General features: G+C 44.6%; 1 protein-coding gene across 1 annotated transcript; it reads right to left on the bottom strand.

Annotated features, from left to right (window-relative positions):
* Window positions 1–67,930: 67,930 nt before the first annotated feature.
* On the bottom strand, window positions 67,931–132,984 carry LOC149275542 (uncharacterized). The gene is made up of 5 exons (XM_089504609.1): window positions 132,904–132,984; window positions 131,936–132,374; window positions 131,607–131,767; window positions 68,624–69,472; window positions 67,931–67,966 (listed from the first exon to the last, which is right to left on the bottom strand). Exons 1-5 carry the CDS (start codon window positions 132,982–132,984, stop codon window positions 67,931–67,933), a joined length of 1,566 nt encoding a protein of 521 aa, XP_089360735.1.
* Window positions 132,985–144,179: the final 11,195 nt, after the last annotated feature.

Genomic DNA, 144,179 nt, shown 5'->3' with positions numbered 1-144,179 from the left:
CCACAAAGGAAATATTCTAAAGTGATATAAACCTTTGTGAACTCACAGTTTCTGCTCCCAAGCAGAAACCAATTTCAGTATAAATATCAGCCCCGACTTGCTGTTCTTCGGTGTCAGTCCAGTTACAGATAGACACTCTGTTTGTTTTCATGGCTAAACACCTCAATGCACTCACCAACCCCAATTGTCATGGGAACAACTGACCTCTCCTTATTTTAAATCCTCAGCAATTGGAATAAAGATCTGGATAGATAACGTATCACCATTATCAAAGCCTTACATCTATTCACCACTCCACCTTTGTTACCTAGTTCTTGCGTGTGTGCGTGAACACTTATATGTATGTGTCTGTGTGTTTTGCTTTACCCCTAAATAAAACACAAAAACCTATTTCAAATGCCTCTGAAGATCTGTTTGATTCAGGACCTGCTATAGATTGGCTGAGTCCAGAGGTCACTATTGCCCCAGTAAAACTATTTCACTCTATTGAGCTAAGTACCAAACTCCCCTAAAAGGATAGCACTTGCGTCCCACAACATTCCAGAATTGGCAGTTTAGGGTTGGATATTTAGAAACCTTACAAAGTGGAGACAATAGTGCCTCACTAAAACTAGAAATTTCATGATTCCGCAGGAAGTTGCTATGACAATTAAATTACATGTGAAAGGGAACTAGGAATGGTAGTAGAGCACAAGTTGAACATGTGTCAACAGTGTGATGCACCAGCTAAAAAGGCCAATGTGATCCTAGGCTGTATCAATAGCAGTATAGTGTCAAGATCAAGGGAAGTAATAGTGCCACTCTATTCTGTTTTGGTCAGGGCTCGCTTGCAATAATCCTGTGTCCAGTTCTGGGCAACACAATTTAAACAGATGTTGAGAAGTTGGAGCATGTCCAGAGGAAGGAAACCAAAATGGTGAATGGTCTAGAAACCATGCTCTCTGAGGAATGACTTAGGGAGCTGGGTATGTTTAGCTTTGAGAAGAGAAGGTTAAGAGTGGATATGACAGCCCTGTTCAAATATTTGAAGAGATGTCATATTCAGGATGGAACAAGCTTGCTTTCTGCTACTCCAGAGAAAAAGACATGGAATAATGGATGCAAGCCACAGGGACAAGAGATTCCTCTTAAACTTTAGGAGGAACTTCCTGAGAGTAAAAGCTCTTCAACAGTGGAATATACTCCCTCAGAGTTTGGTGGAGTCTTCTTTGGAGGTTTTTAAACAGAGGCTGGATAGCCATCTCTTGGGGATGCTTTGAGTGTCTATTCCTGCATGGCAGAAAATTGAACCGGATGGTCCTTGTGATCTGTTTCAACTCTTTGATTCTATGGCCTGTTACAGAATGCCAAAATAAAGCTGCTTTGGGTCTCTTTGGAGGTATGCTATTTAAATAATGCATGGGTCCTAAGAGTCCGGAGGTCACGCCAAAGCCACACTCCATTCCTAAGCACTGGAGTGCAGCTTTGGTGCAGCTTCCGGATTCTTAGGATGCATGCATCATTTAAATAGCATATCTCCAAAGAGACCCGAAGCAGCTTTATTTTGGCAGTCTGTAACAGGCCTATAATTCTAAAGTGGAATCATAGCGCTCTGACAGTGAATTATGAAAGGGCCCTCAGCCTTCACAGGAAGGGCAATGGATTCAGGTTCCTTACCCACAGAGGCCACATTCTGATAATTCTCCATCATCACAGAACTGTACATCAGTTTCTGCTTTTTTGTCAACAGTTTCCATTCCTCCTCGGTGAAATATACCGCCACATCTGCAAAGGTCACCTGCAATAGAAAATAGCACTCATCCAGAAAATGACTAAACAATAGGGGAGGAAAGCACATGGTGCATTGCAAATATTATTTCAACACTTCAGAATTCAGTCCAGGAAATAAACTTAAAATTCTGCAAGCAAGGAAAAGCTACAGCCTTTGAGATCCAGTTTGTCTCGAATTCTTTCAATATAATATAAACTATGATAAACAATATAAATTAGGCCATTTCTGGAATATTATTGATTGGTTAAGATACTGACTATCTCAACATGTATAGTACATTTAGTCACCAATGAATCATTTAGCCATATCTCACCTAATTTCAGAGGCTGATTTCCTTTTTAAAAAACAGTTCTGGGAGTACTCTGGGCTTGAGGGCCACTGGGCTCACCCTCAATTTAGGTTCAGAGATATTCTGCCATATCCCCCAGCATTTCACAGACTGGGAAAGCAAGACACATGTGGCTAAGCAACACCAGAAGGCTGTCCAGATGGCCAAAGTTGTTAATTATAATAATCACACAAGCGAGGAAGGGTACAGAAGTTTGTTTTTGCTCCGACTCCTGGCAAGGGAAAGATCCTGCCCCCTTCCCTCCTCCCGTCTCCCCTCTTTTGAGTGGATGGGACACACACTCTTTTGAACTTGGAACACATTTTGCAGCAACTGAACTGACCTGAGGAGAAGGGGGAAAGTGGGAGGAGGAGGAGTGAAATAGGACATTTTCAAAGCCCCCTCAAAAACTGAGGTGATAGAGGATTAACCAGGACTCTCTCTGCCAAACTGCGACAGTATGTTCTCTGTTTGCTTTCATGAGCCGGCCCAGACACAGATGAAACTAACAGTCAGGATGGCAACTTACCAAAGAGTTGTTGTACCTCTGAAGCCTCTTTCTGTTGGAGCCCAGCTCCCTCTGCTTGGCCTTTGTGTTGGCCATCATGTGGGAAGGGGGATCCTGGTGGCCCTGCACTTCGGTCACTTCCAACAAAAGACACTCCAAAGCCGTGTACAAGGTGTCCAAGATGAAGTTCCTGAGAAAAGAGACAAGGGTTAGGCTTGGTTTGGCTAGAAACCCTGCAGCACTCAAAGTCACTGTATCATCATGACTTCTCTTTCACAAAGAGGAGGAGCGGGAGGACCTGCTTTATGTCCCAGGTGGAGAAGCTGTAGCTCCTGGGCTGAATAAGAGCTACATTACCTTAGAGATCTGATGGCCCCCTCCCCATTTAGACACTGGTCAAAATAATTATTTCATTTTTGTAGATGATACTATTTCTCTAAGCTTAACTGCTGTTTTTGTTATGTCAGTCATAGCAGGAGCATGAAGTATGCACCACCTCCTCCTCCTCCTCCTCTTCCTCCTCCTCATCATCATTCTCGCCTTGGTGCCAAAGGAAATGGCCCTCTCCCCTCTGCTGCTTTGCTGGGACCAAACAGAGGAGGAGCTCCTCTTCCTGAGTCTGGCAACCTCCTGTTGCCAACAAGCCTCGAAGATAATTCCCCGAACGTTTGGCCAAAACTCACCAAATCCCCCCAATATCTCACCAAATACTTATTTCAACTCTCAAAAGTACCATTAAAACCAACCACCAAAATCACACCAAAGGCTCTGAAAAGGACCCATTTTGGTGTGAAAGTCACCAGATTGGCAACACTGGGTTCGGAACCCAGGACAAACCTGAGTCAAGGAGAATGCCTTGCAGAGACGCCCCCTAGTGGTGAAAAACCGGGAATGTCCCACTGGCAGGAGGGTTATGGCAACCCTAGTGGCAGGGGTCAGTCCAGGGGGCTGAGGGGGTCTCCTTTCCCAAAGGGGGAGGCAAGGACCGGTGGACCCTCCCCAGCTAGGGCCCAAAGGGAGGGTCTCTTTCCCACCTCTGTCTCCCAGCCTTCAAAGCCCAGCATCCCTGCTGACTCTGAGTCCCTGCCTCCCTTCCTCAGACAATCAAGGCCCCTCCCTTCCTTCCTTCCTTCACCCCAAAATGGATGGCCTGACGCACAAAGGGACACACAGCCTGGCCTCCTTCTGACTCTGGAGCCTCAGGAGAGAAAGAGATACCTCTGTTCAACTGAGGCCTCAGAGAAGGTTCTGGAACAATATTCTCCACAGTCACAAGCAGCAGAAAATGGCCGCTGGAACACAAAACGGCTTCCAGAACACAAAACGGCCACTGGAACACAAAATAGCTGTCAAAACACAAAATGGCCACTGGAACACAAAATGGCCACTGGAACACAAAATGGCTGCCAAAACACAAAATGACCACCTCACCCTCAGCGCTTCGCAGTTGGCAGTTTGAGGCCTTCAGGAAACCCATGATGGAGGATGTAAGGTCCCTAAAGTCAGAAGTGACCCCAAACATAATTTCCCAACCCTAACAATACCTAAAGGTTTTCCTGATGCTCTAATATAGAGACTCCTGAGATAGTCAGTATTCGCAAGCAAAGGAGGGCCAAGAGAGCCCTGGAGAGCCTTGCCTTGGGTGGCTCTGGATCTCTGGTGCCAACAAACTACAAATCCCAGGATTCCACAGGATGGAGCCAGGAGAGTTAACACAGTTTCGAACTGGAATATTTCTGCAGTGCAGATACAGCCTGAGTCGGTTGTAAAAGGGTTGAAGCACCCAAGTCTGGTTTTACCCTCTTAATAATGGTTTTGCTTTCAAAAAATAAGCACTTTGATTTTCTGTCTAATCCTTATTTTTGTTGTTGTTTGTTTGTTTCTATATTTGATTGTTTCATTCTTGGTAATATGAGATGGTCTGGTTTGTCAGCTTCCTTTGTGCATAAAAATCTCTTAATAAGAAAACTGGGGAGACTTTTAAAACCTCCCAAAGGAGCCACTTTTGGCCTTTTTGGGGGACAAGCCTCCTCTTAGGAGCCCAAGCCCAGTGTTTGTGAAGAAGAAGAATAAGGCTTACATTAAAACTATCTTTCCCATTTCTGATCCCTTTTAAAACCCATGTTCCCCAGAAGGAGCAGAGCTTTTTAATATGAAAACCCTCTCAGAAAAGAGACACAAAAGACATACAAAGAGACACACTTCCTTCCTTTTGGCCCAAGGAGCCTGGCCTCCTTCTGACTCTGGAGCCTCAGGAGAGAAAGAAAGGCCTCTGTTCAACTGAGGCCTCAGAGAAGGTTCCGGAACTTTATTCCCCACAGTCACAAGAAGCACAAAATGGCCCCCAGAACACAAAATGGTTGCCACTGTCTCAACACTTGACAGTTTGAGGCCTTCAGGGAACCCAAAATGGAGGACGAAAGGGCCCCAAAGTTGGAAGGGGCCCCAAACAGGACTTCCAAACCTTAACAACACCTAAAATGCCAAATGAAAAGAACATTCCCAGAGTTACCATAGCACTGAGCCATGGCCATTACAGTGGTGCCAATCAAGAATGCCCAGCGATGGTGGCATTAATGATGATTAAAGTCTGGCGGCAGCTCCATCCCTCCCCCCCAGGCCTGATATCATCATCATCATCATCATCATCATCATCATCATCATCATCATCATTGCTAGAGCATGAGCGCCACCATTAAAAGCATTGAAATCGCCTTTGGGGAGTCATAATCTCCCACCTTCAGAGAGAGTGGGCCATGCCTAGAAGGACTGCTGGGCCTCCTTCCTCCCCACCTTAATGGCGGTGGCCAAAGCAAAGCAGCAGCAGCAGTAGACCCAAACCAGGCCCAGCCAGATCGCAGTGCAGCAGTGAAGCCTAGTGGCTCCAGGCCTTGTCTCTCTGCTGTCGCTTCACTCCACTCCCCCCTCTCTCCTTCCTTCCTTCCTTCCTTCCTTCCTTCCTTCCTTCCTGTCTGTCTGTCTCCCTCTAAAACTCTGCTACTCTCTCCTCATTCACTCTTCCGCACGCAGAGCTAGAGAAGCAGAAGATCCGCCTCTTCTTGAGGCTGGCCAATGGGGACAGAGCAGCTGGAAGACCCCGCCCCCTGCCCCAGACTCACATTTTGTATTCTGGAGGTCATTTTGTGCTGCTTGTGACTGTGGGGAATAATGTTCCTTTCCTCCCTTTCCCTCCTGAGTCCAGCTCTGCACCTTGGGCTCCATTGCAGTCTCCTCAAAGGAAGAAAGGAGGGAAGGATGGGGAGGCCGCTGAACCCGCGGCACATGCCTTCCTTTCCCGCAAAGGCCACTAGTGGGATAAGCAGCAGCAGCAGCTAGGCCCTGCCAATCCCTGCGCATGCTGAGGAGGGGCCTTTGGGGGCATGTGCGCATGTGCAGTCTCAGCCCCTGAAGCCATTGCTGCCCTCACAGTCTGATCTGAGGGAAGTAGGGAGAGCCCTTGTTCATTCAGAGGAATGGCTGGAGGGTCGTCTGGGGGCCCTTGGGGGTTATAAGAAAGAAGGAAGCCACTGTTCTCCCCCTCAGAGAAGTCAGGGGACATACCAGGCCTCCTCTCCCTCTTTCCTTCCCTGCCCCTGCTCTCGGGGATTCATTGGGGCTCAGGTACTTGGGGGGTTATTATGAGAAAAGAGGGCAGGATTACCCTTGGAGAGAGGCATGGCCATGGAGGGGAGGAGGATCCAAAGGTAAAAAGGGCTTTGAGGAGCCCCCTCCCTCCTTCAAGTCCCCAAAGCTGCCTCCCTACCGAAGACCCTCCAGCCCCCAATCATTGGCTCCAAAATGGGGGCTCTTCCCCCTCAATCATCATTCACACAGAGGAACCAAATTGGGGAGTCCCCCACCTTCCCTGCCCTGCCAAGGAAACCCAGAAGGAGCCCATCTTCCTAACCAGCCAACAGACAAACCCAACAGCCTTCTAGAGCCAAGGGGTTGGCTCTAAGCCAACCACCAGCCTCCTCTCCCAGAATTCCACACTCTGCCCCTGCCTTGCATGTATCTATCACTCTCTCCATGCACACACTTGAATGGATGGATAGATCTTGAGATCTTTTCCCCAAGAAAATATTGGTTTTATGGTGCTGAATTGAGCAATTCCATTCTTAACATCCGTATAGAGCCTGAAACAGTAGATAGATAGATAGATAGATAGATAGATAGATAGATAGATAGCATCACCCAAAAATCTGTACCCAGTGAGCAGCTTTTTTTTTCCTCGTAAAAACAAGTTTCTGCCAGGAAACTGGCTCCTCAGTCCTTCCAGAAGAAGGAGAAAGAAAGAGGAGGAGGAGGGGGCCTAGGCCATTCCCAGGAGGAAAATGGCTGCCAAAAGGAAGAAGAGGATGCTCAGTCCCCCCTCCTCAGCCTGGGATCCAGTAGCCCTTCCCAGTCCAGCCCCACTCTTTGTAGGGAGAAGGAAGGGAGACCCTTCCCTTCTCAGTCTCAGGCATTTCACAGGAGCCTTTTGTGGGATTTGAAGAGGATGAACCTTGGTCCTCACCTGGGACGATGATGCCTCCATTTCCAGCAGAGGAGGTCCAAACATCCCAGTCTATAGGAGGACCTGGCCTTCTCTGCTGGGAAGCCTGCCTTTCACCAAGGAGTCTGAAGAAGAGGATGGAGATCCATGGAGCTCAGGCTGAAATAAACAAGTTGGCTTCAGTGCAATTGCTTGCCAAGTTTCCTTCCATACCCCACATGCATCTTCGCTTCTTAATCCTGGCCCCAAAAACTTCACCAGGAGCTGGGGAATAGGAGACAGAGAGGAGAAAAGAGGGTCTTGTGACAAAGGGAGCCAGGAGAGCATTGCCATCTGGTGGCTTATACGGTGGGCCAGGTGGCAACACATAGGCTGCATCCGCACGGCAGAAGTAATCCAGTTTGACACCACTTTAACTTCCATGGCATTTCCAAGGTTCCTCTCCTGTGTGGACTCTCTGATGAACTGAAAGGTTTGAACTGTGAGCAAAGCATTTCCCACAAGGCTGATATCATTAGCTTTTGCCCAGCTTTGCAGTTTTTTCAGGTCATTTTGAATTTTCTTTCTGTCACAATAGTGACTTCAGGATTGCCTGTCACAATAGTAAAATCAGACTTGTTCTTTCTGACTTCAGGCTGATGCTCCTTACCTGAAGGATTGAGACAGGACCATTGGGTGCTCATACTGATGTTCCTTGTCTGAAGGATTGAGACTAATCCATTGTGATCTCAGGCTGATGCTTCTTGCTTGATGGATTGAGACAGGACTATTATGAGTGCAGGCTGGTGCTCCATACCTGGAGACTGGTCCATTGTGACTTTAGCCTGATGCTTCTTGCCTGAAGAATTGAGACGGTACTATTGTGATTTCTCTCCCTTAACATCCCTGGTTCCCGGTGGCAGGAACACGGTGGTGACTGGTGGCTGTGGCTGTGGGTGCCACTATAAAGGGTCCCTTCAGCCTGCCCCGGGAACAACCTTCACCGGTCCAAGGCCAGAGGATGCCAATTGGCTGTTCTCTTTTTCCTTGTGTACTATTATTTCTTATGTTCTTGGACAGATCTGTGGTGGGACACTTGGAGGGAGATGGGCATGGACAAGGAGAATATCATTCAGATGGTGACTTGGGGGAGGCAAGGGATATTGATTATGGAGTGGCTATACAAGTTGTGTGGGGTAACGGAAGATATGGCGCTAAGAGGGTGAAATGTCGTTACAGCGGAAGGAGAGATCGATGTTTGATATCTCTCTCCCCTTCCATTCAACCTGCTATCCCAATAGAGCTGGAGAGCATACCAGATTAACCACAGAACCTTTCCCTGCTCCTGTGTAATGCCAGGTCAGTCAAAAATAAGACGCACATAGTCCATGATCACCTACTGGACAAAGAGGCTGACCTGGCTTGCTTCACGGAGACCTGGCTGGGTGATGATAGCTCAGCCATCTGGGAGCAGGCCTTACCAGCCGGGTCCTTTGTCACTGAGCAGGTAAAGGGATGTGAGTGATGGGGGAAGTGGCTTTGGACCATAAAAACAATCTTGCTTTGGCCAGGATACCTATCCATAAGATGGACCACATCGAATGTATTTACCTCAGCTTAAAGACCAGGGAAAGTCTGGGGATTCTGTTGGTATACTGTCCACCCCATTGCTTAACAGACTCCCTAGCCAATCTGACACAGCTTGTCTCGGAGCTGCTGCTGGAGTCGCCTAGGCTCACCCACAAACCCACAAAAAGCTATGGATGCCAGCCATGAAAGCCTTTGACTTCACCTTCGACGTTACATTGGACTCAAAGGCCCACAACAATGGACTGGATGGAATGAGCCTGCAAATAATTGTTCCTGCGAAGCATAAGAAAGAGATTAAAGGGTGCATAAATAAAGCAGTTTGACACCATTTTTACTTCCATGGCTGAACACTATGGAATTCTGGGGGTGCATCTGCCTCCATTCCAACTATGCTTACACAAAAAGACTAGCTTAATCCATTTGATGGATTCAACACTCTGGACAGTGATCATGCTGGTAAATGTGTCTATTATTTTTACCTGGTGGACAGAGAATTGATCATAGAATCCTAGAGTTGGAAGAAGAGACCCCAAGGGCCACCCAGTCCAGCCCCATTCAGCCATGCAGGAACTCACGACCAAAGCACATCTGACAGATGACCATCCAGCCTCTGTTTAAAAACCTCCAAAGAAGGAGACTACACCGCACGCCTAAGAAGTGACCCAGTGTCATAACGGCAAAGGACAACAAGGCACTGCAACAGACAGAACATTCAAGAAAATGTACAGTATTACATACATTCGTTTCATATGGCTTATTGACAGCTATATTGCATATACTGTACTATATTTTATTATGTGTCGTTGTTGTTGTGTGGCTTCAAGTTGTTTCTGACTTATGGCAACCCTAAGACATTCACTTATCTTTGGGTTTTCTGGGCAACTTTCTTCAGAGGGGGTTTGCCACTGCCATCCTCTGAGGCTGAGAGAGTGTCACTTGCATGAGGTCACCCAGTGGGCTTCTATAGCCTAGCCATGAGTGCCTTAGTCCAACACTCAAGCCACTAAGCCAAGCTAGCTCTCATTTTTAATTATTTAATTATCTTATTTTATTATGTACTCAACTGTATTCTTCTGATGCAGCTAGCTTCATTAAAATGCCTTGTTGGCTTGCAATATACCTATAGAACTCTGAGCAAGGCAAATGCTTAGTCATACTTTACTAGCAACAACCTCTTGCTGGATCTATATTTAAATTATTCCTTTCATCTGTCCCTTATGCTGAAATTAAGGAGGGGGAACCCTTCCAACATTTGCATTGTGTCCTCAAGGAGCCCATTTATTTGGAAAAGTGGGATGAAGTCTATGTATACATAAAGAAGAAGTGGGGAGGATATCCCATTTATAAGTATCTGGGGGGGAAGGGGGGGGAAGAAGGTGAGCAGAAATCAGAGTACCAAAGTATAAGACGATCATGTAGACATTGGAAAGGTAAACTGATTAAAATATGGAAAGAGAACTATTTAAAAAAGATATGCTTTAGTGAGTAAATGAATCGGTGAAAGGTTAGTTTTAGGAAGTATCAAATGTACTTTATGAGTGATTTGTTTGTTTGTTTTTCTATGTATTATTTGTTATTTTTTGTTTATATATATACTAAAATAAAATTTATTTTTTAAAAAAGCTTGTGAAACGGAGTTGTCCGCCAGGAAATGTGGTATGATCCCAATTTCACCTTCTTCCCCCAGTTTTTGGAAGTTGCCCTAGGTCTCCTCTTCCTCCTCCTCTGGCCTTTGTAGAATCTTGCAGCCTAGATGGTTCTTTGTCTCCATGCCCCACCTTCACAACCTCCAGAATTACCATAGAAACAGAACTAAACCATTTTTCATCTTCCTACTGGCCATTCCTTACTGGACACTTCAACAGTGAGGAGGTCAGGAGTCCAGGTCTCCAGCCGTTTCTTTGATTTCAGCATGGCAGGTAGGCAATGAGGATACCTAGATGTTCAGATGGACCATCAGTTCATTTATTGCAGTTAAAACCTAGTGGTGGAAAAAGGTTTGGAGAAAGGATAAAGTCACAGGGCTAGCCTAGGGAAGGGGAAACTCTTGGAAACGGAGGGAGAAAAGGGTGACAGTAAATCAATAAGGGGGGGGGGGGGTAAAGGAGATCCAGAACTAGAGGACACAGTGCTGCCCCAATAAGATCGGCAGGAGTTAGGTTGACCAAAACCTTCCAGGTTCAGTAGGACCTTGCTTTGACCAAGAAGACAAGAAGTACTGAATCTCTATATGTGAAATTTGAGTGAAAACACCAAGAATTGAGAGGAAGAGGAGCAAAGACACAGCAGAACTGAGGGGGTTATCTTATTTATTTATAGCACAGGGGAAGTACTGAAGTGTCTTTGAAAGGTGACGGGAGGTTTAGAAGACTGCCAGTGTTGTGTCGTGGTTTGAGTGTTCGACTATGGCTCTGGAGACCAGGGTTCGAGTCCCAGCCATAAAACCCACTGGATGAGCTTGGGCAAGTCACTTGCTCTCAGCCTCAGAGGAAGGCAATGGCAAACCTCCTATGAACAAATCTTGCCAAGAAAACCCTATGACAGGTTTGCCTTAGGTTTGTCGTAAGTTGGAAATGTCTTGAAAAGCACACAACAACGGACTCATTGAAGAGTGGTTCTGACGTCTACAGAAAATACAGATATGTATCTGCATTAGGAGAAGCCTTCAACTGATAGACTATTTAATTCAGGTGCTGATTTTTACTCTTGTTTTGGTTTGAGTTGCATAACAGACATTAGACCTCCAGGCACCTTCAGTTCAGTTCAGTTCTAGCCAACTGACTGTTGCTCTGGAATCCATGTTGCATCAAAACATTCTCTGGCCTCCTAGGATCCGAGGGTTACTCTGGAATGTGGAGGTGGTCCTAGTTCTATGGAGTCTCTTGGTTGCAAGATGGATTGACCCAATCCCCCTGGATTACTTTCTCTTAGGATGGGTCTACACTATAGAAAGACAGTGGGCCCTTGGCATCCACTGAGGTTTGGTTTCCAGAATACCTTGTGCATACCAAAATCCATGGATGCATTTAGTCCCACTAAATGCAGTGGCATAATTAACTGGTGTAGTTTAGGTCATGTGTCTTCTTATGGCTGATCAGGAAGGGCCACCATTGATGCGCCTGTCTTCTTCCTTTGTGTGTATTACAGATGAGTCGCCAAACACACAGCCAGCCGAGGGTTCAACCCAAACATCTCAGAGCATCTCATCAGTGGTGATGGTCATGCCAAGAGCAAAGGGAGGGCAAGCTCCTTGGAGCATTAGTGCAACTTCACCTCCATCACTGAGTGCCACTTCTGTCCAGGTTGAGTCCGTTCTACCGAACCCTGAAGAAGCCTTTAGCTCTGACTATGTGCCTTACCCTCAGCAGCAAGGAGCATTCGGGGTTCATTTTCCTACCCACGCTGCACCTTATCTTTCCCTCCAGGACAGAGGGAGAAGAAGCTGGCTTCCCAGGCCTATGCTTAGGATGTTTCCCTATGAAAAGCTTCCAATAGTTGGACGTACCATGGAGCAGTTGTATGTTTCCCACCTGCATCCCATAACCAGACTCCAGCTGGTACTGATCCAACTTCCGAGACACTTTCCAGTTCAGCCCGCCCCCTTCCAGGACAAGACAGGGCTCTTTTTTTACTCCCAGGCAACTTTGGCCCCCATTCCCCACGCAGAGGGAAATCCCAATTTGCAGGCGTTCCCCATCCCACCTGTCCCAAACAACAGCGTCGTTTCCCTTCTGGAAGAAGCAAAACCCAACCTTGTCCAGAGCCCTCCTGTGACCAGTGGACCTTCTGCAGCCTCACCATCAAAAGCCATGAATGTGGAAGACTCTGAAGGTAGATGCCTCTCTTTCTGGAAAATATAGATTAGACCTGGGAGATGCGGGCTGGTCCAGGGGGTGCTTTCCTTCTGCTGAGAACTAAGAGCCAGATGATTGATTGATTGAGTGATTGATTGATTGATTGTACTTATATCCTGCCTTTCTCCCCAAATGGGATGCAAGGTGGCTTAGAATAATTTTTAAAAGTACTCAACTAAAACATTAATCTACAAAAGTTAAAAAAGGAATTACAGTATATACTCATGTATAAGTCTAGAAACGTTAGTAAAAAAATTACCCCAAAAATCTGAGTCGACTTATTCACAGATCAAAGTACATACTGTACTTTAACTCATAAAAATAGAAACCATCCCCTGGTGAAACACAAGAGTGTAATCTTCCTGGAAGCACCGATCTTCTTCTAGTCTCTCATCCATCTATCCTTTACAGAAACAGTTATGCATACTGCAATTTTGTAAGCTCTTTGGCATTATTTCCCCTTGCTTCTAGATCCTTTGGTACATGACCCTAAGTCTTACTCTCGACTTATCCATGGGTCATATCAAAATCCATCATTTTGGCTCCTAAACCTGCCCTCAACTTATACATGAGATCAACTTATAATCAAGTATATATGGTAAATGTCAGCTTTACTAAAATATGATTTAAATGGCTAATACACTAAAAACATATTAAAACACAGTGTGTGTATGTGTCTCTCTGTATGTGTCCACATACACTGCAAGCCCCCCATATCTGTGGATTCTGCATCCATGGATTCAACCATCCACAGCTTGAAATTATTCCAAAATCATCATCATCATCCAAAAACAAAGCTTGATTTTGCCATTTTGTATGAGGGACACCATTATATATAATGGAACTTAAGCATCCAGGGATTTTGGTATCCATGGAGGAACTTACTCCCAGCCGATACCAAAGACTCACCACTTCACACACTGCAATAAGTATAGAAGGACATGGCTGGAAGGGCACTACAGGTTCTGAAAAATAGGGCTGGTTTTCTGTAATGCAATTATAGATCCATAACCTGGAATTACTGATCAGTAACTGCTCCAAATTCACTAACAATATGCCATCATGACTGTAGCAAGATCCCATGAATGCCCCCCCCCCTCAAATCTACGTAAGGGAAGTGTGGAGTTGGGAGTGACAAAAATCTCCATAGAAAGGCTTGTTTTCCAGCCTTGTTCTACATGTCTTTCTTGCCCTCAGAGCTTTGCCCTGATGGGCCTTTGCTCATAGATATGGGATAGGGAACTGGAATAAAATGGTTCTGTGTTCCTCTATTTCAGCAGCAAGGCCCTCTTCTGGGGAACAGTATTCCTGTGATGGAGGCCTCCTTGTGGACTCAGACGGGGCAAAGCATAAGGAGCAAGATGCTGGAAAGGTGAGCCAGAAGCCACATGGGTCTCTAGCCAAGAAAGCATCTCCTCAACCTGATGGTGTTGCTCTTCAGAAACCCCCAACAACTGCTCCAGAGCCTCAAGAAATCAAAGACATCTTGGCTGCAGAAAAGCAACTCAGCTCTAAAACTCACAAAAAAACAGATGATTTAAAACCATCTAAGATCAGCAAGAAAAGAAAAACAATGTCCACAGAAGGAGAGACATTACCAAAAAAGCCAAAGATGGACCCAGATAAGTCCCAGGTTCCTAAATCTCCAGAGCCACCACTGATCTCTTTGCAGAGTGAGAAAAAGGACCTTTGTTCTTTGAAAACAGGAGACAAGGAAGGGAATCTCCAAAGGAAAAAGCTGCCCCAGCAGAAACAAGGAGCCAAGGACAAGGCGATGGTGATGGCTGCTCCAAAGGCAAAGCCCCAAGACCTAAAATCTGAGAAAGGTTTGTCTAAGACTGTTGATCAAGGCAAAGGGAAGCCTAACGCTCCTGTCAGAGGCGTTCAAGGGAAGAAGAGAGATGTGAAAACGGCAAAAGCAGAACCCCCCAAGACAATCCCCAAGAGCAGTCTGGCTCTGCAAATGATGGAGTCCGTCCATGTGTTCTACCCCTTGGGGAAGAAGCTTCCAAGTGTCCCCACGAAAAGGACTCACCCCAAAAAAAGGCCACCATTGGGAGCCATTACAGAGAAACCCCTGCCTATACTGGCCTTCTTGGGGGGAGGCATGGGGAAACCACTGCCCAAAATACCATGGATCTCGAGCTCAAGATCAGTAGCGAAGCCACCAGGATCTTCCTTGCCTCAGCCAACCTTACCCAAAATGAAGCCGTCTCTGCTGAAACAGGTGCCATCACGGCCATACGCAGGGACCTCAACCAAAGCCACACAGCTGAGGCCACCAGAAGCTCACTGCTCCCAGCCGCCACCACCAGCAACAAGGAAGCCAGCCCTACTCAAGCCTGCCAACATACCCTTTTTTGCAACCCAGATACCTCATCCCAAGCCGCCTTCTTCTCAGCCTTTCCAAACCAGAAGAGACAGAATGCATCACCCCAAAACGACAACTCTCCATTCTGGGCCAGCTTTGACCATGGAGAAGATTCAGAGGCCCACCTGCAGACCTTCCTCACCCCCAGCCAGAAGAAGTGACCTTCTCCCTGTTGACCCTCCTCCATCTCCGCCCTACAAATGGGACACCTTCATCCCATGGAGGACACCCCCTCCTGACCTGGAGGTCTCCAAGCCCATCACGGAGGAGCAGCGGCCCATCCGAGAGAAGATGAAGCGCCAGGCCCAGAGGGAGAGGGCAGAGGCGGCCTGCTGGACCAAGCTGGGCAGGGACAGGTTTAGGGAAAGGGAGAAAGAAATGGCGATTGCCGACCACTACGGCTACCCTTAGGCTGAGGACTCTTAAAACTAAAAGAACTCTATTAAAGCACTGAATAGCTTCCCACTCTACAATTAGGGAGACATTAGTTCATTTGTGGTCAACTGTCATCAAGTCAACTTCGACTTATGGGGACCCTATAAATGACAGACCTCCAAATCTCACCTTCTTTATCAGTCACCTTGCTTAGGTCCTGCAGGCTCAGGGCAACCGTGATTGAGTCTATCCTTTCATTAATAATCTTGGAAAATTATCCTGCCTTTAGTTTCATTAGTATTTTTAAAGCATATTCACATTTATTTATTTATTTATTTCCAATAAAATATATATTTTCCTATTTATTATTTGTTGCCTTGATTGTTACCTTTAAGGTTACTTCCCATTGGAATGATAGTACCAGTGAATGTCTGAATTCGTGGCTGAGGTTGCAATCCAGGGCTTGCTTAAGTAGGAGTAGGTCCCATTGACCTTACAAGAACTGATATCCATTATAGCAGTGCTTCCCAAACCTTGGCCCTCCTAGTGTTTTGGACTTCAGCTTCCAGAAGCACCCACCAATTTGGTCCAAAATCAGGAATTCTGGGAGGGAGCTGAAGTCCAAAACATCTGGAGGAACAAAGTTTGGGAACCACTGCATTATAGGATGGCTCAGTAAAGGTTCATTCCAGTGTGCAGGGATGGGAGGTGAATTTTGATCACTTGCCTTCAGTAGTGGGTTTCAAAAAATTATATTATTTCAAATTATATATATATATATATATATATATATATATATATATATATATATATTGCACTGTTGAACATTTCCTCTGGTTCTGATGCTCAGTTGTCACATAACTGGGTTCAATTGTACTTTTACCTTTAGCTGCTAGATAGTTAATAGTACACTAGTGGAAATCAGGAAATGTATTAAACGTCATCTCATGGTATGTAAGAATATGGAACTTTGCTCTATTGGAAAAGTTAACACAAACAGTCAAGGAACTGAATGAAAAGTACATTTTCTGCAGAGGGAGTTTGAATAGATGCAATTTTGCATGTAGGGCTTTAAAAGTTATAACCAACACCTTGTACTGGAACTTGGTGAAAAATAACACTTGAGATCTGTGTAAGTATGTGAATATCTGAATATATAAAATTATGTTGTGATAGATAAGATTTAAAAGGTATACAAAGAAAGATATGCAAAATAAATTAAATAACAAGAAATGTTAATGGTGATGTAATTTAGGGGGTTAGATAGACTGAGATAATGTAATACGATAGACTGCGATATAGATTTCGACTTCAGATACATACATACATATATATGATCAAGGATAAGGACATAGAAGTATAGATTAATATGTATGTATATAAGGAAATAAAGGAATAATAGATATAAAATAAAGTAAGGAAATATAGAAATCACCATTTTAAGACATATATATGCAAAACAATTACATTTTTATTATGAATAAGGTTTATATAAAAGCCAGTATACATAAATATAAGAACCAACAGAGAGGAATAGAAGTGATATATTTCCATGGTATTAGTGTGTTTTATTTGTATTTTTGTTGTCTGATGAGTTAAGTTTTATGTTTATTGTTTCTGACTTTTAATAAAAAATATATTTTTAATAAATACTGATGTTCCATAATTAATGCTGTCTTTCACAGATTCAAGATATGAAACGAAGAATGAGAATGCTTCAATTAATGCAAAGGTTTATTGAATGTCCCTATAAGGGCAAGATACTTTCAAACCAACAATTTTGTAGCAGAAGTAGTATAAATGAAGACCTTTAAAAAATACAACAAAATATATGAAGGTTGCTTCTCCAAAAAAGTATTTTCAACCACTAACATTTGCACACTTTGTCCCTAATGTGGATTTCTGGATGCCTCTAAAAGTGTAACTTCTGAGAAAAACATTTTCCACAGTCTTTCTTTTCTATAGCTTCTCTTCTATATGAATGCTATGGTGGCGTGTAAGGTTGGTACCTGAATCAAAACACTTGCCACACTCCTGGCATTTGGATGGTTTTTCTCCTGTGTGGACCCTTTGATGTCTCAAAAGGTCTGACTTCTAAGCAAAGCATTTTCCACACTGCTGGCATTTGTAAAGTTTCTCTTCTGTGTGGACTCTCTGATGTTCCATAAGGTGAGTTCTGAGGAAATCATTTCCCACACTCCTGGCATTTGGGTGGTTTCTCTCCTGTGTGGACTCTTTGATGCCTGAAAAGTGTTGACTTGCAAGCAAAGCATTTTCCACACCGCTGGCATTTGTGTGGTTTCTTTCCTTTGTGGACTCTCTGATGTAAAAGAAGGTGAAACCTCCAAGCTAATCATTTTCCACACTGCTGGCATTTGTATGGTTTCTCCAGAATGTTGATTCTCTGGTGAGCCACAACTTCTTCTACAAAGAAGAGGAAAGACAGAAAATACTCATCTCAGCATCATGAGAGGAGAGGTCTCTGGAATCTACAATGGATCTAAGCAAGCTCTACTATGAAAAGAAACAAGAGAGATAAAGGAGTTTTAGTCTTCCCTTTCCCTCCCTTCATAGATATGAGTCATAATTGCTACATGGAATACCTTAAAATGTCTGAAAACAAGGACTTGAGCTGGTTCCCACCAGTTTACTTATTTAGTTGTTAATGTTTTTCAGGTTCATGGCTGTCTGACAATACTCCTCTAGCTGTTTTATGGACACCTCTCCTGGCTCTATTGTGGACTTTCCCTGAGTTACTTTCCTGTCCAAAGAGAGCTAGACTTTGCTCCTGCTCTCTCCTCCTCGCTTCCACTTTCCTGATCTCCTTCCATTTCTCCCTCCTCTCTCAAATTTTCCTTCCTGCTCTCTTTCCATCTGCACTGCTTCTGTATTTCAGCTTCAGCATCTCCTCCTGCCATTCTGTCTTTCACATTCTCTCTCTCTCTTACACACAAAAAGTATGGTGCAGGAAAGAGACATTTTCATTCCCATTTAGTGAGACATGTAAGATAATGATATAGCAATCAATCCATAGGAAGGCTGAGGAAGGGTGCTGAGAATTGGACTCCCAATTTGGTGAGGATAGGGCTCAAGGGAGGAGCCTTGAAGCAGCCTGAAGACACCTCCAAGACAGGGCTGGGCAGCTGTTGGGGATTAGGAGCCAGACTGGGCCCAAAAGGAACCTCAGAGGCAACCCCCATTGGATCATCTTGAAAAAAACCTAAATGACGTTTTGCCCCTCAATATCCCCCAAATGCCTTAGGAGAAGCAGAGGCAGTTTTGTCACCATTGGGCCACTCTGAGCCCTTGTAGCAGGGCCAAGGGAGGCCTTCTTCCCAAGAGGATACTGGAGGCCTCTCCAGAACACAGAAACACTGAAACACAGATCAAGAAGACCTGAAACCTTGCTAATGGATGTAATGAAGAGCATTTGGGGCCAAAAGATATCAAGTGCCATGGTTCTTTCCTAGTATATCCTAAGATTTGCAGTTTGACAAAGGGCATTTACAATCATAACTAGAGAGCTCTAGTGGCTCCGTAAAGTAAAGTACAAATCCCAAGATTCCCAGGATGTTGCTTTGACCATTAAAGTGGAACCATAGAGCCATGTATGTAGCATGCAAGGCCCCCTGTTCTGAAGCAAGAGCAATGGATCCAAGTTCCTTTCCCAGAGAGGAGACATTTCCATAGGTTTCCATCATCACGTCATTGTACAGAAACTTCTGCTCCGGACTCAAGAGAGGCCCTTCCTCCTCAGAGAAGAAGACTTCCACGTCTGGAAGGGAGATCTGCAACAGAAAGTAACCCTCATCCAGAGACTGACTGAGCAAAAGGGGAGGAAGAACACAGAGCATCCCAAATATGATTGTATCCCTTCAGAATATCAACAGAGTGGGATACATTGGGATATCCTCCCTTCCCTTTTCCTTGGCTCCCTGGATTTTCAAGAATGGGGAGAGAGGGAAAGACAAGGCTGCAGTCTTGGTCCCTGATCCTCTAGATTTCTCCTTGATGGAGACTGTGTTTGGCAATGGAGGCTCTTCCCTGGAGGTCTTCCCAATCTGCTTCACTGAACTGACAGAAGTCTAGGGCAGCCTTTATTATCCATTGATTTATGTCTGTGTTTGATTTCTATTCTGTCTGGAGGCCAAATTCTCCTTGGATCCAAGGCAGAGAACACTCCAGGGCCCCCTTCCCTTCCCTGGGAATAGAAATAGGAAGACCAGTATTCAGTCATTAGGAATGGCTTCCTTTCATGATGGCTTCAAACCAACTGCCTTCACCAGGAGCCTCACTGCATCAAAATGGAGGACCAGCCCTGTCTCAAAGCCATGAGTGCAATGCTCTTTTAGGAACAGAAGAAGTCCTCCTGAGGACACTCTGAGGGCAGCCATTGGCTGGAATCTCAGTCCCTCCCTCCATCCCTGGCCCTGATTGGCTGGAAGCCCAGTCCCTCCCACATCCCACAGAGAATGACATCACTGCTACGGAAGGCTCTCTTGACCAATCAGAGAGCAAGATGAAGGTTCTTCTGGAAGCTTCCCTGAGAAGGAGATATAAGGCCTGAGAGACCAAGAGACAGTTGGGGGAATTGTGTCGGTTGGAGAGCGAGAGAAAGAGTTAAAGAGCGGATCTTGGAAGTTAGTCTCAGAATTGGACGCTTAGGTTTAATTATTTATTTAATAGCTAGTATGAATTGAATATTATATACCTACAAATATTGTACATGCAAGATTCTTAATATCTTGTATAACTTATGTTTTACTTATATTTTGTTATCTATAATAATCATCTCCTTACAGGCAGACCCACCCATTGGCTGGAATCCCAGTCCCTGCCTTCTTGTGTTCTTATGGCCATTTTGTGCTGCTTGTGACTTTGGGAAATAATGTTCCAGAACCTTCTCTGAGCCTCAGTTGAACAGAGGCCTCTCTTTCTCTCCTGAGGCTCCAGAGAGAGAAGGAAGCCAGGCTCCTTGGGCCAAAAGGAAGGCAGTGTGTCCCTTTGTGCCTCTGGCCCTCCATTTTGAAGGGAGGAAAGGAAGGAAGGAAGGAAGGAAGGAAGGAAGGCAGGCAGGCAGGCCTGTGGGGGTCTGAGGAAGGGGAGGCAGGGGATTCAGGGCCAGTGGGGAGGCTGGGCTTTGGGGGCTGGGAGAGAGAGGTGGGGAAAGAGACCCTCCCTTTGGGCCCTAGCTGGGGAGGGTCCACCGGTCCTTGCCTCCCCCTTTGGGAAAGGAGACCCCTCAGCCCCCTGGACTCACTCCTGCCACTCATTCCTAGAATGGCTGGGACTCAGAGGAGTTTCCTAGGCATTGTCCCCTTCTGCCCTCCATGGCCATTGGCACTGACCTTTTCCCCATTGCCTTCCCTCCCTCAGCCCTGTGGACCTCCTCCTCCTTTGCACTCAGAGCAACCCTTCTCTACGCTGAGGAGACGGCCTCTGACCCAGGGAAGCTCCAGCCATAAAGGACCGCAGAAGAGCCCTTTCTGGGGCTGCAGAAATCAGGGCCTTTGTACTGAAGGCAGGCCTTTATTCCTGGAGCTGGAAGAGGACCTTTGTTTGAATGTTTCAGTCCAGGATTGTATGGAACGGTTGCAGCTGAGAGAGTGAGGCCATACTTTGCAGGAATAAAGTCCCAAATTCAGCCTAACCCTAGTCTCTTTTCTCAGGAACTTCACCTCAGCTTCCTTCTACACTGCTTTGGGATATCTTTTGCTGGAAGTGACCCAAGTGCAGAGGCACTAGGATCCCCTGCCCACCTGATGGCTGACACAGAGGCCAAGCGGAGGGAATTGGGCTCCAAGAGGAAGAGGCTGCCAAGGTTCAACTCTTTGGTAAGCTGCCATCCTGACTATTAGTTTCATCTGTGTCACTGCTGGGCCAGCTCATGAAAGCAAGCGGAGAACATACTGTCCCAGTTTGTCAGACAGAGTCCTGCTTAATCCTCAGTCACCTCATTTTTCCAGGGGCTTTGAAAATGTCCTATTTCTCTCTCCTCCTCCCACTTTCCCCATTCTCCTCAGGTCAGTTCAGTTGCTGCAAAATGTGTTCCAACTTCAAAAGACATGTGCATCCCATCAATTCAAAAGCGGGGAGAGGGGAGGAGAGATGGGGGCAGGGTCTTGCCCTTGCCAGGAGTCGGAGGCAAAAGCAAATTGTTGCACCCTTCCTTGTTTGTGTGAGCTTCATCGTTAACAACTTTAGCCATCTTGTTCCCCTTCTGGTGTGGTTTGTCCACATATGTCTTGCTTTCTTCAATGTACTATATATGTTGGGATAGTCAGTATCCTAATCAATCAATAATATTCCAGAAATGGGCTAAATTATATTGTTTTTCATATTGTATATTATATTGAAAGATTAGAGACAAACTGGATCTCAAAGGCTGTAGCTCTTTGCTTGCTTGCAGAATTTAAAGTTTATTTTCTGGACTGAATTGTGAAGTGATGAAATAATATTTGGGATGAACCATGTGCTTTCCTCCCCTTTTGTTTAGTCACTCTCTGGATGAGGGCTATTTTCTATTGCAGGTGACCTTTGCGGATGTGGCGGTATATTTAACTGAGGACGAATGGAAACTGTTGACAAAGAAGCAGAAACTTATGTACAGTTCTGTGATGATGGAGAATTATGATAATGTGGCCTTTGTGGGTAAGGAACCTGAATCCTATTCCGTCATGTGTTCATTATTTAACGCTATATGACGAGCTTGGTTTGGTTACACTTGAGACCACTGCCTGGTTGATGGCATATAAATATTGGCTTAAAATTCATTATAGACCAAATAGATCTAGTTTAATTGGGTTTCTTTTATCTGATAATTATTATACTAGTTGGTCATAAGCTTTTGAAGACAATCTAAAATTAAAGGGTTTAAATCTGGACTCTTTACTCCTTTTGACGGAGCACGAGTGCTTCAAGACAATTAAGGATTGTTTGCTGAGTTGGGAACATAAGGAAATTTATTCTACCTCTCCCAGAGTATGCTCCCCTTTTGTATTTGGCATTCCCCCCTGTTGTGGTGAGATGCCAAAATATTTTTAATCGTTGTCCCTTCAGGCTGCGAGGAAAGCCTTCCTTTTTGCAAGGCTGAACATCCATCCGTCATGTGTTACTAAGGGGAGATATATGAAAATTCCATTTGTCAATCGTCTTTGTATATGTGAGGCAGTTCCAGACACCCTCCAACATATTGTTTTTCTTTGCCCATTATATCAAAAACCGAGAAAGAATTTGATAAAGAAACTAATGGAAATGAACTTCTGTGTAATGGATATAACTTTAGTGCATTTATTGGAGGATTGCAATGAGCAGATTACACGAGTGATGGCAAATTTTCTAATGGAGGCAACAAAAATTTGGTATAAATTGAACAACTGTAATCCATAGAATTACATGTTATACGGACGGAATTTTATAGTATTTATGTTAATAATTTTAGTTTAAAATTTTAACTTTGTATGATGTTTTTTTATTGAGATGCCTAATAAAGGTTATGGTATGGTAAAAAAAAAAACCCTGAATCCATTGACCTTCCTTTGAAGACTGAGGGCCCTTTCATAATTCACTGTCAGAATGCTTTGTTTCCACTTTAAAATTATAGAATCAAATCAACTTTCTGACAGTAAGGACTATTTGATAGTGGAACACAATCCTTCCTCGGAGTGTAGTGGAGTCTCCCTCCTTGGAGGTCTTTAAACAGAGACTGGATTGCCATCTTTCAGGGATGCTTTGATTGAGAGTTCCTGCATGGCAGGGGGTTGGACTGAATGGTCCTTGTGGTCTCTTCCAACTCTACGATTCTATGATCAGTTATGAGTAATATCTATGAAGGGAGGAAAGGGGGAACACAACACTTGCTTTTTGTCTAATGTTTCTTTTCCATCCTGAGCTTGCTTAGCTCCATGATTGATTCAAGAGGCCCTTTGTTTCCCAAAATGCTGGAGACTGGGGAGGACACCCGCAAGTGCTGTGCTTTTAGGGGAATTTGGTACTTAGCTCAATAGAACGAGATAGTTTTACTGGGGCAACAGTGACCTCTGGATCCAGCCCAGCTATAGCAGGTCCTGAATCAAACAGTATGTCAGAGGCATTTGAAATAGGTTTTTGTGTTTCATTTAGGGGGAAAGGAAAATACACAGACACACGTACTATATATATAAGTGTTCAAGATCTAGGTAACAAAGGTGGGAGTGGTGAATAGATGTTAAAGGAATCTATTACCTATCTAGAGCTTTATTCCAATTGTTGAGGATTTGGAATGGGGACAGGTCAGTAGTTCCTGCGACAATTGAGGTTGGTGAGTGCATTGAGGTGCTTAGCCAAGAAAACAAACAGAGTGTCTGTCTGTAACTGGACTGACACTGAAGAACAGCAAGTTGGGCCTGACATTTATACTGAAATTGGTGCTTGGGCAGAAACTGAGGGTTCAGGAAGGTTTATATCTCTTTAGAATATTTCCTGGGTGGGGAAAGAATGGCGTGAACACGAATTGAATGCAGTGGGTGTTTGATGCACATACCTCAGACAAAAGGGATTACCACACCGCCTCTCAGGTCCTTGTTGGCTCTGAATTTCAATCGCGTTCACAATCCAACGTTGATTGATTGATCGTACACTACAATCTGAGGGTGACACTCCCAGATGCAGCTCAACAATAACATGGCAGAGTATGGAAGCAAATATCTAGATATAGGTATTGGCAATACACTGACCACTTTCCACACTTAAAAATAAGTCACAGACACAGTAGATTTCATTCAGGTCCTTGGAGGTTCTTTATCTTGAGTTGCAAAATAATTCAAATGAGTAAATGAATAATTTATTATGGCACATGGCCAGCTTAAAAAAACAAACAAAGTAAAAACAAGTATCACAAAGCATCACAATACGTAAACTGCATCCTAGCAATAAGGATAAACATCAATTCATAAAATGAAATCCTAAACCTTGCAGGTAAAAATTGTCCCAAATAACTTTGAGAAATATAGACTTAAAACAGTAGACTGATTCTATGTCATAATTATTTCAAGAGACCGCAAGAGCCATCCAGTCCAATCCCCTGCCATGCAGGAAATCCAAATCAAAGTATCCCTGACAGATGGCCATCCAGCCTCTGCTTAAAGACCTCCAAGGAGGGAGATTCCACTACACTCCGAGGAAAGAGTGTGTTCCACTCTCGGACAGCCCTTACTGTCAGGAAGTTCTTCCTAATGGTGATGTGGAATCTCTTTTGCTGTAGCTTGCATCCATCGTTCCGGGTCCTAAGCTCTGGAGCAGCAGAAAACAAGCTTGCTCCCTCCTCAACATGACATCCCTTCAAATATTTAAACAGGGCCATCATATCACAACCTTCTCTTCTCTAGGCTAAACATCCCCAGCTTCCTAAGTCATTCCTCGTAGGGCATGGCTTCCTTCACCATTTTAGTTGCTCTCCTTTGGACATGCTCCAGTTTCTCCACATCCTTTTTAAACTGTGGTGCCCAGAACTGGACACAATATTCCAAGTGGGTCCTGACCAAAGCAGAATAGAGTGGCACTGTTACTTCCTTTGATCTAGACACTATACTTTTCTTGATGCAGCCTAAAATTGCATTGGCCTTTTCAGCTGCTGCGTCGCACTGTTGACTCATTTTCAAGTTGTGGTCTACTTGGACTCCTAGATCTCTTTAACTTATAGTTTCATTCAGCCAGGTGTCGCCCATCCTATATCTGTGCATTTCATTTTTCCGCCCTAAGTGCAGTATCTTACATTTCTCCGTGTTGAATTTCATTTTATTAGCTTTGGCCCAGCTTTCTAGTCCATTCAGGTCATCTTGAATTTTGATCCTGCCCTCTGGAGTATTAGCTACTCCTCCTAATTTGATGCCATCTGCAAATTTGATAAGTATGCTCCCAATTCTGTCATCCAAGTCATTGATAAAGATGTTGAATAGCACTGGGCCCAAGACAGAGCCCTGTAGGACCCCACTGGTCACTTCTCTCCAGGATGAAAAGGAGCCATTTTTGAGCACCCTTTGGGTTCGGCCGGTCAACCAATTACAAATCCATGTGACAGTTGCCTTGTCAAGCCCACATTTCACAAGCTTGTTTGCAAGAATGTCATGGGGAAATTTGTCAAAGGCCTTACTGAAATCAAGATATACTATATCCACAGCATTCCCTTCATCTAACAAGCTGTTAATTTTATTAAAAAAAGAGATCAGGTTTGTCTGGCATGACTTCTTTCTCTGAAACCCATGTTGACTTTTTGTGGTTATGGCATTGCTTTCTAGATGTTCAGACTCTCTGTTTAATGATCTGCTCTAGAATCTTTCCTAGTATTGATGTCAGACTAACTGGATGATATTTCATGGTTGTTTCTGCATCAGTTTCAAAAAATTTCTGCGACAAATAATCACAGTTACACAATATCTGGCAACTTCAACAGTTACCTGCTCCTAATAATGCAAATATTTGCAAGCTCTCCTCTCCAACTTCCATCAACTTCACCATCTCTTGTTCACACACCAATCCAATCCACACCGATTCGCACGTGAGCTGTATACTGTATTGGCTGTGAGTCATCTGGAGCCAAACAGCATGAAGTGACCTCTGCAGTTGGTTTGCATCATGCCTTGGGCTCTGACTCTGTACTCTATGGCAGTCTCACAGGAAATGATGCCACCTTCAATCAAAGTATTTTGCACATTTTTAATGGAATATTTTTTCAACAGTCCTTTGACTATTTGCTTCCACTGATTCCCTCAAGGCACTCCCCATCCAGTCTCTTTGCTAGCTGCTATAAGTAAGGATACAATCGTTCCATGGATTTAGGGTATCTGGAACAGGATCATGCTCGGGTCACTCACACCAACTTTATTAATTTACTGTCAAATAGGGAAGGGTAAATGGGGGCTAAATCTGGGGGTAACACCCTCCTCTCTTAACTCTGATTTTCACTTATCTGTCATTGTCCTTCTTTACAGAAGAACTTGTGAGTCAAGAGAGTGTCCAAAGAGGAGAGAAGTCACATAAATGCCAGCATTGTGGAAAACGTTTTTCTGCGAAGTCACTCTTAGTGAGACATCAGAGAGTCCACACAGGAGAGAAGCCATACAAATGCCAGCGTTGTGGGAAATGTTTCTCTCGGAAGTCAATCCTAATGATACATCAGAGATTCCACACAGGAGAGAAGCCATACAAATGCCAGCGTTGTGGGAAATGTTTTTCTTCCAAGTCAGTCCAAGTGAGGCATCAGAGAGTCCACACAGGAGAGAAGCCATACAAATGCCAGCATTGTGGGAAAGGTTTTTCTTCCAAGTCAGTCCAAGTGAGGCATCAGAGAGTCCACACAGGAGAGAAGCCGTACAAATGCCAGCATTGTGGGAAAGGTTTTTCTTCAAAGTCAGACCTAGTGATACATCAGAGAGTCCACACAGGAGAAAAGCCGTACAAATGCCAGCATTGTGGGAAAGGTTTTTCTTCAAAGGCACACCTAGTGAGACATCAGAGAGTCCACACAGGAGAGAAGCCATACAAATGCCAGCATTGTGGGAAAGGTTTTTCTCAGAAGTCAGACCTAGTGAAACATCAGAGAGTCCACACAGGAGAGAAGCCATACAGATGCCAGCATTGTGGGAAATGCTTTTTTTCAAAGTCATGCCTAGTGTTACATCAGAGAGTCCACACAGGAGAGAAGCCATACAAATGCCAGCATTGTGGGAAATGCTTTTTTTCAAAGTCATGCCTAGTGTTACATCAGAGAGTCCACACAGGAGAGAAGCCATACAAATGCCAGCATTGTGGGAAAGGTTTTTCTCGGAAGTCACACCTAGTGATACATCAGAGAGCCCACACAGGAGAGAAGCCATACAAATGCCAGCATTGTGGCAAAGGTTTTTCTCAGAAGTCAGACCTAGTGATACATCAGAGAGTCCACACAGGAGAGAAGCCATACAAATGCCAGCATTGTGGGAAATGTTTTTCTCGGCAGTCAAGCCTAGTGATACATCAGAGAGTCCACACAGGAGAGAAGCCATACAAATGCCAGCATTGTGGGAAAGGTTTTTCTTTGAAGTCAAACCTAGTGAGACATCAGAGAGTCCACACAGGAAAGAAGCCATAGAAATGCCAGCAGTGTGGGAAATGCTTTTCTCGGAGGTCAGGCCTATTCAGTCACCAGAGAAGCAACATAGGAGAGAAGCAACACAAATCTAAGCAGTGAACAAACATTTTTTTTGTAAAGAAGGAATACAAAAATATTTTTTTCAATCCAGCGGTGCTAAGAAAAGGCCCTTATGATTTTATTTGTAAGGTTTTTCTGTCAATATGTCTTTTTATGTTTGAAATTTATGTTTTAAGTTTAGGTTTTAATTTCTATAATATAGATAATTGCTTTGGGTTATAAATTTGGCTGGGGATTATGGGTCGTGGTTTAGGTTAGTTTAGATGGGGGGGCTAGGATTTGTTGCAGCTAGCTAGAATAGCAATGATTGCATTCGGAATTTGTGGGATGTTGGCTGAAGAAAGTTGGGGACTGGTAGTAACAGAAAGGGATCTAGCTTCTTGGAATGTCTTTGGCAGGGAGAGATTGTGCGTGTGAGAAGGATGGCAAAGTGGGGCTGGTTAATAGTGGGGGATAGATGGTGGGAATTGTAGGTGGGGGCTAGGTTTGGTAGAAGGTGGAGTTTTAGGTTTTGGGGTTTCAATATATTCTTTGGCTTGGGGAGGGCAGTTCTGGCTTAAATACTGATTTTCTGACTATGTGTTTTCAATAAAGTTCTTTGCTATTTCAACACACTGGACTCTTTGATGCGTAGAAGTTGTGAATTTGCACAAAACTGACCCTTTCTTCGCTCCTCAGTCCTCAGCTCCATTCCCAGCCATAAGAACAGCAGAGACAAACACACATCTATCTCTATCTATCTATCTATCTATCTATCTATCTATCTATCTATCATCTGTGTATATACAGTATACACAGAGAGACAATTTCCAAAGCAGAGCTTTCCTTTCCTGCCTTTCCTGGGCTCCATTGTGGCCTCTTCAAAATCTCCTCAAAAGAAGGAAGGAAGGAAGGAGGGAGGGAGGGAGGGAGGGAGGGAAGGAAGGAAGGAAGGAAGGAAGGAAGGAAGGGGAGGCTGCTGAAATCCCGGTGCACTCCTTTCCTTCCCTCAAAGGCCGCCAGTGGGATAAACAACAGCAGCAGTAAAGCCCTGGTGATCTGTATGCATGATTAGAAGGGGCCTTTGGATGTATGTGCGCATGCGCAATCTCCTACCTGAAGCATTGCTGCCCTCACAGTCTGTTCTGAGGGATGGAAATGGGGGACAACCCTCGTTCGTTTAGAGCAGTGATGGCGAACCTATGGCACGTGTGCCAGAGGTGGCACTCAGAGCCCTCTCTGTGGGCACACATGCTATCGACCTAGCACAGAGTTTGACAGAGTTTCTTACTAGAAAGCCAGAGGGACGTGGCACTTTGCAATAAATAAGTGGGGTCCGGGTTGCAGTTTGGGCACTCGGTCTGTAAAAGGTTCTCCATCACTGGTTTAGAGGAATGGCTGGAAGGTCTTCTGGGGACCCTGGGGGTTATAAGAAGGAAGGAAGCCCCTCTTCTTCCTCAAAGGAAGTGGGCCTGCCAGGCCTCCTCTCCCTCTTTCCTTTCCTGCCTCCTCCTCGGGGGATTCCTTGGGCCCAGGTACTTGGGGGGTTATTATGAGAAAAGACGTCAGGAGGGACCCTTGGAGAAAGACATGGCCATGGAGGGGATCAGGATCCAAATGTAAAAAGGGCTTTGGGGAGCCTTCTCCCTCCTGGAAAGTGGGGCAGAGGAAAGACCCCCCCCCCATTCTGATGCCTCATTTGGAGAATATTTTGTGCCAAATAAAGAGCATCACACAGGATAGCATTGGAAACAACATTTTTCGGGTGGGAGGAGTTTTCCCTGGGGTCTCGGGGAGGGGGCTCTGTCTGGGAGGGAGAGAAGAGCCCCAATTTAGGACACAGCCAAGAGAAGGCAGACGGAGGAACCCAAAGACCCTTCTGGGGAGAGGGACACCCTCCTGGCAACCTGAGAACTAGGCTTATTGGCCCACAGGATCTGGATTTTCCTTCACAACAACCCTGCAAAGGAGGACCAGCAGAAAGACCCTGAGCCCCAGAAAGATTACCCCCCCTCCTGGTTCTGGGAAAATGCTGCAAGGGCCTTGGACCCCCTTGAAGGGATGTAGGTTAAAGGATGAGAAGGAAGGAAGGAGGGAGGGAGGGAAAGTGCCAAGGGAAGAGAAGCATAAAGGGACTGCTGAAGTGGGGAGGGGAGCATCTGGGACCTGATCCAGAAACCCACCTCCCAGAACGCATTGTTAGAGCCTACCACAGCTCAGTGTGATGCTTTGAATGATCATTTCGCAGATAAAATATCTCACAGAAGAACCAACTTCGACGATGCCAGCATAAGATGATGATGATGATGATGATGATGATGATGATGATGATGATGATGATGATAGATTTATTTCTAGGCCGCCCGATCATGGAGAAACAGGACAGGTTACAACAATAAAATACATCGATGTTACAATAAAATCCAAGAGAAATCAATCCCTATGCCCCGATCCCAATACAAAAACTGGATTAAACAATGATAGTATAAAAACAGGAAAACAGTAAAAACATTTGATTCAAATTGTAGAGGCTATAGGTCAGGTGTCCAGTGACTTTGTGAGTAAGATCATACTGGATCAATTTGAATCTGTGAGCACTGAGGATGGGGACAAGCTCCTTGGAAGTGTGAAGAAGACAACTTGCCCCCTCGACCCTTGCCCTTCATGGCTAGTCCTCCAAGGAGGAGATGCACTTAGGACTCTCCTGAGCTATATCATAGATGCATCTCTTAGTGAGGGCTATTTTCCATCTTGCTTAAAAGAAGCGGTGGTACGGCCGCTTCTGAAAAAGCTCTCCCTAGATCCCTTGGACATGAACAATTACAGACCGGTCCCCCATCTTCCATTTCTAAGCAAGGTGACTGAGAGGGCAGTTGCTCTTCAAGTCCAAGTGGTCTTGAAAGAATTAGATTGTCTAGACCCTTTTCAAATTGGCTTCAGGATGGGATATGAAGTCAAGATTGCTATGCTCACTTTAGATGATCTCCGCTTGAGTATCGACAGGAGAAGTGTGACCCTATTGATGCTTTTGGACCTCTCAGTGGCTTTTGATACTATTGACCATGGCATCCTTCTGGAACGTCTGAGGGAATTGGGGATTGGAGCAATGCATTGCAATGGTTCCGGTCCTATTTCTCAAGCAGATTCCAGATGGAGATGCTTGGGGACAGTTGCTACTCTAAAAGGGAGCTTAAATCCGGCGTTCCTCAGGGCGCCATCCTATCCCCCATGCTATTCAACATCTACATGAAACCGCCAAGAGAGTTCATCTGGAGGCATGGGGTGGGTGCTATCTGTATGCTCATGACATCCAGAGATATCTCAGGGTCAACTAAAGAAGGCATCTCCCCTCTGAATGAATGTCTTGAGGCAGCAATGGGCTGGATGAGGAAAAAGAGATTGAAACTGAATCCAGACAAGACGGAGGTGCGTGTTGTTGGAGATCCTAATCTGGGTATGGAGGTCTGTCAACTGGTCCTGGATGGAGTCACACTTCCCCTAAAGGACTGTGTTTGCAGTTTGGGGGTGCTCCTGGATCTATCTATCCAGTTGTCAGATCAGATAGATGTGATGATGGCCAAGAGTGCCTGTTATCAGCTTCAGTTGATACGCCAACTGCGTCCCTTCCTGGAACCCGAAGACCTACAAACTATGGTGCATGCGCCGGTAACCTCATGTCTTGACTTCTGTAATGTGCTCTACATAGGGCTACCCTTGTATCAAGTCCGGAAACTTCAACTAATCCAAAATATGGCATCAGAGAGGTCACTGGAAAATCTAGAGGTGACCACATCACACTTATTCTAACATCTCTTCACTGGCTGCCCATTAATTTCTGGGGACAGTACAAGATCTTGGTTATAACCTTCATGGCTTGTGTCCAGCTTATTTACAGAATTGCCTTCTCCCATATAATCTGCCCCACACACTGAGGTCCTCTTGTAAAAGCTTACTGCAGCCAGCAATAACAAGGCTCCATGCAGTTACCCAGAGGACTTTCTCTTCTGTTGCTCCCAGTTTATGGAGTAGCCTCCGGAAGAGATCTGATATATCACCAGTCATGAAGGTTTTAAAAAGGCGATCAAGATGTATATCTTCCAGCAGAGCTTTCCAGATTAACATTACAGCAATCTCCTACTAATTTAATAAATTGTTCAACAACTGCTCTAAATGCCTGCTCTATTTTTAATAATTGTTTTAATAATTGCTTAAGATTTAATTGTATTTTATTCTGGATGGAAGGAATTGGGAGGGTTTTGGAAGCAACAATGGTAAGTTGCTACAGTATTTTACTGATGTGTTTACTGTTAGCTGCTTTGATCTGTTTGGAGAAGCACAACAACAACAACAACAACAACAATAATAATACAATGATTTGATAAATAAGCAAGGCAATATGATTAAATTTAAAACATTAGAGGAAATAAGAGAAGAAGGTAAACAATGTAATTGGCTTATTTTCTGGCAAATAAGGGAGAGGTTTTTGTTGGATATGAAAACATATGGAATAGAAATAATTAGTACAGAAATATTAGGAAATGTGCTTGCTATCAGGAAATGTTCACTTGTGGGGAGATTGTATACAATCCTGTTAAAACATGAGATGGAGTCTGAAGTGGTTAAAGAAAACATGGTTCAATGGCCAAGAAATCTAGGACACAATATTGAGATGGAAGAATGGGAGTTAACTTCGAAAAGGAGGATAAAATACACAGCTTCCCAAGCCCTAAGGGAAAACCACTACAAAATATTTTAAACATGAAAATATACCTAAATGACATAACGTTGGTTTTAATCGTGACTGTCTGAAGCATTGAATTTATTGGAGGGAAGAGAGTTCAGTAAAAAGTTTGGGTGGATTTAATGTTCTCCTGCCCTGACCTCCGTTACTTTAAGGATAAATTCTCAGTGGGGAGGAATAACTAACTCTCTTTGCAAGACAGCCAGATGTGAACACGCTGCCCAACTCTAAAACACATGGAAAGCGCATAGGCTTCTTCTGTACCTTGTCAGTTAGTTCCAGGTCGTCATCTGATTCTATGAGATCCATGTTCCTGTAGCCATGCCAGTAAGATCCCAGAGGAAAATGTGAGTCATCCTCCAATCCGCATTCAACATCCAAATGGGCTGCTTTGACTCCGTAGGTCAGAGAAAACCTGTCCATTTGAGCAAAGAGTAGAAAGAGGAGCTGGTGCCCCTTTTCCATATTGCGGCTTTTCTCCTAAGGCCAAGAACCTCTTGCATAAAAGTGTCCCAGACTCACTTGGCTCCCTTCCTCTGGGTCAGAAAGAATTGTCTGGTTCACGATCGCCGTCTCTTCTTCATTTCGCATGATGCCTTTCTCATTCATCTTAAGGCCAGACAATTTTGTGGAGGGATCTTTCTTCTTTCCAAGTCCTTTGTCTGGAGAAGATTTTTTTTAAAAAAGATAATAACAGTCTAATAAATAAATACAATTTTACCTGAGCAAATTAAGTGAAACTCAGAAGAAGCATCATAGGAAATATCAGGAAGAACTCTCTTCATCATGTAAACCTTTAACAGGTTCGCTAGTGGTCAAGTTCAAGGCAGTTCTTCATTTGTTTGTGTTCAAAGGAGGTTTGTCATAGGCCACCTCCACCATAAAACTGTGGATGAAAAGCCCACCAGCCTCTATGCCTAGAAAAGAAATTGAGGGCACCTTCCTGGTAGGATTTTTCTTGAACTGCCTCCCAAATAATATGTCTTCTGTGAAAGATTACAAGCCTTGTGTGTTTTAAGGAGCAAAGCTGTGTCTAAGCATTGCCATGGAAGAGGTTCATACATTTCTGAATGGGGTTGAGAAAGTGGAAGGAGACACAGTTTTCTCCTTCTCTCTTCTTGTTTGATCTTGGGTTCATTTAGTGGAGATGGGAAATTTAGGGCGGACAACAGCAAAACAAAAACCACATTTCACACAGTTCATGTAAACTTTGTCAGACTGTGACTTCCATATTATTGGGGCATTGAATTTCCTCCAGGTTTTCATCCATGGGGCTGGAGCCCATTTCCAAAATAGAGTCAGCAGCAGAGAGAGCTCAGACTAAAAGACAGAGCAGATTCACCAATCCACTAACATGGAAGTCTCCATTCACTACTGTCTATGTCATATAACTCCAAGCCATTGTCCTCCAATGTCCTCTTTTCCTCCCAGTTAACATTTGTAGATTATCCCTTGCAGATCTTGGAGAACAAACTTCCAACCGAAGGAATAGCAGTATCCTTATTTTACTAATATGTGTTCTTTTTAAAGAAATGCTTTTGTTCATTCTTTATTTTGTATCCTAAGCCACCTTGAGACTCATCCATGGGAGAAAGGTGGGATGAAATGTAATAAATAACACAACCATACAGTCCAAAGAAAGTACAATAGGAATGAATGAATAAGAAGGATGCTTTCAGGTGAGATCAACCAGTCCAACTTGTGATGCCTTCACAAAGCAGGAGTAGGTTCCCCTGTAAGAAAGACAGTACTCAAAACACTGACATAAAATAGGAAACAGGCAAACTAACCCAGAGAAATGCTCTTGTCCTGAGGTCTCTCCTCCTTCTCTCAGCCTCAACTGACTCAACTCCCACCTTGGCCAAGATTCCCAGTTCTTTCCAGGGAAACCAACCAAAGAAACACATTCTCCTTGGTTCCATCTGACCACTTCTCCATGAGTCCAATTACATGGGTTACCTTTCTCTTAATAGGATGATTTCAACTGCTTTTTAACCTTTCATAGTCAGCTCTCAGGATCCACAGATTCTGCATCTCAATATATCCCCAAAAACCCAACCTTAATTTTGCCATTTTATGTAAGGCTCATCATACTACAACCCCATTGTTTGTAATAGGACTTGAACATCCACGGATTTTGGTTACTAAGTGGGGTCCTGAAACCAAACCTCAGCAGATACTGAGGTCAAACTATAAATAATGTTCAAATGCTTTTTATTTTCAGAATAAACAACCATACAATCAATAAAATTACAATTCAAACATACATCACACTTGTTCTTATTTTTGTTCTTATTATTACCATCTACTTCTTCCATCTACATCTTTCTCCTTCCTACCTCTTTTATTCTTTAAACCACATGTGAAGACTAGATTGGGTGGAGAGGCTGAGGGGAGAACTTCTATCTATGCAGGGTAGCTGGGGTATCGGTATCAGTAACAGTGTCAGTGACAGTGAAAAGCCCTAATCTGGAAAGGCCTGCCAAAAGAGATCCATCTTAACAGCCTTTTTAAAGGCTTCTAAGGTGGTGATGTGATGGATCTCTTCCGGAAGGTCATTCCAAAGCCTAGGAGAGGCAGAAGAAAAGGTCCTCTGGGTTGTTGAAGCCAATCTAGTCTTCTTAGGCTTTAGGAGACTTTTTTCTAGTGCAGGGAGGATTGTGTGGAAGAAGGCAATCCTGCAAGTAGTCTGGACCCAAGCCATGTAGGGCTTTAAAGGTTACAACCAACACCTTGTATCTTGCCCAGACACTAATGGGCAGCCAGTGGAGGGATTTAAGAACCGGTGTAATCTGGGCAGTTCTAGAAACTACAGACTACAAATTCCATGATTTCCCAGGATGTTGCTATAAAAATTAAACTGGAACCAGTGTTGCCTGCAATGTAACATCCTAGAGCACTTGCCCCCATTCTATAGGAAGGACAATGGGTCCTTACCCACAGAGGACACATTTTCATAGGTTTCCATCATCACCTCGTTGTACAGAAATTTCTGCTTTGGACTCAAGAGTGGCCATTCCTCCTCTGTGAAGAACACTGCCGCATCTCAAAAGGTAATCTGCAATAGAAAATAGCCTTTGCTGAAAGACAGAGGATTGTAAATAACAGCCCCATTGCATCCTAGTCAGTCAAATTCCCAATGGCTCCACCACAAAAAAGGAGGTCTGGACACTAACCTGTCCGGAGGTCTTCTTTCCTCCAGTTTCTTCCACAAAGGAAGAATTGAGGGTCCTTTCTCTTTTGTCCCTTCCTTTGGAAGCATCTTGGTTCTTTCTACACCGGCAGAAAATACAAAGTGATTTTATGTGCACACATTTATGCACATTTCACAGACCACCGAAAATACAATTCAACAGCGCTAAGGGCAAATCAAACCTGAACCTGCCCTAAAATTCAAAACAAATCCGTTGGAAAGGATATTAATCATTGATATTATTATTATTATTATTATTATTATTACTATTATTAGTCTCACCTCCAAACCCTCAAAGAGAGAATCTTGTGAATGCTGAAAGACTAAGACAGTTCACTGGGCCTTTTGGGGCATAGAGACCAGCATCCTTAGCCGGCATGAAGGTGAAGATGGCATGTGCACAGCGCATTGCTGACTCTTCCCACATGCCGGTGTGATGCTGCACACTGCACCACATCGCAGGTGACATCACGGCTTTCCTCTAGCACTACATCCAGATGACACAGTGCGAAAAGAGTGCAGAAAAGCCATACTGTTGGCGGATATGGCACTTTTTCCCCGGCGCAGAAAGGAGCTCCCTTTTGCACCATGGAAAGGCCAGATCAGGGCCACAGTGTAGCCTTATCATAGTGCATAGTGCAAAAAGGAGTTGCAAAAAGCAGCGTGTTTGTCGTGGCCCCGATCTGGCGCTATTTCCAGAAAATGGGGCTAGAACTGGAGTCTTAGGGTTGGCCCCAGGTTCATCACTCCCAAAGATGTCAATAGGAGGAGGGATGGGTAAGACTCATGTGTCTTACTGATTTTAATAGGTCTATTTTTTATTTTTTTCTAAGAATAATCTACATAAAATCATAATGTATAGATATACAGCAATAACAACAACAACCATAGCAATCACAATATTTAAATGTCTATATTTAATGTTTCCCATTGCCTTTTCCTAAGGCTGAGAGAGTGTGACCCAGTCATCCTGCGAGTTTCTATGTTGGAGCTGAGATTCAAACCCTGATCACCAAAGTCATAGTTCCACTATGCTCAAACCACTAGGCAACATTGGCTCCTACAACATGAACATTGTTTCACTGGGCCATTGTATGTCATGGACTTGGCCCAGCTTTCTCATCCATGAAAGTCAGCCTGAGATCACAAAGGGAGAGTCCCAATGCTTCAGGCAAGGAGCATCAGCTGTCCTTGGTTCGCCTCTGACATCTTCCTCCTCCGCATCTTTAACTTGGGCACCATCCACTCCATAAGGTCCTTTAATTCCTTTATGTCTTCCTCCATTCGATAAACGTCTACCTGAGGTTCTTCTATCCTGGGGCGGCTATCAAGCGACTCCCCCACTGCCAGCTCCCAGGCTGTCACTCTGACCCCCGACAGCCTTCCTTTCCCCATTCTGGAGCCGGAAACCCAAATCCTCCAGTGGTGGCCTGGATGGTGTGATCTTCAGGAGGTTTCCCAGCCTTGGGCTTGGCCCTAGTTCCTCTGAAGAAGGCACCTGCTCCTCCACCTCCGGGATCTCCAGAAACATCGGTTTCCCCAAGAACTCTTCTTGTTCCTGGGTCTCCATTGGAGTTAAAACTGTGAGACTTTGCAAACTGTGATATCTGGAGTCATTCCTGTGCTCAAAAAATAAAACTCATTTGAAAGAAAAGAAATCCAGGCAGAAACATCCATTAACACCTTTTTGCAAAGTCTGAAGTCCAAAGGCACTTGCTCCCTTCTTAACCCACTGAACCCCTCCCTAAGCCAGCCCCCAATTCCCAAGCTAAAGCAACACAAGCGGAGGGTGCATAGATACCAAAGTTGTGTATACTTCCCCTTCCCTTCTCCCAGACAGCCTTACCTTGAAGAGCAGTGTTCCCAAGCCAGCTTCACTCCTCCTTGATAACCAGTCTACAGCTGCAAATCTTATACACTAGTTTTGACATGCAATGGGCCAGTTTCAATCCTTCAGGTGTACAGCACCAGTCTGAAGTGACAATTCTCCTGTCTCAATGCTTCAGGCAAGTAACATCAGCCTGAGGTTGCAATGGTTCAGTATAAATCCTTCAGGTAAAGAGCAGCACCATGAAGTCATAATAGTACCATCTCAATTCTTCAGGCAAGGAACCTCAGGCTGAGATCACAATGGGCCAGTTTCAATCCTTCAGGAAAGGAGCATCTGTATCAAATCACAACGGTCCTGTCTCAGTCCTTCAGGCAAGGAGAATGATTCTGAAGTTGCAATGGGTCAGTCTCAATCCTTCAGGTATACAGCACAAGTCTGAAGTGAAATTTCGCCCGTCTCAATCCTTCAGGCAAAGAACATCAGCATAAAGTCACAATGGGCCAGTCTGAATCCTTCAGGTAAAGAGCACCACCATGAAGTCACAATAGTACTGTCTCAATTATTCAGGTAAGGAGCATCAGACTGAAGTCACAATATGTCATGCATTTATTCATTTAGGGATTCATGCCATAAGGGTTATAGGTTTAGGTTTAGAGTAGAATTAAGATAGATGGGATTTATGGTGGGTTAAAATAATATGTTTTAATATGTGCTTTAATAGAAGATACTAGAAAGAGGTAGAGAGATCATGGCTAAAGAATGTGCTTCTTTGCTAGGATTGGAATGTGTGGGAATCACCCTTCTAACAGAGGCTTGAGTTTAAAACACTGGTCTCTGTAAAAGGAGGGGAAACATAGAGAGTTATGGATATTTTTATATTACATTATGTTGCTATGGGTTTGTGCTTATTATATTTTCACATGGTATCATATTATGTGGAGAGTGATAGGGTTTTATATTATAGATAGCTATATATATTGTTAAGTCAAAATGTTAATGAAAACCGTTGTGTGGCTGAGTTCTGTGGTCCACGGCCACAGATGCAGTGGTTGAGAAAAGGCACGAGAGCTTAATTGGTTTTAGGGAAGCTGCCAGAATCCCAGATGGGAGGACACTGCGCAGAAAAGGGCGGGAGAACGCTGTGCGGGAAAGGGCTATCCAGTTAATTAGCTTCATTGGTAAATGAAGTGGGGTGGATTCATATGGTTATAAAAGGGATATGTTTAATTCTTTAATTCCTGACAAAAAAGTCACTTCTATCACATGTATCTACTTCTTCAATAAAAGCTGTTTGCTTTTTGTGTTGCAAGAGGGGCTGCAATTAGGACCCTGACAGATATCTCTCTCCCATTCACCCTGCTACCCCAAAAGGGCTGGAGAGCATACCAAACCAACCACAGAACCTTCCCCTGCTCTTGTTTAATGCCAGGTCAGTCAAAACTAAAACGCAGATAGTCCATGATCTCCTTCTGGACCAAGAGGCTGACCTGGCTTGTTTCACAGAGACCTGGCTGGGTGATGATAGCTCAGCCACCTGGGATCAGGCCTTTCCAGCCGGGTTCTCTGTCAATGAACAGGTAAGGGGAGTGCCTTTGGTCCATAAAGACAATCTTGCCTTGATCAGGATACCTATCCGTATGATTGACCACATTGAATGTATTTACTTCAGTTTAAAGACTAGGAAAGTCTGGGGAATCTGTTAGTTTACTGTCCTCCCTGTTCCTTAACAGACTCCCTAGCCAAGCTGACACAACTGGCCTCTGAGCTGCTGCTGGAGTTGCTTAGGCTTTTGGTCCTGGCTGACCACAACATCCCCCTCGAAGGCCCTTCCTCAGCATGTGCAGGGATTGCCAGGGCCTAGCTGTGGCCTTTGCGGGAAAGGAAGGTATGTGCCGGGGATTCAGCGGCCTCCCCTTCCTTCTTCCTTTGAGGAGACCGCAATGGAGCCAAAGGTGCAGCGCTGGACTCAGGAGGAAAAGACAGGAAAGGAAGGCTCTGCTTTGGAAATCAAGCTCTCTCTGTGTATCCTGTATGTTTGTGTGTGTGTGTGTGTGTGTGTGTGTTTGCCTCTGCTGTTCTTATGGCTGGGAATGGAGCTGAGGACTGAGGAGAGAATAAAGGGTCAGTTTTGTGCAAATGCACAACTTCTGTGCATCAAAGAGTCCAGTGGGTTGAAATAGCAAAGAACTTTATTGAAAACACATAGTCAGATATTCAGTGTTTAAACCAGAACTGCCCATTCCAAACAAACTACATTAAAAACCCCACACCTAAAACTCCCCCCTCTTCCAAACCTAGCCCCCACCTCCAATTCCCACAGTCTCTGCCCCACAGGAAACAAGGCCTTCTGTGCGATTCCCAGAAACTAGACCCCTTTCTCTTAATACCAGCCTCCAACATTCTTCACCCAACATCCCACACATTGCAAAATCTATCATTCCCATAACTATACTAGACAGCTACAACAAATCCCAGCCTCCCATCTTGCTAACCTATACCACGACCCATAATCCCCAGCTAAATTTACAACCCAAAGCAACTATCTGTAGCTATAGCAATTAAAATCTTTAAACTTAACAATATACAACTTCAAAACATAAACAGACATATGGCCAGACAAACCTTACAAACAAAATCACAAGGGCCCTTTCTTAGCACCGCTGGACTGAAAATATATTGTTTGTATTCCTTATTGACAAAAATAATGTTAGTTCTGTTACCAAGTTTGGATTTATATAAAATTTGGGTACATGCGGTCTGTGATATGAGCCCTGACTGACCCCATAGAGGACCCGCCATTAACCTGAGAGCGGAGGGACCAGGTAGGCATCTTGCCCTGCAAAGGCAGAGCCTTAGAGAAAGAGCTAAAATGGGGAACTTCTGCAGGAAGTCTTGGAGTCGCCAAACCAGATTCGCCCGTTAGCCCAAGGAAGACAAGAGCTTTGGCTTCCTCCTTAATGTGCCAGTGATCAGCTTAACGGCTCAGCAATCAAGGCGGCTGCCCTTCCGAATTGTGTCCAGACCTAATGCATTGTGCAACTCATTGCTTGCTCTTGGCTTAGCAAAGCCCATGCAATCAACGCCTTTGTCTACCAAGTCTCATAGCCTTGGGATATGTTCAGTTTTCAAGTCTTCTTTGGGCTTTTGAGCATTAAGTTGTTTGAGCCTGAGTTCTCCAAGCCTTGTGTTCCGTTGAAATCACTGAGCTAAGCCAAGCTCTCACTGTTATCGGGTCGCAAGTTAGCCTTCGCCCACTTGAACTCAGCTCTTAAGCCTCCACGACCTCACTTCCCTCGTTCCCGCGGCCGTGTACCATAGTCCATCCAAGCTGCATCCGACTTCAGGAGAAGACGTCTAAGGTGGTATTCCCTAGTTGTGCCTCTCCTTCTCAACCTATCTCCCAAATTCCTCCCTCCCCTGCTATAGCATTGAATGTGTGTGTGAGAGAGTGTGCCCGCTTTTGCTGAGTGGTTTTATTTGTGCTTAAATAAACGTTATTAGATTAATTGCACGTAACTGGTATCAGAGTCTCTTTCTCTTGGGGGTGGATTAGGCGACCGCTGGTATACACATAGGGACCCGATCCTGGCACATGGCGTTGTTAGGGCCACCTCTCGGCTAAATTTGAGCTAATTGAAATGCCTCTAATTCGATCCTTCCTAACAGTTCACTGCTGGGATTTGTCTTGCTTCTCCCCTGTGTGGACTCTCTGATGTGTCACTAGGTATGACTTCCGAGAGAAACATTTCCCACAATGCTGGCATTTGTATTGCTTCTCTCCTGTGTGGAATCTCTGATGTCTCACTAGGTGTGACTTCAAAGAAAAACATTTCCCACAATGCTGGCATTTGTATGGCTTCTCTCCTGTGTGGACTCTCTGATGTCTCACTAGGTGTGACTTCAAAGAAAAACATTTCCCACAATGCTGGCATTTGTATGGCTTCTCTCCTGTGTGGACTCTCTGATGTGTCACTAGGTTTGACTTCCGAGAGAAACATTTCCCACAATGCTGGCATTTGTATGGCTTCTCTCCTGTGTGGACTCTCTGATGTCTCACTAGGTGTGACTTCAAAGAAAAACATTTCCCACAATGCTGGCATTTGTATGGCTTCTCTCCTGTGTGGACTCTCTGATGTGTCACTAGGTTTGACTTCCGAGAGAAACATTTCCCACAATGCTGGCATTTGTATGGCTTCTCTCCTGTGTGGACTCTCTGATGTTTCACTAGGTCTGACTTCCAAGCAAAACATTTCCCACAATGCTGGCATTTGTATGGCTTCTCTCCTGTGTGGACTCTCTGATGTGTCACTAGGTGTGACTTCAAAGAAAAACATTTCCCACAATGCTGGCATCTGTATGGCTTCTCTCCTGTGTGGACTCTCTCATGTGTCACTAGGTCTGACTTTGAAGGAAAAAGTTTGCCACAATGCTGGCATCTGTATGGTTTCTCTGCTGTGTGGACTCTCTGATGTCTCACTATGTTTGATTTCAATGAAAAACATTTCCCACAATGCTGGCATTTGTATGGCTTGGCTCCTGTGTGGACTCTCTGATGCATGACTAGGATTGACTTGTAAGCAAAATTTTTCCCACAATGCTGACATTTATGTGACTTCTTTCTTGTGTGGATTCTCTCATGACTGACAAGTTCTTCTGTAAAAAAGGAAAATGACAGACAAGACAATCTCAGCATTAAGAGAGGAAGATGTTACCCCAAGATTTATCCCCACATTCATCCCTCCCTATTCCAAATTAAATTAATAAAGTTGGTGTGAGTGACCCGGTCATAACTGCTTCTGGATGCCCCCAAATCCTTATAATGATTGCATCCTTACTCATAGGAGCGAGCAAAGAAGAGACAGAAGGAACTTTTATGAGGAAATCAGTGGAATCAGAGATTCAGGCAGTTGAAAAATATTCCATTAAATATATGTAAAAATATTTTGATTGAAAAGTGGCATTGTTTCCTGTGAGACTGCCATAGAGTCCTTATCCAGAGCCCAAGGCATGATGCAAGCTAACTGCAGAGGTCACTTCATGCTGTGTGGCTCCAGGAGATGACTCACAACCAATACAGTGTACAGCTCACATGCGGATTGATGTGGATTGGATTAGATTGGAGTTGTGTATACAAGAGATGGTGAACATGAAGGAAGTCAGAGAAGAGAGCTTGCAAATATTTGTCTTATTTTGCAACTCAAGATAGAGAACCTCCAAGGATTTCAATGAAATCAACTGTGTTTGTGACTCTATTTTTAAGTGAAAGTGGTCAGTACATTGCCAATATCTATATCTGGACATTTGTTTCTATACTCTTCTATGTTATTGTTGGCTGCATCTGGGAGTGCCACCCTCAGATTGCGCTGGATATTGGCTTGTGAATGTGATCGGAATTCAGAGCCAAGAAGCACCAAGAGCCAGTGTGCTAATCCTTTTTGTCTGAGATATTTCCACCAAGCACCCATTGGATTCACTTTGGTTTCAAACCCTTCCCCCAGGAAACATTCAAAAACGATTTAAACCTTTTTGAACACTCGGTTTCTGACCCCAAGAAACAATTCCAGTAAAAATATCTGCCCTGACTGGCTGTTGTTTGATGTCAGTCCAATTACAGACAGACAGTCTGTTGCTTTACATTGCTAAGCACCTCAATGCACTCACCAGCCCCACTTGCCATGGAAGTTACTGACTTCTCTCCCATTCTGGACCCTCAGCAATTGGAATCAAGATCCATCTGGGTAAAGTTTTACCATTAGCAAAGCCTCACACTAATCACAACTCCCACCTTTGTTACCTAGTTCATGTGTCTGTGTGTGTGAACACCTAGAATCATAGAGTTGGAAGAGACCACAAGGGCCATCCAGTCCAACCCCCTGCCATACAGGAAATCCCAATCAAAGCATCCCCGACAGATGGCCATCCAGACTCTGCTTGAAGACCCCCAAGGAAGGAGACTCCACTACACTCCGAGGGAGTCAGGAAGTTCCTCCTAATGTTGAGGTGGAATCTCTTTTCCTGTAGCTTGCATCCATTGCTTCGGGTCTTAGTCTCTGGAGCAGCTGAAAACAAGCTTGCTCCTTCCTCAATATGACATCCCTTCAAATATTTAAACAGGGCTATCATATCACCTCTTAACTTTCTCTTCTCCAGGCTAAACATCCCCAGCTCCCTGAGTCGTTCCTCATAAGGCAAGGTTTCCAGACCTTTCACCATTTTAGTCGCCCTCCTCTGAACACGCTCCAGTTTCTCAATGTCCTTTTTGAATTGTGGTGCCCAGAACTGGACACAATATTATTCCAGGTGGGGCCTGACCAGAGCAGAATATAGTGGCACTATGACTTCCCTTCATCTAGACACTATACTTCTATTGATGCAGCCTAAAATCGCATTGGCCTTGTTTGCTGCCGCATCACATTGTTGACTCATGTTCAACTTATGGTCTACTTGGACTCCTAGATCCCTTTCACACGTAGTTTCATTCAGCCAAGTGTCCCCCATCCTATATCTGTGCTTTTCGTTTTTCCGCCCTAAGTGCAGTACCTTACATTTCTCCATGTTGAATTTCATTTTGTTAGCTATGGCCCAGCTTTCTAGTCTGTTCAGGTCATTTTGAATCTTGATCCTGTCCTCTGGGGTATTAGTTACTCCCCCTAATTTGGTGTCATCTGCAAATTTGATGTGTATGCCCCCAATTCTGTCCTCCTAGTCATTGATAAAGATGTTGAATAGCCTTGGGACCAGGACAGACCCCACTGGACACCCCACTGGTCACTTCTCTCCAGGATAAGAAGGAGCCATTGTTGAGCACCTTTTGGCTTCGGTCAGTCAACCAATTACAAATCCATGTGACAGTTGCCTTGTCTAGCCCACATATTACAAGCTTGTTTGCAAGAATATCATGGGGAAGTTTGTCAAAGGCCTTACTGAAATCAAGATATACTATATCCACAGCGCTCCCTTCATCTAACAAGTTGGGAATTTTATCAAAAAAAGAGATCAGGTTTGTCTGGCATGACTTCTTTCTCTATATCTGTATATGCGTGTGTATGCATGTATTTTGCTTTCCCCCTAATTCAAACATAAAAACCTATTTCAAATGCCTTTGGAGTTCTCTGTGCTTCAAGGCCTGCTATAGTTGGGCTGAATCCCAAGATCGCTCTTGCCCCAAACAAACTATATGCCTGCTTTCAGCTAAGTACCACATTCCCCTAAAAGCATAGCACTTGCGGGTGTCCTCCCCAGACTCCAGCATTTTGGGTAACAAAGGGCCTCTGGAATCAACCATGTAACTAAGCAAGCTCAGGTAGGAAAAGAAACATTATAGAAAAAGCAGGTTTTGTGTCCCCCTTTCCTCCCTTCATAGGTATTACTCATAATTGCCAAATGGAACCCCTAAATATGTCTGAAAACAAAGATTTGAGCCGAATCTCAGAGGTTCTCTCAAACCCGTTCTTAAAATCTGTCAGGTTCGTGGCTGTCTCCCAATCCCCAAGGTCCCTCTCCTTTGGTGTCTCTCCAATAGTGCCTCACTAAACTAAAAATTCAAATATTCTGCAGGATGTTGTTATCACAATTAAACTATGCTTGAAAGGGATCTAGGACTCCTAGCAGACCACCAGTTGAACAAGGGCCAACAGTGTGATGCAGCAGCTAAAAAGGCTAATGTCATTCTAGGCTGCATCAATACAAGAATAGTTTCTTGATCAAGGGAAGTAATAGTGCCACTCTCTTCTGCTTTGGTCAGGCCTCACTTGGAATAATCCTGTGTCCAGTTCTGGTACCCACAATTCAAAAAGGATGTTGAGAAGTTTGAACAACTAACCAATGTGGTGAAGGATCTGGAAACCATCAAACCCTATGAGGAGTGACTTAGACAGCTGGGCGTCCTGGAGAAAAGAAGGTCAAGAGTGGATATGATATCCACGTTTAAATATCGGAAAGGGTCATACTGAGGATGGAGCAGGCATGCTTTCTGCCGCTACAGAAAAAAGGAGACACCACAATGGATGCGAGACACAGGGAAAGAGGTTCCACCTAAACATCAGGAGGAACTTTGGGACAGTAAGAGCTCTTTGACAGTGGAATATACTCCCTTAGAGTTTGGTGGAGTCCTCTTCTTTGGAGGTCTTTAAAGAGGCTTGGAATGTGTATTCCTGCATGGCAGAAGGGGGTTGAACTGGATGGCCTTTGTGGTCTATTCCAACTCTATGATTCTATAATACTAGTGGAATCATAGCACCATGATAATTTAGCATAAAAGGGACCTCAGTCTTCATAGAAAGGAGAATGGATTACGGTTCCTTACCTACAGAGGCCACATTCTGATAATTCTCCATCATCACATAACTGTACATCAGTCTCTGTTTCTTCGTCAACAGTTTCCATTCGTCCTCAGTGAAATATACCGCCACATCCGCAAAGGTCACCTGCAACAGAAAATAGCCCTCATCCAGAGAGTGACTAAGCAAAAGGGGAGGAAAGCACATGGTGCATCCAAATATTATTTCATCACTTCAGAATTCAGTCCAGGAAATAAACTTTACATTCTGTCAGCAAGAAAAAAGCTACTGCCTGTGAGATCAGTTTGTCTTGAATCCTTTCAATATAATATACAATATAATTAGGCCATGGCTGGGATACTGAGGATGGATTAGGATACTGATTATCCCAACACATATAGTACATTTAGCCACAAAAGAATTATGGTGCATTAAACCATTTCTTGCCAAATTTTAGAACCAAATGTCATAATAAAAAAAATAGTTCTGGGGAGCACTCTGGACTTGAGGGTCAATGGGCCCAACCCCAATTTAGATCCAGAGACATTCTCCCATATCCCCCAACATTTCACAGATTGGAAAAGCAAGACACATCTGGAGAAGCAATCCAGAAGGCGGTGGCAATGGCCAAAGTTGTTTATGAGGAAGATCACACAAGCTAGGAAGGGCACAGCAGTTTGCTTTTGTTTCAGCCTCCTGGGAAGGGCAATTACCTGCTTCCTTCTTTCCTCTCCTCTCCCCACTTTTGAGTTGATGGGGGGGGGGGGGGCAAACTGAATGGCACTCAGGAATTGAAGTGAGCTGAGAAAGGGGAAAGTGGGAGGAGGACAGAGCAACCGGGACATGGGGTGAATGAGGATTAACCAGGACTGTCTCTGCTAAATTGGGAGAGTATGTTCTCAGCTTGTTTTCATGAACTGGCCCAGCAGTGACACAGATGAAACTAATAGTCAAGAACCTTGACTCACCAAAGAGTTGTACCTCTGGGAGCCCAACTCCCTCCGCTTGGCCTCTGTGTCGGCCATCAGGTGGGCAGGGGTCCTGGTGGTATGGCACTTGGGTCACTTCCAGCAAAAGGTGCCCCAAAGCTGAGCTGAGATGAAGTTCCTGAGAAAAGAGACCAGATGTTCAAAAAAGGACGCAAATTGGATCTCCTATAAAGAATTCATGCAAATAGATAGAATTGGTTATAGAATAAAGACACAAGAAAAGCCTAATGATCAGGGTTATGATCTTTCATGGTTCTTTGACAGACAATTAAGAGAGCTCTTCCTAACTAATAAAAAACAATACGAACTGGCAAATCAGATTCTGATCTGGAACAGGAAATAATGTTGAATAAAGAGAACAACATCCTGCTGGTGAGATATGCAAGTGATATATGCCTCCTTTGGGCCGATGCAGAGCTGGGTATCCCCTTCCTCCCTCTGCTCCAAGCAAAGCCCTCTGGACCTAGTATAGATTCACTGCAGCTCCCCTACACAACAGATACTCTGTGCCTTATTAGAGTGGTGAAGGATGAGGGGATGGGGAATTGGAGAAGGCTCTGGTTATGTCCCTTCAGCTAGATGTGAAAAGTGTGCATCATAAATACATAAATAAATCATCTGCTGAAACCTCAAGAATTCCCCAGTGCTTTCCCCCAGCACCATCCCCTTTCCCAAGAAGGCTGCATCCACACTGCAGAAATAATGCACTTTGACACCGCTTTAACCACTCAGTGCTATGGAATCCTGGGCTTTTACCATTGGGACACTTAGCCTTATCTGCCAGAGAGCTCTGGTGCCACAACGAACTACAAATCCCAGGATTCCACAGGAGAACTGGATTATTTCTGCACTGCAGATACAGCCTAATTCGGCTGTAAAAGGGTAGAAGCACCCAAGTCTTGTTTTTACCCTCCTAATAATGGTTTTCCTTTAAAAGAAATATGCAGTTTACTTTTCTGTCTAGTCCTTATTTTTGTTGTTCTTGTTTGTTTCTATGTTTATTTGTTAATAATATGAGATGGTCTGGTCTACTTCCTTCCTTCTTCTCTGAAAATCTCTTAATAAGAAAACTGGGGAGACTTTTAAAACCTTCCAAAAGAGCTACTTTTGGGCTAGTTTTGGGGGCAAGCCTCCTCTTAGAAGCCAAAGCCCGATGTTTGGGAATAATAACCAGGCTTCTAGTAAAACTATCCTCCCCATTTCTAATCTCTTTTAAAGCCCATGTTCCCCAGTAGAAGCAGAGCTGAGTAAGAAAACCCTCTCAGAAAAGACACACAAAAGGACATACTTCCTTCCTTTTGGCCCAAGGAGGCTGGTCTCCTCCTCAAGGAAAGAAAGAGGAGCCTCTCGGTTCAACTGCAGAAGCCTCAAAGAAGGTTCTGGAACATTATTCCTACAATCACAAACAGCACAAAATGGCTGCCGGAACACAAAATGGCCGCCTCTGCCTCAGCGTTTGTCAGTTGGAGGCCTTCAGGGAACCATTAATGGCGAATGAAAGGGTTCCAAAGTCGTAAGGGAGCCCAAACATGATTTCCAAACCTTAACAACACCTAAAAATCATCCTGATGCTTCTATTGAAAGTAGAAATCTGATCCTTCTCCCTCAATACAATCAATAGTAAAATATATTAATATTTTCTCCCCATCAAACCACTGACTTCAACACCTAGGCAGCACAGAATCAATACAAAATGAGCAGATCAATATCTATGGGACTGACAGGAGTAGATTGGGTCCCTACTAGAGCCCTACTACAGAGTCCTGACCGTTGAGAAACAACCTTGAGCAACTGAGGAACTGAGAGAGATATGGTTCAAGCTGCAGGACTGTTGGAGACTTCACTTCCCAGGATGAGATGCATCCCTTTTGGTGCATTTTATGTACAGGGGCTGACTAAAGAGGAATAAATTAAAGGCTCTATTGTTGACTGTTAAAATACACACTAAATGAAGTCATGGGAATATCAATAATGTACACGAAAATTTCCAGTCAAGCTTATAAATGTTGGGATCCTATGGATAAAGTTGCTCTTTCTTTGCTCCCAGAGACTGCCTTGTCCTGAGTCCTGGAGGATGCCAAGGCTCCCCTGGAGCAGGAGAGTGGGACTCCATAGGGCTCTGAGGGATGCTCTTGTGGGGGATGCTGGGAACTGCAGTCCAATAATCTCTGCAGGGCCTTGCTTTGCCTTCTCCTCCTGAGACAAATCAAAAGAGGAAATCTTCGTGGAGGACTTTGTGGAGAAGGAAAGGTGTTTTCAGGGGGAAGCAGAAAAGGCAGTTTACATGCAGGCAGGTCCTTCAGGGCATTCTGTCCAGTTGTCCTCCTTTCCCAGGACATGTCCTACATTTCAGCCTTCTGTCCAGGAGGAGTTCCAAAAGGTCATCCATTTTGAGCATGACTAAGAAGCATGAATGTACATTTCTCTATGTGTTTTTAGCTCCATTTTCCTTGAACGTCTTCCACTTTGCAGTGCCTTGTCCTCCTTTGTGGGGAGGACATCTCGTCACCCTCCTTGAGGGTCTCTCCCCCGATAGAGCCATGGGTCCAGAGGGAGGGCCAGCCGTGACTCTCCAGGGCTAGTTTAGGGTCAGGAGAAGGAAGGGAGAGGCGGTGAAGACAAAACCTCAGAGTTCCTCCACACAAAGCAGCTGCTCCAACCACTGAGCTATACTCCCCAATGGGTGCAGGAGTACAAAGCGGCTGCTGGCATTTTGTCTTTTGAATCCCCCTAGTCTCCTCTCCTGAGGCACAGCCCCACTCCTGCCCCACCACAGTCTTACAGAGAGGGCCCAGTTCAAGGGGAGATGAGTGTGTCTGTTCATACCTTTAGTGAGAGTTAATGTGTTAAAGCAAGCTTTTCCTCTGCTTTGGTTTTCTGAAGAAACACCAACTGTAAAGCCTTTCCCACCTTGGCAGGGGATGGGGCCAGATCAGTGGGGCCCCTAGGGTTGGTGTCACCCTGTTTGGTCACTCCTGGTGTCACCCCCATTCACCCCTCCTCCTCCCGTTTCACGCCATACTAATGTTACTAGAAAATCATAATTCCCATATTCCACCAAATGTAATGCTAATAGTTGTGACATAAAAAACTATCATAATTAAAAGGATACTTTCAAATTACAATTTGATAGGCACAACCTAAATGTATTTACAGATACATAGTGAAGATTTAGTGAAAATGTGATGTTTAAAAAGAAAAATTAAAAAGGACAATTTTTAAAGATTAATTTAAAAAACAAATTAAGATTAAATTTTGAAGTTTTGTTCTTCCAGGCAGCAGAGCCCAGCTACTCCATGACCTCCTTCTTGATCAGAGGAGGGGGATGAAGGGAAGACCGTGGCCACCATTACTTGGGGGGGGGGGGGTCCCTTCATGCCACGGACCAAGACCCCTCCTGGAAGGAAAGCATCCTTTGAGGCCCTTCTTCCCATGCCCCCCTTTCCCTCCTCCTCTCTCTCCTTCCTGACCCCCCAACTAGGCCTGCCCCCCACAACCGCCATTCCTCTCCTGGAAATGGGAACTGGGAGCTCCCTCCAAAGCCTTTCCTTGCCCCCCTCTGGGAAGCTGAGCCCTCTTGCCCTTTGGAGGACAGAGTGGAGGACAGGAGTCCTTCCAGGGGGACCTTAATCATGCAGACCCCCTGCTCCTCCCCTCAGGCCCCTTCACTAAGAGCATCCATTAAAGAGCATTAAAGGAGGATAGAATTTGAATAGACCACATGGCAAATGGCAATGGAGGGCAGAAGGTGACGCCTAGGAAACTCCTCTGAGTCACAGCCATAGCAACTCCTGGTAGTAAATACTCCAGGGGATGAGGGGGTCACCTTCCCCAAAGTGGGGGGTAAGGACAGGTTCCCATGGGACTGTGGGCCCCATGACCTCTCGGCAAATCTATGGGAAACGCTGCCTCCAAGAGCATTGGAGGAGTCTCTGGCTGGATGGCCATCTCTTCGGAGGATGTGGAGGGCAGAATGGGGCTGAATGGATGGCACTTGGGGCTCCCTTCCAGCTCTAGGAGCCTATGAAGCCTACCTTACAAGGCTGTTGTAGGAGTTAATCACAAGACAATTACTACACAAAAATGGCCACCTTTTAGCAGCTTACGATAAAAAATATCCATACAATAGAATAACAACATGTTTCATGATCTTCCAAACCCCAACCGTAACCCTCCCATCCAAAATAAAATACCATTAAATTATTGGACAGTTATTTAAACAGTTATTAAAAACAGGGATAGTAGCCAAAGCCTGAAGTTTGTGAAGAATAATAATAAGGCTTGTATTAAAACTATCCTCCCCATTTCTGATCCCTTTTAAAACCCTTGTTCCCCAGAAGGAGCAGAGCTGTGTAATAAGAAAACCCTCTCAGAAGAGAGACACAAAAGACACACAAAGAGACACACTTCCTTCCTTTTGGCCCAAGGAGCCTGGCCTCCTTCTGACTCTGGAGCCTCAGGAGAGAAAGAGAAGCCTCTGTTCAACTGAGGCCTCAGAGAAGGTTCCGGAACATTATTCCCCACAGTCACAAGCAGCACAAAATGGCTGCCAGAACACAAACTTGCTACTGGAACACAAAATGGCTGCCTCTTCCTCAGCGCTTGGCAGTTGACATTTGAGGCCTTCAGGGGAGAACGAGAGACGGAGGGGAAGAGTGGAGGGAGATCCTGGAGGGAGGAGGCCTTGGGAGATATAGGGCCTTCCTGAGATATTTGGTGTTCGCTTCCTAAAAAAGGGGTTTCTGGCCTCATAAAGGATTTGGGGCAAAGTGGATCTGAAAGGCAGTAGTAGCCTTTTCTCTTGCCAATGGGATTTAAAGTGTATTCCCTGGACTGGATCTCCCAGCATCCACATGGCCAGAAAGAGGAGGGGTCCCTCCGTGCAGTAAGGCCCCTCCAATCCCTCTGAACCCAGGACTACAACTCCTACGTCGTCTTGACAAGACACATATTCAATATATTCCTTCCTTCCTTCCTTCCTTCCTCCCTCCCTCCCTCCCTCCCTCCCTCCCTCCCTATCTGGCTTGTGAGGTGTGATTAAGCCCTGTTAGTGGTTTTACTCCTCTTGTTATCGTTGTGTGCCTCTAAATAGTTTCTGACTTATGGTAACCGTAAGGGAAGCCCTTCACAGGCTTTTCTTGCCAAGATTTGTTCAGAAGTGGTTTTGCAAGTGCCTCCCTCTGAGGCTGAGAGAGTGTGATTTGCCTAAGGTCACTCAGTGGATTTCTGTGGCCAAGAGGGCATTCGAACCCTGGGCTCCAGGGTCATAGTCCATTGCTCCAGCCACTGAACCACACTGTCTCTTTCTTGAGGATTTGTCGTTTCTTGTGGTAAGGCTCCAAGTCATTGCCAACTTCTGGGGAACCTCTCCTGGGGTTTTCTTGGCAAGAGCTGTTCAGAAGAGGTTTGCCATTGCCTTCCCTGAGGCTGAGAGAGTGTGACTTCTTGCCCAAGGGACCCAGATGGTTTCATGGAGGAGTGGGGCACTGGACCCTGGCCTCCAGAGTTGTAACCCAACACTCAAACCACTGAACCACACTGCCTCCCATTCCTATGTACAACCTGGGAAATGTTTGCAGACTGTTTTTTGTTTGTGTCTTCAAGTCGTTTCCAACTTATGGCGAACCTAAGGCAACCTTATCATGGGGTTTCCTTGGCAAGTTTCTTCAGAGAGGGATTGCCATTGCCATCCTCTGCAACTGAGAGAGTGTGACTTGCCAAGGGTTACCTAATCCCAAAACACACTGCAGCAATAATCCAATCTGAGATTGTTTTAACTGCCCTGGCTCAGTGCTAGGGTATTGTGTGAGATGTAGTTTTGTGGGACATTGAGCCTTCTCTGTCAGAGAGCTCTGGGGCCCCAATAAACTCAAGTTCCCAGGATTCCCTAGCACTGGGCCAGGGCAGTTAAAGCGGTCTCAAACTGGACTATTGCTGCCGTGTGTTTTGGGCCTTACTTGTCCACAAACTGTCCATAGCCAGCAATGCATCTCCTAATTCTGTTGACAGTCCCTCCCTCCCAACACTTTCTCATTTCCCCCAAAACCAGCGCAAAGCTGGCAGATGGAAAGAGGTTTAAAGCAGCATTTAAATCTGCCATATTTGTTTTTAAAAGACTAAATGTCCCAAATGCTATTATCAGTTTTGTAGCTATTATTACAGAAAGACGTAGAGTACAAACTCCTCAAGTACCTTTATTTTCTGGAGTGAGATGGGCTTTTCCAACTGACTCACTGTGATGATCTCCGGTGGTCCAAGCAGCCAAAATACGGCCCTGAAATAATGATGATGATGATGATGTTTTTATACCCCTCTTTTCAGCCAAAAGGCTATCAGAGTGGCTTACAAATTGTTAATTAGACATTTAGACATTAAGGGTCTTAGCCCAGCAGACCCTTAACTTCCTTAAATCCCGCTGCCATCATCCAGTGAATTATAAAAGGGTTTCCCTTAACCTACACTGGAAATGGTTAAGGAACCTTATTTCTACTTCTTTACTGATCTTCCCAAGCATCAACTGAGTCAAAACACGTGTAAAAGGGCGTCGAGTAGTAGATACTCCAAGGAGGTATTTACTATAAATAACAAAATATAACTGAAATATAAGTCCTACAAGATATTAAGAATCTTGCAGGTACAATACTTGTAAGTATATAATATTCAATTCATACAAGCTATTAAAATAATAAATAGACCCAAGCGTCCAATTCTGAGACTAACTTCCAAGATCCGCTCTTTAACTCTCTCTCTCGATATCCAACTGACACAATTCCCCCAACTGTCTCTTGGTCTCTCAGGCCTTATATCTCCTTCTCACGGAAGCTTCCAGAAGAACCTTTATCTTGCTCTCTGATTGGTCAAGAGAGCCTTCCGTAGCAGTGATGTCATTCTGCATTTTCATAAACCTCCCTTTACTGCCTGAAGAAGACCTCCATTGACTGGAGCCCAGTCATTACACAAACACTTCAAGGGTTTCTGCCTAACGACGACTAAACCGCTTCTAAACTGCGTCCAAACCGCTCCTAGTCTCATGGACGCTCAGAAACGCCTCAGAAATGAAGTTGGAAGCAGCGTACCGTAAGCGGAGAGACAAGATGCGCGGCTTAAGGAAAGCGCAGTCTCTTTGCCTGGAGCCATTGCAGGGGAATTTCCATCCTTGGAGCCAAATGGAGAAGAGGAGCCTGTCCTTGAGGATTTACTCATTGCTGAGAAGAAACAACAGATTGAACAGCAACCATGCCCTCCAGACTTTCTGACCAAACAATGCCTTTCAACAGCCCCTACTGTTATCTCAGTCTATGAACTCTTAAACAAAAAACTGTGAATCAACTGAAGCTTCTTAAACTCCCTTTTGATAACTTTATACCAAAAGCTACAGCTCTAAAAGAAAGCTTCAGTCAATTTCCAGGCAAGGTACAAGGTGTTGGTGATTACCTTTAAATCCTTACATGGCTTGGGTCCAGAATACTTAAGGGATCGCCTTTTTCCGTATTGTCCGTCACACACTCTAAGGTCCTCAGGGAAGAATCTACTTCAGTCAATAAAATCTAGGCTAACTTCAGTCACCCAGAGGGCCTTTTCCATCGCAGCTCCGAAGCTATGGAATGACCTGCCGAAGGAGATCCGTGACATTTCTACTCTTACAGCCTTTAAGAAGGCTCTTAAGACGGATCTCTTCCGGCAGGCCTTCCCTACCTAGTTCTACTCCCCATTTACTGTGACTTATGTCACTCTGTCCACCAATTCTTCTCTTATATTAATGAGAAGAATTAAATTAAAATCAATGAAATTATATTATTGCCTGAAGAAAAATAGCCCTCCTTCCATCCCAACTGTCGTCATCAGACCTGGGAGGGAGTGAAAAAGACAGGCCCAGTTTCCATCAGGCCTAACTGTGAATTACTGTAACTAACATCCCTCTCTTTTATTTTATTGTATTTATTTTTTGTATTTTATTTTATTGCATTCTTTATATTTTTATTGCTGCAACCCACCCGAATTCCTTGTGATTGGGTGGGCTATAAATAAATTATTATCATTATTATTATTATGTTGTTGTTGTTTAGAAATGGAAGACGGGAGACCGGTCTGTAATTGTTCATGTCCTAGGGATCGTAACACCATTTCTTTTAAGCAAGATGGATGAGAAGCATTTATGATATATCTCAGGTGAGTCCTAAGTGCATCTCCTCCTTGGATGACCAGCCATGAAGGGCAAGGGTCCAGAGGGCAAGTTGTCTTCTTCTCATTTCCCAGGAGCTTGACCACATCCTTAGTACTCACAGATTCAAACTGATCCAGTATGATCTCATTCACAGAGTCACTGGACACCTGACCTATGGCCTCTGCAATAATGCTGGCATCCAAGTCAGCTCTTATCATTTAAAGCCTCAGACTCCACCCTCCAGATGTTTTGGACTTCAGCTCCCAGAATCTCAGATCATTGGCCAAGCTGTCAGGGAGCGCATTATGAGGTAGGAAGGAAATTTGCATGTGGATGGTGATTGGCTGAGGGACAAAGAGGGAGGAGGAGCCTTTGTAGGGCTCTGGAAGTCTATTCAGATTGACTGTAGACTACTGAGGTAGGAAGGAAATTTGCTGAGGCTTCTGGGAGATGAAGTCCAAAACACCTGGAGGGCTGGAGTTTGAGGACCCCTGATTTAAAGCATCACAGTGAGCTGCAATAGCTCTTACAATGGGTCCTGGGGGGTGAGTACATCAGTCTGGTCCAAGATACCCCCCCTCACTCCAATAGTCCCATTATGCTTCTCTTCCCTTGGCACTTTCACTCCTTCCTTCCTTCCTTCCTTCCTTCCTTCCTTTCACCTCCAGCCAGCCAGGCAGAGAGCTGAGCTCAGCCAGAAACAACCCTTTCTCGCTCCCCCAATTCCTCCAGGGGCCAAGGAAGGCAGCAGTGAGAGGGGCATGGCCAGGACTGTAGATCCACCGAGGCCAGAGGATGCCACCCAGGAGACAGCCTTCTCCCTTAACATCCCTGGCTCCCAGTGGCAGGGAAGCAGTGGTGAATGGTGGGTGAGGCTGTTGTAACAGAAATTTCAGGAAACTTAAATTTCTAGGACTGACAGAGCAATAGGATTGGCAAGAGGACCTAGTAATTGAAAACCCATAAGTTTATTTCCAATTGTCGACAAAGGAAAACAATGAACTCAGTGGAATTCAAGTTCCAAAAGCTGAGACCCCGAACAAGACAAAATGGCTCTTTTTATATTATTCAAGACAAAGAAGCTTCTTCAATACACCTGATTGGCTAATTACAATTTAAACATACAGAATTCTTACAATCAGAACAGAAATACATGCATACATTAAAACTGCATCATCACTCCTTACCCCCTCCTGTAGGAATTCAGTGGCTTTCCTCCTAACCTTGCTTCTGAATGTCCTTATCTCAGTACATTATGTTATGTCTTTTTACTGGTGCCAGCTTCCATCCAGGTCAAGATGCACTCCTTATTCCTTTGCTCTAGTTTCACTAAACTCCAAGCCTTTATTTCAAAAACCATCTCTCTGGCTGACAAAGGTGACTCCATCTTTCTATAGCTTTTTATTTCAACAAGGAATATTTCCACCACATTCCCCCCTTTTGATGTTTCATCAATATTCATATTGCATGATACTATCAACTATTAACTATGTTTATATGACACTCTAAACTCAGAACAAAACAAACCTGTCTAGCAGTTACCAAAATATTAATATTCTTACCATCACCTGGCAATAACATCTTCCAGTCGGTCCAATTTCAGAAAGACAGTGTATAGCATTAGTCAAACACACATATTCTCATTGCTTTTAACCCTTTGACACTTTTGTTGGATCTGATTCTCTAGAGTTTACTCTTGCCACCAAGCTAATCTTCTAATAGTGATGTATTGTGTATTTGTTTCATGATTCAATAGGAAAACTCCACTATAAAGAATATTGTATCTGCTGTCAGAATCACCTCTCATTGAGAAACTATAATTTTTAGCCTGATGTTACAGACTCTTGCCAAGCAACTGTTACTATGCTTCTCTGGACTACTCTCATAACAGAATAGGAATGCCCAGGGTGCCGCATGTTTCAGATGTTCCTCCACTCCAGGGGCATCTTCCATCTCACGTTTCCTCAGGGAGATCACTATGGAATAGTTCTTGTTGTGTAATGCCATTTAATCAGAATAGATCTGGCCTTCACACTTTAAGACTATCTCCAGATGTATAAAGGTCTCCCTCCTTTCAAAGAGCGTCCTGAGAAAAAACTTACCATGCTTGACTTGAATTTCATGCCAATTCCACAGTTAACAATAGGAATCCTGACGACAAACACAATTATGTCTTTGATCATGGAGCTTGATGAGCTTATTTCTTCTTTTCAATAGGGTTGCTTTATTAACTTTATTGTGAAAATCATATGTTATTGCTTATGTCAGGAACATATGTGCATGTATATGTAGGCTTATGTTTTGGGATGTGATTTGATTTGAGAATATGTATGATTGAACTTTATCACTTTTAGCATTAATCACTTATAAAAACCTCAGACAACAAACAGAAACATAAATAAAGAACACAAACAAGGAATATAGACAAGAAAAAGAGGCAATGTCTCTGGAAAAAAATAATATTTTGATGTAGCTTCAGCTCAAACTTGATTGAAGTCCAAGGTGGTGCCCATTTCAGCTTCCGGGGTGTGAAAATGGGACATGCACCTGTATGTGTATTCTTTTTATTATGTTTGTGCATCACTTATAACAAACATATAGGAAATCATAAAAGAGAAAAGGGGTGATAGAGAGCATTTGAAATCTTTCTTTCAGAGGAGCTGGCGTAGAGCACCTGAAGTCCTGGAAAGGTGCAGCCTAGCTTTTCTTGATTGATGGCGAAGTAGAGCCCACTCAGCTTCCGGTTGTAAGTGGGGCTTAAACTTCGTTCCTCTTGTCTGTGCCCCCCCTTTTCCCAGGCAAAGGAAAAGCAAAAAACTGAAAAATACTAATTGACAAGTTATTAGAATGTTATGAATACATTAAAGGTATACTTTAGCCACATTTCATTAACTTCCCTCTTATAGGCTTTGCTAAGATATTTCTCTTCTAGAATTTATATCTCACTGCTAACTCTAACTAACAACAGATCCCCTGGATCATTCTTGGGTCACCCTGAGCCCTTTATGCTTTAGGTTTTTATCTATGCCTGCATCTTTGGACCTTTTGAATGCTTTTTTTTAAATACATATGTAACCTTAATTTTACAGACTGCATTTATATGTACATACTGAATATGAAACTTTAACTCTGACCCAATGTACTCACAGCTTTATCTCATTTGAATCCACAACAGTTTGACAACAGAACAGGGAACAGGAAAAAACAAAACTATGATAGAGTGACTTCTTTGCTTTTTACTCAAGACTCAAAAAATCAGTTGATGCTCTTTTTTAGTCACTCCTCTCAGGCCAAAATGATATATTCTAGCTTGGAATTAGGATACAATTTCACACATGCTGGCTTGAATTTAACTTGATTAATTTTGATTACGTCTGGCAGTGGAAACCAGAATTTAAATTTATAAAGTGTTTCCAAATTTTCTCTTGCTACAATATAGTAGAATACCAATCTCTTTAATACTTTCATATCGTTCCTTATTCCATTCCAGAACCACATAATAATTCAACATAGGATCAACTGGCTCGCCATGTTATTTTTCAAAATAACAAAAATTATAAATTTCAATGAGTGTAAATCAAATTGACAATCACTAATTAACCAGAATATAACAATTATATTCTGGATCTCTGGGTTCCAAAATCACAAAAAGAAACTTCGGGTGCTTTCAAAAATACATTTAGATATTATAAAAAATAAAAATAAAAATTCAAGCTAAAACAATATACAAAAACCTCTTGGATGGGCCATTCTCAAAACTTAAAAATATAAAAATAGTTCTCAGCGTCTGTTATAACAAGAAATCATTTCAAAAACTTTAGGCCAGAAATTTAAAACAAAAAAAACAATTATTGCAGTCAATATGCAAGAATCAAAACAAATCAAAATATTCAAGAGCAAAATTAAAAATTAAAACCAGGAACAAAAAATGATTTAAAACAAGCCATTTTAACATGACATTGGCAAGACTTTGCAGGCATCTTTGAGCTCAAAAATACAAAAGCTATGGCCTCAAAAATTAGCAGTTGAAATAAGTACAAAACAAGCACACAATATTCAGAAAAAGCGAAAATTCAATAGGCCAGGGAATAGGCCAGGAAACTCATGGATCACAACTTAAAACTCAAAAAATAAAAAATAAGCCAATTCTAACCAGGCAGCAGCAAAACTTTGCATGACCTCAGGCGAATGCTCATGATTGCAACTGCTGTTTCAGCCTAGCACAGCTGTAGCCTTACAAAACCAAAACATCCTAACTTTTCCCCAGGCTTCAAAAGAATTCAGGCCTAACACACTAATCTTATCAACTTTAATTGGAAAAATAATTTAGCTGGATTGCCAATCAGAAGATTGCAGGTCAATAATTTAAAATCCAAAAAGCACAATGAAAAACAATTGCATTTAAAAAAACATATATAAATTCCCAAAGGCACAACTTAAACTTCATTTTAAAAACCCATGAGAGCATCTTGAGGCCAGAAAATAAAAACAAAATATTGAGCAAAAAGCTGCTTGCCTTTAAATTAAAAATACCAAAAACAAGCTTGCATTCTCTGGTCAGATAGAATCCAGTCTGGCTGCTATTCATGTAATATGAACTCTCTCTACAAACACACACACTTCCCACTCAAAGAAAAACAAACCATCTTAATGCAATCTCTTTTAACAAGCATCTTCATAGATCACCCTTAACAAGACATTTACTATTTGTTCATCTAAGTCTAAAGCACAACATCTATTCTATGAACTTAAGGGAAAAAAATCCTTTGCCTTTAAAAATAGTCTACAAAGATCTCAGCCAGAGGGGAAGAGAAAATTTTTTAAAACGAGCTTTGAATTTACAACTTACAACGCTGTGCTGCTCCATCTCCTTTAGCCACAGCCAGGAAAAAACCTCTCACAAACAGTGTAGCCAACAAGCCTCGAAGATAATTCCCCAAACGTTTGGCCAAAACTCACCAAATACTTAACTTTCAAAATTACTATTAAAACCAATCACCAAAATCACACCAAAAGCTCTGAAAAGTACCCATTTTGGTGTGAAAGGCACCAGATTGGCAACACGAAACTCCATTCCAGGTTTTCTTTCCAACATAGCTTCTACTATTGCTTTAGTTTTAGCCAAAGGAAAAGTTTTAAAATGCAAACCGTGGGCTTTCTCTAACCCCCCTTTCTCTCTCTAACTCCAGCCAGAACTCAAACCGCTTGTCCATCTGCACCAAACCCATTTCTAAATCTTTCTCAGCCACTTAAACATACTCAAACCTTCTGCAACATTCTTGAGCCTTCAATTTCAATTCAAACCTTGTTTATACTTTCCTCTGTAAACATTTTCCAACCATTATCCAAACCATTATTAACTCGCTCCATAAGCTTTCTCCTTTCACACACCATAAACATTTTCACATCCTCATTCCTTCAAACACTTTCTTTTATCTTTCTCACAATTTCCTCCACTCTTAGATAACTTCCAACCACAGTCCAGTTCACAAAATCAGGCCACAGCTGAAGCTTACTGGCCAGGCTTAAAACTCACTATTTTATTATTACTATGCCATAACAACACCACTATAAAGCACTTATTTCTGCCCATCTTCTTAAAACTTTCACTGACAAAAGAATTTGCAATGTCTCTGGGAAGGCACAGGCTTAATATTCAATTTAGATATGCATTCAAATTTAGGGCAGAACTTTCCCAAAGGCACTGATCATTTAAAATCATAAAAACCTCAAGTTAAAACACCAATTTTCCAAAATTTATCTACAATATACACAAAGGCAATTTCCAATTTTTATAATTTAAACAATTTCAATTTCCCCAAACAACAAGTTTCTACCTCTGGGTTGCTCCTGGCTACTGTCTAACACACAAAGCTAATTCAAAATCCTCTTTTCTTGTCATGTGGGGGCCTTCTTCCCTGATTTGCACCTCTCTCTACAGAGTCTATCTCTATCTTTTCTATCTCTTCCACAATTTGGGCCAAATCAATCTGAACCTTGAACACAGCTTCTTTAATACTAGTTAATCTCTCATCCTTTTTAAACACCAATTCTCTGCAACTATTCAACCCAGGTGGGCTTTTTCCAACAGTCTTATACCAATAGAAAATATACAAATAATCATCGAGTAACCCTCTTTCTGGCTCCAATGTTTTAGAATACAACTGCAAGACAATGTCAATATCTATACTACCCTCTCTCGGCCAATTTGGCAAAATCTGACTCCAAACATCTTTACACAAAAAGATTAACCGCTCCTTTTTCAAACGTTTCCCCATGCCTTTCCTAAAACATTCATCAAAATGACCAACCATGTAATCCAAAGGAGTTTTACCTTCCTCAGCCATCCTTAGACACAAAACAACAAAAGACCACAAGCACAATTTCAACAGGCGCAAACACTATAGGATTAGGATTTAAAAGTACACACTGGACAGATTGCAAAACCCACAAATCTCAGACACTACTCAACAGACAAATTCCACACGTTATATACCCACGTTTTACTCTTTACTGGAGCTCAACAGTCTTTACTGAAGCCACCACCACAACCAGACAGAATGAAACAAAATATCACAACCATAATTTATACTCACAATAGACCAATGCTCTCCTCCAACTCTCCACCAGCACCTAACTTCTAGCTATTTAAAACAAAATACAGTGGTGCCTCGGGTTACGAAATTAATTCGTTCCGCTGTCAATTTCGTAACCCGAAAGGCTTTCGCAAGCCGAATCCCCATAGGCGCTAATGGGGAAAAGCCGCTTTTTGGTGCGAAATCGCGCCGAAAAGCACCAAAAGTTTTTTCGTAACCCGAAAAAACTTTCTTAACCCGAAACAGTTTTTTTAAATTAATTTTTTTCGTATCCTGAAAATTTCGTAACCTGGGTAATTCGTATCCCGAGGTACCACTGTACCACAGAAGGGAAAGGTTTGCCACCACACAAAAGGTAAAACAATTTATTGGCACTTGGAGATCAGTAGATTAACTACCCCAGCACAACTGAGCAAGTGCCTTATACTTCCACACTGATCCTACACTTTGGCAATCAATACTTACACCACAATCTACCTCCTTTCAGTTCCCAGTTCCTTGCTTATGTTCCCTAGGGGCCCGGTTCCTGAGTTTTGGCAAGAAGGCTTCTCTGGGCAGAACCTTTGCTACTGGCTCAGCTAACACAGGGAGGGGGTCCTTTCTCCCACTCGCATCCAAAGATTTGGACCGGTCAACGAGGCTCCCTTTTTAGTGCACTTTTCCCTATATTTTATACTTTACCTGTTCCTGAAGAGATGATTCTTTTTCTATTTTTTCCCCTTTCCTTTTTCCCCCAGTGAATTTTCAAATTACTAAGTGGTCTCACATAGGCTAAACTCTGTTCCTACCACTGAACCAATCCTTATGTTCAGCCCTTCCAATCAAAATGTTGGATGGCGCCAGGGCCTTCTCACAAGGGTCCGCTCAATGCCAAAAACACACAGAGCCTGGAGGAAGATAAGTTCTTCCAGTCTTTGCCAATTCCTGCTTGCCTTGGCTCCTGGCTGGCTCGCCAAATATGTAACAGAAATTTCAGGAAATTTAAAAATCTAGGATTGACAGAGCAAAAGAATTGGCAAGAGGACCTAGTAATTGAAAATCCATAAGTTTATTTCCAATTGTCGACAAAGGAAAACATTGAACTCAGTGGAATTCAAGTTCCAAAAAGCTGAGACCCCGAACAAGACAAAATGGCTCTTTTTATATTATTCAAGACAAAGAAGCTTCTTCAATACACCTGATTGGCTAATTACAATTTAAACATACAGAATTCTTACAATCAGAACAGAAATACATGCATACATTAAAACTGCATCATCACTCCTTACCCCCTCCTGTAGGAATTTAGTAGCTTTCCTCCTAACCTTGCTTCTGAATGTCAACTATGTGTCCTTATCTCAGTAGTTTATGTTATGTCTTTTTACTGGTGCCAGCTTCCATCCAGGTCAAGATGCACTCATTATTCCTTTGCTCTAGTTTTTCTAAACTCCAAGCCTTTATTTCAAAAACTACCTCTCTGGCTGACAAAGGTGACCCCATCTTTCTATAGCTTTTTATTTCAACAAGGAATTTCCACCCAAATGGTATCTTTGCCCCGACTTTCTGGCAAATCTGTAATGAAGTCCATCCCAATATGTTGCCAAGGTCTATTCGGGGTCTCTACCGGCTGCAATAGCCAACTCGGCTTGCCTGTGTGTGGCTTGGCCCGGGCACAGACGGGACACCCCTGCACATAAGCCTCCACCGCCTTGCGAGCCCTTGGCCACCAGTACTTCGAGCTCAGGGTCAGCCAGGTTTTAATGAAACCCCAATGTCCTGCCGCCTTGACATCATGGCAAAGTTCCAACACCTTAGCCCTTAATGCCTCAGAAACGTACAGTTTCCCCCCCTTTGTCCACACCCCTTCATCTGAGCATTGAAGCTCCTCTTTCAGGCCCTTAAGTTCCTCATCGGTTTCACAGGCTATCACCATCTCCCTCACTATGGGGTCTAGACTTTCAAGTTTGCTTTCTAATTCTTGTTTGGCCTGAGAGCGGGTGGTCACCCCTAGTCCCAATTGCTTGGAGGTGAACAAGGTTTGCAACTCAGGTTCCTCCTTGTGTCCTTGCCCATGCATTCTGGACAACCCATCAGCTAACACATTTTCTTTCCCCGGGAAATATTTTACGGTAAAGTTGAACTTATAAAACTCTTTGGCCCATCGTCTCTGTTTGGGGATCAGCTGTTTGGGGGTTTGCAAGGCCTCTAGGTTGCGATGATCAGTCCACACTTCAAAGGGGTGAGGAGCCCCTTCCAAAAACTGCCTCCAAACCTCCAGTGCCCTTTTAATTGCATAGGCCTCCTTCTCCCAGCAAGGCCAAGAATTTTGGGCGGAATCAAACCGTTTCGATAAGTAGGCACAAGGCCACAGTCGGCCTTCTTCATCCCTCTGCATCAACACTGCCCCCACCGCTGCATTTGAAGCATCCACCTGGACCACAAACGGCTGTTCAGGGTCTGGGTGTTTGAGTATGGGCTCCGAGCTAAACAGTTTCTTTAGCTTTACAAAAGCTTCTGTGCATTCTCGAGTCCAATCCACCTTGTAAGAAGGTTTAAGTCTAGCTGCTTGTTCTGCAGCCCGCTCGGACTCTCCCAATGCCCCCCCACCTTAGTTTTCAACAGGTTGGTGATAGGCAAGGCAATTTGGGCAAAGTTAGGGATGAACTGTCTATAGAAGTTCGCAAACCCCAAAAACCGTTGCACTTGTTTGCGGGTTTTGGGTTGAGGCCAGTTCATGACATCTTGGACCTTGTGAGGGTCCATTTGCAGTCCCCGCGTGGACACCCTATATCCCAAGAACTCCAGACTATCGGTGTGGAACTCACACTTGGACAGTTTGACATACAACTTGTTGTCCAACAGTCTTCGTAGTACCTTCCTCATGAATTGCACATGACTGGGCAGGTCCGGGGAGTAAATGAGGATGTCGTCTAAATACACCAACACCCCCTCGTAGAGCAAGTCGTGCAGTACCTCATGTATCAGCTTCATGAAGCAAGATGGGCCCCCCGAAAGCCCAAAAGGAAGGACTAAGTATTCAAATGCACCTAACGGACAGTGAAATGCAGTCTTGTACTCATCCCCCTCCCTAATCCTTATTCGAAAGTAGGCATCCCTTAAGTCCAGCTTGGTGAAGACCTTCCCAGTGGACAACCTGCTCAGCATGTCCTTCATTAAGGGTAGGGGGTATTTACTACAGGTGGTGATGGCATTCAGATTTTTGTAATCCGTTACCAAACGGAGTGTCCCATCTTTCTTTTCTCGGAAGAACACTGGGGCCCCAAATGGGGAACTGGAGAGGCGAATGAAGCCCCTGGCTAAATTCTTGTTAATAAACTCCTTCAAGGTGCCCATCTCCCTTGGGGTCATGGAGTACAGTTTTGGCTTGGGTAGGGGTGCCTCGGGTGCCAGCTCTATGGCACAGTCCGTGTCCCTGTGCGGTAGCAATGTGTCACACTTGGTCTCCTCAAACACTTCGCTCAAGTCCATGTAGACCGCGGGGAATTTCCCCAGCTCTTGTAGTCGGTTGACTACCTCTCGGGGAAATGGCCCATGCACTGTCACTGCCATGGCTCGGTTAGCCTCCCCACCCGGGGTCCGGCCCGGTGGCACATGATGGCGGCACCCAGGATCATTGAAAACCAATTGCTTGGTTTTCCAGTTGATGGATGGGTTGTGGAACACTAGCCAGTCTATCCCCAACACCAAATCACACCCTTGGCTAGGCCCCACCACAAACCGAATAGATTCCCAATGCCCCGCAGTCTGCAAGGTTAATCGCTCAGTCTGTTGACTGCTGGGTGCTCCCCCCATCTGAAAGAATGGGAGCAGCTCTGGCAAAGGCTCCTGTGCAATTTGGAGTGATTGCACCAGTCTCTGACTGATTAGACATCGGGTACACCCCGAGTCCATCATGGGCTCTGTAGTCCCCTTTAACTTGTGTCCCAATTTGACTTCAAGGAAATATAGGGGAACTCCCCCACTCACCAAGTCCGGGACTGCTGGGTCCTGAGCTGGTCCAGCGAAGCGCTCCTCCCTCCCACCAGGCTGCAAGGCCGCCTGACCGGCCGGTCCCTTCACCGCACCCCCCTGGGTGCTGGACGCAGCCTTAAGGGTTCCTTTGGGGTTAGCCCTGTCTGGGCAAGTGGCGATGAAATGTCCTTTTTTCCCACATGCCAAGCAAAGGCCCAGCCGCATCCGCCGCTGCCTCTCCGCCTCAGCCGAAGCTTTAGGTTTGCCCAATCCGCTGTCTCGGCCCGCGGTTCCTGCCATCTTCCCTTGTTGGAAAGCCGCCCGCTGCTTTGCCAGTTGGATCCGTTCCTTGGTGGCCTCTGCCTCCCCGGCACAGCGAATCCACTCCTGCAGCCCCTCGGGCGTTTCCTTTATCAGAATCCACTCCAGCAGCTCCGCGCGGAGCCCATCCTGGAACTAACGGGTCTTCATGGCCTCCGGATAATCAGGGATGTGGGCGGCCACACTTCTGAATTCCAGCACATATTCTGCCACCGAGTGATTCCCCTGCTGGAGGGTGGCGAACTTGGCCTTGGCCCGATCCACTCTGAACGGGTCTTTGAATCGGGCCCGCAGCGCCGTCATGAAGGCCGACAGGGACCGCAATTCGGTCGCCCCACAGTCATACAGCTGCACTAGCCACTGAGCCGCTTGACCCTCCAGCCTGCCTGCCACACATCTCACCTTCTCAGCTTCATCCGAGAAGTAGTCCCCACGGGCTCGCATGTGCCCGGCTACCTGAGCGAGGAAAAATGGAAGCTGCTGTGGATCCCCATTGAACTTGGCCTCCAGCTTGCCAGCCAGTAGCTCCCGCCACGCCTCCGATTCTCCCCGCCGGCATCTTGGTGTCCCAAAGGCATCCCTGGGACGTGAGGGAGGCCGAGAGTTCAGGCCGTCTTCGGCCCCTTCCTCCGAGCCGTCGTCCTCCTCAGCCTCGGCTGAGCAAGCAGCTAGGGCGGCCGCCATTGCCGGTGCCTTCCTGGCCCCCTGGCCCCTTGCCTTCCCATCCTTGGTCATCAGACTGGCCACCATAGCCTTCAATTCTCGGATGTCGTCCTTGACACCTGCCACCTCCTCCGAGAGGTTCTCTGGCCCGGGACTCTGCAGCATTGCCTCACCTAAGGCTTGGTCCCAAGCAGTCAGCCTGCTAGCCCGGCGCCTTTGCTTCCTGGCCCCCGTTGGCAGGAACCACCAGTCCTCCGACTGGTCCTCGGAGCTGATCCCTGTCTTGGGCCTTGCTCCCTGGCGCTCCTCAGCACCGCTCGTCTCCTCAGTCTTGAGGTCTTCTGGGTTCTCCACAACATCAGTCTCGATGTCGGGTTGTTCAACCTGCACAGTTACCTCAGTCATTATGCTTGTAGGGCAGATTCTGCTGACTGTAAGACCCCAGCAACTTCCACCAGAAATCCACAACAGCAACTTGCTTAAAAGCAGTGAAGTTGTGTTGGAAATACAGATAGATGTGACAGGACAAACTTTTCAGCAGAATCTGGCAAGCCGAGCCTCAAGCATCAAGTTAAAACACCTACCCCTCCCCACCTTTTTTCCTGTGGGCTTTTTTCCCCTCCTCCTTCCCAGGCCTGAGAAGCAAACACTGTGGCCTTGAAGACTCGTACAGATGTCTCGGCCTTATCACATTCCATTCCCAAGCAGCATCCATTCCCAAGCAGCAGCCAGCACCCCATCCCCCCAACTACAAGCAGGCAGAACTACAACCTAAAGCAATTACTAGGCAAGATGAGCAGTAACTATATGAACTGTGAAGATTGATTTGTAATTGGCTTTGGAGTTCTGACACCAGCGCTGGAGGCCTAACTCTCTTTGCCGGCCCCTGACGGGGCCCCAGGCCCCTTCAGACATCGGGAAAGAATGGGCGGGGGGCGCCAGCGCTGGCATCCACCCCTCTTTCTTGGCCCCTGAGGGGCCCAGGCCCCGTCAGAGGGCGGGAAAGAGCTGGTGGGGGGTGCCAGCGCTGGAGGGCCTCCCCTCTTTCCTGGCCCCGCATACTCCTTCTCAGCCTCGATGGAGGCTGCCCTCCACAGAGGCCGAGGGAAGCCGGCGGCACCGCGTGCTCCTTTTCGGCCTCTGCGGAGGCTGCCGTCCATGGAGGCTGAGAGGGAAGCCGGCGGCCGCGGGGAGACGGGGAAAGTGGCGCGGCCGCGCGCAGGCGGCACCGCCTCCATCTTCGCCTCCTCCGCCCCAGACCTTGCTGCTCTCCTCTTCCTCTGCCTCCTCCGCGCGGCCATGTGGGGTGGAGGAGGAGGATGGCAGCAAGGCCCCCGTGGGCACCCAGAGCGGCACCCAAGCTGCGGCGGGGGCGGCAATCAGCAGCAGGACCGGGCTGGGGCTAGTCCCGACACCTTGCTGGGCCGGATCTGGCTTGCAGGCCGGAGGTTGCCTATCCCTGCTCTGAATGAATGAGGGCTCTCCCCACTTTCCTCCCTCCCTCAGAACAGACTGTGAGGGCAGCCATGTCTTCAGGGGCTGATACTGTGCATGCATAGATGTCCCCAAAGGCCCCTCCTCAGCATGCGCAGGGATTGCCAAGGCCTAGATGCTGATGCTTATTCTGCTGGTGGCCTTCCTTCCCTCCTTTCTTCCTTTGAGGAAAGTGCAAGGGAGCCCAAGGTGCAGAGCTGGACTCAGGAGGGAAAGGCAGGAAAGGAAGGCTCTGCTTTGGAAATAAAGCTCTCTGTGTATCCTGTATGGTTGTGTGTGTGTGTGTGTTTGCCTATGGTGAACTTATGGCTGGGAAAGGAGCTGAGGACTGAGGAGAGAAGAAAGGGTCAGTTTAGGGCAAATTCAGAACTTCTGTGCATCAAAGAGTCCAGTGTATTGAAACAGCAAAGAACTTTATTGAGAACACATAGAAATTCAGTGTTTAAGCCAGAATAGCCCACTCCAATCCAAACAATATATTAAAACCCCAAAACCTAAAACATCACCCTCTTCCAAACCTAGCCCCCACCTCCAATTCCCACAGTCTATGCCCCACAGGTAACAAGGCCCCTTTGCCATTCCCAGAAACTAGCCCTTTGTGTTAATACCTGCCCCCAACTTTCTTAAACCAACACCCCACACATTGCAAAAGCAATCATTCCCATAACTATTCTAACAAGCTGCAATAAATCCCAGCCCCCCATTTATCTAACCTATACCATGACACACAATCCCCAGCCAAATTTACAACCCAAAGCCATTATCTATACTATTAGCAATTTAAACCTAATCTTAACAAAATATAACTTTAAAACATGAACAGACATATGGACAGACAAACATTACAGACAAAATTACAACACCCTTTTCTTAGCACTTCTCAACTGAAAATATATTTTTTGCATTCCTTACTGACAAAAAGAGTGTTAGTTCATATCTGGGATTTGTGTGGCTTCTCTCCTGTGTGGACTCTCTGATGTTTCACTAGGTTTGATTTCAATGAAAAGCATTTCCCACAAGACTGGCATTTATATGGCTTCTCCCCTGTGTGGACTCTCTGATGTGTCACAAGGCTTGACTGCTGAGGAAGACATTTCTCACAATGCTGGCATTTGTATGGCTTCTCTCCTGTGTGGACTCTCTGATGTGTCACAAGGCTTGACTGCTGAGGAAAACATTTCCCACAATGCTGGCATTTGTATGGCTTCTCTCCTGTGTGGACTCTCTGATGTTTCACTAGGTTTGATTTCAATGAAAAACATTTCCCACAATGCCGGCATTTGTATGGCTTCTCCCCTGTGTGGACTCTCTGATGTATCACAAGGCTTGACTTCCGAGGAAAACATTTCCCACAATGCCGGCATTTGTATGGCTTCTCTCCTGTGTGGACTCTCTGATGTATCACAAGGCTTGACTTCCGAGGAAAACATTTCCCACAATGCCGGCATTTGTATGGCTTCTCCCCTGTGTGGACTCTCTGATGTATCACAAGGCTTGACTTCTGAGGAAAACATTTCCCACAATGCTGGCATTTGTATGGCTTTTCTCCTGTGTGGACTCTCTGATGTATCACAAGGCTTGACTTCCGAGGAAAACATTTCCCACAATGCTGGCATTTGTATGGCTTTTCTCCTGTGTGGACTCTCTGATGTATCACAAGGCTTGACTTCCAAGGAAAACATTTCCCACAATGCCGGCATTTGTATGGCTTCTCTCCTGTGTGGACTCTCTGATGTATCACAAGGCTTGACTTCCGAGGAAAACATTTCCCACAATGCTGGCATTTGTATGGCTTTTCTCCTGTGTGGATTCTCTGATGCTTGACTAGGACTGACTTGTAAGCAAAATGTTTCCCACAATGCTGGCATTTATGTGACTTCTTTCTTGTGTGGTCTCCCTCATGACTGACAAATTCTTCTGTAAAGGAGGACAATAACAGACAAGACTGAATCTCAGTGTTAAGAGAGGAAAGTGTTACCCCAAGATTTAGCTCCACGTTCCCCCCTCCCTATTTGAGATTAAATTAACAAAGTTGGTGTGAGTGACATGAGCATGACTCTGTTCTGGATGCCCCCAAATCCATATAATGATTGTATCCTTACTCATAGGAGCTACCAAAGAAGAGATTGAAGGAGAACAGCCATGAGGAAATTACTAGAAGCAGATAATCAGGCAGTTGAAAACTAATCCATTAAATATATGTAAAACTATTTTAATTGAAAAGTGGCATCATTTCCTGTGAGACTGCCACAGAGTCTTGAGTCAGAGCACATGGCATGATCCAAGCTAACTGCAGAGGATGCTTCATGCTGTGTGGCACCAGGAGATGACTCACAACCAATAAAGTATACAGTTCACATGTGGATTGATATGGGTTGATGTTGTGTTTAGAAGAGATTGTGAAGTTGATGGAAGTCAGAGGGGAGAGCTGGTAAATATTTCATTTATATTGCAATTCAATATAAAGAACCTCCAAGGACTTCTAAGTGCTGAAAGTGGTTAATGCATATCTGGAGATTTGCTTCTGTACTCTGCTATGTTATTGTTGAGCTCTGGAAGTGTCGCCATCAGACTGTGCTATACATTGGCTTGTGAATGGGATCAGAATTCAGAGCCAAGAAGGACCTAAGAGCCGGTGTGACAATCCTGTTTGACTGACGTATTTCCACCAAGCACCCATTGCATTTATTTCAGTTTCAGACAATTCTTTCCCCACCCAGGAAACATCCTAAAGCAATTTAAACCTTTTTGAATGCTCGGTTTCTGCCCCAAGCAACAATTTCAGTATAAATATCAGCCCCAACTGGCTGTTCTTCAGCATCAGTCCAGTTGCAGACAGACACTTAGTTGGTTTACATTGCCAAACATCTCACTACACTCGCCAGCCCCACTTGCCATTGAAGTTACTGACTTCTCTCCCCATTCTTGACCCTGAGCAATTTGGATCAAGATCCATCTAGGAAATGTATTACCATTAGCAAAGCCTTACACTATTCGCCACTCCCACCTTTGTTACCCAGTTCTTGTGTCTGTGTGTGAACACACCTATATCTGTACAGTGGAACCTCGGGATACGAAATACCCGGGTTACGAATTTTTCGGGACCCGAAAAAAACCCATAGGAAATTATTGATCCGGGTTACGAAAGTTTTTTCGGGTCCCGAAAAAACTTTTGGTGCTTTTCGGCGCGATTTTACACCAAATCGCGGCTTTTCCCCATTAGCGGCTATGGGGATTCGGCTTGCGAAAGCCGTTCCGGTTACGAAAGCGGCCGCGGAACGAATTAATTTCGTAACCCGAGGCTCCACTGTATATGTCTGTGCATGTATTTTGCTTTTCCCCTAAATAAAACACAAAAACCTATTTGAAATGCCTCAGGAGTTCTGTGTGCTTCTGGGCCTGGTATAGTTAGGATGAATCCCGAGGTCAGTGTTGCCTCAATCTCTCCTTTGAGCTAAGTATGAAATTCCCCTAAAACCATAGCACTTGTGGGTGTCCTTCCCAGACTCCAACATTTCGAGTGACAAAGGGCCTCTGGAATCAACCACAGAGCTAAGAAAGCTCAGGTTGGAAAAGAGACATTAGAGAAAAAGGAATTTTTGTGTTACCCTTTCCTCTCTTCATAGACATTGCTCATAATTGCTAAATGGAACCCTTAATATGTATGAAAACAAGGTCCTTATTTCAAGTTCAGTTCTTAAGTTCAGTGCTCTACATGGGGCTACCTTTGTACCAAGTTCGGAAGCTTCATTTAGTTCAAAACGTGGCAGCCAGATTGATCACCTGAACATCTAGGTCAGACCATATAACACCAGTTTTAAAATCTCTACATTGGCTGCCAATTAGCTTCTGGGCACAATACAAAGTTTTGGTTATTACTTTTAAAGCCCTAAATGGCTACTTGAGGGAATGCCTCTCCCTACACAATCCGCCCCACACTCTCAGAACATCTGGGAAGAATCTATTAGATTACCCAAACCTCAGGTTAAGAACAATTTCTCACAGAGCGTACACAGCTATGGCCCCCAAGTTATGGAACAACTTGCCGGAGGAGATCTGTCTTATTACCACCTCGGATGCTTTCAAGAAAGCACTTAAGACGGATCCCTTCCGGCAGGCTTACCCACCCGACCTCTTGTAAAGAACCTAAGGAAAAATCCCACTTCTGATCACAATGGTGTATTTTAAACAATGTCTTTATTTGTCCCAAATTGAGTTTAAGTGACTTGTTGTTTTACTGTGTGTATATTGGATGCTATTGTTGTTTTGTGGCTATTTTATGGTTGTAATACCGCCTCGATCCATTGGGAGAGGGGGGAAAATACAAATAAAACATTATTATTATTATTATTATTATTATTATTATTATTACATTCTGTCAGATTGGTGGCTGCCTCCCAAACCCCAAAGCCCCTCTCCTGGCCCTTCTCAGAGGTCCCTTCCTGACCACAGAGAGCTAGGCTCCTGCCTTCTCCTCCTGGCTCCCAGAGGCCTAGAATCATAGAATCATAAAGATGGAAGAGACCACAAGGGCCATCCAGTCCAACCCCATTCAGCCATGGAGGAATCAAAGCATCCCTGGCAGATGGCCATCCAGCCTCTGTTTAAAGGAAGGGGATTCCACCAAAATCTCAGAGGGAGTTTGTTCCACTGTCGAACAGCCCTTACTGTTAGGAAGTTCCTCCTAATGTTGAGGTGGAATCTCTTTTACTGCAGTTTGCACCCATTGTTCCATGTTCTAGTCTCTGGAGCAGCAGAAAACAAGCTTGCTCTCTCCACAATAAGAAATCCCATCAAATATTTAAACATGTCTATTATATCACCTCTTAACCTTTTCTTCTCCAGGCTAAACATCCCCAGCTCCCTAAGGTGTTCCTCATAGGGCATGGTTTCCAGACCCTTCACCATTTTAGTTGCCCTCCTTCGGACACGCTCCAGTTTCTCCACATCCTTTTTGAATTGTGGTGCCAAGTATTCCAGTTGAGGCCTGACCAAAGCAGAATGGAGTAGCACTATTACTTCCCTTCATCAAGACACTATACTTTTATTGATGCAGCCAAAAATCGCATTGGCCCTGTTAGCTGCTGCATTGCACTGTTGACTCATGTTCAACTTGTAGTCTACTTGGACATCTCTAAGACAGGTATGGGCTACTGTTGGGGATAGAGGGGTCACATTGGCCCCCAGGGGATCTCAGGGGCAACCGCACATTATATTGCCTTAAAATAGGAATAATGTTTTGCCCCTCAGTATCCCATTGCATCGCTTTGGGGAAGTGGAGGCCATTTTGAAACTGTTGGGCCTTCTCTGAGCCATTGCAGGGCCAAGGGAGGTCTTTTCCCCAAGAAGCCTCTCCAGAGCCTCAAAAGGCTGGAAGAGGGCCAAAAAGGGAGGAAACATACTCAGAGATGTGCTGAATACCATTTCGCGGAGAAATGCATTAATCTCCATGCTGTCTTCCCACAAATTCCTAGAACTGGTGTGATATCTGGGGGCGGAACTAAGTTTCAGAATTAAAAAGTCCTTTGCTTGCACCAAAAGGTTTATTGAGAAACTTAGGAAGAAGCGTCCATTAATACGTCTAAGCAGTCCCTCTGTCGATAACTACCTTCACACTCCTCCCTTTTCCTCCCCCTTCAGCCCCTAAACAGCCCGGCTGCCAAGGTACCTCTTGCCTTCTTCTTCCACCGTTCACATACGACTCTTCCCCTTGGGGCATGTCTGCCACCCAAAACTCACAAACCAGGCAGTTAAGAGCCTCGACAACTGTTACTTTCCCCAATAAGTTCTAGGCCCCACTATCCTTACCAACTACTTAAAACTACTAGCAGTTAAACTACTAACAATTCCCCCCTAAACCCAAATACCATTCTGGATGAACCACAGAAGTTGGTTCTGACAATTGGCAATGGAGTGTTCTCTCTAGGTATCCTCTAGGTCCATCAGTGCAACATTTGGTTAAAGTTGACCGTAGAGATGTGTTGGAGGACCTAGATATCCCTATTTAGAATCCTTATAAAATGGAGAGCAATAGTGCCTCACTAAATCACAAATTCAAATATTCTACAGGATGTTGCTATCTCAATTAAACTACACTTGAAAGGGATCTAGGACTCCCAGTAGACCACAAGTTGAACATGGGCCAACAGTGTGATGCGGCAGCTAAAAAAGCCAATGTCATTCTAAGCTGCATCAATATGAATATAGTTTCTTGATCACGTGAAGTAATAGTGCCACTCTCTTCTGCTTTGGTTAGGCCTCCCTTGGAATAATCCTGTGTCCAGTTCTGAGCCCCACAATTCAAAAGGATGTTGAAAAGTTTGAACATGCCCAGAGGAGGGCATCCAAAGTGGTGAAGGATTTGGAAACCATGAAGCCCTAAGAGGAATGGCTTAGAGAGCTGGGTATGTTTAGCCTTGAGAAAAGAAAGTTAAGAGTGGATACGATATCCATGTTTAAATATTGGAAAGGGTCGTATTGATGATGGAGCAAGCTTGCTTTCTGCTGCTACAGAGAAAAGGAGACACCACAATGGATGCAAGCCACAGAGAAAGAGGTTCCACCTGAACACTACTAGGGACTTTGGGACAGTAAGAGCTCTTCGACAGTGCAATATACTCTCTTAGAGCTTAGTGGAGTCCTCTTCTTTGGAGGTCTTTAAACATAGGCTAGATGTTGCTTGGAAATGTGTATTCCTGTATGGCAGACAAGGGTTGAACTGGATGGCCCTTGTGGTCTATTCCAACTCTATGATTCCATAATTCTAGTGGAATCATATCACCATGATAATTTAACATAAAAGGGACCTCAGTCTTCATAGAAAGGAGAATGGATTACGGTTCCTTACCCACAGAGGCCACATTCTGATAATTCTCCATCATCACATAACCGTACATCAGTCTCTGTTTCTTTGTCAACAGTTTCCATTCCTCCACAGTGAAATATATCGCCACATCCGCAAAGGTCACCTGCAACAGAAAATAGCCCTCATCCAGAGAGTGACTAAACAAAAGGGGAGGAAAGCACATGGTTCATCCCAAATATTATTTCATCACTTCACAATTCAGTCCAGGAAATAAACTTTAAATTCTGTCAGCAAGGGGGAAAAAAACTACTGCCTTCGAGATCCAGTTTGTCTCGAATCCTTTCAATATAATATACAATATAATAAACAATATAATTTAGGCCATGGCTGGGATATAGAGGATGGATTATGATACTCACTATCCCAACACATACAGTACATTTAGCCACCAAAGAATTATAGCGCATTTAGATATTTCTTGCCACAATTCAGAGGCAAAAGTTAATTTTAAAAAACTGTTCTGGGGAGCACTGTGGGCTTGAGGGCCACTGGGCCCTCCCCATATTTAGATCCAGAGATGTTCTCCCATATCCCCCAACATTTCACAGATGGGAAAAGGAAGACACATGTGGACAAGCAACACCAGAAGGTGGTCAAGCTGGCCAAAGTTGTTTATGAGAAAGATCACAGAAGCTAGGAAGGGCACAACAGTTTGCTTTTGCTTCAGCCTCCTGGGAAGGGCAATATCCTGCCTCTTTCTTTCCTCTCCTCTCCCCATTTTTGAGTTGATGGGGTGCAAACTGAATGGCACTCAGAAACTGAAGTAAGCTGAGAAGGGGGAAAGTGGGAGGAGGAGAGAGCAATCGGGACATTTTTAAAAGCCCCTGAAAAAGTGGGTTGACAGAGCATTAACCAGGACTGTCTTTGCCAAACTCAGACAGTATGTGATTTGCTTCCTTTCATAAATTGGCCCAGCAGTGACACAGATGAAGCTAATAGGATAGTGACTTACCGAAGGACTGTCTCTGGTAAATTGGGAAAGTATGTTCTCTGTTTGCTTTCATGAACTGGCCCAGCAGTGACACAGATGAAACTAATAGTCAAGAACCTCGACTCACCAAAGAGTTCTTGTATCTCTGCATCCTCTTTCTGTTAGAGCCCAACTCCCTCCGCTTGGCCTCTGTGTCGGCCATCAGGTGGGCAGGGGTCCTGGTGGTCTTGCACTTGGGTCACTTCCAGCAAAGGGTGCCCCAAAGCTGTGTCCAAGGGGTCCGAAATGAAGTTCCTGCGAAAGAAGACCAGAGATTCAAAAAAAGATGCAAATTGGATCTCCTATAAAGAATTAATGCAAATAGATAGAACTGGTTATAGAATAAAGACATGAGAAGATCCTAATGATCAGGGATATGATCTTTCATGGTTCTTTTACAGACAATTAGAGAGCTCTTCCTAATGGATAAAAAACAATACGATATTTGCAAATCAGACTCTGATCTAGAACATGAAATAATGTTGAATAAAGATGCCTTGTTAGCAAGACTTTATAATTGTATTCTTAAAAATCTGTACAGAATAATAATAATAAATAAATAATAAATGGTTTATTTATATACCGCCCTTCCGAAGATCAGGGCGGTTCACAACAGATTAAAAATTACATAAAAAGTTTCAATATACAATATTAAAATACAAACAACACTGAAGAAAACAACAACAAATGCCCCCGGGTTAGAACCCATTGCCTGTGCGGCCTTATGGCGGGGGGGGCCTATAAGGACTAATCGGGGAATGCGATGCCAAACAGGTGGGTCTTCAACTCCCGTTTGAATTGGGCCAGGGAGGTGACTGAGCGGAGTTCTATGGGCAGCGTGTTCCAAAGGGCCGGGGCGGCGATGGAGAAAGACCTCCTGGAAGTGGAGGATAACCTCGCCCCGGGAACCCTAAGGAGTTGCTGCCCAGATGTTCTGAGGGTGCGAGGCGGGATGTATGGGGAGAGGCGGTCCTTCAGGTAGCCTGGGCCCAAGCCATTTAGGACTTTATAGGTCATTACCAGCACCTTGTATTGCGCCCGGAAGCAAATGGGCAGCCAATGGAGGTTTTTTAGAACCGGTGTTATATGGCTGGCCCTGGACGTGCCAGTGACCAGCCTTGCAGCCATGTTCTGCACCAATTGAAGCTTCCGGGTTAGGTACAAGGGCTGTCCCATGTAGAGTCCATTGCAGAAATCCAATCTCGAGGTTACCAGGGCATGTACCACGGTTTCAAGGTCCCTCTGGGTCAGGTATGGGCGCAGCTGGCGAAGAAGCCGAAGCTGATAACAGGTGCTCTTGACCGTCGCATTCACCTGAGCAGTCAGGTGAAGGGACGAGTCAAGAAGCACCCCCAGACTGCGCACGGAGTCCTTCACAGGGAGCGTGACCCCGTTCAGGACAGGTGGAACCACCGCCATTCCTGGACCAGGGGAACCTATCACGAGTACCTCCGTTTTCTCTGGATTCAGCTTTAGTTGGTTTTCCCTCATCCAGCCCATTACTGACTCCAAACAGGCCACGAGAGGAGAGACGCCATCCTCGGTCACTGCATCAGTCGGAGACATAGAGAAAATGATCTGGGTGTCGTCAGCGTACTGATAACCCCGCGCCCCATGTCTCCGGATGATCTCTCCCAGCGGTTTCATGTAAATGTTAAATAGCATGGGAGACAGAATGGCCCCTTGAGGGACCCCAGTTTTAAGGGGTCTCTCATCGGAGCACACGTCTCCCAGCTGCACCATCTGGGACCTCCCGGAGAGGTAGGACCGGAACCACTGGAGCACAGTGCCCCCGATCCCCACCTCTGCCAGGCGTCCCAGAAGGATACCATGGTCTATGGTATCGAAAGCCGCTGAGATGTCCAAGAGCACCAACAGGGACACGCTTCCCCTGTCGATGCCCAGACGGAGATCATCGACCAAGGCGACCATGGCCGTCTCAACCCCATAACCTGCCCGAAAGCCAGTTTGAAATGGGTCCAGATAATCCGTTTCATCCAAGACCCCCTGAAGCTGGATTGCAACCGCCCTCTCGATCACCTTCCCTAAAAATGGCAGCAGTGAAACAGGCCGATAATTATTATACACCAGGGGGTCGAGGGAGGGCTTTTTTAACAGAGGTTTTACCACGGCCAATTTGAGAACAGATGGAAATTGCCCTTCCCTCAAAGATGTATTAATTATCCGGTGCAACAATGAGGTTACAACCGGTCCCCCCTGGGCTGCTAACCACGAAGGGCAGGGATCGAGAGAGCAGGTTGTCTTCCGAACGCTTCCGAGGATCTTGTCCACATCCTCGGTACTAACCAACTCGAACTGATCCAGCTTAACTAAGTCCACGGAGGCCCTGGACGCCTCTACGTTAGGTTCTGCCTGAATGTCGGCGTTAAGACCTTCGCTTATACGAGAAGTTTTATCCACGAAGAAGTCATTAAATAAGTCACAGCAGGCCTTAGAAGGTTCCAGGATCTGGTTCAGGGCAGGAGGGAGCTGAGTTAGCTCCCTGACTACCCTGAACAACTCTGCTGGACGCGACTCCGCGGACGCGATACGAGCACCATAGAACGAATTCTTTGCTGCTCGTATCGCCTCTCCGTAGTCCTCTAACCGTTGGGCTAGGAGAGTCTTGTCGTGTGAGCGAAGGTGTTTCCGCCAACGGTACTCTAGCCGTCGCAGCTCCCGCTTCCTTGCCCGGAGATCTTCCGTATACCAGGGCTTACATTTGGAAGCGGGTCTGAGAGGGCGCTTGGGAGCGATGCTGTGTATAGCCCTGGAGAGACCGGTATTCCAGATACCAGTCAGGGCATCAACAGAATCGCCGTCGCTTCCAACCATGTATCCCTCTAGGGCTTCCTGGAACCGACCAGGTTCCATCAGCCTTCGAGGGTGGACCATCCTAATAGGTCCACCACCCCCGGGAGGGATCTGGGTGGAGGCCTTGATTTTCACCTCAACCAGGAAGTGATCCGTCCATGGCAAGGGGGAAATATCAGATATTTCCACCCACGGATTTTCCACATCAGAACAGAAGACCAAATCGAGGGTATTACCCGCACAATGCGTAGGACCCTGGATTAGCTGGGACAGGCCCATGGCAGCCATGGTATCCATGAATTCGCGAGCCGCACCGGGTGGAACATAGCTGGCCGTGAGGGAGATGTTGAAATCGCCCAGGACAAGTAGCCTGGGCGTCTCCAACATCAGCTCAGCGACCAGCTGTGTCAGCTCGTTAAGGGAGTCCGTTAGCGCACGGGGTGGCCGATACACCAACAGAATCCCTAGACTGTCCCTAGCTTTAAGGGTCAGGTAAATACACTCGATATAAGACGTCTGTCTAATGTGGTTCCTCGTGAGGGACACGGTGTTCCTGTGTATCAAGGCCACACCCCCCCGCCCACCTAACCTGGGCTGGTCCTTCACCGAGAACCCGGCAGGCAGGGCCTGAGCCCACACTGCATCCCCTTCAGGCCCCAGCCAGGTCTCGGTAATGCAAGCCAGATCGCAATTTCGGTCCTCCAACAAGTCGTGGAGGATGTGGGTCTTGTTGTTGATTGATCTGGCGTTGCACAGGAGCAGCGACAGGGTTTGTGGCACGGTTGGAGCGACCCTCAGGTCCCTTAGGTTGGGAGGGGGACCGGAAGGAGAGATGGATATGAGGCATCTATCTCGCCTTCCCCTGGAACGCAAGTCCCTCCTCCCACCGCCATACCTCCCCCTGCCCCACACTACCTCAATAGGAGCTCCGCTCAGAATGATGTCGTCCCCTTCCTCCCCAGCCCACGCATCCCCCCTGTCCATGACAGAAGAGGAAGTTATTAAAGAAAATATGGTTAGATGGTCTCAAATCTTTGGTTTTGCAATTGAATTAGACCCTTGGGAGTACACTTGGAAACAAAGATTGAACTATACTTGCAGCCAAAACATCAAAGAGAGTTATTATAAAACATTTTTGGTGGTATTTAACACCAGAGAGAATAAGCAAGATGTATAAGAATTGCAGTAATTTGATACAGTTAAATACCTGGGGGTTTGGCTCTCCACTAAAAATTCGGAACTGTATAAGAATAATTACTGTAAAACATGGCTTAAAATTAAAGCAGCTTTATCCCGTTGGAATAAAATCGGCTTATCCTGGTTGGGTAAAGTGGCTGCTATTAAAATGTTAGTTTTACCTAGAATGATTTTCTTGTTTTAAACTATCCCAATCTTAACTAATTAAGCACCATTTGTAACGTGGAATCGAGATATTAGCAAGTTTTTGTGGGGAGGCAAGAAACCTAGAGTCCGCTTTCAGATAATGCAGGATGATGTAAAAACGGGGGCTTGGGACTTCCTGATGTAAAGACATACTTCTTCGCATGTTGTTTTGATTGGTTAATACAATGGTTTAATTTGGAAGACAAATCTCTTTTGAATTTGGAAATGTCCGGAAATGTGTTTGGGACACATGCATATCTTTTCTATGATAAGATCAAGGCTAATAATGCATTTACATTACATTTTGTTAGAAAAGCTCTCTTTAAAACTTGGACTAAGTTTAAAAAATTATTATATCCAAAGCTCCCATTCTGGACTTCAGTCAAGGAGGCTTTCCGTAGAAACGATACTATTATTCCGGGTCGTTGGTTAACATATGATGACTTACTTGTAAGAGATAAAAGGACAAATGTATTGTTTATTAAAACCATGAACGAATTGGATGAAGAAGGAATAACACTGAACTGGTTTCTTTATAGACAAATCAAGGAAAGATTTGTATTGGATAATAAGACCATTGGTATTAATCCTGTTTTATCTGAATTTGACAAAATAATTTTTGGAAAAAATGTAGGTAGAATCTCTAAGCTTTATAAGTATTTGTTAAACCTTCAAATGCATGACGAGCGAATTAAGCCGTCAACGATAAAATGGGCACAAGATCTGGGTGAAAATTGTGAGGGGAAAACTGGCGGGTCCGAATGAAATATACTGCTTGTATAGCAATCAGAGAAAATTATTACAAGATGCAGAATAGGTGGCATGTAACTCCTTTAAAGCTCTCCAAAATTTACAAAAACCAAAATTTGGACTGCTGGAAGTGTGGTAACTCCCCAGGATCCCTGGTACATATGTGGTGGCAATGTCAGCATGCCAAGAAATACTGGAAAGTGATTCATCAGAAGATGCAAATGATTCTTAATTATAAATCCCCATTTGACCCGAAAATGTTTTTGTTGAATATGGTTATGGATGTTAAACTTGAGAATATGCATGGAAAATTACTGTTTTATATGATTTCAGCGGCCAGATTGGTGTATGCTTCTTGTTGGAAAGGGTCAGGGCAGCCCTTGTGGAAGGACTGGACTATGAAACTATTGGATTATATGGAATTGGAGAAACTCACTTGCTACATGGAAAACCTTGACTGGGAAATAACAAAGAAAGTATGGCATCCTTTTATGTTGTTTATTAAGAAGGAAGGCCTATCCCCTAATTTTATATGGTAGCTATGATTTTTGATTTATCTTATCGGGAAGGATATGAGATTAGGCACAGAAGCAAAAACATAAGTATAATATATGATATATGACTTTTTTTTACTATATTTAAATTGTGCATGGATTAATTCTATTTGTTTAGATCTGATTGCATTAAGGGCTATAATTTGGCATAATCGTGTCCCATCTTTCTCTTGGAAGTCTTACTTAATCATGCTTTATTTTTAGATTAGAATACTGTATATTGTGTATAGTTTATAACTAATACATTTATTTAAGATGTAATGCTGTATATGTTGTTCATCTTGTATATTGTTATGTGTATCTTTATGTGTTTTTAATGCCTAATAAAGATTATACTAAAAAAAAAAAGAATTGCAGTAATTTGTATTGGAAATGTGAAAAGGAGAAGGGCTCAATCTGTCATTTGTGGTGGACTTTGGGAAAGCGATACAATAGTGGAAGTTGATTTATTTTGATATTAAGAAAGTTGTAACTATCTTTTAAATTCATGCCTGAATTTTTTTGCTTAATATTATAGAACAATCCATAGGGGGGAAATGGTTTATTATTATTTTATATGTTGTCATCTGCAAGAATAGTGTTTGCTCAGAGATAGAAAAGTAAAGAAATTCCTTCAAAAGAAGATTGGATATTTAAGCTTCTGGACATGATGGAAATGGACAAACTCTCAAGAGGAATTAGAAATTAACCGTCAAATTTATATAAAGGAGACTGGAATAATATAACTGAATATCTCCAGAAGCATGGAGGGAAAATATTACTTTAGACACAAGACTAATTTAATTTGAAGTGTTTTAATTTATTCAAAGAAATATAACATCGGTAAAACAGAAGTATGTTGGGAGGTTAAAAGCGCAATGATGTTGAGTTTAATCTAATGAGAGCGATTTTGTATCAACTGTTTTACAATTTAAATGAGGCCTGAAAGAGAAAATAAACGATTTGTAAGGATAAGGATAAGTAGAACAATATATATTTACTTTTTACTTATTAACAGATAATTAAGAAATGAACGAGATAGAAATAAAAGTTAGTCTGGTAGTTTGGAAGCAGCGGATGGTAAATGTAATAGGTTTGTCTTTAACCCTCAGTGCTATGGAATCCTGGGATTTTGCCTTTGGACACTTAGCCTTCTCTGCCAGAGAGCTCTGGTGCCACAATGAACTACAAATCCCAGGATTCCACAGGATGGAGCCAGGAGAGTTAAAGTGGTTTTGAACTGGATTATTTCTGCAGTGTAGATACAGCCTGAGTCGGTTGTAAAAGGGCAGAAGCACCCAAGTATTGCTTTTACCTTCCTAATAATGGGTTTCCTTTAAAAGAAAGAAGCAGTTTGTTTTTCTGTCTAATCCTTATTTTTGTTGTTATTGTTTGTTTCTATGTTTATTTGGTCATAATATGAGATTGTCTGGTCTGCCTCCTTCCTTCTTCCCTTAAAGTCTCTTAATAAGGAAACTGGGGAGACTTTTAAAACCTCCCAAAGGAGCTCCTTTTGGCCTTGTTTGGGGGGCAGTCCTCCTCTTAGAAGCCAAAGCCCAATGTTTGTGAAGAAGAAGAAAAAGGCTTGTATTAAAACTAGCCTCCCCATTTCTGATCCCTTTTAAAACCCATGTTCCCCAGAAGGAGCAGAGCTGTGTAATAAGAAAACCCTCTCAGAAAAGAGACACAAAAGACACACAAAGAGACACACTTCCTTCCTTTTGGCCCAAGGAGCCTGGCCTCCTTCTGACTCTGGAGCCTCAGGAGAGAAAGAGGAGCCTCTGTTCAACTGAGACTCAGAGAAGGTTCTGGAACATTATTCCCAACAGTTAGAAGCAGCACAAAATAGCTGCCAGAAAAATAAATGGCCACCGGAACACAAAATGGCTGCTTGAAAACAAAATGGCTGCCGGAACACAAACTGGATGCCTCTGCCTTATGATTATTAAGGTCTGGCAGCAGCTCCATCCTCTCCCCCACAGGCCTGATAATATCATCATCATCACCACAAGCACCATTGCTACAGCATGAGAGCCACCATTAAAAGCATTGAAATCCCTTTGGGGAGTCCCAGTCTCCCACCTTCAGAGAGAGTGGGCCTTGCCTAGAAGGACTGCTGGGCCTCCTTCCTCCCCTCCTTAATGGCAGTGGCCAAAGGAAAGCAGCAGAAGTAGTAGAACAAAGCCAGGCCCAGCCAGACTTCAGTGCAGCAGTGAAGCCTAGTGGTTCCAGGCCTTGTCTCTCTGCTCTCACTCCACTCCTTCCTCTCTGTCTGTTCTCCCTCTAAAACTCTGCTCCTTTCTCCTCACTCTCTCTCTTCCACGCGCAGAGCTATATAGAGAAGCAGAAGCTCCGCCTCTTTTTGAGGCTGGCCAATGGGGGCAGAGCAGCTGGAAGACCCCGCCCCCTGCCCCAGACTCATATTTTGTGTTCCGGCCTCCATTCTGTGTTCTGGCAGCCATTTTGTTTTCTGGTAGCCATTTTGTGTGCTGCTTGTGACTGTGGGGAATAATGTTCCAGAACCTTCTCTGAGCCTCAGTTGAACAGACCATTGGCTTCTCTTTCTCTCCCTGAGGCTTTAGAGTCAGAAGGAGGGCCAGCTCCTTGGGCCAAAAGGAAGGAAGTGTCTTTCTTTGTGTGACTTTTGTGTGTCTTTTCAGAGTTCAATCCTATATATACATATTATCAGACATAACTCCAGAGAGTGTTAGCCTTTTGGATGCCACAAGGTTCCTCTCATTCTTCAGAGCAAGAAGCAACCCCTCAGCTTCCTTCTAGAAGATAAAGCAAAAAGGCTTCCAAAACGACTGAAGCCTTGGACAAGTCACACTCTCTCAGCCTCAGAGGATGGCCATGGGAAACCCACTCTGAAGAAACCTGCCAAGAAAACCCCTTCAGAGATTCCCATCAGGTCACCATAAGACCTGGAAACAACTGGAAGGCACACACACACCAGTCACAATAATGGGAAATAGGTGCAAGTCTTGCCCTGTGCAAGTCACACTCTCTCAGCCTCAGAGCACAGTAGTGACAGGAATCGCTCAGCCAAGAGTGCCCCCAGTCTTTCACACTGCAGCAGCCATGGAGCACTTGATGGTGGAAAGGTCAACAGTGCCCCAGCCACCAGCTACTGCCTTCTTGGCGGAGGCAACGGTTGGGCAGAGGCTCAAGCCCATGGCGGCTCCCTTGATCCCAGCCATTAAGCCCTGAAGCTGACAGGAAGGTTAGGATTCATTTCTTCCCTGGAGAAGTCACACTCTCTCAGCCTCAGAAGAGGGCAGGGACAGACCTCCTCCCCAGCCTAAATCTTGGAATTTAAGAATTGATCCAAGGACAGGATGGGCAAGTGACATCTGCCCCTTTTCTGGAGGGACTATTTTGGATCTAGGATCCATTTTAAGGCCAACAGGCTAAACGTAAACACTGATCTCAGTCAGAGTCCTTGGTGAGGAGATAGGTTTGATCCTGCTATAAATCTGTGGATATAAGGATTCAATAGTACCAGCGGATCCACATATGCACACGTTCAGAACAAGACTGCACCTGTCTATTCACAAGCAAGACTCACTGAGGTCAGGACAAGCATGTTGTTGTTGTTGTTGCTGTTATTGCAGTGTGCCTTGGCAGGAATTCTTCAGAGTGGTTTTGCCATCATATCCATCCACTGACGGCTGAGAGAGTGTGGCTTATTGCCCCAGTTCATCCAGTGGGTTTATACAGCCAAGCCTGTACTCGAACCCTGGGCTCCAGAGTCACCCAGGACATGATTTGGTTTCCTGGAAATACAGTGTTCAGAGGAAGCCTTTTGTTGCTGGACTAAGACTCTGGAGACCAGAGTTCAGATCTCGTTTGCTTAGCTTCAGCAAAGGCAAAAAACCAAGGAGTCTTTAACAACGTGATTTCCAGAACTATATCTCTCAATCCTCCCTCCTTCTAAGGATCTCTTTTCACTGCCCTCCTTGCCAGGATCTCCCCCCAACTCTAGGATTCTGTGTATTCCTGCATGGCAGAAGGGGGATGGACTGGATGGCCCTTGGAGGTCTGGGATTCTGTGTATTCCTGCATGGAAGAAGGAGGCTGGACTGGATGGCCCTTGGAGGTCTGGGATTCTGTGTATTCCTGCATGGAAGAAGGAGGCTGGACTGGATGGCCCTTGGGGGTCTGGGATTCTGTGTATTCCTGCATGGCAGAAGGAGGCTGGACTGGATGGCCCTTGGGGGTCTGGGATTCTGTGTATTCCTGCATAGCAGAAGGGGGATGGACTGGATGGCCCTTGGAGGTCTGGGATTCTGTGTATTCCTGCATGGAAGAAGGAGGCTGGACTGGATGGCCCTTCTAGGTCTGGGATTCTGTGTATTCCTGCATGGAAGAAGGAGGCTGGACTGGATGGCCCTTGGAGGTCTGGGATTCTGTGTATTCCTGCATGGCAGAAGGAGGCTGGACTGGATGGCCCTTGGGGGTCTGGGATTCTGTGTATTCCTGCATAGCAGAAGGATGCTGGACTGCATGGCTCTTTGTGGTCTAGGATTTTGGGTATTCCTGCATAGCACAAGGGGATGGACTGGATGGCCCTTGGGGTCTAGGATTCTGTGTATTCCTGCATGGCAGAAGGAGGCTGGACTGGATGGCCCTTGGGGGTCTAGGAGTCTGTGTATTCCTGCATGGCAGAAGGAGGCTGGACTGGATGGCCCTTGGGGGTCTGGGATTCTGTGTATTCCTGCATAGCAGAAGGATGCTGGACTGCATGGCTCTTCGTGGTCTAGGATTCTGTGTATTCCTGCATGGCAGAAGGGGGATGGACTGGATGGCCCTTGGGGTCTAGGATTCTGTGTATTCCTGCATGGCAGAAGGAGGCTGGACTGGATGGCCCTTGGGGGTCTAGGAGTCTGTGTATTCCTGCATGGCAGAAGGAGGCTGGACTGGATGGCCCTTGGGGGTCTGGGATTCTGTGTATTCCTGCATAGCAGAAGGATGCTGGACTGCATGGCTCTTCGTGGTCTAGGATTTTGGGTATTCCTGCATAGCACAAGGGGATGGACTGGATGGCCCTTGGGGTCTAGGAGTCTGTGTATTCCTGCATTGGCAGAAGGAGGCTGGACTGGATGGCCCTTGGGGGTCTAGGAGTCTGTGTATTCCTGCATGGCAGAAGGGGGCTGGACTGGATGGCCCTTGGGGGATCATTTCCAATTCTAGGGCTCTCAGATTTTCTTCTCTTCCCATTTTATAGAGGACAAATGACTTTGCTTCAAACTCAGTTGGCACTAATTAAAGCAGTGTGTCCTAACCCCATTTGGGACTTTCGGCCCTTGCCTTCCCCACTTCAGCCTCTCTAGACCAAAAGAATTCTGCAGAACTTAAAAGCCTCCATCTTATTCTAGGCTCAGAAGTGGTTAAGAAGGGAGGTCCTTTGCAGTCCAGGCCTCTGGCCACCCTCTTTGGGGTCCCTTCTGACTTTGCAGCCCTTTCATCTTGCATTAGGGATTCCCTAAAGGCCTCCACCTGCCAAGTGCCAAGTGCTGAGGCAGAGGCAGCCATTTTGTGTTACGGCAGCCATTTTCTGCTGTTTGTGACTGTGGGGAATAATATTCCAGAACCTCTGAAGCCTCAGTTGAATAGAGCCTCCTCTTTCTCTCCTGAGGCTCCAGAGAGAGAAGGAGGCCAGGCTCCTTGGGCCAAAAGGGAGTCAGTGTGTTTCTTGGTGTGTCTTTTGTGTCTCTTTCCAGAGAGGGGTTTCTTATACAGAAATGGGGAGGATGGTTTTAATAGAAGCCTTGTTATTCTTCACAAATATTGGGCTTTGGCTTCTAAGAGGAGGCCAAAAGTAGTTCCTTTGGGAGGTTTAAAAAATCTCCTCCCCTTTTTTATTAAGAGATTTGCAGGCAAGAAGGAAGGAGGCAGACCAGACCATCTCATATTACCAAGAATGAAACAAACAAACAAAACAAGAAGAACAAAAATAAGGATTAGACAGAAAAACAAACTGCTTATCTTTTAAAAAGTAGAACCATTTTTAAGGGTAAAAATCAGCCTTTGGTGCTTCTACACTTTTACAACTGACTCAGGCCGTATCTGCACTGAAGAAATAATTCAGATCGAAACCGCTTTAACTCTCCTGGCTCCATCCTGTGGAATCCTGGGATTTATAGTTTGTTGCGGTATCAGAGATCCAGAGCCACCCAAGGCAAGGCTCTCCAGGGCTCTCTTGGCTCTCCTTTGCTTGCGAATTCAGTGGGCCCCTGGAGCGTATACCAAAATCCGCGTATGCTCAAGTCCATGCGTGCAGACATTTGGGACAAAAGTCCCTCTCCTCTCCTCCCCTCCCCTCCCCTCCCCAACTTTTTCCCTCCCCGCCGCCACGGTCGGGGGAAAGGTCGCGTGGGGGCCTCCAGCCCACCATCTGGTCCTTCCGCAGAGGTGGCAGTGATTGTGGCGGTGGCAGCGAACAGGAGGCGGAGGAGCAGCGCCAGAGGCCTCCTCTCCATCTCGGCCTGCATGCCCCCGATGCTGCCACCGCAGAAGGGCCGGGTGGTGACTTGGAGGCCTCTTGGCCTCCAATAGCCCCACATGGCCCTTGCACAGAGACAGAGGTGGCGGCAAAGAGGAGGCCTCTGGCATTCTCCTTGGCCTCCTCTCCACTGCCACCATCACCAACACAGGAGGTGCCGGCGGCGACGGCGGAGAGGAGTCTGAGGCTTGGCCTCCTTGCAGTCGCAGCTCCACTGCCGCCCCCAATGCGAAAGGGCCAGGTGCAGCCTGGAGGCCTCTTGTCCAGCTTGTTTCATGTTTTTGTTTTATATACAGTACTGTTTAATTTGGTTAAATGCTATTAAGGGACATATCTATGAGATTCTATGATATGGGGTGCACTATAAACCTTTTAATAAATGAACAGGGATTGCAATCCTATATATATATATATATATATATATATATATAATCAGACATAACTCCAGAGAATGTTAGTCTTTTGGATGCCACAAGGTTCCTCTCATTCCTCAATGCAAGAAGCAACACTTCAGCTGCCTTCTAGAAGATAAAGCAAAAAGGCTTCCAAAAGAACTGAAGCCTTGGGCAAGTCTCACTCTCTCAGCCTCAGAGGATGGCCATGGGAAACCCACGCTGAAGGAACCTGCCAAGAAAACCCCTTCAGAGACTCCCATAAGGTCACCATAAGACCTGGAAACAACTGGGAGGCAGACCCCAAGAACAACATTGGGAAATAGGGGCAAGCCTTGCCTTGGGAAAGTGTAATGACTGGGCTCCAGTCAATGGAGGTCTTCTTCAGGCAGAAAAGGGAGGTTTATGCAAACACAGAGTGACATCACTGCTACGGAAGGCTCTCTTGACCAATCAGAGAGCAAGATAAAGGTTCTTCTGGAAGCTTCCGTGAGAAGGAGATATAAGGCCTGAGAGACCAAGAGACAGTTGGGGGAATTGTGTCAGTTGGAGATCGAGAGAGAGAGAGTTGATCTTGGAAGTTAGTCTCAGAATTGGATGTTTAGGTTTATTTATTATTATAATAGCTTGTAGGAATTGAATATTATATACTTACAAATATTGTACCTGCAAGACTCTTAATATCTTGTATGACTTATATTTCAGTTATATTTTGTTAATTATAGTAAATATCTCCTTGGAGTATCTACTACTCAACACTCCTTTTACACGTGTTTTGGCTCGGTTGATGCTTGGGAAGATCAGTAAAAAAATAGAAATAAGTCTCCTTAACTGGTCCCAGTGTAGGTTAAGGGAAATCCTTTTATATTTCACTGGGAGGTGGAGAGAGAGAGAGAGAGAGTGTGTGTGTGTGTTTTGGAAAGGATTAAAGTGGAGAGATAAAGGTTAGAGTAAGAGCTGAGGCAAGAGAAAAGTGACCCCCTCTTTAGAATATTTTTGTTAGTATAAATAAAGGATGAAAGATGAATATGTAAAATAGAAATGCATAAGTAGGTATGTGTGTGTGTATATATATATATGTATGTGTGTGTTTGTATATGAAGATTGATATATGTGTGTTTGTATATATGTTTTAATAATAAAATATTTTTAAAAATTAAAAAAATAAATCACTGGGAGGTGGCAGCGTGATTTCAGGAATTTAACAATTTGTAAGCCACTTTGATAGCCTTTTGGCTGAAGAAAGAGCGGTATAAAAGTATTATTATTATTATTATTTTTATTATTACAGGGCTGCAGTTTGGCTTCTTGGACCACCGGAGATCATCACAGTGAGTCAGTTGGAAAAGCCCATCTCACTCCAGAAAACAAAGGTACTTGAAGAGTTTGCACTCTACTTCTTTCTGTAATAATAGCTACAAAACTGATGATAGCATTTGGGACATTTAGCCTTTTAAAAACAAATATGGCAGATTTAAATGCTGCTTTAAAACCTCTTTCCATCTGCCAGCTTTGCGCTGGTTTTGGGGGAAAATGAGAAAGTGTTGGGAGGGAGGGACTGCCAACAGAATTTGGAGATGCATTGCAGGCTATGGACAGTTTGCGGCCAAGAAAGGTCCAAAACACACGGCAGCAATAGTCCAGTTTGAGTGTGCTTTAACTGCCCTGGTCCAGTGCTAGGGAATCCTGGGAAATGGAGTTTATTGTGGCACCAGAGGTCTCTGAAAAAGAAGGCTCAATGTTTCACAAAACTACATTTCCCAGAATTCCCTAGCACTGAGCCAGGGCAGCTAAAGTGGTCCCAGTCCTGCAGCTGGACTGGCCTCCCTGAGCGGTCAAGACCTGAGCTGGGTTGTGGATGATGGGCTCTCTTGATATTAATATCAATATCTTTCACTATTGATTGTAATTAAGGAGGGGATCAGGTTCCTCCTTTCAATAGCATCAGGAAAATATTTAGCTGTTGTTAACGTTCAGAAATCCTGTTTGGGGACTTTTTGTGTTCTCACAGCCATCGGGTGCGATCAGGAAAACCTTTCTGTGTTGTTTAGGTTCAGAAATCCTGTTTGGGGTCCCTTCCGACTTTGTGGCCCTTTCATCCTCCATTTTGGGTTCCCTGAAGGCCTCAAACTGCCATCTGCCACGCACTGACGCAGAAGCAACCGTTTTGGGTTCTGGCAGCCATTTTGTGCTGCTTGTGACTAAATAATGTGACTTGTGACTATGGGGTATAATGTTCCGGAACCTTCTCTGAGGCCTCCTCAGTTGAACCAAGAGGCTCCTCTTTCCCTCCCTGAGGCTCCAGAGTGAGAAGGAGGCGAGGCTCCTTGGGCCAAAAGGAAGGCAGTGTGTCCCTTTCTGCCTCTGGCCCTCCATTTTGGGGAGAAGGAAGGAAAGAAGGAAGGAAGGAAGGAAGGAAGGAAGGAAGGAAGGAAGGAAGGGGTCTGAGAAAGGGGAGGCAGGGGACCCAGGGCCAGTGCGGAGGCTGGGCTTTGGGGGCTGGGAGAAAGAGGTAGAGCAAGAGACCCTCCCTTTGGACCCTAGCTGGGGAGGGTCCACCTGTCCTTGCCCCCCCCCCTTTGGGAAAGGAGACCCCCTCAGCCCCCTGGACTCACTCCTGCCACTCATTCCTAGGGCTGGGACTCAGAGGAGTTTCCTAGGCATTGTCACCTTCTGCCCTCCATGGCCATTGGCACTGACCTTTTCCCCATTGCCTTCCCTCCCTCAGCCCTTGGACCTCCTCCTCCTTCGCATTCAGAGCAACCCTTCTCTACGGCTGAGGAGACTGCCTCTGACCCAGGGAAGCTCCGGCCTTAAAGGACTGCAGAAGAGGCCTTTCTGGGGCTGCAGGAATCAGGGTCTTTGTACTGAAGGTAGGCCTTTATTCCTGGAGCTGGAAGAGGTCCTTTGTTTAAATGCTTCAGTCCAGGATTGTGTGGAAGGGCTGCAGCTGAGACAGTGAGCCCATGCTTTGCAGGCATAATGTCCCAAATTCAGCTTCTGGCAGCATTGTCTTCCCAGAATGTGGAAGTGAGATTCCAGACCCCAAAGACACAGTGCGTCAGTGAGTCCTTTTTATGGGGACTGTGTGTACGTGTTGTTTACTAGAACTTTGTGAGGTATTTTTTCCTCTGGGTTTATAAAATGAATTTACATAGGTCTTCACTTCCCAAAAATGAGCATAATCCAGGATGCAATCTTCACTCATAAACCTATACATTTATAGATTTTTGTTGTATAAGTGCAACATATTCAGCAGTGTGCATCTTTTTAAAAAATATACAAGGAAAAGTGAAGAAATTGTGATTTTGACAATAGATCCTTTCAGAAACACTGCACACAAATGTACATGCCTCAATTTCTGTGTGGCTTTAGCAAACAGAGGGAGGAGGTACATACCTCATGCTCCTGCTATGACTGACACAAACACACAAATCTTGTAATTGCACATTTGTAAACTGCTTTGATCTTTTTGGAAAGGTGGTATACACATTATTATTATTATTATTATTAACACAGCAGTTAAACTCAGAGATTTTTCTCATTTGCAAAAATGAAATGATTATTTTCACCAGTGTCTAAATGGGGAAGGGGGCATGATAAGGGGAGGCCATCGATCAGATCATTGAAAAAATACAGGTCTTATCCAGCCCAGGGGCCAGAGTTTCTCCACCTGTGATATAAATAATAGAATCATAGAATCATAGAGTTGGAAGAGACTTCAAGGGCCATCGAGTCCAACCCCATTTTGCCATGCAGGAACTCTCAATCAAAGCATCCCTGACAGATGGCCACCCAGCCTCTGCTTAAAGACCTCAAAGGAAGGAGACTCCACTGCACTTCAAGGAAGGAGTGTGTTCCACTGTTGAACAGCCCTTACTATCAGGAAGTTCCTCCTAATGTTGAGCTGGAATTTCTTTCCTGTAGCTTGCATCCATTGTTCTGGGTCCTGTTCTCTGGAGCAGCAGAAAACAAGCTTGCTCCCTCCTCAATATGACATCCCTTCAAAAATTTAAACAGAGCTATCATATCACCTGTTAACTTTATCTTCAGGCTAAACATCCCCAGCTCCCTAAGTCATTCCTCATAGGTCATGGTTTCCAAATCCTGCACCACTTTAGTTGCCCTCCTTTAGACACACTCCAGTTTCTAAACATCCTTTTTGAATTGTGGTGCCCAGAACCGGACAAAATGTTCCAGGTGGGACCTGACCAGAGCCGAATAGAGTGGCACTATTACTTCCCTTGATCTAGACATTATGCTTCTATTGATGCAGCCCAAAATCTCTTCTTTGCAAGAATGACATGGGGAACCTTACTGAAATCAAGATATACTATATCCATAGCATTCCCTTCATCTACCAAGGCCTTACTGAAATCAAGATATACTATATCCATAGCATTATCTTCATCTACCAGGATCATCTACCGAGATTAGATTTGTCAGGCATGACTTCTTTCTCTGAAACTGATATTGACTTTTTGTGATTATGGCATTGCTTTCTAGATGTTCACAGACTCTCTGTTTAATGATCTGCTCTTTAATCTTTCCATAAAGAAGGTGGTCCTCCTCCTCTTCCTCTGCATGAAAGAGAATTCAAATTCTCATCAGTGATGATGACGCAGAATGGAAAAATTAACATTCCTGCCTTTAAAGTCTTTTTTAAAAATAATTTTTATTGAAACTAAAGTACATACAATGAATTTTATACAATGCATAATTATGTATATATATTTTCTACATTCTATTGCAACTTATCGGAATTTAAAGTCTGAGGAGGCCTGAATCCTGTTGGTTAAACCTAGCGTAGACCGATTCAACCCGTAATTGACTGGTGAGTCAATCTATAGGTAAATCCAAGAGACTGAGTGATTCTACTCTGATCAGGACTAAGTATAGGATTGGATACAGGCTAAGATTTAGTCCTACTTGTGGCTAGAACAGGACATTCCCAAGCCAAGATGGCCAGGCAATAGTGTGGAAAATAGGCACTTTCCACATGGGCAGAGTCACTCTCAGAATTGTGACTTCTCTGCATGCAGAAGGCTGCCATGGGAATTGGTTGTTCCCTTCCCATCAGCTCAATCCTCTGGTGCCCCCCCCCCCCAATCCTGGGAGGAGGGCTGGATCCTATGGAAGGGGGGCAACTAGAGAGCTCCTTTCCTGCCCTGCTTGACCGGGGAACTCCCTGGGGGATGGAGGGCAACTGCTTTAGCCAATGGGAGAATGGGAGGCCACTAGGCCAGAAAGCCTGACCCAGCAGAACCTTCTATGCTCCTGTGTTGCTCCCTGTGGAATCAGGCTAGGAAGCAAAAGCCCACCTCTGCACCGGCCCAAAGGAGGCATATGTCATCTGCGTGTGTCACCAGCAGGATGCTGTTCTCTGTCTCTTTGAGTGCTGCAGGGTTTCTTGCCAAACCAATCCTAACTCTGGGCCCTTTTCTCAGGACCTTCATCTCGGCCTCCTTGTACACGGCTTTGGGGCCTCTCTTTCTGGAAGTGACCCAAGTGCAGGACCACCAGGACCCGTGCCCACCTGATGGCCAACACAGAGGCCAATCGAAGGGAGTTGGGCTCCAAGAGAAGGAGGCTGCCGAGGTACAACAACTCTTTGGTGAGTCACTATTCTATTAGCTTCATCTGGGTCACTGCTGGGCCAATTTATGAAAGGAAGCAAATAAAGTACTGTCTGAGTTTGGCAGAGACAGTCCTGGTTAATCCTCTGTCATCCCAATATTTCGAGGGCTTTTAAAATGTCCTGGTTTCTCTCTTCTTCTCCCACTTTACCAATTCTTCAGCTCATTTCAATTTCTGCATAATGATTGCCAAGGAGTTTGCAGCCCATCAACTCAAAAGTGGGGGTTGGAGAAGAAAGAAGGGGGCAGGGACTTGCCCTTCTAGGAGCCTGAGGCAAAAACAAAGTGTTGTGCCCTTTCCCACTTGTGTGATCTTCTTCATAAACAACTTTGTCCATCTTCACCACTTTCTGCTGTTGCTTTTTAAAAATGACATTCGCCTCTGAAATTTGGCAATAAATGGCTAAATGCACTATAATCTTTGGAGGCTAAATGTACGATACATTTTGGTATAGTCAGTATCCTAATCCATCCTCAATATCCCAGCCATGGCTTAAATTATATTTTTTATTATATTGTATATTGTATTGGAAGAATTTGAGACAAACTGGATCTCAAAGGCAGTAGCTTTTTTCTTGCTAACAGCAATTAAAGTTTATTTCCTGGACTAAATTCTGAGGTGATCAAATAATTTTTGGGATGCATCATGTGCTTCTCCCTCTCCTTTTATTAGTCATTCTCTGGATGAGGGCTATTTTCTATTGCAGGTGACCTTTGCGGATGTGGCGGTATATTTCACTGAGGATGAATGGAAACTGCTGACGAAGAAGCAGAGACTTATGTACAAGGATGTGATGATGGAGAATTACGAGAATGTGGCCTCTGTGGGTAAGGAAGCTGAATTCATTGCCCTTACTATGAAGACTGAGGGCCCTTTCATTCTACATTATCATGGCACTATGATTCCACTTTAGAATTATAGAATCAAAGACCTTAAACAGATAACAAGGACCATCTAATTCAACCCCTTGCCATGCAGGAAACACATTGTAAGCATCACCAGCAGATGGCCACCTAGCCTTTGTTTAAAGACCTTCAAAGACCTTTAAAGACCTTCAAAGAAGGAGCACTTTAGACATTAATAATAATAATAATAATAATAATAATAACAACAATAATGAGATGCCACCATGCTCTGAGGGAGTATATTCCACTGTTGAATAGCTCTTACTGTCAGGAAGTTCTTCCTAATGTTTTGGTGGAACCCTTTTTCCTGTGCCTTGCTTCCATTGTTCTATGTCCTTTGCTCTAGAGCAGCAGTATCTCTTCAAATATTTGAACAGGGCTATCCACTCTTAACCTTCTCTTCTCCAGGCTAAACATTCCCAGATCCCTAAACCACTCCTCATAGGGCTTGATGGTTTCCAAACCCTTCACCATTTTTATTGCCCTCCTTTGGATAAACTCCAGCTTCTCAACATCCTTTTTGAATTGTGGTGACCAGAAATGGACACAGTATTCCAAGTGAGGGCCTAACCAAAGTAGAACAGAATTGCACTATTACTTCCCTTAATCTATAACACAGAATCAAAGAGTTGAAAGAAACTAGAAAGGCCATCCAGTCCAACCCCCCTGCCATAACACTATACCCATATTTATGCAGCCTTGAATCACATTGGCCTTTTTAGCTGCTGCATCAAACTGTTGACCCAGGTTTAAGTTGTGGTCTACCAGGACTCATAGATCCCTTTCACACATAGTTTGTCGTAGCAGCTTTCTGTGAAATCTTGGAATTTTTAGTTTAGTGAGTCATTATTGCTCTCCACTTTCTAAGGATTCTAAATATCCTATCCTAAACTGTCAATTCTAGGATTTTGTGGGAAGGAACCATGGAGATAAATGCTTTTTGATTCCAAATGCTCCTCAGCCCATCCCTGACCAAGATTCCTGGCTTTTTTGGCCCCTCTTCAAGCCTTTTGAGACTCTGGAGAGTCTTCTTGGGTAAAATCCCTCTGTTGGCCCTGCAATGGTTTAGACAACAATAGCAATGTTCTCTAATGTTTCTTTTCCTGCCTGAGCTTGCTTAGTTCCATGGTTGATTCAAGAGGCCCTTTGTTACCCAGAATGCTGGAGTCTGGGGAGGACAGCCGCAAGTGCTATGCTTTTAGGGGAATTAGGTACTTAGTTGAAAGGAGAGATAAAGTTTGGTTGGGGCAAGAGCGACCGTGGGATTCAGCTTAACTATACCAGACCTGGAAGCACCCAGAACTCCAAAGGCATTTGAAATAGGGGTTTTTTTGTTTTGTTTTGTTTTATTGAGCGGAAAAGCATAATACACACACACACGTAAGTGTTCACACACACGCACAAGAACTAGATAACAGGTCGGAGTGGTCAAGAGATGTAAGACTTTCTTAATGGTAATACTTTACCTAGGCGGATCTTGATTCCAATTGCTGAGGGTTCGAAATGGGAAGAGAAGTCAGGAGCTCATGCGACAAGTGGGGTTGGCGGCTTCATTGAGGTGCTTAGCCAAGTAAATCCACAGACTGTCTGTCTGTAATTGGACTGAAGTCAAAGAACAGCCACCCAGGGCAGATATTTAGACGGTAATTGTTGCTTGGGGGCAGAAACCGAGTGTTCAAAAGGGTTTAAATCGCTTTAGGATATGTCCTGGGGGGAAGAATGGTCTGAAACCAAATTGAATGCAATGGGTGCTTGGAGCAAATAAATCAGACAAAAAGGATTAGCACACTGGCTCTCAGTCCTTCTTGGCTCTGAATTCCTATCGTGTTCACAAGCCAATATACACCACAATCTGAGGGTGACACTCCCTGATGCAGCTCAACAATAACATAGCAGAGTACGGAAGCAAATATCCAGATATAGATATTTGCAATGCACTGACCACTTTTTACACTAAAAATCTATCTTGAGTTACAAAATAATAGAAATATTTGCAAGCTCTCCTCTCCGAGTTCCTTCAACTTCACCATCTCTTGTACACACAACTCCAATCCAATCCACACCAATCTGCATGTGAGCTGTATACTGTATTGGTTGTGAGTCACATCCTGGTGCCAAACAGCATGAAGTGACCTCTGCTGTTAGCTTGCATCATGCCTTGGGCTCTGACTCAGCACACTATGGCACTCTCACAGAATATGATGCCACCTGTCAATCAAAGTATTTTGGCACATGTTTCATGGAATATTGTTTCAACTGGCCTTTGACTATCTGCTTCCACGGATTCCCTCAAGGCAGTCACCATACAGGCTCTTCCTTGGTAGCTCCTATGAGTAACGATACAATCGTTCCATGGATTTAGGGGCATAAGCAGAAGGGTCATGGTTGGGTTACTCACAGCAAATTTATTAATTTAATCTCAAATAAGGAGGGGTTAATGAGGGCTAAATCATGGGGTAACACCCTCCTCTCTTAACTCTGATTTTCAGTCTTATATGTCATTGTCCTTCTTTACAGAAGAACATTTGAGTCATCAGAGAGTCCACACAGCAAAGAAGTCACATAAATGCCACCATTGTGGGAAATGTTTTGCTTACAAGTCAATCCTTGTCATACATCAGAGAATCCACACAGGAGCAAAGCCATACAAATGCCAGCATTGTGGGAAATGTTTTTCATTGAAATCAAACTTAGTGATACATCAGAGAGTCCACACTGGAGAGAAACCATACAAATGCCAGCATTGTGGGAAATGTTTTTCTCATAAATCAATTCTAGTGATACATCAGAGAGGTCACACTGGAGAGAATCCGTACAAATGCCAGCATTGTGGGAAATGTTTTTCTCAGAGGTCAAACCTAGTGATACATCAGAGAGGCCACACTGGAGAGAAGCCATACAAATGCCAGCATTGTGGGAAATGTTTTTCTCAGAGGTCAAGCCTAGTGATACATCAGAGAGGCCACACTGGAGAGAAGCCATACAAATGCCAGCATTGTGGGAAATGTTTTTCGTCGAAATCAAACCTAGTGATACATCAGAGAGGCCACACTGGAGAGAAGTCATACAAATGCCAGCATTGTGGGAAATGTTTTTCGTCGAAATATTACCTAGTGATACATCAGAGAGGCCACACTGGAGAGAAGTCATACAAATGCCAGCATTGTGGGAAATGTTTTTCGTCGAAATATTACCTAGTGATACATCAGAGAGGCCACACTGGAGAGAAGTCATACAAATGCCAGCATTGTGAGAAATGTTTTTTGTCGAAATCTTACCTAGTGAGACATCAGAGAGTCCACACTGGAGATAAGCCATACAAATGCCAGCATTGTGGGAAATGTTTTTCTCAGAGATCAAACCTAGTGATACATCAGAGAGTCCACATTGGAGAGAAGCCACACAAATCCCAGACGTGAAATGACATTATTTTTCTCAAGAAGGAATACAAAGAATATATTTTCAATACGCTGGTGATAAGAAAAGACCCTTGTGATTTTGTGTGTTAGGTTTGTGTGTCCATATGTCTGTTTAAGTTTTAAAGTTATATTTTGTTAAGTTTTGGTTTTAATTGCTATTAGTATATTTCTTTTCTTTAGTTTATAAATTTGGCTGGGGATTATGGGCTGTGGAATAGGTTAGCTAGATAGAGGGGTGGGATTTGTTGCAGCTGGCTAGAATAGTTAAGGGAATGATAGCTTTTGGAATTCGTGGGATGTTGGATGAAGAAAGTTGGTAGTTGGTATTAACATAAAGAGGGCTAGTTTCTGGGCATGGCAAAGGGTGCTTTTTTTACCTATGAGGCGTAGACTGTGGGAATTGGAGGTGGGGGCTACGTTTGGAAGAGGTTGGAGTTTTTGGTTTTAGGGATTTAATGTATTCTTTGGCTTGGGGAGGGCAGCTCTGATTTAAAAGCTGAATTTCTCACTATGTGTTCTTAATAAAGTTCTTTGCTGTTTCAACACACTGGACTCATTCGTAGAATCATAGAATCATAGAATTGTAGAGTTGGAAGAGACCACTAGGGCCATCCAGTCCAACCCCCTGCCATGCAGGAAATCCAAATCAAAGCATCCCTGACAGATGGCCATCCAGCCTCTGTTTAAAGACCTCCAAGGAAGGAGACTCTATCACCCTCCGAGGGAGTGCATTCCACTGTCGAATAGCCGTTACTGTCAGGAAGTTCCTCCTAATGTTGAGGTGGAATCTCTTTTCCTGCAGCTTGCATCCATTGTTCCGAGTCATGTTCTCTGAAGCAGCAGAAATCAAGCTTGCTCCCTCTTCAATATGACATCCTTTCAAATATTTAAACAGGGCTATCATATCACCTCTTAACCTTCTTTTCTCCAGGCTAAACATCCCAAGCTCCCTAAGTCATTCCTCATAGGGCATGGTTTCCAGACCCTTCACCATTTTTGTTGCCCTCCTTTGGACACGCTCCAGTTTCTCAATGTCCTTTCTCAATTGTGGCGCCCAGAACTGGACACAATATTCTAGGTGGGGCCTGACCAAAGCAGAATACAGTGGCACTATTACTTCTCTTGATCTAGACACTATACTTTTATTGATGCAGCCTAAAATTGCATTGGCCTTTTTAGCTGCCGCATCACACTGTTCACTCATGTTCAACTTGTGGTCTACTTGGACTCCCTTTCACACGTAGTTTCATTCAGCCAGGTGTCACCCATCCTATATCTGTGCATTTTATTTTTCTGCCCTAAGTGCAATACCTTACATTTCTCCGTGTTGAATTTCATTTTGTTAGCTTTGGCCCAGCTTTCTAGTCTATTCGGGTCATTTTGAATCTTGATCCTCTGGGGTATTAGCTATTCTTCCTAATTTGGTGTCATCTGCAAATTTGATAAGTATGCTCCCAATTCTGTCATCCAGGTCATTGATAAAGATGTTGAATAGCACTGGGCCCAGGACAGAGCCCTGTGGGACCCCACTGGTCACTTCTCTCCAGGATGAAAAGGAGCCATTGTTGAGCACCCTTTGGGTTCGGCCAGTCAACCAGTTACAAATCCATGTAACAGTTACCTTGTCTAGTCCACATTTTACAAGCTTATTTGCAAGAATGTCATGGGAAACCTTGTCATTGATGGACAGAAGTTGTGAATTTGCACAAAACTGACACTTTCTTCTCTCCTCAGTCCTCAGCTCCATTCCCAGCCATAAGAACAGAGGCAAACACACACACACACACACACACACACAAACTCACACTCAGAGAAACAGAGCTATATGTACAAAGCAGAGCCTTCCCAGCCTTTCTCTCCTGAGTCCAGCTCCACTGGTTGGGGTCCATTCTGGAAGGAAGGAAGGAAGGAAGGAAGGAAGGAAGGAAGGGCGTACTACTTCCTTTCTTCCAAAGGCCAAGAGTGGAATAAGCAGCAGCAGCAGCAGCAAGGGCCATTCAATCCCTGCGCATACTCAGGAGTGGCCTTTGGTTGCTAATGTGCATGCAGAGTTTCAGCCTCTGAAGCCATTGCTGCCCTCACAGCCTGTTCTGAGGGAGGGAAGTGGAGGAGAGCCCTTGTTGGTTTGAAGGATTGGCTGGAGGGTCTTCTGGTGGGAGGGGTTGGGGTAAGAAGGAATGAAACCCCAATCTCCCCCCAAAGAAAGGCAGGGGAACTGCCAGTCCGCCTCTCCCTCTTTCCTTCCCTGCCCCCTCCTTCAGGGGGTCCTTGGGGCCCAGGTACTTGGGAGGTTATTATGAGAAAAGAGGGCAGGGGGGACCCTTGGAGAGAGGCATGGCCAAGGAGGGGAGGGAGATCTGAAGGTAAAAAGGGGTTTGAGGAGCCCCCTTCCTCCTGGAAAATGAGGCAGAGGAGAGACCCTCCCTTCTGATGCCTCATTTGGGGGAGATTTTTGTGCCAAATAAAGAACATCACACAGCATAGGCTTCAATAGCATTAGATCAATCAATCAATTTTTTTATTAATGCTTAAGCCAAAGGCCATTCGCATGATTAAAATGTAAAATCAGTGACAGAAATTCAGAATTATAAAATGCTCCATCAAATAACTAACATCCAAATTTTATACATTAAACATAATACAATTCCAGACATTTAAATAAAACAACATTAAAAACAACTTCAAAGTTTAGATAAGATCATCCCCATGACAATCAACTGCTATGTCCGCTATTACCTTTTCCCGAATTTTGATTGCTGCTGAGGCAAACAGTGAAACCTTATAAGTTACCTGAGAATCAATATCAGACAGGAGAAAAAAATCTTTTCAGAAGTGGTATTAGACTGTAAATTGGACAGAATAGATCCCATAAATTTAGTTCTTGGATCAGTATATAGTGAGCAAAAAAGCAGATAATGAGGCAAGTCCTCGATTTCTGGAGCTCCACAAATACATAAACCGGAATATAGGTGTGTGTGAATATCTACCATCGATCATGGCTGAAGGCATTGTTTGGAAACGAAGAGCTGTAAAAGCCTGCCTAAGCTTTGGGAATGTAAGCTTCCCTAGATAAACAGCCATCTGATGGTCCAATTTATATAATCTAAACCATTTGGAAAATGTCGAATTGTTAATAGCCAGTGTATCCAGATAAACATCATGGTTAAAAATGTATTCACGAAGCTTCTCTCTTGAATTCCAGGTAGAAGGATTTTCAGTTAGAGCAGGATATGATTCAAGCAACCTATTGTATCTTAAACTCCAGACTTTGCAGCTTGGTAAATGTTGGAAACACAACTTAGGAAAAACCTTAACCGGAGAATCTATTACAGATCTCCAGTAGTTAAATAAAGCAAAATGAATATGAGTTCTGATGGAAGGGAGGCTGACCTCAGCCCAAACCAAAGCTGCAGGTGTTTCAGGTGAAAGTAAGAGCAATTTCTTGAAAAATGTATTCTGGATGGCCCCAGTTTCACCAAATGGGAATCATCCCATCCCCACACAGAGCACCATATAGGATCTGAGCTATAACTTTAGAGCTGGTGCGACCAGATGACCCCCTGCCTGGTTGTAGGATCTAAGGATTGCTCCAATAGATCTCACAGCCATTGCTCTACTAGCTTCTATGTGGGACCATTTTAATAGGTCCTCTGCCCCCAACGGAGGGAATAGTGACCTTCAGCCCAACCTTGACCAGGAAAAGATCCATGGTCCATGGCAATGCGGAGATATGGACTACCTCTATCCACGGATGTGCCTGTTCCGTACAGAAGACCACATCGAGAGTATGACCTGCACAATGCGTGGGATCAGAGATTGTGATGATCTCCTGGGGTCCAAGGAGCCAAACCACAGCCCTGTTATGGCTCTTAGCCCAGCAGACCCTTAAATTCCTTAAAGCATGCTGCCTCCACACAGTGAATTATAAAAGGACTTCCCTTAACCTATACTGGGACCGGTTAAGGAACCTTATTTCTACTTCTTTACGGATCTTCCCAAGCATCAACCGAGCCAAAACACGTGTAAAAGGAGAGTCGAGTAGTAGATACTCCAAGGAGGTATTTATTATAGATAACAAAATATAACTAAAATATAAGTCATACTGTACTAGATATTAAGAATCTTGCAGGTACAATATTTGTAAGTATATAATATTCAATTCATACAAGCTATAAAATAATAAATAGACCTAAACGTCCAGTTCTGAGACTAACTTCCAAGATCCGCTCTTTAACTCTCTCTCCCGATCTCCAACCAACACAATTCCCCCAACTGTCTCTTGGTCTCTCAGGCCTTATATCTCTTTCTCACGGAAGCTTCCAGAAGAACCTTTATCTTGCTCTCTGATTGGTCAAGTGAATCTTCCATAGCAGTGATGTCATTCTGCATTTGCATAACCCCCCCTTTACTGCCTGAAGAAGATCTCAATTGACTGGAGCCCTCTTATTACGCCCCCCTCTGCTTCCACGCCGGACTCCGCAGCCAAGCCGTGCTTCTGCCGGGCGGTCTCCTCCCGGGGTGTCGGAGGTGCGCATCTGCGCACCGCCCCGGGAGAGCCGCCCACGGACTGGAGAGCCACCGCAGCGGGACTCTTTTTTTTTTGGCTGTTTGGCGTTTGCGGTAGCCGGGAGTGGGCCTTTAAGACTCCTGGGGGGAAGCCAGGGAGAGAGAGCTCGCCAGGTGAGAGCGGCGAGCTCAAAAGCCGGACGCCCGGACCTTCCTGACACGCCCCCCTCTGCTTCCACGCCGGACTCCGCAGCCAAGCCGCGCTTCTGCCGGGCGGTCTCCTCCCGGGGTGTCGGAGGTGCGCATCTGCGCACCGCCCCGGGAGAGCCGCCCACGGACTGGAGAGCCACCGCAGCAGAACTCCGCAATTGCACAACTGCGCAGTTTTTACGGGGCTAGGGAAGTGGTGGGTTAGCTTGGGCAGAGGATGCCTGCAGTGGCTAACCTCTGCCCTTTATTTGCCGGTGTAGGGTGGGTGGGGGGAGGTCATGGGCGCGGGGGATGCATGGGCTGGGGAGGAAGGGGACGACATCACTCTGTGCGGAGCTCCCATTGAGGTTGTGTGGGGCAGGGGAAGGTATGGCGGTGGGAGGAGGGACTTGCGTTCCAGGGGAAGGCGAGATAGATGCTTCATATCCATCTCTCCTTCCGGTGCCCCTACCAACCTAAGGGACCTGAGGGTCGCTCCAACCATGCCACAAACCCTGTCGCTGCTCCTGTGCAATGCCAGATCAATTAACAACAAGACCCACATCCTCCATGACCTGTTGGAGGACCAAAGTTGTGATCTGGCTTGCATTACCAAGACCTGGCTGGGGCCTGAAGGGGATGCTGTGTGGGCTCAGGCCCTGCCTGCCGGGTTCTCGGTGAAGGACCAGCCCAGGTTAGGTGGGCGGGGGGGGGGGGGTGGCCTTGATACATAGGAACACCGTGTCCCTCACTAGGAACCACATCAGACAGACGTCCTATATCGAGTGTATTTACCTGACCCTTAAAGCTAGGGACAGTCTAGGGATTCTGTTGGTGTATTGGCCACCCCGTGCGCTAACGGACTCCCTTAACGAGCTGACACAGCTGGTCGCTGAACTGATGCTGGAGACGCCCAGGCTACTTGTCCTGGGCGACTTCAACATCTCCCTCACGGCCAGCTATGTTCCACCCGGTGCGGCTCGCGAATTCATGGATACCATGGCTGCCATGGGCCTATCCCAGCTAATCCAGGGTCCTACGCATTGTGCGGGTAATACTCTCGATTTGGTCTTCTGTTCGGATGTGGAAAATCCGTGGGTGGAAATATCTGATATTTCCCCCTTGCCATGGACGGATCATTTCCTGGTTGAGGTGAAAATCAAGGTCTCTACCCAGATCCCTCCCGGGGGTGGTGGACCTATTAGGATGGTCCACCCTCGAAGGCTAATGGAACCTGACTGGTTCCAAGCAGCCCTAGAGGGACACATGGTTGGAAGCGACGGCGATTCTGTTGATGCCCTGACTGGTATCTGGAATACCGGTCTCTCGAGGGCTATACACAGCATCGCTCCCAAGCGCCCTCTCAGACCCGCTTCCAAACGCAAGCCCTGGTATACGGAAGATCTCCGGGCAAGGAAGCGGGAGCTACGACGGCTAGAGTACCGTTGGCGGAAACACCTTTGCTTAGATGACAAGACTCTCCTAGCCCAACGGTTAGAGGACTACGGAGAGGCGATACGAGCAGCAAAGAATTCGTTCTATGGTGCTCGTATCGCGTCCGCGGAGTCACGTCCAGCAGAGTTGTTCAGGGTAGTCAGGGAGCTCACTCAGCTCCCTCCTGCCCTGAACCAGATCCTTGAACCTTCTAAGGCCTGCTGTGACTTATTTAATGACTTTTTCATGGATAAAACTTCTCGGATAAGCGAAGGTCTTAACGCCGACATTCAGGCAGAACCTAGCGTAGAGGCGTCCAGGGCCTCCGTGGACTTAGTTAAGCTGGATCGGTTTGAGTTGGTTAGTACCGAGGATGTGGACAAGATCCTTGGAAGTGTTCGGAAGACAATCTGCTCTCTCGATCCCTGTCCCTCGTGGCTAGCAGCCCAGGGGGGATCGGCTGTAACTTTATTGTTACGCCGGATAATTAATACATCTCTGAGGGAAGGGCAATTTCCATCTGATCTTAAATTGGCCCTAGTAAGACCTTTATTAAAAAAGCCCTCCCTCAACCCCCTGGTGTATAACAATTATCGGCCAGTTTCACTGCTGCCATTTTTGGGGAAGGTGATCGAGAGGGCGGTTGCAATCCAGCTTCAGGGGGTCTTGGATGAAACGGATTATCTGGACCCATTTCAAACTGGCTTTCGGGCAGGTTATGGGGTTGAGACGGCTATGGTCGCCTTGGTCGATGATCTCCGTCTGGGCATTGACAGGGGAAGCGTGTCCCTGTTGGTGCTCTTGGACATCTCAGCGGCTTTAGATACCATAGACCATGGTATCCTTCTGGGACGCCTGGCAGAGGTAGGAATCGGGGGCACTGCGCTCCAGTGGTTCCGGTCCTACCTCTCCGGGAGGTCCCAGATGGTGCAGCTGGGAGACGTGTGCTCCGATGAGAGGGCCCTTAAAACTGGGGTCCCTCAAGGAGCCATTCTGTCTCCCATGCTATTTAACATTTACATGAAACCGCTGGGAGAGATCATCCGGAGACATGGGGCGCGGGGTTATCAGTACGCTGATGACACCCAAATAATTTTCTCTATGTCTCCGACTGATGCAGTGACTGAGGATGGCGTCTCTCCTCTCGTGGCCTGTCTGGAGTCAGTAATGGGCTGGATGAGGGAAAACCGACTCAAGCTGAATCCAGAGAAAACGGAGGTACTCGTGATAGGTTCCCCTGGCCCAGGAATGACGGTGGTTCCACCTGTCCTGGACGGGGTCACGCTCTCTGTGAAGGACTCCGTGCGCAGTCTGGGGTGCTCTTGACCGTCGCATTCACCTGAGCAGTCAGGTGAAGGGACGAGTCAAGAAGCACCTGTCATCAGCTTCGGCTTATTCGCCAGCTGCGCCCATACCTGGCCCAGAGGGACCTTGAAACTGTGGTACATGCCCTGGTAACCTCGAGATTGGATTTCTGCAATGGACTCTACATGGGACAGCCCTTATACCAAACCCGGAAGCTTCAAATGGTGCAGAACATGGCTGCTAGGCTGGTCACTGGCACGTCCAGGGCCAGCCATATAACACTGGTTTTAAAAAACCTCCAGTGGCTGCCCATTCGCTTCCGGCCGCAATACAAGGTGCTGGTAATGACCTATAAAGTCCTAAATGGCTTGGGCCCAGGATACCTGAAGGACCGCCTCTCCCCGTACATTCCGCCTCTCACCCTCAGAACATCTGGGCAGCAACTCCTTAGGGTCCCCGGGGCGAGGTTATCCTCCACCTCTAGGAGGTCTTTTTCCATCGCCGCCCCGGCCCTTTGGAATACGCTGCCCATAGAGCTCCGCTCAGTTACCTCCCTGGCCCAATTCAAACGGGAGTTAAAGACCTACCTGTTTCAAATTGCATTCCCCGATTAAGTCCCTTTAGGCCCCCCCCCCCCGCCGCAAAGGCCGCACAGGCAATGGTTGGCTAACCCTTGGGCATTTGTTGTTGTTTTCATTTTTGTTTTTTGGTTTGTGTTGTAGTGTATTGATGTAATTTTTGATATGGTTTTTAAGGGAATTGTTGTGTATTTTTAAATGCTGTAAACCGCCCTGATCTTATGGAAGGGCGGTATACAAATAAAACGTTTATTTATTATTTATTATTACAACAACAACCCTTCTTTTTCTTGGAAGAGATTCACAACTATACCTTGTTTCCCGGTTGGGAAGTATAGGAGGATTCCAGAGGTTTCCATTTTGACTAAGATTAGGAGCCCCCAAATGTCCATGGAAGAGGTTTCCTAAGGCATGTGCCAGGACAGAGCAGGGAATGGGGGGTACATTGTGGGCGAATTACCGTTTGTAGCTGAACCTGGGGCTGAGGGTCCCTAAGAAGGAGAGGAGCCCAGGTCCCCCAGAATCCCGTCTGAGCCTCCAGGAGAGCAAGGCTCAAGGAAGGGACAGTCTGCCAGGGGCTGAGAGCCGCTTGGACCAAACCTTGAGGGCACTTTCCCAAAAGCTGGCCAGGATTGGTTTCAGGGTCTGGCATTTTCCTCTCAGAGGACCATCAGGATCTCAAAGACCACTCCCCATTTTGGATATCATTTTTCAACTGTGCTGCCCTCAGTGGAGATTGCTTGCTCCTAAGGTGCCATGGAGGTGAGCATGGAATAAACAGAGAAGATGGCTTTTGCAGTCTTTTCCACCATTGAGCTTACCTTGTGTGGTCTTCAAGCCTATCAGAAGAGAGCAAGAAAGTAATCGGGAGGAGAAAGCAAAGTCCCACATTTGCTCCCATAAGCTCCCCTGAAGCTTTTCCCAGCATGCCCTAGTCTTCAGTCTCCCTCCCAGGCTCCACCGTTTCCTAGAGAGATGGAAACCTTCAAGGGAGAGTCCTTGGGGGTCAAGCCAAGCTCTCCTCTGCTTCCCCAAGGCCTCCTTCTCCATCCACTGCTGGTCTTTGGAAGGGAGACCTAGACTGCTCTTGGGAAAGTTAATTTTGGAGGGACAGGGACTCCCAAAACCTCTCAGTCTCACTCTAACATTATGTCAAACATCTACAATGAACTGGGCCAGGTCTTACACCAGGAGTTGGGATCCTGTGACCCTCGCTCCATATCCCCATAATGAAAAAGACTGAATCTCCATGACTGGTGCTATGTTTCATACTCTTGGGATGGGCAGCCAGGAAAACAGAATGCTTGAAATAATTCAAAGGTTTATTGGATGGAGATAGAAGTGCAAGATGCCTTAAAATCATATGTTCTGAATCAAAGAGAGCATTAAAGGGGCTCTAATAGTTTTACAGGACAGAATCCAGATAGACACTTCCTCCAAACAAAAAGTATTTCACACTTCCACTTTCTCTCCTTTCTGGAAATGCTGATGCCTCAAGGCTGGATCCTAAGCAAAACAGAGATAAGATTTGAACTGCAGTTCAGAGGTCAAGGTTTGTATGTGGTTTCTGATGCAATTTACTATTTTTAAGGTGTAATTATATAAATGGTTTAATTTAAAAAAATAGTTATAATTTTAATCCCTTTGCATTGTTTGGAATTTGTACTGTATTAAATTTATTGTTAGCCATCCTGAGTCCCTATATTGGGAGAAAAGATTTCTGTTTATAAATAAACTAAATAAACTGGAGCTCCCTTGAGGATCCATGGGTTTCTTGGTGTAAATAGCCCTCCACCAATAGAGACAGAGATTGAATGAGTCTGTCCAGAATTGCTATGGGTCATTTTTGGCACCTGGGTTGTATCTCCATTGCCCAAACCTAGCACTTAGATACCATGAAACTTCCAGGACTCTGTCCAACAGAATCCTGGGATTTCATCTTTCAGGCACTTAGAATTATATAGCAACTCTCATGAAGGACTGCACTGGGGCTCTCTACCAAGCATCCAGTTCTAAGCACCCCATTCCCAGGTTTCTGTAGGATGGATCCACAGCCGGTAACATGGCACCAAACTGGTACAATTGGATAATATGTATAGGACTTTGGTTGCCTACTTTCTGGTGTCCCTCCATCTCTCTTATAGGGTTGTGAATTCAGGTCCTGAGGTTTGTGAGCTAAAACCTAGGACCTGGGGCAGGGCCTCTAAGGATTTCATTCAGCCTAATGCATAAATTACTAACCACAGTCGCTCACAGTTTGTCATTCAAATCTACTCAATATACTTTCCTGTGTAGAAATGAAAAGAGACATTTTTAAAGGTCTGTTCCCAGATCAAGGGGAAATGAGAGAAATAATCATTCTCACTTGCTTGGAGAGACAGAATAAAAAGCGTGAAGTCGAACGCTTTCATGGCCGGCTTCCATAGCTTTTTGTGGGTTTTTCAGGCTATGTGGCCACGTTTTAGAAGAGTTTCTTCCTGACGTTTCGCCAGCATCTGTGTCTGGCATCTTCAGAGATGCCAGCCACAGATGCTGACGAAACGTCAGGAAGAAACTCTTATAGAACATGGCCACATAGCCCAAAATATCCACAAAAATCTAAGGATAAAAAGCATTTAATTTAGCCTCCTTCTTTCTAGCCAGATGGTGAATGCAGAGTATAGTAGTGAGCCCTTGTACCACCACAACTGAGAGAAAGCAAGAAACTAAACCAATCCATAGACCCCTGCAATTTTTCTAGTTGAAGAAACCAATGAACTAAGTCTCGCAAATTATAATAAGCTACTGCTCTCACATCTGATCTGGATGTTTGCACAGAGCCCTTTCCTCTTTCCTGGAATTGGGCTCCCTCCAAAATGGAGAAGAGGCAGCCTCATCTCCTGTCTGAAGATCATGCATGAAAACTGGAAGCTCAATGCCAGGCCCTGCTGTATCGTATCTTTACTGCCACGTGTAAAAAGGGGAAGGAAAAACACCTGTTACAGGAGAAGAAAGCAAATAAAACCTGATCCTTTCTGGTCCAGGTTTAGGTCCTGGGCAAAAGAAGGGAAACCAGGATTTGACTTGGGAGTTAGCGAATGTTGTGTGGCCTGCCCTGCCTGACCGGGGGCCTCCCTGGGGACCAAATCCATCACCTTCTCTTCCCCCTCAGTCAGCATTCTTACAAAGGAACCAAATTTAGGGGTCTCCCAAAGGCATCTTGAGGCACCCACCTTTCCTTTCCTTTCCTGCCAAGGAAACCCAGAAGGAGCCCTTCTTCCCTAAGCAGCCAAGGACCAAACCCACCAACCTTCTAGAACCCTATTCAGGCTCCATGCCAACCGCTAACAATGGTCCAAGTTCAGGGCTGCTTTATTTGTCTGGCTGAATGCTAGGGAATTCTGGGAACTGTAGTTTTGTGAGATATTTAGCCTTCTCTGTTAGACAACTCAGATGCCATAATAAACTAAAATTCCCAGGATTCTTGAGCACTGAACTAGGGCAGTTGAAGTGGTTTATTTCTGCAAACTGGATTATTTCTGCAATGTGTTTTTGACCTCTGTTACTATTTGAGCGTCCACAAGGCTCTGTGGGTTTGAAGGAAAGATTAATCATCATCATCATCATCATCATCATCATCTCTGCAGTGTTTTTGAACCAGATCTGAGAGAGCCCTGCAGCCTGGATCTGCCCAAATCCCAAATATTGCCCTCTCAGGAAAGCCTGGAGATATTAACCTTTAAGGACCAGAGCTCCTCAAAGGCTGACTTTCCCAATCTCTCCTGAGAGACCCTCCTGGACCTAGGGCAGCCTCAAAGAAAGGGGTCCCATTGAATGGGGGCCCATGTCTTTCTGAGTCTGTGGGTCCAGAGGAAGAGGACTGTTTTCCAGGACCCTCTTCCTAACCTCACAAGGCAGCTCTTAGCATTTGCCCAAACCTTCTCTTGAACATGCAAAGATCAGGCAAGCAAGATCTGCTTTGCTGTTTGCAAAAAAAGATGGAAAAACAATGGGCCCTTGGTATCTTTTGGGATTTGGTTTGGATAGCAAAATCCATGGGTGCTAAAGTCCCATTATATAAAATGGGTGACCTTGGGTAAGTCACACTCTCTCAGCCTCAGAGGAAGACCAATGGCCAACTGGAAGGCATACAACACACACACACACATACACACATCTACATGATGGAAATGGCATTCATTCTGGGCCATGAAACCCACTGCAGGGGAACCTTGGGCAGCAGACAATCTCTCTGCCTCAGAGGAAGACAAAGGGCAACGTCAAAGGCAAACCTGAAGGCAAGAAAACCCTGGGAATAGGGTCACTAGACACGAGTTCAAGGCACGCAGCACACCCCCAGCCCCCAAGGCACACTCTCTCAGCCTCAAAGGATGGCAATGGCAAAGCCCCTTTGACAAAACCTACAAAGAGACTCCTGTGACAGTGTTGCCTTAGGATCCCCAGGAATGAAATGAAGGCACACAATTCTCTCCCCAAAGTCTGGGAGGAAAAGGAGGAGGAAGGCTTAGAGGAAGGTCCTGAGGAGGAGGAGGAGGAGGAAGGCTTAGAGGAAGAGGAGGAGGAGGAAGGCTTAGAGGAAGGTCCTGAGGTGGAGGAGGAGGAGAAGGAAGGAGGAGGAAGAAGGCTTAGAGGAAGAGGAAAAGGAGGAGGAAGGCTTAGAGGAAGGGAGTGAGGTGGAGGAGGAGGAGGAAGGCTTAGTGGAAGGGCCTGAGGAAGAGGAGGAAGAAGGCTTAGAGGAAGGTCCTGTAGGAGGAAGAGGAGGAGGAGGAGAAAGAGGAAGGGCTTATAGGAAGGGCCTGAGGAAGAGGAAGAGGTAGGCTTAGAGGAAGGGAGCGAGGTGGAGGAGGAAGGCTTAGAGGAAGAGGAGCAGGAGGAAGGCTTAGAGGAAGGGCCTGAGGAGGAGGAGGAGGAGGAGGAGGAGGAGGAGGAGGAAGAGGAAGGGCTTACAGGAAGGGCCTGAAGAAGAGGAGGAGGAAAAGGAGGAAGGCTTAGAGGAAGGACCTGAGGAGGAGGAAGGCTTAGAGGAAGATCCTAAGGAGGAGGAGGAGGAGCAGAGAGACCTCTGGAGGATTCTGCAGAGGAAGAAGAATGAGAAGAAGAAGGGGCTCCTGAGCATACGCAGAGGCCTCTGGGGAGAAGCCACCGGGAGAAAGCTCCTGGTTGTAACTTATTATTACTATTATTAGTAGTAGCATTAGTATTATTAAATTTATGTAAAGACGTATTTATAAAGAGTACCTCAGTGAGTCTCTGTATTATAGCATCAGGAAAGATTTTAGGTGTTGTTAAGGTTTGAAAATGCTGTTTGGGTCCATTCTGACTTTAGGGACTTTCATCCTCCATTTTGGGTTCCCTGAAGGCCTCAAACTGCCATCTGCCAAGCGCTCAGGCAGAGGCAGCCATTTTGTGTTCTGGTGGCCATTTTGTGTTGCTTGTGACTGTGGGGAATAAAGTTCCGGAACCTTCTCTGAGGCTCAGTTGAACAGAGGCTTCTCTTTCTCTCCTGAGGCTCCAGAGTCAGAAGGAGGCCAGGCTCCTTGGGCCAAAAGGAAGGAAGTGTGTCCCTTTGTGTGTCTTTTGTGTGTCTTTTCTGAGAGGGTTTTCTTATTACAAAGCTCTGCTCTTTCTGGGGAACATGGGTTTTAAAAGGGATCAGAAATGGGAGGATAGTTTTAATACAAGCCTTATTCTTCTTCTTCACAAACATTGGGCTTTGGCTTCTAAGAGGAGGCTAGTCCCCCAAAAAAGGCCAAAAGTGGCTCCTTTGGGAAGTTTTAAGTCTTCCCAGTTTCCTTATTAATAGATTTTCAAGCAAAAAGGAAGGAGACAGGCCAGAATAAATCATATTACCAAGAATGAAACAAACAAACATAGAAACAAACAAGAACCATAAAAATAAGGATTAGACAGAAAAGCAAACTGCTTTTATTGAAAAAAAGCAAAACCATTCTTAACAGGATAAAAGTATGAATTGGGTTCTTCTATCCTTTATAACCGACTGAGGCTGTATCTGCACTTCAGAAATAATCCGGTTGGAAACCACTTTTTTTCTTTTGTAATTTATTGATAAACAATCCTTTGCAAACAAAAATGAAAAAAACATACCAAGACATTTGCATAACAAATACAGCTACAACAACAAAAAGTACAAATACCTATAACATAGACATACAACATGCAATAAATAACATCCTGATATACAAAACTGTCAGAAATGTACTATTAAGTTACTTCCCAGTTAAGCTAAGATGACCCTTTTATTTAATTTACTTAAATTCCTACAAGGTATCAATACGTGTTAAACCTCTAATGTTCAAGTAGACTTTCCATATGATATCTGGGATTGTAAATTAATAATTAGTATTACAAAATAAATCAAAGCATGACCAGTCCTCTTTAGTTTTCTCAACTGATTTATCCCTCATGATTGCGGTTAAAATGTCCAATCCCTTTGCTTCTCTTAGTTTAATTATCCACTCCTCTATTTTAGGAATGTGGATGTTTTTCCAATACTGTGAGTGACCATCTACAAAATTAGTCTGGAAAATCTTTTAGCTACTTCCTTTTTCAGTTTACATGTCATATTGAGCAAAAAGATCAAAGGCTTTAAAGGTATTTCTTCCTGTAAATGCCATCAAAGAAAACCATTATCCTGAAACATGGAAACAAGCTAATATAACTTTGCTGTTAAAACAAGATAGAGATGCAACTGAGGTAAAGCGCTATAGGCTTATTTCCTTATTAGATATGGATTATAAATTATTTTCTATGATTTTGGCCCATAGACTCAAAAAAGTTCTTAAAGACTGGATTCTTAAGGACAAGTCAGAGATAACATTCAAAACATCTGAAATATAATTGAATATTTTCAAAGGCACAACGAAAAAACACTTATCTTTTTAGAAAAGGCGTTCAATAACCTAGGATGGGGATATGTTATTTGTGACACTTGAAAAATGGAAATAGGAGCTTCTTATTATAGATGGATAAAGGCAATGTATAAAGATCAAAGACTAATTATTAACTATAAAAACCAGAAGAGTTTAAGATTTCTAAAGGTAAATGGCAAGCTTTCCCAATATCACCCTTTTTGTTCATTCTGATCCTACAAACACTGAATAATGGGATAAGATTAGAAAATAAGATCAATGGATTAAACATTAAAATACATTGAGTTTAAAATGAGAGTCTTCTCAGATGACATTTGTATTCCCTGGAGAACCCAGAAAAAAGCACAAGAGAATTGATGGATGTAATAGTGGAATTGGAATATCTTTCAGGACTAAAAATAAACAGAGACAAAACAACAATAATAACAAAAAATATGGGGAAAAGGAAGAGCAAATCCTGGAAGAAATTAGTGGATTTAAAGTGGGAAAGAAAGTTAAATATCTAGGAATAAATTTAACAAATAAAAACTCAGATCCATTTCATAATAACTATGAGACACATGGAAGGAAATCAGAAAAGACCTAGAAAAATGGGGGAAATTACACTTATCGCTATTAGGAAAAATGTCACTGATCCAAATGAGTTTCCTTCCTGAAATACTGTTTCTGTTCCAAGCGATACCCATCATCCAGAATGAAAATCCATTGAATCTATGGCAAAAGGAAATCTCAAAATTTATTTGGAATAAAAAAAGAGCTAGGATAAAAGCGAAAATACTTTGTGATGACAAAAGTAGAAGAGGACTTTATTATGCTGCTTGTTGTTTAGTTTGGATTAGAGAATGGGTTTTGTTAGAGAATGAACAATTGTTATGTCTGGAGGGTGAACATTTAAGATTTGGGTGGAATGGATACTTAATTTACGGTAAAGAGAAAGTTCATTAAGAAAGCACAAATCATTTCATAAGAAAAGCTCTACTGAAGATCTGGGGAAAAACAAGTGTAGAATATGTCCAAAAATACCTTTATGGTGTTTGCCGCATGAGGCTCTTTTCGGGAGGAAAAGGATCCAGAAAACTAAATGGTTAAGATACAAGGATGTCCTGAAAGAATCGCAAGGAAAACTAGAGATCAAAACACAAGAAGAACCTAAAGAATCTGTCCTAGATTGTCACTGGTATCTTTATTGTCAAATGAAGGAGAGGTTTAAAATAGATGTGGAATTAGAAGGAATACAAAATGAAACATGGGAATTGTGGAAGCCATGCTCCATGGTCATTCCATGCCTGATGAGTGTGTTGAGTGCGAGGCATTGGAGAAGCCTCCAGCTGTGTTTCTCTAGCCAGAAGCCAAAGGAAGGCATTCTCCTCTGAGGGCCACTGGGGAGGTCAGGAGGTTTCAGCAGATGATGCGCTCATTTCACATCTAGCTACAGGGACATAGCCAGGGTCCTCTCCAATTCCCCACCCCCTGACTCCCCTCCACTCTCACAAGGCATGGAGTGTCAGGACCATGGTGAACAGGTCTGAGGAAATGACATGCATGTGGCCACTAGGTGGAGCTGTTGTGGAAGTCATTGACAGCTCTAGTGGCAGTTAGATGTCTCAGCATTTAAACAGTGCATCACTGGAATGTTGATGCAACTGTCAACTGTCATTCTCAACTGTCACTGAGGAAGAGTCAGACAGTGTGTGCCTCAGAGTGGGTTGTTGCTGGTGTGGATGGTGGATGGCGTCGATGTATATAGTGTTGTACACAGTGGAACTTCTTATAGGAATAAAAGCCTCATCTGAGAGAAGATTACAAGGTCTCTTTGCTCAGTGCGAAAGCGACAGGTGTTTCTTCAGCTCATAAGCTACTGACTACAGTCAAGGTGGAGAATCTGGCGCCATACGTTAATGTGTTGCCTCACGTGCTGCGCAACATAGCAACGTCAAAAGTGTTTTAACATGGAGTATCTGTTGTGTAAGGGACCTGCAGTGAATCTATGCTAGGTCCAGGGGGCTTTGTTTGGTGAAGAGGGAGGAAGGGGATGTCCATCTCGGCATTGGCCAAAGGAGGCATATGTCACCTGCGTATCTTACTAGCAGCATGCTGTTCTCTGTGTCTTTGAGTGGTGCAGGATTTCTTGACAAATCAAGCCTAACTCTAGTCTCTTTTCTCAGGAACTTCATCTCAATCTCCTTCTACACAGCTTTGGGGCATATTTTGCTGGAAGAGACCCAAGTGCAGGGCCACCAGGATCCCCCTTCCCACCTAATGGCCAACACTGAGGCCAAGCAGAGGGAGTTGGGCTCCAAGAGAAAGAGGCTGTCGAAATACAACTCTTTGGTGAGTTGCCATCCTGACTATTAGTTTCATTTGTGTCACTGCTGGGGCAGCTCATGAAAGCAAGTGGAGAACATATTGTCCCAGTTTGGCAGTAAAACTCCTGGTAATCCTCTGTCACCCCACTTTTTCAGGGGCTTTCAAAAATGTCCCTGTTTCTCTCTCCTCCTCCCACTTTCCCCCTTCTCCTCAACTCATTTCAGTTGCTGCAAAATGACTTCCAATGAGTTTGCACCCCATCAACTAAAAAGGGGGGAGAGGAGAGGAGAGAAGTAGCAAGTGTCTTCCCTTGCTGCGAGACTGAGCCAAAAGCAAATTGCTGTGCCCTTCCTAGGTTGTGTGATCTTCCTCATAAACAACTTTGGCCACCCTCTCCACCTTCTGGTGTTGCTTGTGCACATGTGCATTGCTTTTCCTGTCTGTGAAATGTTGGGGATATGGGAGACCATCTCTGAATCTAAATTGGGGGTGGGCCCAGTGGCCCTCAAGTCCAGAGTCCTCCCCAGAACTGTTTTTTAAAAATGACATTTGCCTCTGAAATTTGGCAAGAAGTGGCTAAATGCACCATAATTATTTTGTGGCTAAATAGACTATATGTGTTGGGATAGTCAGTATCCGAATCCATCCTCAGTATCCCAGCCATGCCCTAAATAATATTTATTTATTATATTGTATATTATATTGAAAATATTCGAGTCAAACTGGATCTCAAACGCAATAGCTTTTTTGCATACGTCTGGTATGATGGGAACAAACATGACAAAGTCTTTAATGAACATCTATTGAGGAAAACTGGCTAATTGTGAACAAATATTTTACATTGGACTTCCACTTTGGGTTTCCTCACAGGATGCTTTTTTAGGCCAATGGGGAAAAGATCAGAAATGGATAAGGTACAGAGACATATGAACTCATGATAATGAAGGAAATGTTATATTAAGATTAAAGGAAGAAACCATAACTAAAATAGGCCATATGAATTGGTTGAATTATATTCAACTTAAAGAAGGAATCATAGAATCGTAGCGTTGGAAGAGACCACAAGGGCCATCAAGTCCAATCTCCTGCCATGCAGGAATTCACAATCAAAGCATGCCGAACAGTATGCAAAGGAATCTTGTAGCACCTTGAAACCAACTAAAAGGAAGAGATTGGCAACATGAACCTTCATGGCCTTGTGCCCAAATCATCATGTGCATGATAGACCTTGTCACAATAGGTCTACCAAGCCAGATTTACAAAGGATGAGAGTTTATTTGGTTTTGAGAAAAAATATAATGAATATTAATGAAAGAAGATGAAAAAGATATATTATGTAAAATATATAACATCTTAGTGAAAAGATCGCTTGAAGAAGTGGAAATTAAAAGTTCTATGACAAAATGGGCACAAGAATTGGGATACAATTTAGGCTTGGAAAAATGGGGGAAAGCTAGATTAAAAACAAAAAAAATTACTGTTGCACAAAAAAAAAGAAAATTATTTTAAAATTGTAAATAGATGATATCAAACTCAATTATAAATTAAAGGATAACTGGTGTTGGAGATGCCAAAAAGAAATGGGTACATATTTGCATATGTGGTGGCAAAGCACATATATAAAGTCATTTTGGTTGAAGATTCATTTGGAAATAAAGTTAATATTAAAAATTGATTTTGAGTTTAGACCAGAACTATATCTGTTAAGCAAGACTTCATTACTAGACCCAGAGGAAGAAAGGAAATATTGGGAAATATTATTATAGTTAATATCGGCTGCAAGAAGGATAATAGCATAGAACTGGAAATTACCTATAATAAACCCACAAATAGAGACTTGGCAAAACGAAAAACAGGAATTGAAAGATCTAGACCAGGGGTAGGCAACCTTTTTGAGCTGGGGGACAGGTTGCTGTCCCTCAGACAACTGGGGGGCCAAAGCCAAAAAATAAGTAATTAAATAATTTTTTAAAAAATTAAATAAATAAATAAACCGGGACAAATGTAGGACAAATTTTTCAAATGGAGGACACTTTTAAAAAAAAAATTATTGAGGACATGTAAATAATTGCTGATTTTTTTAAAAAATGTTAATATAAATGCATGTTTCTGAGGCTTCTATAGACAATTGCCCCCCCTTGCCCCCCCTTGCACGCCTCCTCCTGATATGCCAAAGGCCCCACACCCTCACGCGAGAGGCCAAAGGCTCCAGCGGCAATCGGAGGCAGGACCGGGCTGGGGCTGGTCCCAAGGCCTTGCTGGGCCGCATCCGGCCCGCGGGCCGCAGGTTGCCTACCCCTGATCTAGACAGATTAACAGCATTAATAAACAAGAAAAATATGGTTAAAAGGGAAAGGATTGGGAAGCTATAAGACTTTATTTAGTGGCTGCTCACTAAGGAGAGCTACAAGAAACAAAACCTTTTTATTCATACCTAGCGATAAGGGAATAAGATTTTGTATTAAAAGATAAAATTATACAGTTTCTTGTGGAGAGTTATCAGGTAAAAGCCTAATATATAACAGATTTATAGCTTGTTGATATATGTTTTTGTTTATCTTGTTGTAAAAATGCAAGCTTTGTAAATATATATATATATATATATATATATATATATATATATATATATAATCATAAAATGAAAAAAAAAAGGCAGTAGCTGTTTTCTTGCCAACAGAATTTAAAGTTTATTTCCAGGACTGAATTCTGAAGTGATGAAATAATATTTGGATGCACCATGTGCTTTCCTCCCCTTTTGCTTAGTCACTCTCTGGATGAGGACTATTTTCTATTTCAGGTGACCTTTGCGGATGTGGCAGTATATTTCTCAGAGGATGAATGGAAACTGTTGACCAAGAAACAGAGACTGATGTACAATTATGTAATGATGGACAATTATGAAAATGTGGTTTCTGTAGGTAAGGAACCTGAATCCATTGCTCGTTCTATAAAGACTGAGAGCCCTTTCATACTATATTATCATGTCGCTATGGTTCCACTAGAATTGTAGAATCATAGAGTTGGAATAGACCACAAGCGCCATCCAGTTCAACCCCCTTCTGCCATACAGGAATACACATTCAAATCACCCCCATGAGATGGCCACCCAGCCTCTCTTTAAAGACCTCCAAAGAAGAGGACTCCATCAAACTCTAAGGGAGTATATTCCACTGTCAAAGAGCTCTTACTGTCACAAAGTTCCTGCTAATGTTTAGGTGGAACCTCTTTCCCTGTGTCTTGCATCCATTGTGGTGTCTTTTTCTCTGTAGCTGAAAAAAAGCAAGGCTGCTCCTTGCACAACATGACACCCTTTCAACTATTTAAACATAGATATCATATCCACTCTTTATCTTCTTTTCTCCAGGCTAAACATAACCAGCTCTCTAAGCTGCTCCTAATAGAGCCTGATGTTTTCTAGACCCTTCACCACTTTGGTTGCCCTCCTTTGGACATGCTCCAATTTGTCAACATCCTTTTTGAATTTTGGGGCCTAGAACTGGACACAGGATTATTCCAAGTGAGGTCTGACCAAAGCAGAACAGAGTGGCACTATTACTTCCCTTGATCTAGAAACTATTCTTGTACAGTGGAACCTCGCCATACGCGGGGGATCCGTTCCGGATCCCGCCGCGTATGGCAATTTCCGCCTATGCTCAAGCCCCATTGTAAACAATGGGGCTCGTGCACGGCGGTACGGAGGTGCGCGGGGCGCAACGGGCATGCGCACCCATTCAACTGAATGGGACGCGCCGCCCCTTGCGCCCTGCGCGTGCGCTGCGGCTTGAGCACATATGCTCAAGGCCGTGTATGGCACGCCCGCCTATGGCGAGGTTCCACTGTATTGATGCAGCCTAGAATCACATGGGCCTTTTTAGCTGCCGCATCACACTGTTGTCCCATGTTCAACTTGCAGTCTACTAGGAGTCATAGATCCCTTTCAAGCCTAGTTTAATTGTGATAGCAACATCCTGTAGAATATTTGAATCTGTATTTCAGTGAGGCACTATTGCTCTCCAGTTTCTAAGGATTCTAAAAACTCCATCCTAAACTGCCAATTCTAGGATTTTGTGGGAAGGAAGCATGGAGATTAATGCTTTTCTCACCCAAATGGTATTCAGCACATCCCTGAGCAACTTTCCTACCTTTTTTTGACCCCTCTTCCATCCTTTTAATGCTCTGTAGAGTCTTCCTGGGGGAAAGACCTCCTTGGGCCTGCAATGGCTCAGAGAGGGCCCAGTAGTGGCAAAATGGCCTCCACTTCCCCAAATGGATTCTGTGGGATGTTGAAGGGCAAAATATTATTTCATTGCCCCTAGGCAATACAATGTGGGGTTGCCCCTGAGATCTCCTCCAAACCCCATCAGTAGTCCATGCCTGTCTTATATATGTTTTAAGGCTGTTTTAAGGCTGCTCCCTGGCACTTGACCCTCACCAAAATTGGAGTCCATGTCCCAGCCCCCTTACTCTGCCTTTGCCAATGAGTTATTGGAATGTGACTCCAACTTACTTTAATATCAATTAGGGAGGAGTAAACATAGGGCTAAATCTTGGGCTAACACTTTCCTCTGTTAACTCTGATATTCAGTATTATCTGTCATTATCCTTCTTTACAGAAGAACTTGTCAGTCATGGGAGAGTCCACACACCAGAAAAGCCATACAAATGCCAGCATTGTGGGAACTGTTTTTCTTTTAAGTCGAACCTACTGACACACCAAAGAATCTACAAAGGAGAGAAGCCATACAAATGCCTGCATTGTGGGAACTGTTTTTCTCAGCACTCAAACCTACTGACACACCAGAGAATCCACACAGGAGAGAAGCCATACAAATGCCTGCATTGTGGGAACTGTTTTTCTCAGCACTCAAACCTACTGACACACCAGAGAATCCACACAGGAGAGAAGCCATACAAATGCCAGCATTGTGGTAAAGGTTTTTCTCAGAAGGCACACCTAGTGATACATCAGAGAGTCCATACAGGAGAGAAGACATACAAATGCCAGCATTGTGGGAAAGGTTTTTCTCAGAAGGCACACCTAGTGATACATCAGAGAGTCCATACAGGAGAGAAGACATACAAATGCCAGCATTGTGGGAAATGTTTTTCTTTTAAGTCGAACCTAGTGAGACACCAGAGAATCCACACAGGAGAGAAGCCATACAAATGCCAGCATTGTGGGAAATGTTTTTCTCTGCAGTCACACCTAGTGATACACAAGAGAATCCACACAGGAGAGAAGCCATACAAATGCCAGCATTGTGGGAAATGTTTTTCTTTTAAGTCGAACCTAGTGAGACACCAGAGAATCCACACAGGAGAGAAGCCATACAAATGCCAGCATTGTGGGAAAGGTTTTTCTTGGAGGTCAGGCCTATTCGATCACCAGAGAGGCCACACAGGAGAGAAGCCACACAAACCCAAGCAGTGAACAAACAATATTTTTGTAAATAAGAAATACAAAAATATTTCTTCAATCCAGCGGTGCTAAAAGGCCCTTATGATTTTATATCTACAAGTTTTCTGTCCATACGCCTGTGTATGTTTTAAAGTTATGTTTTGTTAACTTTAGTTTTTAATTGCTACTAGTAAAGATAATTGCTTTGGGTTATAAAATTGGCAGGGGATTGTGGGTCGTGGTTTAGGTTAGTTAGATGGGGGGCTGGGATTTGTTGCAGCTAGCTAGAATACCAATGATAGCATTCAAAATTTGTGGGATGTTGGCCGACAAAAGTTGGGGACCAGTAGTAACACAAAGGGAGCAAGCTTCTTCGAATGTCTGGGGCAGGGAGAGATTGTGCGTGTGAGAAGGATGGCAAAGTGGGGCTGGTAAATAGTGGAGGATAGATGGTGGGAATTGTAGGTGGGGGCTAGGTTTGGTAGAAGGTTGAGTTTTAGGTTTAGGGTTTTCAATATATTCTTTGGCTTGGGGACGGCACTTCTGGCTTAAAAAGTGAATTTCTGACTATGTGTTTTCAATAAAGTTCTTTGCTATTTCAACACACTGGACTTGTGAATTTGCACAAAACTGACCCGTTCTTCTGTCTTCAGTCGTCAGCTCCATTCCCAACCATAAGAACAGAGGAGGCAAACACACATACATCTATATATATCTATATATATCTATATACCTACAGTATACACAGAGAGACTATTTCCAAAGCAGAACCTTTCTTTCCTGCCTTTCCTGGGCTCCATTGCGGCCTCTTCAAAATCTCTTCGAAGGAAGGAAGGAAGGAAGGAAGGAAGGAAGGAAGGAAGGAAGGAAGGAAGGAGGGGCTGCTGAACCCCTGGCTCATTCCCTTCCCTCAAAAGCCGACAGTGGAATAAACAGCAGCATCAGGAATTATTTGATAAATAAGCAAGGCCTTTTTAGCTGCCGTATCACACTGTCGACTCATGTTCAATTTGTTGTCTACTTGGAATCCTAGATCTGACCTGACTTGTATTGTAAAATTCATTGCATGGCTCTCACTAAAGACAAAGGTCTGTGTCCCATTGTATCCAGCCTCCTTAGTGGCTTCCATTCTAGTGGGACAGTGAATCCATTTTGGTTTTAATCATGACTGTCCAAGGCATTGAATTTATTGGGGGGAAGAGCGTTCAGTAAAAAGTTTGCGGTGGATTTACTGTTCCCCTGCCCTGACCTCTGTGACTCTCTGCAAGACAGCCAGATGCGAACATGCTGCCCAACTCTAAAACACATGGAAAGTGCATGAGGCTTCTTCTGTACCTTTTCAGTTAGCTCCAGGTCGTCCTCTGATTCTATGAGATCCATGTTCCTGTAGCCATGGCAGTAAGATCCCAGCGGCAAATGTGAGTCATCCTCCAATCCGCATTCAACATCCAAATGGACTGCTTTGACTCCGTAGGTCAGAGAAAACCTGTCCATTTGAACAAAGAGTAGAAAGATGAGCTGGTGCCCCTTTTCCATATTGCGGCTTTTCTCCTAAGGCCAAGAACCTCTTGCATAAAAGTGTCCCAGACTCACTTGGCTCCCTTCCTCTGGGTCAGAAAGAATTGTCTGGTTCACGATCGCCGTCTCTTCTTCATTTCTCATGATGCCTTTGTCATTCATCTTAAGGCCAGAAAATTTTGTGGAGGGACCTTTCTCCTTTTGTCTGGGGAACTGTATAAGAACAGTCTAACAAATAAATACAATTCTACCTGAGCAAATTAAGTGAAACTCAGGAGAATCATCATAGGATATAACAGGCAGAACTCTCTTCATCATGTTTAACAGGTTCGCTAGTGGTCAAGTTGAAGGCAGTTCTTCATTTGTCTGTGTTCAAAGGAGGTTTGTCATAGGCCACCTCCACCATAAAACTGTGGATGAAAAAGCCCACCAGCCTATATGCCTAGAAAAGAAATTGAGGGCACCTTCCTGGTAGGATTTTTCTCCTTCTCTCTTCTTGCTTGATCTTGGGGTCATTTAGTGGAGATGGGAAATTCACGACAGACAACTGCAAAACAAAAACCGCATTTCACACAGTTCATGTAAACTTTGTCAGACTTTGACTTCCATAATATTGGAGCATTGAATTTCCTCCAGGTTTTCATCCATGGGGCTGGAGCCCATTTCCAAAATAGAGTCAGCAGCAGAGAGAGCTCAGACTGAAAGACAGAGCAGATTCACCAACCCACTAACATGGAAGTCTCCATTCACTACAGTCTATGTGATATAACTCCAAGCCATTGTCCTCCAATGTCCTCTTTCCCTCCCAGTTAACATTTGAAGATTATCCCTTGCAGATCTTGGAGAACGAACTTGCAACCGAAGGAATAGCAGCATCCTTATTTTACTAGTATGTGTTCTTTTTTAAACAACACTTTTGTTCATTCTTTATTTTGTATCCTAAGCCACCTTGAGACCAATCCATGGGAGAAAGGTGGGATGAAATGTAATAAATAACACAACCATACAGTTCAAAGAACGTACAATAGGAATGAATGAATAAGAAGGATGCTTTCAGGTGAGATCAACCAGTCCAACTTGTGATGCCTTCACAAAGCAGGAGTAGGTTCCACTGTAAGAAAGACAGTACTCAAAACACTAACATAAAATAGGAAACAGGCAAACTAACCCAGAGAAATGCTCTTCTCCTGAGGTCTCTCCTCCTTCTCTCAGCCTCAACTGACTCAACTCCCACCTTGGACAAGATTCCCAGTTCTTTCCAGGGAAACCAACCAAAGAAACACATTCTCCTTGGTTCCATCTGACCACTTCTCCATGAGTCCAATTACATGGGTTACATTTCTCTTAATAGGATGATTTCAACTACTTTTTAACATTTCACAGTCAGCTCTCAGTATCCACAGATTCTGCATCTCAATCTATCCCCAAAAAGCCAACCTTGATTTTGCCATTTTGTGAAAGGTGCATCATACTACAACCCCATTGTTTGTAATAGGACTTGAACATCCACAGATTTTGGTTACTAAGTGGGGTCCTGGAACCAAACCTCAGCAGATACTGAGGTCAAACTGTAAATAATGTTCAAATTCTTTTTATTTTCAGAATAAACAACCATATAATCAATAAAATTACGATTCAAACATACATCACACTTATTCTTTTTTTGTTCTTATTATTAGCATCTACTTCTTCCATCCACATCTTTCTCCTTCCTACCTCCTCTATTCTTTAAACCGCATGTCATCCTACCTTCCTACTACCTTCTTTCTCATTCTTTCCACCTTTCTCCTCCTTTCTCTCTCTCTCCTTCATACTTGTACCACTCTTTCTCATCATTCCACTCTACCCAACTGTAACCTCTACCTTATACACTTACACATACCTTCAACTACATACATAACTCTCTTTTTACCACATCTATCTTCTTTCTCACTTTCTTTCTCACTTCTAGAAGAATAGGAAAGAAGATCTCATTTCAGCTTCCTCACTTCTAATTTATTCTATACTTTACCATGTATCATAACTTTCCTTTCTTTCTCTATTTCATATTTACTTTACTACTACACTTCTATCTTGTTACTCAATTTACATTCTTCTACTCTATCCAAAGTTCACTTAATACACAGAAAAGAATCTACAATGTCATCTCCTTCTATCTCCTTTGAAGGCTGCTGACTGATGCATTTCTGCATCATTATATAAAACAGTGATGACTCCACTCCACTCCTATGCCCTCTAACTCTGGGTGAATATGATGATGATGATGATGATGATGATGATGATGATGATGATATATTGAGATCCCGCCTTTTCCCGAAGGAATGAAGGTGGGTTACAAGAAAAAGTAATAAAATACAATATATATTTAAAATAATAGCCAAACCCTAACCCTCCCTCCTGCACCCCAGTCCCAATTATAGAAGTAAATTATGGGCCTGAACAGACAGGCCAAAATAAAGCTGCTTTGGGTCACTTTGGAGGAATGCTGTTCAGAGACACATGCATCTTAAGAGGCCAGAAGCTGCACCAAAGCTGCACTCCAGTCCTTAGGATTGTAGCATGGCTTTGTCATGGCTTCTGGCCTCTTCGGACACATGCATCATTTAAATAGCATACCTCCAAAGTGATCCAAAGGAGCTTTGTTTTGGCCTGTCTCTATGGGCTCTAAGTAAGATAAATTACAATACAGATAAGAGAAAGATAAAATGGTCTAACATTAGGGTGGAGAGGCTGAGGGGAGAACTTCTATCTATGCAGGGTAGCCGGGGTATCGATATCAATAACAGTGTCAGTGACAGTGAAAAGTCTAATCTGGAAAGGCCTGCTGAAAGAGATCCGCCTTAACAGCCTTTTTAAAGGCTTCTAAGGTGGTGATGTGATGGATCTCTTCCAGAAGGTCATTCCAAAGCCTAGGAGTGGCAGAAGAAAAGGTCCTCTGGGTTGTTGGAGCCAATCTAGTCTTCTTAGGCTTTAGGAGACTTTTTCCAGTGCAGGGAGGATTGTGTGGAAGAAGGCAATCCTGCAAGTAGTCTGGACCCAAGCCATGTAGGGCTTTAAGGTTACAACCAACACCTTGTATCTTGCAAGTGGAGGGATTTAAGAGCCTCCCTTTGATTCTCTTGGATCCATCTCCAAAATCTCAGGGCCCCACAGAGACTCCCAAGAGAGGAGAGGAGGCCTGGCAGCCGGAGAAGAGGGGAGGGGGGCTTCCTTGCTTCCAGCCCCCAAAGCTGCCTCCCTACAGAAGACCCTCCAGACCCCCATCCTTGGCTCCAAAATGGGGGCTCTTACCCCTCAGCCATCCTTCTCACAGAGGAACCAAATTTGGGGGTCTCCCATCGCCATCTCAAGGCCCCCACCTTCCCTTTCCTGCCAAGGAAACCCAGAAGGAGCCCTTCTTCTTCCTAAGCAGCCAACGGTCAAAGCCACCAGCCTTCTAGAACCCTATTCAGGCTCCAAGCCAACCGCCAGCCTTTCCCAGAATTCCACACTCTCCCTCCTCCCAGCGGAGGAGACCGGGAGACAGATGAATGGGTGCAGACTCCAGGAAAAGGGAGTTTATTTTCTTAAACTTGTAATTTCAGTTGTGTCCCTTTATGAGGGAGAATGGGATATTATTATTATTATTATTATTATTATTATTATTATTATCATCAACAATTATGATAATTAGTGTCTTGTTCCCAAAACCACAGAGCCTTGTGAAATCTCAAAGACTGTGTTTATCACACGGAGGATTTTGCAGCTCTTTGCAGCTCAGATCCGAAGCCACTGTGGGTCCAACGATGCGAATCCACGCGACAACGTTTTGTGTTATCACAGGCGATTCCTTTCTTCTTCTTTTTAAATAAAGTTTATTGAGTTTAAAGTAAAACATACATACATACATCTTTCTAAAAAGAACCAACAGTTACATTGACAAGGTATATGAGGTATCAATATTTGTATGCAGCCTTTTATACTCAGAGGTTGAACAGTCAGTTCTTTGGCTTCTCCCATCTCATACCTTCTTCAGATCAGCTCCTCGCTCCTTTTATCTTTCTTATCTCACTCATCCAACTAATCCCACTTTCCATGTCTCTTCCTCCTCGTTCATACATACTCTAACCTTCTTTGCCCAATTTTATCATTGATTCCTTGATTATTTCTTGCTCTGAGTCCCAGCTTAGCAACACCTTTTCTATTTTACCCATCAGACCTTTTTGATAGCCTTTGATCAATAAAAGCTTTTCTAGCTCTGAACTATAGTCTTTTTTCTCCCATCATTTTAGGTCTTGCTGCGTTTTGGAGTAAATTTGTTGATATTCAAACCAATTCAGATTAAAACCTTGTAAATTTAAACCTTTTTGTGTTTTAATTTCTATTTCTTCACCCTTAAACTTTAAGAGATCATCATAAATAATCCAATTCCCTTCTCTCTCCATTTTCGTTCTGCAAATGGCTTCTAAGGCGAGGCCCATTTTGGGAATCCCATAACTATCCCATAACCTTTATACTTGTTCCAAATCTTAAACAACGCATCTCTAATACAAGGATTGTTAATCGAGGGATCTGCTTTTTCTTTGTCATATAAGAGAAAAGCATGCCTTCCAAATATAAGGCCTTCGCCTTCCAATTCTCATGATTCTTTATCCTGCAAATTAATCCAATTTTTAATTAGCCTCATCATATAATTTAATATTTGCAACCATTAACCTTCCTCTTTCCTTTGCGTCTTGTAAGACCTTTAGTTTTGCTCTAGGATTTTCCCTCCCAAATGAAGTCTGTTAAATCCCTTTACCAATTCTTAAGCATTTTCTCTGGGATTATAATAGGGAGAGTTTGAAATAAAAAGAGGATTTTAGGTAATATCTGCATTTTAATGGCAGCTATCTTATCTAAGAAGATAAGTGCAGTTTATTCCAAGTATTAATTTCATTTTAATTCTTTTTCCACAGAGAGCCATAGTTATTCCCGAAGAGTTCATTTCTTTCATTTGAAATAATTAATCCTAAATATCTAATCTCCCCTTTAACTTCAATTCCATTGAATCCGGTTACTTTGGACATTTGTTCTTTATTCATATTTGTTGTTAAAATCGTGGATTTTTGGTAAATTCACTCTGAAGCCACTAAAGTCTCCAATGTTTTTAAGAGCCTTGATAAGCTTATCTGCATTATCTAAGGGCTCCTCTAGATCTATAAACAAATCATCCGCATAGGCTTTTATTTCATATGTATGTGTTTTAATTGTTACTCCCTTCAAATCAATATCCAGTTTTACCTTCCTAATTAAAATCTCAATCACAACTAAGAAGAGAAGGGGAGATAAGGGGCATCCTTGACGCGTTCCCTTTTTAATTGGAAAGGAGGGGGTTTTCTCTCCGTTTCTTAAAATATTAGCCTTTTGATCCGAATACAATCTCTCTATCCGTCTATGAAAATCATCTCCTATATTCATCGCCTCTAATATTTTAAAGATTGTGTTCCAATTTACAGAATCGGATGCTTTTTGTAGGTCTAAAAGAAATAAACCTGGCTGCTTGCCATTATGTCTATGATAGTCCTCCAAAATATTCAAGGCATGCCGTGTGTCCTCTTTTAGTTGTCTTCCAGGGAGAAAACCTTTCTGATCCACATCAATGATTTTACTTAAGATCTTTTTAAATCTTTTAGCCAAAATTGCTGTGTATATTTTGTAGTCGGACTTTAATAACGAGAGAGGCCTATAATTAGCGGGGTCATCATCTGCTTTGCTTTCTTTCAAGATTAAGGTAACATTTGCTTCTTTCCATGTATCTGGTATTTTGCCAGTAAGAGCTTCTTTGGAAACTTGGTATAAGGGGTGGCATAACTCTTCTTTAAATGCTTTATACAAATCTAAGGGAAAGCCATCCGGGGTTTTATGGGCTTTCCCTTCCTCTATTGCTTCCAAAATTTCATCAATAGTTATATCTGGCTCTAAGAAATTTCTTTGTCCTTCGTCTAGTTTCACTCTTTCTTCTATGTTACGCCAATCGAGTAAGTTTTCCAACCTGAGATTTTCACTTCCATATAAGGTTTTGCAGTATTCAAAGAAGGTCTGTTTAATATCCTCTTGTCTTGATAATATTTCCCCATCTTTCTTGATTTTTAAGATTTGGTTTCTATTTCTCTTCTCTTTTAATTTAAGGGCTAACCATCTCTCTACCTTCTTGGCATGATCAAAATAGTCTAATTAGGGGCTCCTTCCGTGGGGCTTCCGCAGTGATTCCAAAGTGACCCCTCAATTTGGCGAAATAAGTAAGAAGCGAATGGACAGAAATCCCTGATAACAGGCACTCTTGGCCGTCGCATCTATCTGAGCTGACATCTGGAGCAAAGGAACCAGGAGCACCCCCAAACTGCAAACATAGTCTTTTAGGGGAACTGTGACCCCGTCCAGGAGTGGTAGACAAACCTCCATACCTGGGTTAGAGGCTCCAACAAGTACTTCTGTCTTAACTGGATTCACTTTCAATCTGATTTCCTCATCTTGCCCATTACTCCCGCAAGACATTCATTCAGAGGGGGGATTCCTTCGTTAGTTGACGCTGAAGTCTGCGGCATGGAGAGATATTGGATGTCATAAGTGTACTGATAAAAACCCATCCAATACCTCCGGATGATCTCTCCGGATGGTTTCATGTAGCTGTTAAATAGCATTCAGGACAGGATGATGCGACGAAGGATGCCAAATTTAAGATCCGTTTTGGAGGAGCAACTGTCCCCAAGCATCACCATCTGGAATCTGCTTCTGAGATAGGACCAAAACCACCGCAACGCAGTGCCCCCGATCCCCAATTCCCTCAGGCTTTCCAGAAGGATACCATGGTTGATGGTATCGAAAGCCACTGAGAGGTCCAAAAGCACTGACAGGGTCATACTTCCCCTGTCGATGCTCAAGCAGAGATCATCTAAGGAGACTTGACTCTGTATCCCGTCCTGAAGCCAATTTGAAAAGGGTCTAGATAGTCTGTTTCATCCAAGACCACTTGGACTTGAAGAGCAACTGCCCTCTCAATCACCTTGCTTAGAAATGTAAGATGGGGGACCGGTCTGTAATTATTCATGTCCAAGGGATCTAGGGAGGGCTTTTTCAGAAGCAGCCGTACCACCGCTTCTTTTAAGCAAGATGGAAAATAGCCCTCCCTAAGAGATGCATCTATGATATAGCTCAGGTGAGTCCTAAGTGCATCTCCTCCTTGGAGGACCAGCCATGAAGGGCAAGGGTCGAGGGGGCAAGTTGTCTTCTTTACACATCTAAGGAGCTTGTCTATGTCCTCAGTACTCACAGATTCAATTTGATCCAGTATGATCTTATTCACAGAGTCACTGGACACCTCACCTATAGCCTCTGCAATAATGCTGGCATCCATGTCAGCTCTTATCTGAGAGATTTTACCTGTGAAATAGTCATTTAAAGCATCACAGTTATCTGTGGTAGGCTCTGATAATGGATTCTGGGGGGCAGATGCCTGGATAAGGTTCCAGATTCCCCCCCCCCCCCCCACTTAAGCCGTCCCTTTATGCTTCTCTTCCCTTGGCATTTTCACTCCTTTATTCCTTCCTTCTACTCCTTTTACCTACATCCTTTCAAGGGGGTCCAAGGCTTGTTCAGCATGTTGCCAAAACTGGGAGGAGGGTGTTCTTTTTGGGGTTGAGGGTCTCTCTGTTGGTCCTCCTCCTCAGGGTTGTTGTGAAGGGAAAGGTATGCATGTGTGGGGGATGCCTAATTTGGATCCTGTGGGCCTTTAAGCCTAGTTCCCAGGTTGCCAGGGAAGTGGCAGTCTCTCCTGATGGGGCTTTGGGGTCCCTCCATCTCCCTCCTCTTGGATCTGGCCTAGATTTTGGCTCTTTCCCCCCACCCAGACAGAGCCCCCTCCCCCCAGAGAAAACGTCTCTCCCCCACCCCCCATGTTGTTTCCAATGCTGTTGAACCCTATCCTGTGTGATGCTTTGTATTTGGCACAAAACCCTTCCCCAAATGAGTCATCAGAAGGGAGGGTCTCTTCTCTGCCCCACTTTCCAGGAGGGAGGGGGCTCCTCAAAGTCCTTTCTACCTTTGAATCCCCCTCCCCTCCATGGCCACACCTCTCTCCAAGGGTCCCCCCTTTCCTCTTTTCTCAAAATAACCCCCCAAGTACCTGGGCCCCAAGGAATCCCCAGAGGAGGGGGCAGGGAAGGGAGAGAAGGGAGAGGAGGTCTGGCAGGCTCCCTGCCTTTCTTTGCGGGGAGGAGATCAGGGTTTCCGTCCTTCTTACATCACCCTCCCCCAGAAGAGCCTCCAGCCATTCTGAATGAAGGAGGGCTCTCCCCACTTCCCTCCCTCAGAGCAGGCTGAGGGCGGCACATTCAGGGGCTGAGACTGTGCACATTTGCCACCAAAGGCCCCTCTTGAGCATGCGCAGGGATGGCAAAGCCCTAGCTGCTGCTGCTTATTCCATTGTCGGCATTTGGAAGAAGGGAAGGACTACACCCTTCCTTCCTTCCTTCCGGAATGGAGCCCAAGCTGCGGAGCTGGACTCAGGAGGGAAAGGCTGTGAAGACTCTGCTTTGTGCATACAGATCTGTCTCTCTGAGTCTGTGTTTGTGTGTGTGTGTTTGCCTCTGCCACTCATATAGCTGGGAATGGAGCTGAGGACTGAGAAGAGAAGAAAGGGTCAGTTTTGTGCAAATTCAGAACTTATATGCATCAATGAGTCCATTGTGTTGAAATAACAAAGAACTTTATTAAGAACACAATGGCGGGATACAGACCACCCAAAAAGGGTGTTCTCCCGCCAACCTGGTTTGCTCCGCAAGGGAGCCAAAGTGAACAAACCACCTGGCTCCAACGTGGAACAAAAAGAACCAAGAAAAAGCAGGTTCTTCTTGTGGCACCTTTGTGATGCCACAAGGCGCCAATGGTGCACTTGCCATGTCACAAAGGCACCGGGAAGTGCATACGCTACGCATCTGTCACGTCAAAATGGCAGCACCCGTGTGTACAGGGCACCGCCATTTTGACGCCCCCATCATATGCTAGGAGTGAGGCCAGTATGGATGCTACGTTCTCGGCCAACCCCTTGCACGTGACGGGGGTTGCGCAAAGGCCCATTTAAATCAGGCCAGAGTCAGAAATTCAGCATTTAAGTCAGAACTGCCCACCCCAAGCCAAATAATACATTAAAACCCCAAAGCCTAAAACTCCACCCTCTTTCAAGCCTAGCCCCCACGTCCAATTCCCACAGTCAATGGCCCACAGGTAACAAGGCTAACTTTGTCATTCCCAGAAACTGGTCCCCTTTCTGTTAATACCTTCCCCCCAACTTTCTTCAGCCACCATTCCACACATTCCAAAGGCTATCAGTCAAATAACTATTCTAGCCAGCTGCAACAAATCCCACCCTCTATCTAGCTAACCCACTCCACAACCCATAATCCCCAGTCACATTTATAAATTAAAGCAATGATCTACACTAATAGCAATTAAAAGCTAAAATTAAGAAAATATAACTTTAAAACATAAAGACATATGGACAGACAAACCTAACACACAAATCACAAGGGCATTTTCTTATCACCACAGGAATAAAAATATATTCTTTGTATTCCTTCTTCACAAAAATAATGTTAGTTCATTTCTGGGATTTTTGTGGCTTCTCTCCTGTGTGGCCCTTCTGATGTCTTACTAGGCTTGACTTCTGAGAAAAACATTTCCCACAATGCTGGCATTTGTATGGCTTCTCTCCTGTGTGGATTCTCTGATGTAACACAAGGTATGACTTTGAAGAAAAACATTTCCCACAATGCTGGCACTTGTATGGCTTCTCTCCGGTGTGGACTCTCTGATGTTTCACTAGGTGTGCCTTCTGAGAAAAACTTTTCCCACAATAATGGCATTTGTATGGCTTCGCTCCTGTGTGGACTCTCTGATGTATCACTAGGTTTGACTGCCAAGAAAAACTTTTCCCACAATGATGGCATTTGTATGGCTTCGCTCCTGTGTGGACTCTCTCATGTATCACTAGGTGTGACTGCCGAGAAAAACTTTTCCCACAGTGACAGCATTTGTATGGCTTCTCTCCGGTGTGGAATCTCTGATGTCTCACTAGGTGTGACTGCCGAGAAAAACATTTCCCACAATGCTGGCATTTGTATGGCTTCGCTCCTGTGTGGACTCTCTCATGTATCACTAGGTATGACTTTGAAGAAAAACCTTTCCCACAATGATGGCATTTGTATGGCTTCGCTCCTGTGTGGACTCTCTGATGTATCACTAGGTGTGACTGCCGAGAAAAACTTTTCCCACAATGACGGCATTTGTATGGCATCTCTCCGGTGTGGACTCCTTGATGTCTCACTAGGTGTGACTGCCGAGAAAAACATTTCCCACAATGCTGGCATTTGTATGGCTTCGCTGCTGTGTGAACTCTCTGATGTTTCACTAGGTGTGCCTTCTGAGAAATACATTTCCCACAATGCTGGCATTTGTAAGACTTCTCTCCTGTGTGGACTCTCAGATGCTTGACAAGGACTGACTTGTAAGCAAAATGTTTTCCACAGTGCTGGCATTTATGTGACTTCTTTCTTGTGTGGATTCTCTCAAGACTGACAAGTTCTTCTGTAAACAATGACAATGACAGAGAAGACTGAATCTCAGCATTAAGAGAGGAAGGTGTTACCCCAAGATTTAGCCCCATGTTCACCCCTCCCTATGTGAGAGTAAATTAATTTGAGCGCGTTACACACATGCTGAAAGTACGCGCTCCGCACGTACTAGGGTTAGTAAGGGGCGTACTAGGGTTAGAAACCTAGTACGCACGGAGCGTGTACAAAATGGCGGTGCCCTTCCACACGGGCGCCGCCATTTTGATGTCGTAGACGCATAGCGTCCAGACATTGCACGGTGGAAGTGACACCGCGAGTGCACAACTAGCATCTCGCAGCGCCACTTCCGGGGTGCAGAAAGAAGCGCCATTTTCGGGCTTCTTTTTTGCTGCGTCCAGGTTTGGCCGCTGCTGTTCCTGGACGCAGCAACCGGCAGTGCCGGCAAACCACCGCTTTCATGTGGTCTCTAACGTGCCATAGTTGGTGTGAGTGACCCAAGCATAACCCTGTTCTGGATGCCCCCAAATCCATATAATAATTGTATCCTTACTCCTAGGAGCTAGCAAAGAAGAGATTGTAGGTGAACTGCCATAAGGAAATCAGTGGAAGAAGATAGTGAGACACTTGAAAAATATTCCAATAAATATATGTAAATATACTTTGAATGAAAAGTGGCATCATTTCCTGTGAGACTGCCACAGAGTGTTGAGTCAGAGCACATGGCATGATGCAAGCTAACTGCAGAGGATGCTTCATGCTGTGTGTCACCAGAAGATGACTCACAACCAATACAGTATACAGCTCACATGCTGATTGATGTGGGTTGGAGTTGCGTGTACAAGATATTGTGAAGTTGATGAAAGTCAGGGAGGAGAGCTGGTACATATTTGTTTTCTATTGCAACTCAAGCTAAAGAACCTCCAAGGACTTGGAGGAAATCAACTGTGTCTGTGAGTTATTTTTAAGTGTGGAAAGTGGTTAGTGCATTGCCAATACCTATATCTGGAGATTTGCTTCTGTTCTGGCTGTGTTATTATTGAGCTCTGGGAGTGTCGCCTTCAGACTGTGCTATACATTGGCTTTGAATGGGCCCAGAATTCAGAGCCAAGAAGGACCTAAGAGCCGGTGTGATAATCCTTTTTGGCTGAAGTATTTCCACCAAGCACCCATTTCATTTAATTCAGTTTCAGACAATTCTTTTCCCACCCAGGAAACATCCTAAAGCAATTTACACATTTTTGAATGCTCGGTTTCTGCCCCCAAGCAACAATTTCAGTATAAATATCATCCCCAACTGGCTGTTCTTCAGCGTCAGTCCAGTTGCAGACTTACACTCCGTTGGTTTACATTGCTAAACACCTCACTACACTCACCAGCCTCATTTGCTATAGCAGTTACTGACTTCTCTCCCCATTCTGGACCCTCAGCAATTGGAATCAAGATCCATCTAGGTAACGTATTACCATTAGCAAAGCCTTACACAATTACCACTCCCACCTTTGTTACCTAGTTCTTGCATGTGGTGCGTGAACACCTATATGTGTATATGTGTGTGTGCGTGCATATATTTTGCTTTCCCCCTAAATAAAACACAAAAACCTATCTGAAATGCCTCTGGAGTTCTGTGTGCTTCTGGGCCTGGTATAGTTGGGATGAATCCCGAGGTCACTGTTGCCTCAATCTCTCCTTTGAGCTAAGTATGAAATTCCCCTAAAAGCATAGCACTTGTGGGTCTTCTCCCCAGACTCCAGCATTTCGAGTGACAAAGGGCCTCTGGAATCAACCACGGAGCTAAGAAAGCTCAGGTTGGAAAAGAAACATTAGAGAAAAAGGAGTTTTTTTGTCACCCTTTCCTCTCTTCATAGACATTGCTCATAATTGCTAAATGGAACCCTTAATATGTATGAAAACAAGGGCCTGATTTCGAGTTCAGTTCTTAAGTTTAGTGCTCTACATGGGGCTACCTTTGTACCAAGTTCGGAAGCTTTAGTTAGTTGAAAACGCGGCAGCCAGATTGGTCACCTGAACATCTAGGTCAGACCATATAACACCAGTATCCCTACATTGGCTGCCAATTAGCTTCCGGGCGCAATACCAAGCGTTGCTTATTACCTTTAAAGCCCTACATGGCTTGGGCCTGAGCTACTTGAGGGAAGGCCTCTCCCTACACCATCCGCCCCTCACTCTCAGAACATCTGGGAAGAATCTATTAGATTACCCAAAGGTCAGGCTAAGAACAACTTCTCACAGAGCATACACAGCCATGGCCCCCAAGTTATGGAGCAACTTGCCGGAGGAGATCCGTCTTAACACCACCTTGGATGCTTTCAAGAAAGGACTTAAGACGGATCCCTTCCGGCAGACTTACCCAATTGACCTCTTGTAAAGAACTTAAGGAAAAATTCCACTTCTGATCACAACTGTGCATTTTAAATGATGTTTTTATTTGTCCCAGTTTTAACCGTTTTGTTGTTTTACTGTGTGTCAATTAGATGCTATTGTTGTTTTGTGGCTATTTTATGAACAGACCTTACTGTCAGGAAGTTCCTTCTAATGTTGAAGTGGAATCTCTTTTACTGCAGTTTGCATCCATTGTTCTGTGTTCTAGTCTCTGGAGCAGCAGAAAACAAGCTTGACATTCCTTCAAATATTTAAACAGGGCTAACCTTCTCTTCTCCAGTCTAAACATCCCTAGTTACCTAAGTCGTTCCTCATAATTTCAAATCCTGCACCATTTTAGTCGCCCTCCTTTGGACATGCTCCAGTTTCTCCACATCCTTTTTGAATTGTGGTGCCCAGAACTGGACATAATATTCCAGGTGAGGCCTGACCAAAGCAGAATACCATGGCACTATTACTTCCCTTGATCCTGACACTATACTTCTATTGATGCAACCTAAATCGCATTGGCCTTGTTAGCTGCCGCATTACACTGTTGACTCATGTTCAACTTGTGGTTTACTTGGACTACTAGATCCCTTTCACACGTAGTTTCATTCAGCCAGGTGTCCCCCATCCTATATCTGTTATTTCATCTCCCTCTTAAGCCTGATCCCCTTCCCTTTCTCCCTCCGCTCTCCAACCTTCCTTCTTGCCCATCTGCACTGCTTCAGTATTTCACCTTCACCATCTCTTTCCTGCCTTTCTGTTTTTCACATTCGCTCTTTGTCTCTATCACAGACACACACCCATTTATGTGATGCATAAAAGGGACACTTTGAGGCTCATTTGTTGAGAAAGGCAGGATAATCCATATACAAATTACTCATTGGGAAAGGCAAAGCAAGGGGGCTGGGACCTGGACTTCTGTTTTGGTGAGGATCAAGCACCAGGGAGCAGTATTAAGACATCTCTAAGACAGGGATGGGCTACTGTTGGGGATTGGGGGCGTCACATTGGCCCCCTGGGGATCTCAGGGGAAACTGCACATTGTATTGCCTGAAAATAGGAATAAAGTTTTGTGCCTCAGTATCCCATTGCATCCCTTTGGGGAAGTGAAGCAGAATCTCAAAAGGCTGGAAGAGGGCCAAAAAAGGAAACATACTCAGAGATGTGCTACCATTTCAATGAGAAATGCATTACTGGTAATCTCCATGCTGTCTTCCTACAAAATCCTAGCATTGGTGAGATATCTGGGGGCGGAATTTAGTTTCAGAATTAAAAAGTCCTTTCCTTCCACCAAAAGGTTTATTGAGAAACTCAGGCAGAAGGGTCCATTAATAAGTCTAAGCTGTCTCTGAAGTGTCTAAACCTTTTCCCTCTGTCGTTAACTACCTTCACACTCCTTCCTTTTCCTCCCCTTCAGCCCCTAACCAGCCCGGCTGCCAAGGTACCTATGGCCTTCTTCTTCTACCGTTCACAGGCGCCTCTCCCCCCGGGGGCATGTCTGCCACCCAGAGTTCACAGACCAGGCAGTTAATAGCCTCCACAACTGCTTCCATTCCCCAAAGCCATTCTAGGCCCCAATATCCTTACCAACTACTTAAAACTACTAGCATTTAAACTACTAACAATCCCCCCTAAACCCCAATACCATTCTGGATGAACCACAGAACCTGCTTCTGACAATTGGCAGTTTATAATACAGTATTTGGAATCCTTATAAAGTGGAGAGCAATAGTGCCTCACTAAACTACAAATTCAAATATTCTACAGGATGTTGCTATCACAATTAAACTACGCTTCAAAGAGATCTAGGACTCCTAGTAGACCACTAGTTGAACTTGGACCAACAGTGTGATGCGGCAGCTAAAAAGGCCAATGTGATTCTAGGCTGCATCAATACAAGGATAGTTTCTAGATCAAGGGAAGTAATAGTGCTGCTCTATTCTGCTTTGGTCAGGCCTTACTTGGAATAATCCTGTGTCCAGTTCTGGCCTCCGAAATTCAAAAAGGATGTTGACAGGTTGGAACATGCCCAGAGGAGGGCAACCAAAATGGTGAAGGATCTGGAAACCATCAAGCCCTATGAGGAGCGGCTTAGAGAGCTGGGTATGTTTACCCTGGAGAAAAGAAAATTAACAGCGGATATGATATCCATGTTTAAATATTGGAAAGGGTCGTATTGAGGATGGAGCAAGCTTGCTTTTTGCTGCTACAGAGAAAAAGAGACACCACAATGGATGCAAACGACAGAGAAAGAGGTTCTACCTGACCATTAGGAGGAACTTTGGGACAGTAAGAGCTCTTCGACAGTGGAATATACTCCCTTAGAGTTTGGTGGAGTTCTCTTCTTTGGAGGTCTTGAACCACAGGCTGGATGATGCTTGGAATGTGTATTCCTGCATGGCAGAAGAGGGTTGAACCTGATGGCCCTTGTGGTCTATTCCAACTCTATGATTCTATAATGCTAGTGGATTCCGGTTCCTTACCCACAGAAGCCACATTCTCATAATTCTCCATCATTATATGATTGTACATCAGTCTCTGCTTCTTCGTTAACAGTTTCCATTCATCCTCGGTGAAATATACTGCCACATCCGCAAAGGTCACCTGCAACAGAAAATAGCCCTCATCCAGAGAGTGACCAAGCAAAAGGGGAGGAAAGCACATGATGCATCCAAATATTATTTGATCACTTTAGAATTCAGTCCAGGAAATAAACTTTAAATGCTGTCAGCGAGAAAAAAGCTACTGCCTTTGAGATCCAGTTTGTCTTGAATCTTTTCAATATAACCAACAATATAATTTAGGCCATGGCTGGGATATTGATGATGGATTAGGATACTGACTATCCCAACACATACAGTACATTTAGCCACCAAAGATTTATGGTGCATTTAGACATTTCTTGCCACATTTTGGAGGCAAATGTCATTTTTATAAAGCAGTTCTGGGGAGCACCTGGGCTTAAGGGTCACTGGGCCCACCCCCAATTTATATCCAGAGACATTCTCCCATAGCCCCCAACATTTCATTGATGGGAAAAACAAGACACATGTGGACAAGCAACCCAGAAGGCAGTGAAGATGGCCAAAGTTGTTTATGAGGAAGATCACACAAGCTAGGAAAGGCACAGCAGTTTGCTTTTGCATCAGCCTCCTGGGAAGGGCCATATCCAGTTTCCTTCTTTCCTCTCCTCTCCCCACTTTTGAGCTGATAGGCTGCAAACTCAATTGCACTCAGGAACTAAAGTGAGCTGAGAAAGGGGAAAGTGGGAGGAGGATAGACCAACTGGGACATTTTTAAAAGCCCCTGAATAAGTAGGGTGGATTAACCAGGACTGTCTCTGCCAAACTTGGACAGTATATTATTTGCTTCCTTTCATAAATTGGCCCAGAAGTGACACAGATGAAGCTAACAGGATAGTGACTCACCAAAGAGCTGTTGTACCTCGGCTTCCTATTTCTGTTGGAGCCCAACTCCCTCCGCTTGGCCTCTGTGTTGGCCATCAGGTGGGCAGGGGTCCTGGTGGCCCTGCACTTGGGTCACTTCCAGCAAGAGAGGCCCCAAAGCCGTGTCCAAAGAGGCTGAGATGAAGTTCCTGAGAAAAGGGACCAGGGTTAGGATTGGCTTGGCAAGAAACCCTGCAGCACTCAAAGACACAGAGAACAGCATCCTGCTCATGACATACACAGGTGGCATATGCCTCTTTTGGGCTGATGCAGAGGTGGATATCCCCTTCCTCCCTCTGCACCAAACAAAGCCCCCTGGACCTAGCATAGATTCACTACAGCTCCCCTACACAACAGATACTCCATGCCTTCTTAGAGTGGAGAGGGATTAGGGGATGGGGAATTGGAGAGGGTCCTAGTTATGTCCCTTTAGCTAGATGTGAAATGAGGGCATCATAAATAAATAAATCATCTGCTGAAACCTCCAGAGTCCCCCTGTGCTTTTCCCCATCATCAGCCCCTTTCCCAAGAAGGCTGCATCCGCACTATAGAAATAAGGCACTTTGACACCGGTTTAACCTCTCAGTGCTATGGAATCCTGGGATTTTACATTCTCTGCCAGAGAGCTCTCATGCCACAACAAACTACAAATCCCAGGATTCCACAAAATGGAGCCAGGAGAGTTAAAGTGGTTTCAAACTGGATTATTTCTTCAGTGCAGATACAGCCTGAGTCGGTTGTAAACGGGTAGAAGCACCCAAGTCTTGCTTCATTCTTGGTAATATGAGTTATTCTGGTCTGTCTCCTTCCTTCTTCCCTGAAAATCTCTCAATAAGGAAACTGGGGAGACTTTTAAAACCTCCCAAAGGAGCCACTTTTGGCCTTGTTTGGGGGATTAGCCTCCTCTTAGAAGCCAAAGCCCAATGTTTGTGAAGAAGAAGAATAAGGCTTATATTAAAACTATCCTCCCATTTCTGATCCCTTTTAAAACCCATCTTCCCCAGAAGGAGCAGAGCTTTGTAATAAGAAAGCCCTCTCAGAAAAGAGACACAAAGAGACACACTTATTTCCTTTTGGCCCAAGGAGCCTGGCCTCCTTCTGACTCTGGAGCCTCAGAGAGAAAGAGGAGCCTCTGTTCAACTGAGGCTCAGAGAAGGTTCTGGAACATTATTCCCCACAGTCACAAGCAAAACAAAATGGCCGCCAGAACACAAAATGGCCGCCTGAACACAAAATGGCCACCTCCACCTCAGCGCTTGGCAGTTGGAGGCCTCAGCACAGCAGTGAAGCCTACCACTTCCAGGCCTTGTCCCTCTGCTCCCTCTCTTTTCCTCTCCCTTCCTTCCTTCCCTCCTTGTCTTTATCTCTCTCCTTCCTCCTTGTCTCTCTCTCTGCTCCTCACTCTCTCTTCCGCGCAGAGAGCTAAATAGAGAGGCAGAAGGTCCTCCCCTTCTTCAGTCTGGCCAATGGGGACAGAGGAGCTGGAAGACCCCACCCCCTGCCCCACCCTCACAGGCTCCTCCTGCAGTTAATATGGAAGAAGGCAGGAGGGACTGAGGGACCCTGGAGCCCCAGCCACACGGACACTGGCCAAAGGCACACATCCCCAAAGCCTAAGACCCATGAAATGGCAGCCTATGCAGGGCAGGACCCTCCTCTCTCTGGCCCTGTGGATGCTGGGAGATCCAGTCCAGGAATACACTGCAAATCCCATTGGCAATAGAAAATGGGTCCCACAGGGATCTGCCCTGGGCCCAGTGCTATTCAACATCTTTATCAATGACTTGGATGACAGAAATGGGGGCATATCAAATTTGCAGATGACACCAAATTAAGAGAAGTAGCTAATACCCCAGAGGACAGGATCAAAATTCAAAATGGCCTTAATAGATCAGAAAGCTGGGCCAAAGGTAACAAAATGAAATTCAACACGGAGAAATGTAAGGTACTGCACTTAGGGTGGAAAAATGAAATGCAGAGATATAGGATGGGGGACACCTGGATGAATGAAACTATGTATGAAAAGGATCTAGGAGTCCAAGTAGACCACAAGTTGAAAATGAGTCAACAGTGTGATGAGGCAGCTAACAAGGCCAATGTGATTTTAGGCTGCATCAATAGAATATAGTGTCTAGATCAAGGGAAGTAATAGTGTGTCATGCCCAGCCTGGAGGATGGCTTGGAGGACTCAGAGGATGAGCTAGATCCCCTGGGACCTGAACCTGTAATGGAGGAGCCAGAGCCCCTGGGGCTTGAACCTGTAACGGAGGAGCCAGAGGCTGGCCCTAGTTCTGCTGGAGCAGAGTCTATGGCCCCTCCAGAGATTCAGCAGTCAAGTTTGCCTGGTGCCGAGGCTGTGGACACGGAGGAGGATCTGGGCAGTGTGCCTACCTTCAATGAGCGTCGAGCAGAAAGAGAGGGCCTTCGAAGATCTCGGAGGCTTTATCAGAAGCGTCTTCGTAATCAGACACAGCTGAAGGCCGGCTCCTTGCCTTCTTAAGCACCTAGAGCATGTGTGGTTCTTTGCCAGTGGATATCTGACTCTTTTAGAGGAAAGACTCTGTCTCTGGCTCCTTTGGCTTCTTGTCTTGACTACCCGGAAACCTTGACCTTGGACTGCTTTATCGACCTGCCTATCTGTTGCCCTGAACCTCGGACCGTCTGACAATTCTCTTGGTAATCCCTTTTGGTAGAACTACTGTGAATCTCCAGGACTGTGTAGCTTACACTGACTTTGCTGTGCTGGGAGGGGGTTTGTTTGTTTGGGAACTAGCTGCCTTATCAGCCCTTTGGCTGCTTTCCCGGACATAGTGCCACTCTATTCTGCTTTGGTCAGGCCCTAATTGGAATATTGTGTCCAGTTCTGGGCACCACAGTTCAAAAAGTATGTTGAGAAACTGGAGCGTGTCCAAAGGAGGGCAACTAAAACGGTGAAGGGTCCGGAAACCATGTCCTATGAGGAACGACTTAGGGAGCTGGGGATGTTTAGCCTGGAGAAGAGAAGGTTAAGAGGTGATATGATAGCCCTGTTTAAATATTTATTTATTTATTTATCCCCCGCCCTTCAGCCCTAATGGCTCTCAGAGTGGCTTACAATTATTATTTTTAATTAGACGGTTCCCTGCCCTCAGGCTTACAAACTGAAATGATGCGACACAAAAGGAGAAGGGAATGGTGGTGGGGAAGGGGATGAGGTCCAGTGGTTCTTCTCTCCCTCTGCAGCCTGGATCAAGGCAGATGGACTGCTGGGAGGGCTCTCTTTCTTCAGGCTAACCCTGATGGAGCTGGGCCTGCCTGTTCACTGCCTCTCAGCTGTGTATAATATTCTCCAGTTCTTCCACCAAGCGCCCCGTGCCTGGGTTGTCCAGATCTTGTATGGTCTTCCTGACTGGCCGCATCTTCTCTTCGCACTGAAGAGGGGAACAAACAGAGAGGAGCCATGTGAAAGTGAAGGGTGGGAGGGAAGGTGGGAGGAATTGTTTAAACTTGCCTATTGCTCTGGACAGCTAAGGAAAGTGGAAAATCAGCTCATCTAAAATGTGATGCTGAAGAAGAGTTCAATGGATACCCTTTTCTGCATGCTTTCAACATGATGTGAGTGGCAGAAAACGTACAATGTCAAATGTTTCCTGGTCCAGTTGCTCTTCCTCCTCTTCTTCCTCCTGTTCCGCGATAGCTATGGGCTCGCTCCCATTTGCAACGTAGACAGGGCCCTTTGGTGGGTTCCTTGTATCTCCAACTTTGGCCTCACTGTCTTTGGCCTGTGAAAGAAGAAAATTGGGCAGATTAGTCCTAAAGTAAAATTAAGGATGTGACAAAATCAGGGATCTGGCCATTGAAAGAAAGGAGGGGAAGAAGGTGTGACATTGCCTTGTTGTGGTGCTGCTGTTGGTGGTGCTGGCATGTCTCCGGGTCATTTTTGACTAATGGAGGCCTAAAGGCAGACCTGTCTTAGGTTCTTCTGGGCAAATTTATTTAGAGGGGGTTTGCCATTGCAATCTTGTGAGGCCGACAGTGTTTGACCTGCCTAAGGTCACCCAGTGGGTTTTTTTAATGTTTGATCAGGGAATTGAACCCTGATTGCTAAGGTCCTAATTTAATATTTAAACAGGCATGCTATACTTGCTATACCTTCTCTGTCTTGTCCTTGGTTTTTCCCCTCTTCTTCTCATCCTTCTTTTCTGGACTGATAGCAAGAATTTCTTTATCTTCTTTGTGCTCTTTCTTCTGCTCTGTTTTTTCAAGGCTCCTATCCTGTCCATCCTTCTAGAAAAAAGGAAGAAAGGATGGAGTAAAGGAGACAAAGGGACTTTTTGGGAGACCTAGTTTAAAACTAAAATAGCCACATCATGCTGGCTCTACCTTCTCTTTCCCCCTCTTTTGTTTCTTTCTTCTCCTTCTCATCCTCCTTTTCTGTATCTTCCTTGTTCTCCTTCTTCTCCCCCATTTTTTCAAGGCTCTTATCCTGTCCCTGCTTCTAGAAAAAAGGAAGAAAGGATGGAGGAAAGGCGACCAAGGGAATCCTTTTTATACCTTCTTTCTGCTAAAAGATACAAATGAATATTTTTTTCAATCCCAAAACAAGCAATGAAGTAGCAAGAACAATGCCCCTTGTGAAAGAGCTGGCTGGCACATGGAGGAGACACTCCATTTAGCTGGCTGAAATGTACCTGCTCAGAAGTCAGCCTGCCTCTCTCGCTTTTCTCAGTATGAGGTTGCATCCTGGAATCCAACATATCATCCACGGGATGTTCTTCCAATGGCCAGCCAAAAATCTCCTGATGCATTTTACTAAACTGGTACAGGAGAGACATTGATGATGGGATCTATGGGGTTTGCTTTACCTTATCCTTTCCTTCTTCCGACGGGTTGTCCGAGTGCTGAAGAGAGACTTTAATCCCACCCTCATCCTTGCCTTTGATGGATTTGTTTTCCTTTTTACACAGGGCTTCTGCTTTTAGGAGCCCTGGTGACACAGCGGATAAATGCCTGTACTGCAGCCACTCACTCAAAATCATAAGGTTGCGAGTTCAAGACCAGCGAAAGGGCTCAAGCTCGACTCCAGCTTGCATCCTTCCGAGGAAGTTGCTAAAATGACTTCCCAGATTTTTGGGGGCAATTAGCTTACAGTTGTAAATCACTTAGACACTGTTAGTTCAGTATGAAGCGGTATATAAATGAAGCTGTTTGTTTGTTTTTCACCTTGATCAGAGGAGGGAAAGGATCCCTACCTAAGAAGGAAAATAGTAGCAGCTGGAAGCATCTCATTTATGTGAGCACTGGATCCCATCCCTGTCAAACCTCTCTTGGGCTTCAAGAGGTTTCATTAACTGCTTCCTGCAAGTTTGCAAAACTACATCTGTTACGATTGGAACTAGGCACTTAGTTATTTAAAGACCTAAATGGCTTGGAACCCCAGTACTTGAAGGAGTGCTTCCTATGGACCCATCTGCCTAAGAAATAAAGTCTTTTGGAGAGGACCTCCTCCATGTTCCTCCAGTGGGCTCTGTTTATGGTGGGAGGATGTGAGAGAGGGCCTTTTCTACTAGGGCGCCTTCAGGTGTCCAATTGGCACCAACACCGATTTCATTGAATGCCAAATAAAACTTGGCTTTTTGCTTCCCGGTGCCTTTGGATTTAATCCATATTTGTGCATGTGTTTGGTTTCAAATTGTTTTCAAAGGCTGTCGGCTCTTCTATTTTAATTTGCCATATTTTTAGAATATAGGTTTACCCGACTTAAATCACTCTTCTTTAAATTTGCAAAGAGATCTTGTGGCACCTGTGAGCTTTTCTCTTTCAAGCGCTTGTTTTCCTGCT

This window comes from Sceloporus occidentalis, unplaced genomic scaffold (genome assembly GCF_023333645.1).
Source record: "Sceloporus occidentalis isolate IW3139 unplaced genomic scaffold, rSceOcc1.0.p SCAF_281, whole genome shotgun sequence".
Lineage (NCBI taxonomy): Eukaryota > Metazoa > Chordata > Lepidosauria > Squamata > Phrynosomatidae > Sceloporus > Sceloporus occidentalis.
The sequence above is the reverse complement of the archived record's forward strand: the minus strand, read 5'-3'. Positions and strand labels throughout refer to the sequence as shown.

Bases quoted from the DNA above. Each gene is read 5' to 3' on its own strand.
- LOC149275542 (XM_089504609.1), bottom strand. From the start codon at position 132,984: ATGAAAGCGGTGGTTTGCCGGCACTGCCGGTTGCTGCGTCCAGGAACA. The intron at 132,375-132,903 runs GCCCGAAAATGG...TGTATTTCTCAG, and splicing joins CTGGACGCAGCAAAAAAGAA to AAGGCACACCTAGTGAAACA. The intron at 67,967-68,623 runs GTGAAACATCAG...TTCTCTCCTCAG, and splicing joins TTTCATTGAAATCAAACCTA to TCCTCAGCTCCTTTCCCAGC.